The 144,179-nt window shown below is 43.3% G+C and overlaps 1 protein-coding gene across 1 annotated transcript; it reads left to right on the top strand.

The window, feature by feature from the left end:
- Positions 1-29,031: 29,031 nt before the first annotated feature.
- Positions 29,032-72,146, top strand: alkal1 (ALK and LTK ligand 1). Its single transcript, XM_078398542.1, has 5 exons — positions 29,032-29,363; positions 33,346-33,399; positions 33,514-33,594; positions 66,457-66,533; positions 71,974-72,146. The coding sequence occupies exons 1-4, from the start codon at positions 29,054-29,056 to the stop codon at positions 66,519-66,521; spliced, it is 510 nt and encodes a 169-aa protein (XP_078254668.1). The 5' UTR covers positions 29,032-29,053; the 3' UTR covers positions 66,522-66,533; positions 71,974-72,146.
- Positions 72,147-144,179: the final 72,033 nt, after the last annotated feature.

Here is a 144,179-nt window from a genome sequence, read left to right as displayed (position 1 = left end):
CATCCCTCCCATCCTGCGCCCATTTTCAGTGCTTCCCTCACATTGTTCCTCATCTCTATGTCAGCTTATGGCTGCCATGGTGATATCTCTTCAAAAAGACCTGACCCACTTCCTATGGGTCACTGGGCAAATGACATGCCAGCTGTGAGCCCAGCATGCAGCATCGACTGTGAAGTGTGTCGGCCTGGTTTTAATGCTCTTTCAGGGGAGCAGACTAGGATAATTATCTCTTAAAGCAAGGATGTCCCAATGTTACAATTTTCTTTATAATTTCTGATTTGAATTGACAGTCATACACAACACCCAGCTAATGCATCATCTAAGCCTGAATTCCAATTTCTAGGCAAGTGATTTATAGATTTTTGAAACATTACCAGCTCTGTCCATTTTCCGTAACATGACATAGAGTCCAGTGCAGCTACAGCAGGGTTTTAGTATCATTAATGCATCATGACAAATTATACACCATGTATTTCTCAGTATTTACACCTATTTCTAATGAATATAAGAGAGAATTCTGCACCCCTAACTTTCAACATAAGAGCTTTAAAAATTAAATGGTTGGTTGGACATCAATTATTTGTGACACTGTTTCATTCAACAATGAGCTCTTTGTTCCCAAGCAACCTGACAATCTTGCCTGCAATTTCAATGTCACTTTAAACAATTCCATTGTGAAAGCAAGTTATTCTTGAAGATAACAAAATGTAGGTACTTAGGAGGTTAATTTTCTTAAGTACAAGAAGTTCTCATGATGTAATGTTGAATGACTATTGAAGCTTAGAATTTTTCACCTTGCATATTTACAGTATGTTGGAAATGTGAATGTCATCTCCAGACAGGGAAGCATTTGCAGAATTCCAACATGCATACTATAAAAGGTAATATGCTTTGCAGTTATTTATCATCTTTTTCATCTGGCAGCAAATAGTTTTGTACTCAAGAAGATTTACATCCTTAAAAATTATGGTATGGATTTCCTTGCAATGACGTCAATTTAATTAACATTAAAAAAATAATGTTCGTCTTGTTCCAAATCCAATAAAGCCAAACATTTCTGTCATACTGCTGCTCCAAGAATCTCTAATAAATTGTGTCTGCTTTTTTGTTTCAAACTAATTCATTTTAGAAATGCAATCTTTAAATAAGAAGCTTAGTCTAGATTTATCCAATTCTGAGGAATTGTCCGAAGGTTTAATCTATGGTTTATCCTATTTTGCCTAGTGTAAGCACTTAGTATGAAAGCTAATGGCTGTTTGCATCCATATTCTTTACTCATATAATTTTAAAAAATAGTTTTAATTGTAGTTTGTACTTCTACATGATACTCAGAAGATGTTTAAAATGTGTATTTTTCTTACTTTTACCCAATGCCTGGTATGAACTTTTTTGGAAATAATAATCTCTTTAAATTAACAAGAGGAAGATTATCTCTGATACTTCCCATGGCTATAACCAAAACTTAGTGCAAGCAGAAGGCCACCCAAGACATTATTAGAATAATTTGATGATCATAATCTTAATCTATGTCACAAAAAATTTCTTTCTTGGTGGCTTTAAAAATGAGAACTAAATTATATCTCCAGTTTGTTTAAGATGAAGCTTAAGATTCTGATAAAATATTCCCTTATCTTCCATAATTCAAATTTTTGCCACTTGGCACCTCAAAGTTTCCATATGCTGAAGTATATCAAGTAAATTCCAATTCTTAAATAACCACTTAAGTGGAGACAAGGCAGGGAACAGTTATCGATCATGAACAATTAATTTGCAAAATTCAGACAATCACATTGCTACCTCGAATTACAGTTTTAGGCACTAAAAACCGAAACCAAACCAAGGATTGTCTGAATAGCCTTCATGCCATTTTTTCCCCAGGGTAACAAAACAGACGAATTAAACCTTCCCGCACATTAACACTATCCTTCACATGCTCCGGACAATTTTTTTAAACATTTACCAAGCCAATTAATCTACAAACCTGTACGTCTTTGGAGTGTGGGAGGAAACCAGAGATCTCGGAGAAAATCCACGCAGGGAGAACGTAAAAACTCTGTACGGACTTCACCTGTAGTCGGGATCGAACCTGGGTCTCCGGTAGCAACTCTACCGCTGTGCCACCATGCCACTTGTCCGTGACTCTGACATCTAAAAACACAAGCCGATCTAATCACAAGGCATCGTTAGTTAGATTTTTTCCTCATAATTTTCCCGAAATAATTTCACTTGGAAATTATTTTGTCCTGCAAGGTACAAGAAGTGCGTACCAATAGTAGCAATCCAGAGATACCTTTCAAAGAGGAGGTGCACTCTTTGTAGACAGCAGGGGATCACTCTGGGTAAATATATAAAAGGCTAGAGGTATGGAGAGAGCACTCAAGTCGTGGAATGCTGCTTTGATGCTTTCAGGGATACATAAATTGAGGGAGATTCTCTTTCCCTTGGAGAAAATGACATACTGTTCATTCTGCATTAGGACCACGGACAATTGGAATGCATATGTCAGCCTGGTGTTCATCCCCAACATCCCAACTCATCGTCAAAGTCAGGGAACTGGGTCTCAGCTCCTTCCCGTGCAACTAGATCCTCAACTTTCTTGTTGGCAGACCTCATTTAGTACGAATTAGCAACACCAGCTCCTCCTCACAGAACTCAGGACTGCATGTTCAGCCCCCTGCTCTACTCTCACGAAATCTATGACTTCAAAGCCAGACATCATTCTATTGCCTTTCTTCAAGCATTTGTCCGAGGATAAATAATGGGCAACGATGAGTCAGAGTTCAGGACATAGATCAATAATCTATAAGAAAATAACTGCAGATGCTGGTACAAATCTATTCACAAAATGCTGGAGTAACTCAGCAGGTCAGGCAGCATCTCGGGAGAGAAGGAATGGGTGACGTTTCGGGTCGAGACCCTTCTTCAGTCTGAACAGTCAGTCTGAAGAAGGGTCTCGACCCGAAACGTCACCCATTCCTTCTCTCCCGAGATGTTGCCTGACCTGCTGAGTTACTCCAGCATTTTGTGAATAAATAGATCAATAATCTGATTGTAGTTCTGCCATTGCTCAATCCTACTCACAACATTAGCAAGACCTTAATGCTGATTAGAGTCATAGCATCTTACAGTGTGGAAAAAGGCCTTTCGGCCCAACCTGCCCACAGCGGCCAACATGTCCCATCTACACTAGTCCCACTTGCCTGTATTTGGTCTATATCCCAATAAACCTGTCCTATCCATGTACCTGTCTACTTTCTTCTTAAATAGTTTCAATAGACAATGCCTCAACTACCTTCTCCAGCAGCTTGTTCCATACACCCACCACCCTTTGCGTGGAAACGTTATCCCTCGGATTCTTATAAAATCTATCCCCCTTCACCTTAAACCTATGCCGTCTGGTTTTCTGAGTATTGACTTCAGGAAGGGAAAGCCACAGATAGAAACAAAATGCTGGAGTAACTCAGCGGGACAGGCAGCTTCTCTGGGGAGAAGGAATGGGTGACGCCTCGGGTCGAGAAGGATATGGACCCGAAATGTCACCCATTCCCTCTCTCCAGAGATGCAGCCTGTCCCGCCAAGTTACTTCCTCAAGGGGAAGCGGCTTCCGAACAGCGATGTCAGCCATTGTATTTTTTTAGATTTAGAGATACAGCGCGGAAACAGGCCCTTCGGCCCACCGAGTCCGCGCCGCCCAGCGATCCCTGCACATTAACACTATCCTACACACACCAGAGACAATTTTTACATTTACGCAGTCAATTAACCTACATACCTGTACGTCTTTGGAGTGTGGGAGGAAACCGAAGATCTCGGAGAAAATCCACGCAGGTCACGGGGAGAACGTACAAACTCCGTACAGACGCGCCCGTAGTCAGGATCGAACCTGAGTCTCCGGCACTGCATTCGCTGTAAGGCAGCAACTCTACCGCTGCGCCACCGTGCCGCCGAATGTATTGTAATATGTGGAGAACCGATCTGCCATCCGTGGCCAGAGAGGCTTCATTTCATGCACTGGTGTCGGCCAGACGGCAACAGACACAAGTCAAGGCACATTTATGACACACAGGGAAACAACAGTTCAGCTGCCTGATGTGATTAAGCACTGTATTTATGTGATGTCATTCATAAAGAGTTTTGGGTGGGACTGAGGTGTTGCAAGTTTACTGGCGATTTTGGCTTCAGTGTCTCTGGCAGAATTCTAGCAAATCTCTGGCAAAAAACTGCGACAATTCAACCACTGCTGGGACTGAAGACCGTCCAGCTGTACTGCAGTGCTTGCCTGCAGTGCTTGCCTGCAGTACACCACTTGCCCCCCGAAAGGCGTTGCGTGGCAACAGTACGGGTCAGGGGTCGTGACCTCGCCTGCCGTGCAATGGCTCTATTCTTAAACCATCCTGCACAAACCTAACTACAGCCCGACCAGAGCACTGACCCACTATGGACTTTGCACTGCTGTGGTTGCTCTGCATTTTTTAATGCAAAATCATGTTCTAGTTTACTTAGAGTAACTGACAATTTATTGTTTTTTTTGGGAAGGTCAAAAGTGCCAGGAATGCTGTTGCATATAAGACTTTCATTGTTCCAGTTCTTATCCAATGCATATGACAAATAAACACTCTTGACCCTTGAATGCTGGCTGCTCCCATTCAACAATTCAATGAAAACAGTCAAACAGAGAGGGCCGACCAATCAGAGTGCGGAGCTGGTGGTCATCAAGGGGCAGGAGCCAATCAGAGCAGAGATGGTCTTCGACCCCATGTGGGGGAGAGGTGGTGGAGCCAATCAGCATCGAGCGGGAGGTCGGAACCAATCAGCGTCGTGATAACCCCACGTGGGGGGGAGGTGGTAGAGCTAATCATCACGGAGACATTGTTCCGAGCGGGAGAACCGCAACCAATCGGGCGTCGAGCGGAGGAAACCAACGGCCAATCAGGAAAAAGGTCGGGGTGCTGGTGCAGAGAGCGACCAATCACAGGGAGACCCGACAACCAACCAGGACACGCTGGGACCCATTGTATTATCTTAGTTTTATTGTATTGTGGGAGCGCATTTATTAAAGTTTATAAACTGAATTACTTATAAAATATAATGAAACTTGATACTGCTTAGCTCAGGTGAAAGGTGAGTAAGGTGGGCCTAAAATTGTTGCGCTATCATGTACCGTTTTGACTGTATTTTGGGAACATACATACATACATATAAGATGAGTGTATTAGTAATATAATATAATATAGATAGATCAGACTGGTGGGTAGTTAAAACATGGAATTGGCTACCTGTACCGATTCTTACTTTTCCTGGGAGGACAGACTGGAAACTACTTTTCTGGTGTTTCATAAGTTCACTACTTTTCTACTATCTTTCTGGGTAGACAAGGATACAGACAGGCTTGCTACTTGCTTGGTTAAAGATTCAGTATTGGCTCCAAAGAGATTATTAGAGTCTGATGGAAGTTTTAAATAGTAACTGGGTGGCACAGTGGTGCAGTTTTAATTAAGGACACCATAGTGGCGCAGTTAATGGAGCTGCTGCTTCACAGAGCTATAAAGCGAGTGCGTTCCAGACCTTACGTACTATCTGCGTGGAGTTTTCATGTTCTCCCTGTGATCGCATGAGTTTCCTCCGGGTGCTCTAATTTGCGGCTATTGTTATCAGATGTTACTGGACTTTATCTTGCACTAAACGTTATTCCCTTATCCAGTATCTGTACACAGTGGATGACTTTATTAAAATCATGTATATTATTTTTGGTGACTGGATAGCTTCCAACAAAAAAAACCTTTCACTGGACCTTGGTATATGTGACAATAATAAACTAAACTAGACTAAACTAAACTAAACTAAACTAGACTAAACTAGACTAGGCTAAACTAAACTAAACTAAACTCGGGAGTGGATGAGAAAGTGGGTATCATTCTGGATTACTAAAACTAAACTAAAATAACCTGAAGAAAAGATTGTAGCCCCCAATTTAATTTGAGGAAATTAGATATATGGGTTGGGACTGGGGAAAGTACAAACATTTCAGTCTTCAGCAGCATTAAATTCTCCAAGTGTTTGTTTCATGGCTGCTTCCAATAAGGAGCATCAGATGGACAACAATCTGCAGAGGAAATCAGTCTGAAGAAGGGTCTCGACCCGAAACGTCACCCATTCCTTCTCTCCCGAGATGCTGCCTGACCCGCTGAGTTAGGCTCCAGCATTTTGTGAATAAATCAATCTGCAGAGGAAATGGGAAGTCAAGAGCAGGAGAAGGCTGCTAGTCATGAACTGTTAGCATTTAGACAATTGTTTGGGAGGCAACTCAGGAAGGGAGAGAGTTTTATGCAGATGGAAATCTGGGCAAGGGATTATATGAATATAGGCTGAGAAAACACCCTTTTCCCCACAGGTTCAAAACAAACAAAAAATTGCTTTTTCTGATATAGATCTCCTTCCATGGGGCTGATATAGTTTGTGAGTGGGTACATTCAGAGGCACTCCGGTGTATATAAGTCCTTTATTAGCAGATCATTGGCAGTACAGATGCTGGCTACCGTTACCTCCAGCCTCAGGATAGTCTCCTAACTAACACCAGGATAACGCAGGATAACGCAGTACAAAACCCGGCCTGGATTATAGACTGGATGCACAACAGTAAAACCAGACATGGATCTACATCCCCCTTCTTAAGCATAAGCCCCCAAACTAGATAAGAGTATATAAAGCCACTACAATATGAAAAAAAAACTACAGTCTACCAACATTCTAATATAAGGGATGAAAACAGCAACTACGACAAACGCTAAGCAGAGAAGGATACAAATTGAATAAGATAAATGAAAGGGTCGGTAAGGACTGTAATTATTCAGAGTCCATAATAAGTGTCTAGCCACAGTCTTGGAACTTGGGAATGGGCTTACAGACCCGTCCTGCATGAGTACGATACAGGCCCTCCGCTGTACCCGTTGTAGGTGGCAGGACCATAGGTGATGGTTCAAACGGCACTGGTCTCGCAAAAGCCTTTTGCACAGGAGACTGCACCAGTGACATCACGGGTGACAGTATAGGCAATTTTATGGGTGATTCCATCACCGGCACCAGCGACTCCTTTGTTGGTATAAAGACCAGCTTGCGGTCTGCCGATGCTTGGCCTCCATCGGTCTGTAACCTGCCATCTGCAACCTCCGTGTCACCATGCGGACGCGGCTGAGATGGCACCGGCTCATTCACCGGTAGAAGGTGTTTTTTGTTCCGCCGGTAGGTTCCTCCTTCCGATTGGACAAGATAGGACCGTGGCTCCTGGCAGGTCCCACTAACTACGCCCGGACGATCATGCCCTTCTGGGTCTGCAGACGGACCATCTGACCCTCCAACAAAGGCTGGAGAGGACGGCTAGACCTGTCGTAATATGCCTTCTGGATCTGCCGTTTATGTTGCAGCTGAGCCTGAACAGATTGGGGCTCGTGAACACGGGGCTGCAGCAGGTGTCTTGCAACAGGAAGGGATGGTACGAGTTTGTCTGGACATCAAACGGTAGGCCGGCGAACCCAACACCGGGTCACGTGAAATGTTACGGAGATTGAGGAGGTCCAGGAATACATCGGACCCGGCTCTTCTGGATCTCTCCATGACCTGTTTGGCATTACGGACAGCCCTCTCGGTTAGCCCGTTCGGCTGTGGTGGTGATGTGTTTAAAATCCCAGCGTGTAGCAAAGTCCTTGAAACACTGACTGGTAAATTGACTGGCATTATCCGACATGAGGGTGTGAGGAGACCCATGGACCGAGAAATGTCTTGCCAATTTTTGAATTATCGCCGCTGAGGAAATTGTGCGGAGCAAATTGATCTCAAACCACCCGGAATAGGAATCCACCAGGACCAGATATTGATTGCCACGCCACTCAAAAATGTCAGTGGCCACAGAGGACCAGGGTAAATCAGGAACCGGGTGCAGCAAAAGTGGTTCCCTTTGCTGATGCGGGGCCAAGCTGTTACATACTGCACATGATTGCACCCTCTGGTGCACGTAGTCAGACATAGCAGGCCAGAAAAACATACTTTTCGCTCGCTGAACCGTTGCCTCAGCGCCAGGGTGGCCCCTATGTATTGCGTTGAAGTACTGCTGCCGTAGTGAGGCAGGGATCACCACATTGTGGCCTTTCATAATGTCCCCGTTCTCGATAACCAGCTCACCTCTAACGGGAAAGTACGGCTGTACAGAGAGTGGTAACATATGCAACTTGCCCGGCCAACCGTGTCGAATGACAGACACGAGCGACTGCAAAGTGTCGTTCCACCGCCGTGTGTGCCATTAATATATCCAGACAAGATCAGGGGAGATGATCGACCATCATTACGTCAAAACAATCCTTCTCGGCAGCATGCTCGTTATACATCTTCCTGGGCGCACGGGAGAGGGTGTTAGCCAGGTGCATGTCCTTGCCGGGTTTGTAAATGAGTGTAATGTCATATTTTTGGAGGCGCAGCATCCGTTGCAGTCTCACCGGGGCAGCATGGAGTGGTTTGTTCAGTATGGAAATCAGTGGTTGCTGATCAGTCTCCACAATGGCAGTCTTGCCGAAAATGTAGTCATTGAACTTTTTGCACGCGAAGACAACCGCCAACAGTTCTTTCTCGATTTGTGCATAGCGTGTCTCTGCGTCTGTCATGGTCCTTGAGGCATAAGCAATGGGCTGGCCATCCTGCAGGCATGCAGTGCTGAGGCCGTACTGGGATGCCTCGCAGGTCAACGTAACTGGTCGATTGACGTCAAAATATGCTAGGGTGGGAAGACACGACATCAGCTGTCTGAGAGTGTCAAAAGCTCACTGTTGTTGCTCATGCCACGTCCATGCAATGTCTTTGTGAATAAGCTGTCGCAATGGAGCAGAGAGTTTGCTAAAGTGAGGAATAAACTTGCCAAAGTAGTTCACCATGCCCAGGAACCTCTGCAGGCTGGTGACGTCAGTCGGTACTGTCATCTCACTGATGGCTGCTGTCTTCTCAGGATCAGCCTTGAGGCCCTCACTGGTGAAAACATGTCCCACATAGTTCACCTTGTTGACACGGAACCTGCACTTGTTGGGGTTGAGTTTTAAATGTACCTCCCTGGCACGATTGAGTACCTTCCTTAAGTTAACATCGTGCTCCTGCACGTCGTCACCTGCCACGATAATGAAGGCTCTGGGTGTATCAAATGTACAGCTTGTTTTGTCTCAATCGTATTGGAACTTCTGCAGTATTTCCAGAAATGATTTCTTCGTTTGCAACCATGACAAATCTGTCCAAAAGCCGGGCAGTTCTCCCGTTTGGCTATATGAGAGTAACCACAATTAGTGCAATTGTTAACAAATCTTATGCCAGACCTGCCAGGCTGGGCTTGTGTCACTTTGAACGCTTGATGTTCCTTTCTGATATACGGTCCTGTCGAGTCAATGCGGAAAACATGCTGAGGCACGGCACTCAAAGTTTTTGCGTGGACATCTGTCAATTCATAAATCCGACAGGTGCTGATCGCTTTAGCTAGAGTAAGATCGCAATCACGCAGAAGGTCCCTTCTCAATTTGTCATTGGTGATACCACACACCAGCCTGTCTCTAGTGAGTTCATCACAGAGGTCACCAAATCTGCAACTCAATGCGACGTGTTTCAAAGAGTTTATATAGGCTTCAACCGGCTCACCCGGTTTCTGGGCACATGCAAAGAATTTGTGCCGTTCCATGTGGATCACACAGCTGCCAAAATTTATTCTTAAGGCACACAGGGTCATGAATCGTCTCGGCAGGTGTGATAACTGCACCAGCTGCATCCAGCACAGCCTCAGCATAAACAAACGGTTTCGCCCGATGGATTGCTTCCAAACCTGCTAGATTGAGGAGAATGGATGCTTGTACGTGGGGAGTCTTGTCGTGGTGTGCAGCAGCCATGAATACATCGTAATCCTCCTCGAAGGTGCGCCAACGTTCACCAATGTTGCCGTCAAAGACAAGTGGATCAGGCCTCCGAAAAGATTCAGCCATGGTTAGAGACGTCAAAAGTCTTGAGGAAACAAATGGTGGTAACTCAAAAAGCTAAATTACGGACACTTCTGACACCATGTTTGTGAGTGGGTACATTCAGAGGCACTCCGTGTATATAAGTCCTTTATTAGCAGATCATTGGCAGTACAGATGCTGGCTACCGTTACCTCCAGCCCTCAGGATAGTCTCCTAACTAACACCAGGATAACGCAGGATAACGCAGTACAAAACCCGGCCTGGATTATGGACCGCAAACACAACAGTAAAACCAGACATCGATCTACAAACCCTATTAAAATTTACCCCTAATGGTCACTATATTTAATTCAGAGATACAGCATGCAAATAGGCCCTTCTGCTCAACAAGACATCACAATTGATCATCCATTCAGACTAGTTCTGTGTTATCCCACTTTCACATCCACTTTCTTTCCACAAAGGGCAATTTAGAGAGGTCAATTAACCTACAAACTCACATGCCTTTAGGATATGGGAGGAAACTGAGGCACCTAGAGGAAACCCACGCAGTCATGGGAAGAACATGCAAACTCCACACAGGACAGGATCGAACCTGGATCTCTGGCGCTCTGAGGCAGCAGCTCTACAAGCTGTGCCACTGTGTGACCCTATTGTTGACATCAACAATTCTGCTATGGTTACAAATTCCATTCTGTTGCTCATTTTATGAATAACATAATTAACAGGAATCCTGAACAATTCTTCCCGAAGTTACAGTCTCAGGTATTGATAAACATGTATTTAACATAGAGTGGCTTATAACTGATGACAATCAATCCATTTACAGTGTATAGATACATGATAAGCGAATAACATTTAGTGCAAGGTAAAGCCAGCAAAGTCCAGTCAAGGGACATTAAAGAGGTAGATAGTGGTTCAGCACTGCTCTTTGGTTATGATTCAGTTGCCTGAGAACAGCTGGGAAGAATCTGGTGGTGTGCTTTTTCACACTTCTATTCCTTTGCCTGATGAGAGAGGGGAGGAGAAGGAGTGGCCTGGATGCGACTCATCCTTGATGATGCTGCTGGCCTTGCCGAGGCAGCGTGAGGTATAAATGGAGTCAATAGAAGGGAAGTTGGTTTGTGCCCCTTGAGATGTTCCGATTCTGAGTCTTCTGTTTAGACTGTTTCAATAATAACGAAAGTTAAAAGCAGGTCACGTCTTTATTTCTGGATGTCATTGCTAACTTCCATCCTGTGGGATTCTAGCAACATGAACACTCGCTGTCAAATAGCTGGGTGAAAGATGGTGTAATTTCCTGCTCTCATTCAAATCTGTGCCAGGCAAAAGTTTATAACTTTAAATCTGCAAGTAGTTATTTTTGCTTTGATATTGGACTGCAGCGGGTCCTGAGACTTACTGTACGTGTCTGTGAGAGTGTCCTTTGTTGATGCTGCCCAGTAGATGGCACTCTTGATATCAATGGTTTTTAGATTTTTTTATCAGAATTCCTTTCCTCTCTCTTCTGGCCCTGTGAGAATGATGTTATCTGCTATCTATATTTACACATGAGATGCTGCTATCAAGGCTGCCATTCTGTAAACATAAGCATGAGATTTTTATTTTTAATGATGATGCTTTTGCATAAAGGTTCTGAAACTTTATTGGTTGAAATTTAGAATCATGCCATTTTATGGTGTACTTAGGGATTTGGTTTACTTTAGTTTCCTTCAGAGGTAAAGGCCGGAAATTGGGCCTTTGGCCCACCGAGTTCACGCCAACCAGCAATCTCCGCACACTAACACTATCCTATCACTAGGGGCAATTTACAATTTTACAAAGCCAATTAGCCTACATACATGAAGGTCTTGAATGTGGGTGGAAGTCCTGGAGATATCCTATGCAAAGGGGAGAACATACAAACTCCATACTGACAACACCTGTACTCAGGATTGAACCCAGGTCTGTGGCACTGCAAGACAGCAACTCTACCGCTGCACCACCATCTCACCCAAGACATCTGGTTACCGATATATTCGGCTGGACTTAGTTGTATGTGGAAAGGACGTGAAATTTTATTTGTCAAATGATCTGAAGTTGATGTATTTTCTGAAATGGGTCACTGGTAGTTTTGTAGGAAGGAACTGCAGATGCTGGTTTATACCAAAGATAGACACAAAACGTGGGGGAGTAACTCAGCAGTTCAGACAGCATCTCTGGAGAAAAGGAATAGGTGACTTTTTGGATCAGAACCCTTCTTCAGACTCCTTCATTGGTAGTTGGCTATGTTCAGCTGCAAGCCAGGATCATGAAAGATACTATGTTCTGCATAAACATTCACAGATGATTTGGTAAAAATTTCAAACATTACTCTGAAAAATAATTTTATTACCAATGTTGTCAAAGCTATAGATTTAATCTGCATTTTTCTTGGGTGAACTTTTTTGAACTTTTCCTTACAAGAACTCATGTCGCTCAGGTAAACAACGCTTTGTAACTTAAACTGGACGACCAATTTACATTTTTAGACTTTTCCATCACGTTCATTTTTTTCTTGCATTCTTCTTGCCTTCAAGATTTGCCACTAATGTACGATGCTTTGTAAACCACACAGTATGTGTGATATTTCTGTCTTTGTACTTTGAGCAGGTATCAAAGGCTATTAAACATTAGTGACACAAGGAATTGCAGTTACTGGCTTACAAAAAAGGACACAGAACACTGGAGTAACTCAGTGGGTTAGGCAGCATCCCTGGAAGAATTCAGCCCCATTCCAGCATATGGCTTTAGGTACTTGGATCAACGGGACAGCATGAGGCAAATGGGACCTATAAAAGAAATATGGGTTTTGCTTAAACTGGAAGGGGTCAATATCCTCGAGGGAGATTTGCTCACCTTTCTTGGAAGGGATTTTACTAATTTGGCAAAGGGTAGGAAGTACAGTAGCTGTGTAGCAGGTGCGAAAATGTAAAAGGTAAATCAAGGATGTATAGTGTGCAGAACGTATAGAGGTAGGTTACGGAGCATAGAAAAGCTGGAAGGTTTGACTGGGTCTCGCAGGTAAGTCAGATAGGTAGGGCAGCACAATGGCGCAGCGGTAGAGTGTCTGCCTTACAGCGAATGCAGCGCTGGAGATCCGGATTTGATCCAGACTACAGTTGCTGTCTGTACGGAGTTTATACGTTCTCCCCGTGACCTGCGAGGGTTTTCTCTGTGATCTTCGGTTTCCACCCACACTCCAAAGATGTACAGGAATGTAGGTAAATTGGCTTGGTAAATGTAAAAATTGTCCCTGGTGCGTGTAGGATAGTGTTAATGTGTGGGGATCACTGGTCGGCATGGACTCAGTGGCCCAAAGGACCTGTTTCCACGCTGTATCTCTAAACTAAAGATGTGCATGGAGCATGGGTCTGCATGTGGAATTATAATGCCGCAGTAATCACAAGAATGTGCTTAAGGGGAGTGCAGGACTGACAGCTTAATGTTCTGGGGTATAGAAGTTCAGAGTTGATAGAGGGGATTGCAAAAGAGGAGGGGTTTTCACATCACAGATTAGAGAGAACAGTATTTAATGACAGTACTTAAAAGGATATCCTGGAGGAATCTTCCAATGAGGCCCTCTGGGTAGAACATAAAATATTAGGGGAATGGCAATTGTATGGGATGGAATATTTTGTGTGTCCAAGACAATATTTTTGTGTTAAGATGTCGATAATCCTCCTGGAGATGAGGGTGTACTTGACCTTGTTTCAGGAAATAAACTGTCAGTTCACGAGTCCATCTAAATGCCTCTTAAATGTTGCGATATCCCTTAAATGACGATTTCTCATCGGAAATTCACCAAGGACAAAAATAGGGAAGACAGTGAGTTTGGGGTGAAATGTGTTGTTAGTTTGGATTAGATCAGATTAGTTTATTGACATATACACCAGAGTGCAATGAAATTCCTTGTTCGCATGAAACTCAGAGTGAACAGTATACATGCTAATGATAGATAAAATAATAAGTACTGTGACAAATACAAAACAACAGAATGGTGCAAAGCTAGTAGTGCAAACTGAACTAGGCAGTGATATGAAGGTAGAAGTATAGATGTCTTAGAACACCTGTGGATGAATAAAGCCCCAGGGTTGGAAGAGATCGATCCCAAGGTGCTATAGAAAGCAAGGGTGGGGTGGGAGGAGGGAGGGGGGATAACATAAGACTGGAGAATAGCTAATGTGGTTATTTTATTTCAGAAGGACAACAGGGATAATCCAGGTAACCACAGACTAGGGTACCTTACCTCAGTGGTAGGGAAATTAATGGAAAAAGTTCTATGGGATGAGATGATCGGCAAGGACTCAGTGAACCTAAGGGTCTTTGTCCCCGCAGTATCTCTCCAAATACTAAAAGATTGATGTTAATTTGGAAAGGCAAGACCGATCAATCATTGTCAATATGGTTCTGTAAAGGAGATATCCAGATTCATGAATTTGATTGAGGTAACGAGAACACTGATGGAAACCGGGCAGTAGTTGGCAACAGGACTGTTTTCTGATTGAAATTCTGTGATCATGATGTTCTGCAGGAATTGTTGCTAGTTCCTTGTTTATTGTGATATATATATTAACAACTAGGATCAGAATGTAGGAAATATGATTAGTAGGTTTATGGATAACAAAACAATTACTGGTGTTGTGTATAGCGAGGAAGGTTGTTTAAGACAACAGCAGAATATAGATCCATTGGAAAAATGAGCAGAGCATTAGCAGATGGAATTAAAAACCAATGATGTATCTTAGGAACAGGTAGGGGTAGGACATTTACAATAAATGGTAGGGTACCAGGGAATGTTGATGAACAGAGAGACTTTGGGCTTCAAGGCCATAGTTCCCTGAAAGTGTCCACACTGGTAGATAATGTGTAGAAAAAGGCATATGACATGTTTGCCTTTATGCATTATGGCAGAGAATATAAAAGTTGGGGTATTATGTTGCAACTTTCTCAGCCACTAGTTAGATCACATTTGGAATTTTGCATCCATTTCTAGTCACCACCCTATAAGAAAGGTGAGATTATACTGGAGAGTACAAAGGCAATTAACTGGGATATTGTGTAGGAAGGAACTGCAGATGTTGGTTTAAACTGAAGATGAACACAAAATGCTGGAGTAACTCAGTGGGACAAGCAGCATCTCTGGAGAGAAGGAATGGGTGACATTTCGGGTCGGGACCCTTCTTCAGATGGAAGTAGGGTCCCGACCCTCCAGAGATACTGCCTGTGCCGCTGAGTTACTCCAGCCTTTTGTGTCTATCTTCATTAGGATATTGCCTGGTTTTACGACACTTTAGTTGTGGGAAATATTGAATAGGCTGGGCTTGTTTTCCCTGTCCCCTCCCTATCCTCCGCTGGACCGACAAAGGACTCAAACTTGCTGGATACTGAAGGTAAAGGCACTCTCCATTGCCAACAAATTAAGAAGTCTCACACTGACAATGAGAAGTTCACCAAGATCATTAAAGATTTCACAAAGGCATAATATTCCCATAAATACTGGGACTGCCTATTTGCAAATTTCAGAGCCAGTACATACAAAGGCTTTTCTTGGCAATGTGTTCTGGTGATTAATCATGCTCTGCATAAGGAACTATGCCTGACGCATTTTTCCTATTACAATCTTCAGCAGGTTCTCTGGCCCTCATGCCCGACATACGTGAAAACATAACAGGTCCCTACCTAATTGTAATCGTGATATCTCAGAATGAAAATAATCTTTTGATTTAATGTAAATTTGAACTAGCTGTAGCTAGTGGGGTTGTGAAGGGAACGTGCACTATTTAACTATTTGAAGGGAAATATATTCCAGTCTTATGTGACCCTTCTGTAAGTCCTTTCATGCAGTGTTTATGTTTTATATTGTTGTTTGTATCTGCAAGCTATCAACCTGGAACAAAGTTACTTGTAGTGGTCCAGAATTTAAGGATTGAACTACTGATCCGTTGGTCTCTATTTACGACACAAATATCAAGTTCAAATCCTGCCTTAGCTGCTGTGTAATTTAAGTTCAGTAAATAATCCTTTTAAAAAGCTAGTTATCAGTACTGATGATTACAAAGCTGCTGAATTATTGCAAAAAATCTTTTGAATGCACTAATCTTCTTATCCAGTCTAAACCCAGATCTGACATCACGGTTGCATCTTAAGTGCTCTCTGAAAATGTACACTGACCCATTTAGTTCAAAGGCAATTTATATTTTTTCTGTGTAACATAGAGGGTCATTCAGCCCATTAAAACAAGATCAAATCCCAAAGCAATTTCATCAATTGCATTCTCCTATTTATTCATTGTAATCTATTTCCTCATCCATACTTATTCACGGCCCCATCACAATTCTTCCACCTGCCCATACACTGGGGTTGATTTACAGTAACCAATTAACCTAACAACTAACTTGTTTCTGGAAATCAAAGCACCCAGGAGATGCCCACACAGTCACAGGGAGAACATATAAACTCCACACTGGTAACACCAGAGGTTAGAATCGAACCTGGGTCCCTGGAGCTGTGAGTCAGCTGCACTACCTGCATCACTACCTGCAGTGTGCTGCCTACAGCCTCACTGTGTCCCACACGCTTGTCCATTTGGAATAGACAATGAATGTTGTCATCGCCAATGTCATCTAACTCTGGACTTAATGAATAACTTGGAAAAAACCCACACTGTACTGAAGGCAGTCACTGCTAACCAAATATTAGTATCTGGTATAGCAATCCATCTGTGGTACATTGAGTTCTGACAAGTATACACATTTATATGTACTACACTGGTATCTTCTTAAAAAGGACAAAATAAATTCATATATTTACTCATACAATTTAACTACTTACATAAATGGAATTGTAAAATTGATGAACTATTTGCATCAATATAGGGTTACAAATTCAGACAATTTGCTTTACCTCTTTCATTACAAGTTGCAACAGATTACTTCTCCAGCCAGTCCTCGTATGCACATCTAATCTCACTGCTCAGTCAATGTTGCTTCAACATAAATAGGTAGTAGAACATATTTTAGACTACCATCTTATTGGTTTCACTTATACACTACAAATTGTTCACATAAAACTTAACGCAGGAGCTAAAGACTTATCAACTGCTACAGTGGGAAACAATTACACAGTGTGTTTTGTACATTATCGCATACCATAAATATGACTCTTACTCCTTCAGACTCTCTTTTATCATTCTGCCTCTTTCACACAATCTTGCGTCCTTTCTTCCCCTCTACTCTCTCTCGATTTGTGCATCTTCCACCGCGTACATTAATTATCTCTCTTGGATGGCAACAGAAACATATGATACACCTTGGTCTTCATCCCATCACAGACATTCCTTTGGTTTCTGCACTCTTCCCTTAATTTGTCATTTAAACCACACTTGTTTTCTCATGTTTCCATCTCCAATGAGGAGTAATTAACCTGAAAATCTTATGCTCATGAAGAAACCACCATTGGACCATTGAATGTAGGAAAATAACTGCAGATGCTGGTACAAATCGAAGGTATCACAAAGTGCTGGAGTAACTCAGCGGGTCAGGCAGCATCTCAGGAGAGAAGGAATGGTGACGTTTCGGGTCGAGACCCTTCTTCAGACTGGATTCTGCCTGATGCTGCCTGACCCGCTGAGTTACTCCAGCATTTTGTGAAATAAATACCTTCAATTTGTACCAGCATCTGCAGTTATTTTCTTACACTCTTAATTAAACCCAGTCATTTGGAAAATTATTTTTGCAGCTTGAATCATTTTCTTATTTCCTCAGTGGTTCTAAAACACTTCCTCCAGCAGATCCTGATTTAACTCAGGAGAATTTACTCCCACTCTATTAAAGTATGGTCAGGATGACAATGCGCTATACAGATTAATTCATCTATTCATTCCACTATCGTGTCACTCCAGGATAGTTTATTTTACTTGAGCAATAAATTGTTGATTTCTCCATTATGCCATGTTGTTGCTTATGAACATCCTCTCCATTGCCTCCTTTATTTACATCATTAAATTACGTCAACCTGTGGTCCTCTTCTTCAGTGAATGATTCTTCACTTTTTTCCCTATACCTCATTTTCCTTTTCCATCTTCAGGGTCCTGTGACTGTGTGGAAAATTCCACTCCTGCTTCAACATATGCCCATTGCTCTGGACCTTATGAAGGCAAGTAAAAGTGACTTTGAGTGAACCCACATATGGACAATGCATACAATTCTGTTTTTCTCGGACTCTCATTGTTTCCAGAAACAATTATATCAGGAATATTCTCCATAACGTTTTTCACTCTTGCATTGTAAAACAAAATATCCGCAAAGGATTCAGAATTCCTTGTTAAGTGGGAATATGTTTAAGCCAAGTCCATGAATGCTGACCTTCTTGTACTTGGCTGCCCTTCCTCTCTACACGCCCTCGCTTCCCCAAAATTATTATAATACAAACAGCCTATTCAAATACAGTGTCTGGTTCCAAAGCAATCCAGGAATACATCACTCAGAGTCATTGGACTCTTTCATTTCATTAATAGTTTACCCTGCCAAACAAATAAGCATGATAAAAATGGTTAATGGCAAAACAAGCCAAAGGTTTTATGGAGGCTAAAGAGCAGAGGGATGAATCTGGTCCTTGAAAAATTCCCAGGCAGCATAACCAGCAACAATTCCATCTTCCATAGAGCTGTAACACTTTCTTTGTAATTGCAGCTTTAGTGTCCCTGAAAGTTAAACCGCACCAGGTTACACTGGGGAATCACACAATGGATGAGCTTTCAGTGGTTTTGAGTTTTAAATACGTGTTGAAATTCTAGTTGTTCCATAGTACATCAAATGAATACATTTTTGAGATGCTGTCAGAAATGTAAACGGCTAATGCCTTGTGAGTGAGGGATTGTGCTTCACCAACGTCCAACGTGTTTACTGGTTTGCCAAAGCTCTCGGGTGAGCAGAGATTTCACTTAAATTCACTCAAGACATATTCATGACTAAAACAAATCAGTCTGGGCATACAACTATTAGTCATCCAGAATAGTGAGGAATACTTAACAAAGGCAATAGATCCAGTCTACTCCTCAAGATCTCAGAGATTCGTCCTCTGAGTGATTGCGACAATCACTTTACAGCATGGAGCCTAGAACAGCACAGCACAAGAACAGGTCATTCAGCCCACAATGTCTGTGCTAAACATGATGCTGAGTTAAAGGAATCTCCTCTGCCTGCACATGATCCATATCCCTTCATTCCTTGTATATCCATGTGCCTACCTTAAACACTCATAAATGCCACTATCTTCACCACTACTGGCAGTGCATTCCACGCATTCATCACCCTCTGTGTAAAAAAACTTGCCCTGCACATCTCCTTTAAACTTTGCCCTTTTACCTTGAAGCTATGCTCTGTAATCTTTGCAAATCCCCTCTAATCTTTGACATTTCCACCCTGAAAATAGGTTTTGATTACTTACTATTACTTACCCTTCGTATGCCTCTCATAATTTTATATACTTCTGCAGGTATCCCCTCAACCACCCTTCCAGAGAAAACAACCTAGGTTCATCTAACCTCTCCTGAGAGGTAATACCATCCAATTCACTTCTCCCCTCCTTTTTTGCTCTGTTGACTGAAGGCTCTCTTCCTTGTATTTGCACTTGTTTTCTCTCTCTTACACTCTTTCTCTTTAATCTTATATTGTCATGACCAATTTCTGAAGATTATGCATCTGTTTATTTGAAATATACATTTATTACCATTTCATCTTTTCTGCAGATTAAACTTTCCTTATCTTCCTGTTAACACTGTCAAAGACCAAGCCACTACATGAATGATATCCTGCACTAATTGTCCAGAATTCATCCACAGATTTTGTTTGCTTCAGTAACACAGGCTTTTGAAAATGTCAACCTGTCCTTTGTTTCCGTTAACAGTCCTGACCCCACTTGCTGCAACCGGTTGGTAACTTTTATACCATAATCTTTACCATCTTCATGAAAGGTAGAGAATGTTTCTGAACAAGTCTTGGTGAAAGAGATTAATATACAGCCGAACCAAATGGTTGGCATGGAGATGGGGAACCATGTCACCTTAATGCTATGAAAGAGGGTAAGTCTGAGTGTGGCAATCAGAGGATTTTCCTTTTATTCACAAAATGCTGGAGTAACTCAGCAGGTCAGGCAGCATCTCGGGAGAGAAGGAATGGGTGACGTTTCGGGTCGAGACCCTTCTTCAGACTGATGTCAGGGGGGCGGGACAAAGGAAGGATATAGGTGGAGACAGGAAGATAGAGGGAGATCTGGGAAGGAGGAGGGGAAGGGAGGGACAGAGGAGCTATCTAAAGTTGGAGAAGTCGACGTTCATACCACCGGGCTGCAAACTGCCCAGGCGAAATATGAGGTGCTGTTCCTCCAATTTCCGGTGGGCCTCACTATGGCACTGGAGGAGGCCCATGACAGAAAGGTCAGACTGGGAATGGGAGGGGGAGTTAAAGTGCTCGGCCACCGGGAGATCAGTTTTGTTAATGCGGACCGAGCGCAGGTGTTCAGTGAAGCGATCGGCGAGCCTGCACTTGGTTTCGCCGATGTAAATAAGTTGGCATCTAGAGCAGCGGATGCAATAGATGAGGTTGGAGGAGGTGCAGGTGAACCTTTGTCTCTCCTGGAAAGACTGTTTGGGTCCTTGGATGAATTTTCCTTAATCTTTGCCTCTTTGCAACGGCCCAGTGCTTGCTCCTTGAAGTACTATGCAGATGGTTCCCATCAAAAGGCAAAGAGGATATATCAATTACTGGAGGACATAGGTTTATGATGAGAGGGGGAAAGTTTAAAAAAGATATGCAAGGTTCTTTTTCTATAAAAAAGAGTGGTAGATGCCTGGAATGTGCTCCTGCTCATCTTTGAAGAAGGATCATTGGACCTATTTTTGGACGTCAGATGGAGCCTGATGAACAGCTCATCTAAAGCATTTCAGTACTGTACTGTAGTAATAACTTAGATTTTCAGCTCTCTCCTTATCCTCTCTTTTCGCTCACACGATGTCCATTACAGACTGTTTCCATGCTGCAATACTTTATGACTCTCAATCTCAAGGGGAAGGTCAATTCCCCATGTCCCCTAAATCCCTCATGGTCACAGATATCCCAACTTCTGCTCATACCCCACTGCCTATAAAGATCCCATTCCATTTTCCGTTTTACCATCTCTGTAGTTACATACCAGCACAATTAGGATATCTTCTTTTTTCCTTAGTTTAGTTTAGTTCAGAGATACAGTGTGGGAACAGGCCCTTTGGGGCACTGAGTCCACACAGACCAGCGATCCCCGCATATTAACACTACCCTACACACACTAGGAACAATTTGCATTTATACCAAGGCTTATACCAAGCCAATTAACCTACAAACCTGTACGTCTTTGGAGTGTGGGAGGAAAGCGAAGATCTCGGGGAAAACCCACACGGTCATGGGGAGAACGTACAAACTCCGTACAGATAGCACCCGTAGTCAGGATCGAACCCGGGTCTCCGGAGCTACAAGCGATGCAAGGCAGCAAGTCTACCGCTGCGCCACTGAGCCACCCCTGCGCTAGCGAGCTACCCTAAACATAGTTTAGTTTAGTTGAATATAGTCATGTACACAGATGTACAGTGACTTTTTTTTTATTTCCTTGCTATCCAGACTTATCAATGGCTTGCTCTTTTTCATAATTGACAGTGCTCTTAACTAAGTCACCACATTTTACTGCACTTGTAATCTCACTTCTTATCCACCCAGCCAGAGCAGGGATGAGGTCACCCTTACTTCCACTCTGTCAGCCTCAACATTCAATTCCGCGGTCTACTAATTCCAAAAGGATTTCCCCTACACAAACATCTAATTCCTTTTGTCATTCACTGGCTGACATCTATCTCTATCAACCACCCCCCTTCTCAAAGCATTTTTACACAGCAACTATGGGGAATGCAGCACCCGACCTTTAACCTTTTTGTTCCTCCCAGTTGACTGTGCCTGAACCCCTCTGTCAGTGGATCGCCAACTTCCTGACAGACAGGAAGCAGCATGCGAGGCTGGGAAAGCACATCTTGGACCCGCTGTCCCTCAGCATAAGAGCACCGCAAGGCTGCCTACTCTCCCCTCTCCTTTACTCTCTCCACATCAACGACTGCACCTCCACAGACTCCTCTGTCAAGCTTCTCAAGTTTGCGGATGACAAAACCCTGATTGGACTGGTCCAAGATGGGGAAGAATCTGCCTACAGATGGGAAGTGACACAGCTGGCATCCTGGTGCCATCGCAACAACCTGGAGCTCAATGCTCATAAGATGGTGGAATTGATTGTAAACTTTAGGAGAGCTCCCCTTCCCTTCCCCCCACTCACCATCAACAACACCACAGTCACATCTGTGGAGTCATTTAAGTTCCTTGGAACCATCATCTCCAGGGACCTTAAATGGGGGGGCCACCATCAACTCCACAGTCAAAAAGGCCCAACAGAGGATGCACTTCCTGCAGCAGCTGCGAAAACACAATCTGCCACAGGCAATGAAGGTCCAGTTTTATACTGCCATCGTAGAGTCTGTCCTTCTCCATCATGGTCTGGTTTGGCTCAGCCATCAAGCATGACATCCAGAAACTGCAGCGCATCGTTCGATCAGCCGAGAAGGTTGTTGGCTGCAACCTTCCCACCATTGACGAACTGTACACTGCAAGGGCCAGGAAGCGAGTGGGTAAGATCAACTCTAACCTTTCTCACCCCGGCCACAAACTCTTTGAAGAACTTCCTTCTGGAAGGCGACTCTGAACTGCCAAAACCGCCACAGCCAGACATAAAAACAACTTTTTTTCCACGAGCTCTACTCAACAGCCAAAAGTCTGTAGCCTCCTTTTGCTCTGGTATTTTATTTTATTCTTCACATGTTTAATTTAAAATGTTTTATTTTTAATTGTCTACTGTATATTGTGTTGTTACTTGTGAGCAAAGCATCAAGGCAAATTCCTACATACTTGGCTAATAAAATTTATTCAAAGCAATTCAATTCAGCAACCCAAACATTCTTTCAGATGAAGCAGCCATGTGCTTGAGTTCATTGCAGATGGCTGTATTGCTTTTCATGCTCATGATAGGGTCTCCTCTGCTTTGGAGAAAACAAATGCAGATTGGGTGACTTTGCTCCCGACTGGCACATTGGCCTTCATCAGTCAGGGTACTGAGTATGGAAGTTGGAACGTTTTGTTACAGTTGTACAAGACGTTGGTGCGACCGCATTTGGAGTATTGTGCTCAGTTTTGATCACCCTGCTATCAGAAGCGTATCATTAAGCTGGAAAATGTGCAGGGAACATTTAGGAGGATGTTGCCAGGACTTGAGATCGTTTGGAATGAGCTCACTTTGGAGATAGTTGAGGCAGGTACGATAACAACATTTAAAAGACACTAGGACAGACACATGGATGGGAAAGGGTTAGAAGGATATGGGACAATTATGGACAAATGGGCCCAGCTTAGTGGGGCATCTCCGTTGGCATGGATGAGTAGGCTGACCGCCTATTTCTGTGCTGTTCAACTATATGAATCCTGATATTTTAATTCTGTCCCATTCTCAATTTGACCTGCTTTGAGATTGGACATATCTCAACCAAAGCTTTAAATAAGGTCCTAAAACAGTACAGCACATGAATGAGATCTTTGGTCCACAATATCCACACCAGACACAATGCCAAGTTAATCTAATCTCCTCTGTCTACACATCAAGGTACAATACCGCATCTCTTGCCTGGGTATGTTACACCCATCAAGACTTAATATTAGATTTTTGCGGGGCGTAGGAAAAAATAAAGAAGTTTTATAAATTTAATGAACTCAAAAACGTTTGGACTAGGTTACATTAGATTAGATTAAGAAAGATTAAACTAGGTTAGGTTAGATTAGGTTAGTTTAAATTCGGTTTATAAGGCAACAAATAAATAGTATTCAATTTTTAAAAAGAACTTGAAATATTGGAATATATAAATATATATATATACCGTAGGTATACAATTATTTATAAAACAGAAAAAATACAGTGACCACCACTGGGGTGGGAGAGAGAAAGGGGGATAGAGAGGGGGGGGGGCAGGGGGAAGAGAGAGTGGGGGGGGAGAGAGTTGGGGTAGAGGGAGCAGCGGGTGAGAGCGGGAGCGCGGGGAGGAGGAGGGTGTCAGAGGGTGAAGGAGCATTGCCCCCTCCCTCTCTTCCCTCTCTCCCAGAGCCAGTGAGATCTGCACCGCTGCTTCACACTCTTCCCCGGCCCCGTCTCCCTCTAACGCAGCGAAATAAGAACAAACACAAGTGTAGGTTGTTGTCAGAACAGTTCAACAGAGTTCAACAGAGCTTTATTTGTCATTCGGTGCCAAGGTACCGAACAAAACTACATAGCAGTCACACAAAAAAGAAAAAGAACACAAGACACATGACCCCAACACAAACATCCATCACAGTGACTCCAAACACCCCTTCACTGTGATGGAGGCAACAAAACTTCCACTCTTTTCCCCACGCCCACGGACAGACAGCTTGTCCCCGACCGACCCGCACAGTCCCCGCAAGGGGATGGCCCGCGGCCGAGTCGCACCGGGCGCTGAAACGTCTCGCGGCCGAGCCGGGCGATGGAAGGCCCCGCGGCCGAGCCGTGCGCAGCTAAGTCCCGCGGCCAAGCCGCGCCGGGCGATGTTAGGTCCCGCGGCCGAGCCGCGCCGGGCGATGTTAGGCCCCGTGGCCAAGCCGCACCGGGCACTGTTAAGTCCAGCGGCCGAGCCGCACCGGGCGATGGAAGGCCCCGCGGCCGAGCCGCACCCCGCGCCGTGAGGAAGAGACCTAAAAGGGAAAGGTTTCCCCCGTCCCCCCACCCACACCACCACCCCCCACACATACACAACCAAAAAAAAAAAAAAACCATCCCAACACCGACACACAACAAAAAAAAAAGGAAAAAAGACGAACAGACTGCTAGCGAGCCGCAGCCGTTAGGCGCCGTTATACGAAGCCCCGCATCCCCGGGGTGAGCGGCGACGGCGAGGAGGGAATTTTCACTTGTGTTTGTTCTTATTTCGCTGCGTTAGAGGGTATCGGGCCGGGGAAGAGAGTGGAGGAGTGGCGCAGATCTCGCTGGTGCTGGGAGAGAGGGAGGGAGCAGTGCTCCTTCACCCTCTGATACCCTCCCACTCCCCACACTCCCGCTGCCCCCTCTACCTCGACTCTCTCCCCCCCCTCTCTCTCTCTCTCTCTCTCTCTCTCTCTCTCTCTCTCTCCCCGGGGTGAGCGGCAGTGGCGGTGGCAGAGAGGAGGGAAGTGTCATTGAGTTTGTTGTTTGCGACGGGGCACTGCGATCTCTCACCTAGTCCTGGCTCTTGGTTGGTGGCGATCTGCTCTCTGGTGAACCTTCGCCGGCAGCTTCTGCCTCCAGCCCCGCCACCTAGGAGCTTACTGCGGGCCGGATAAAGTCTCATGGCGGGTGGATGTGGCCCGCGGGCCATAGTTTGGAGATCCCTGCACTACAGGAATAGTTCATTACTGCGGCAACAACAGTCATAGAAGTACTGGGCAAGTAATCACTTATCATATCCTCTATTCTACATGATCTCTTCATTTGCCTTTGAGGTGACATTTGCCTTTGAGGTGACATTGCATCAGTGGGACTTGCCTCTTGTGACTATCAGTATTTTCTCCAATCATATCATATCATATCATATCATATATATACAGCGGGAAACAGGCCTTTTCGGCCCACCAAGTCCGTGCCGCTCAGCGATCCCCGTACATTAACACTATCCTACACCCACTAGGGACAATTTTTACATTTACCCAGCCAATTAACCTACATACCTGTACGTCTTTGGAGTGTGGGAGGAAACCGAAGTCCTCGGAGAAAACCCACGCAGGTCACGGGGAGAACGTACAAACTCCTTACAGTGCAGCACCCGTAGTCAGGATCGAACCTGAGTCTCCGGCGCTGCATTCGCTGTAAAGCAGCAACTCTACCGCTGCGCTACCGTGCCGCCCTCCTGGATAACTATTCTTTGAATGTTCACCTCCTTTTTCTTTGTGTCTTTTTTTAATTCAATTGACATCAGCTGCTGTTTGATTAATGATAAAATGCACCATTTTAGCTTAGTGCTACTCACACTGCCCATGGCTGCCTTGCAGGTGAAAAATGCCTGTATTTCAAGGGCAAGTTGGACTACAGAACGGGCCCATTAAGGTGAGATACTTTACTGTAGCTATGCCCAAAGTTGATGCTCATTGTCAGCTGCCTTGTAGTTGCTGGATGATGAGAGCAAGTGCTAAACTGGTAACCTACTAAAATGGGCACAGATTTGTGATTAACTCAAGCCGATTGGATTCTAATGTGGCTAGCAAGGTTTATACAGTTGTCAAACCTGATTAAACGTTTGCATGGTTTTGACCATAGAAAATCTATTAAATTCAATTAATGTCACACATTAACATTCACTTTATTTAAAAATCTCAACAGAAGCTTATAAGGACTTGAATACATTAAAATGACAAAAACAGTGAATGGAATTATATAAATCCAAAGAGTGAAATTTAATTTTAAAACTAGACCGCGAACCTATTGGGCCCAAACCTCTCCTGCTTTGGTGCCAAATCTCTCCTCCCCCACCCCCCCCCTCCCACCCCAGCCTTCCCCCACCCCACCCACCCACCACCACCACCACCACCCTCCCCTCCCTTCCTCTCCCTCCCTCCCCCTATCCCTTCTCCCCATCCTTTCCCCTCCCTCCCCATCTCCCCCACTCCATCCCCCTCAACCCCCCCTTATCCTCCCTTCTTCCCTTTCCCCCTCTCTTCCCCCTCCCTCTCCCTTTCCCCCCCTCCCTTCCCCCTCCCTTACCCCTCGCCCCCCCTTCCTTCCACCCCCCACCCCCCCCTTCCTTCCACCCCCCCCCCCTCCACCCCCCCTTCCTTCCACCACCCCCCCTTCCTTCCACCCCCCTCTCCACCCCCCCCCCCTTCTCAACCCCTCCATCCCCCCTTGTCCCCTCCCGCCTCCTCCCTGTGACAAATTATTTAATTCAATTCAATTCAATTTAATTTAATTTCGTAGCACTGACACGGAAATGCAGGGCTCAACTTTGGGATTTCCGTGTCCCTGCGCTCACACATGGAAATCCCAAATTTAGTTGAGATCTCATGTGAAGTGGAATCAATTTTGTGTGGCAGTGCAGTGCCCCCCCCCCCCCCCCCCCAAAAACACCTGTCATGAACTGAATGCACAGTCTTTTACCTGGATGGGGCATCTGGGTCAGCATGGGTAACGTGGGACAACGGGCCTGTTTCCCTGCTGTATGGCTCTGTGACTCTCTGGGTCAAAGGACATGCAGTGGGTTCTGCCTGGTCTGCTGAATATTAGTTTCAGGTTTACAACATCTGCAGCGTGTAATTCGTGTGTTATTTTTGTGTTCATGCTATTTTGGGTGAAAATGCCATTGAATGGAAGGGTGAGTCAGCAGGTTTTCCCCAAACTATTAATAAGCAATTTTGTTTTGCCTCAAACAGTGTGCACTGCGAGTTGATGCCAGCGTCCAGTTTCTGGAGAGCACGGTTGTCATTCATCGAAGTGAATGCGTAAGATTACTCGGCACCGGCCGTCTTATTTTTTTATCCTTCACGTCCATTTGATGCAGGAACGTCGATGAAGATTAAAATCTTAAACAGGCGTAGTGATGTTCACCAAAACAAAAATCTTCTCGGCCATTTCCAATTAAGCAGTAGTTCGGAAATCAAGGGGGTCGTTGATTTCAAGCAGGTCGTTCTTGTTTGAGGGCGATTTTACACTCCTGCTGGCGAATTTCTCCCTTGTTTTAAGTTGCAAGGGTGAAAGCAAAGCCCTATTGAGTGCAGCTGATGGCCCTTGACGTCAGCAGCTTTTAGGGAGTCCAAATATTGTGAACATAATCCGAGCACAGCATGGCACGGCCACCGCTGAACCACGCTCGTTCACACGGGAGACTCGACAGCTATGGCTAATTGATGGACTTCAGTTACAGTCCACCGGGAGGAAGATGTGTGCTTCTAAAGAGAGATTACAAGAAGATGTTCCCACTGCCCGCCACCCACCTAAAGTCGACAGTGTCACGCTTGCTCCATGTATATAAGCCTGGTACTTCCAGAGTATTGTGCACGGTACCCACAACATTAAGAAGCACGTAATATTACAATTTAAAAAAGGCATTTGGAGATACCAGAAGATAGTTTTGTTTAACCAATTCATTTACCGTCAGGACATTTGACAGGTAGATTGGAGGCGACAGTTTGACAGTCAGGTAAGCGTGCTTTAATTTCGCGATGTTTCCAAAGCCGGTGTAAACTCTCAGCCAGGTGGTAGTTTCACAAAAAGTAACTTATATCAATAGACAATTGACTATCGACCTGACTCTGTTCGCTTGAGCGTTTGATATACATTCGATTGCCTGTTGAGTTATTTCCTGGAAAGAGTTATTCTGCACGATTTGTTAGAACACCAGAACGAGGTGAGAGAGAGCCTTCGGTTTCTTCAGCTGCACGGAGAAAACGCACCTTGTTTCTTTCATTCAACAAATGTAAACGTCCCAAAAACGTTTAGACTTCGCGTCTAAATTCGGCGTTGCTTCTACATCGCGTTCTCACTCCGCAAAACCCCCCAGCCTGCTAAGTGAAGGCGGTGAGTGATGTGTGCAAAGTGGATCTGAACTAAAGCCTGGCTTGTAATACCTTTCCTAATCCATGTCTATAATGTGACCTAACGAGATATTACGTCTGGAAGGAAATATGCATTAAGGGAAGGGTTATAACATGCTCGCATGATGTAAAACGGGTTAAAACTCAGGAATGTGGAGACTGAGTTGTGCTTGTGACACCTCCACATCCCGTGATGAGAAGCTTTAGAGTTGATCTAATGAGCCTTATGTTAAAAAACGTTCACTTGGCGATAGCGCTCTGGTTGTTGGACACGCTGATTTAAACCCCCTCCCAACTGAGATTGGAGCACTTTCAGTCCGACAGGATTTGGAAGGCAATACGGAGTTAGTTGCCTTGGCACTGTTAATGCTTCGGAAGGGAATGCTCATCTTTAATCGACTTTTCCTTTATGTAGAGATGGGTCGACGGAGATGGCACACTTTGCTGGGCATCGCCCTTCTCCTGGTCACTGCGGGTCACTGTGAAGGCAGAGCAGAGCTAAGGCAGAAAGCGAAACAGCTACCTATAGACCTCATCTTGAAAGGTGCCGGGGACAGCAATCGCGGGAGCAGGAACACAGTTAAACGATATGACACTTTCTACGCCTTGGATCAAGACTACAAACCGTTCACCAAAGAAAAAGCGGTGTTTGTCCCAAGGCTGGATAAACCAATAGGTAAGAAGAAAAGCGAAAATATTCCTGAGGGCGGATCCTCCAAGGCGGGGACTTTAATCCCCGTTATCACACTTGAGTACGTAGAAAGGCTTGTTTAATTCCATCTTTCATGTAAGGATTTAGGGCAGTCCAAGCATAAAAGGTTCCGGTTCCAACCCGTCAGGTCGTGTCTAATCCTAAATAAGATGATGTTTTTGCCTGTAGAAAATATATATCACTGCCCTTCTAATCTATCGCAAGAAGTCATAAGTAGCAATTTCCAAACGAACCGATTTATCAAGAGTTAACCTATGTAAAAAAAACATATTAACAATTGTCTTTGAATTCATGTTAATAGTTACCTTGTACTGTGTCAAAACAGGCCATATCTATAACCTTTTGAATTTTATACTGGGGTAGGGGAAGTAAATTAGCTGTTTTGATGGAAATGAAAACAGATAAACTGAAGGCTGGTTTGACAGATTACAAAACAGTAGAAACCCATCGCTGGGTCATGTGCCTCATCTACCACAGGACACATTATTTCATTTGAGTGCACCTCAGTTCGGGTTGTAATCATGGTTGGGGTTGATTTGAGCTGCGGATAATGGGATCTTTGAACACAATTAGAACGGTAGACTCTTGCTCGAAATAATCTTATCAAGAAAACCTGGCAACTTAGATTTCACGTTAATTTACCTCTATTTGATACAATCAAGCAAATGATCAATGCATGTATATGCATCGTTAGACAAAAGTTGCCAATTAAACACAGCAACTTGAAATAAAACCAGACATCGTTTTAAACTTAAATGTATTTCTTATGGTGAATGACAACATTGTATAACTTGGTACCAACATTGAGATTTACTGAAACTTTTCACTGAGACATTTTCAGTTATCCTTGGCAAAATATTATTAAACTGTTTGTTTACATGCTCTTTGATTATGAACTGATTTACACGACTGTTGATATCAACATGGCCTTGGTGTCAATCTTTTCTCCTTCCCCCTTAGATTGATTAACACTAACAATCCATTGTAATGTGGAATATAATCTGTACTAAACCTATCAAAGATGTCAACTTGTGTGGATTTTGTGACTAATGGCTCCTTTGTCAGGACAGTTTAACACACTTTCTTCTTCACTCAGTGAGAACACATCTCAATATGATTATTTGATTGTGATTGGAACAATAAGTGTGTAAGGAATTGAAGAAACAAGTCTTATTGCTGCCACTGGGATATCAATTTACTGAAGAATTCTATCAAATCTAAATTAAGAAAGAGTCACAATTCATGCCAGTTCTGTAAAAAGACTAAAACAGTTTACGCTGTGTACTGATCCAAAAGTGGCAGCATAACTCAGATTTCATTTTATAATTAAGAAGCTAAAATACGTTGAAACTAAGTGAAGCAAGGCTGACACAGGTTGGTGAATTACAGCTTGATACTGACGGGACTTGAGCTTTTAAAAGATTGCGGACACTTGCTATCTAAATACCAAGGAGCAAAAATTCCAGAAGAACTTATCCAGTGATGGAAGAGTGGCTGGCAGGAATCTCCTACATTCCAGGAGCATAGTCAAATGCATTGTAATGGCGAGCCACCGGTGTCTGCAAAAACATATCAGTGAATCATATTCACATCTGGCCTTTTAAGGGAGAGCAGACCCAATACAACTCTCTCACCCAGTCTTTCTGAACCAACAAAGAAATAACTACTGAGAGTCTTCAACCGGAAATGGCAATTCGGACTCGTTTTCCTTCCGGGCTGTAAAATTGATCTCTCTGGAACACAATACCTTGGTTCAGGATATTACCATGGTACAAGTTACCCAAGGGCCTTTAAGTTCTTCTGAAATTATCTTTGAAAGATGCTTCCTACAGAGCTACTCTGAGGTTTTAGGGCAGAATTGTTCTAGTCCTCTTCACCTTGCTTTGGAATGGAAGATGGGGGTGGGAAGACTAACAATCCACATCATTCAATGACTCTATGACTCTAACTTTGAAGGAAATAGATGGAACTTGGGCAGGGTCAAGTTCTGGACCACCCTGTGCTCCTGATGCAGAGATCACTGAGATTCTTCCTTGTCATCGGCCAGATTCCACATGCTAAAAGTTTATCAACTAAGGAACAAATCCTTTTTTTTTTGATGGGCATTTTCATAGTTAACACAAGAGGGATCTAGACAAATGTTTGGCACTGTAATTTGTGTCTCGTATTCTTTAAAAATAACTTGCAGGTGTGGACACAGTAAAAACAAATGGTTTAAAATTGTATGAAATGTTTCAGTGTACCATTTTAATGGACACACTTACTTAAGATAGTTGAGTTAATTACACTAAAGTTAATATAGACAGATATATAAGTTATGCTGAAATCATTGCAGCTGTAGGTTTGTTATCTGGGTCCATGTCATGCAGGCGTGGATGGTGGAATTTGTGGTAGGATCTAATTTTATACCTCTTTCTTCACAACAGAGAGATCAGCATCATGTTCACAATTACATTGTGGGCTGCAGGGCCAATGCCTGTACTGCATTGTTCTATGTGTTATGTTCCAAGATCTGATGACATTAACTATTTGAATTGGCACCTTGCTGTCCTGATTTCAAAAAAGAACAGATAATATTGTGTTTTCCACTGGAAACTCAACCAATTTTTCTTTCCACTTGCATCCACATAAAACATAATTCATGGCTTAATTGCACATAAAAAATAGACTATTCGCATGTCCTGTAGATGCCAGTGGGGAACAATTTTACACATGTTCAACATGATCTTTTTTTAATATAAAAATGATTTATTAATCAGCCTTTCAAATCACATTTGGGATTTAAAATGATGACCCTCATGATAACTAGCTTGAAAGTTGCAAATGACAATATTAATTTGCAATCTTGCAAAGATAATGAGATAATTGTAATAATGATAAATTAATAAGCTTTTATTACAGTGCATTTTTTGAGTATGTTTGTTGTAGGAAACTGCAATTATCCCAATCATGGCAACAACGGGTAGGGTCCAATCCCACCATTTCAGGCATTTCAGGTTTTTCAGTTAAGATGGAATTTGATTTGTGTGTAAAGATCAATAGACTCATTTTGATCTTGACTGAACTGATAAACTGCTGAAATTTAGTCAACTTCTTATCAATCAATTTCAGTTCCTTACCAAAATGGCAACATAAGAGAACACAAAGTGTGGAGTCATTCAGCAGTTCAGGCAACATCTCTGGAAAACATGGATAAGTAACCTATCCATATTCTCCAGAGATGCTGCCTGACCTGCAGAGTTACTCCAGCACTTGGTGTCCCTTCGTGTATTAACCAGTATCCATCCAGTTTCTAAGACATATTTTGACCACTGTCTTCATATTCTCTCGTTCATGACAAACTCTATTTTGATGTTTACCAGTCAGATGGCTATTTCTTAATGAAACAGCTCCAACTAAAGAGATAGATTGAATGGCAAATATAAAATAGTAAGATTAAAGGTCCCACCTCCTTGTTGACATATATTCATTGCTGTAAATAAAGACACTTTTCAGGTCCACCTTACATGTGGGATTACTAACCAGGATAAAGATGAACATAAAATGATGGAAACACAAAATACTCCTATAATCAAAAAAATAAATATGAATATTTTTATTGCCAAACCTATGCTTGAACTAACTGTATTGTTTTATACTTTGTTTTCATTTCAGAATTTTACCATTTAAAATGTATTTTAGTTATCTTGAGTGATACCACTCTCCAAGAAGTGGAAGGTGACACATTCCTGATGCACAAGTGTTGAAGTAAAACTGCCTTTGCATGTGTTGTGAAAAATGCTTCAAGGTTTTCAATGTTTTGGACTTATTATTTGAGTTAATACAAATGTATTGTAAGCTGCAGGGAGTAAATTCATGTTTTTTTGTTGTAAATCAGGTAAAGATAACAAACATTTGCAATTTTAACCATGAAAATATTGAAAGAAATCTTAATTTTCCTTCTCAGAGATTGTCCATAGAGACCCCAACTTGAAAGGGAGGTTTTTAAAGCATTTTGCAGGTGGGAACATTTTATTGAAACACATTCATAAAACATAATTATGATGTTTTAAAATTATAATACGTGTGCCACTGACAGAAATGTTCTCATAAACTCTTCCTGTTTATCCAGCAGGACCAATCTCATTCTCATCTGAGTGCAGTAAGCAGTTTCAGCGCCTTTACTACAACACAAGGGATTGTTCCACACCAGCTCGTAAGTAAACTTTGTTTAATCTATAATCAATTATTGAGGCAAATATGTTCATTTTCATTTTACAATGCATTAAGTTTGAGATTCTGAGCTGAAGAGTAAGTAAAGAAAGACAAGGAGAGTAGGTTGAGAAAGACACCAGAATTAACGGGGCAGAAAGCTCTCGAAGGGATAGGAGAGGATGGCCAAGTGAAATAGGAATCGATGTGAAAGGTGAAGTTAGTAATGGATGAAAAGTTTATATATGAATGCACAGGTAGACCGGGAAAATCAGGTTGGTTCTGGATGTTCAGCCATGATCACAATGAATGGCGGTGCTGGCTTGAAGGGCCAAATGGCCTCCTCCTGCACCTGATTTTCTATGTTTTCTATGTAAAAGTATTTTGGATTTAATGTTTTTGAGCAATGTTTGGACTAATCGACAATAGAACATTGTTTGCAGATGTCGCTGAGTGAAAATTATAATCTGCTCCAAAATAGATAAAATAAGTCCTAAGGGTATTTGATTAGTATGATGGCTAACTGCTGTTTCCTACTGTTGTTCGCATATGTTAAGAAAATATATTTCTTGACATGTTTCTGGCCACCCATTCCATATCAACATTTGTTCTTAACCTGGTTAACCACAATAGGCATATGAACGCCAATGAATCTGATGAGGCCCAATTTAAATGTTAAATCGTGTCCAGCTGATGTAAATAGTCATATGTACCATTTCAACTTGGATTTAAATGCGATCAAAGAATAATAGCATGGAGGATCCTAGTTACAAGAAGCCACGACTTTCCTTTTTTTTGGAAGGAATTACTTTTTAGAATGAAGACCAGAATTCAGTGTTTGTATATATATAATGTTGTTTGCAAATACTGATCAAAATAATCTTACACTTTTCGTTGTGGTTATTCTCGAACATTATTGCTAACAGTGATAGAGAATTATATTATTTCCTGTTTTTAACCAGAAACAGTAGACTGAATCATGCTGGCAGAGGCAGGCATTTCTAAAGCGAACGGACAATCTTCAGGCATTTGCACTGTAGTTAGACCCAGACTTGGGGTGACGTGCTTTATCCTGTGATTTAGTGACTGACATGCTGACACATTACGTGTAGGAATGAAGTGCAGATGCTAGTTTAAATCGAAGGTAGACACAAAATGCTGGATTAACTCAGCGGGACAGGCAGCATCTCTGGGGAGAAGGAATGGGTGACGTTTCTCGACCCGAAACGTCACCCATTCCTTCTCTCCAGAGATGCTGCCTGTCCTGTTACTCCAGCATTTTGTGTCTACCTGCTGACACATTACGTTGTGGAATTGCCGGACAGGCCCAGTTGTAGATGCGAGGACACTGGTCAGTTGAATGGGGAATTCTACAGCTATAGCGTGGAGAAGGAAAATGTTTGTAAAAGTTATTATGCCTTGCATAGCTTTAATACAAATCGATATGATGTGATAGAACTTTATTTATCCCAGGAGGGAAATTAATTTGCCAACAGTCATAAAAAAATACAAAATACATGAAACATGAAAATAAAGTGACAAGGGGTAAGGCTTTAGGGATGTGCAAAGATTGAGGATGTGAGGGGGTGGGGGGCAGTCTCAGTCTCAGTCTCAGTCTACCTGATGACAGAAGGGGAAGGAATTGTGCAGTTTGATAGGCACAGGGAAGAAAGATCTCCTGTGGTGTTCTGTATTGCATTTTGGTGGAACCAGTCTGTTGCTGAAAGTACTCCTCAGGTTGACCAGTGTGTCATGGAGGGTGTGAGCTGTATTGTCCAGGATGTTCCACAGTTTGAGGAGCATCCTCCCCTCCAAGACCATCTCCCAAGAATCCAACTCCGCCCCCAGGAGGGAGCCAGCCTTTCTGATGAGTTTGTTGATCCTATTGGTGTCCGCGGCCTTCGCCTTGCTGCCCCAGCACACGGCAGTGAAAAACCTGGCACTGGCTACCGCCGATTGGTAGAACATCTGTAGAATCTTACTGCAGACGTTGAAGGAGCAGAGCCTTCCCAAAATGTACAGCTGGCTCTGTCCCTTCTTGTACAGGGCCGCAGCATTCCTAGACCAGTCTAGTTTACTGTCCAGGTACACTCCAGGGTATTTGTACTCCCTGGTAAACTGCACATCCACACCATTGATGGAGACAGGGGACAGGGGTGTTCCTCCCCTCCTAAAGTCCACCACCAACTCCTTAGTCTTGTCAGTGTTGAGCTGCAGGTGATTCAGCCCACACCACTCAACAAAGTCATTGACTACACCTCTGTGTTCAGCTTCCCTCCCCTCACTGATGCAGCCCACAATTGCAGAGTCATCTGAAAACTTCTGATGGTGGCAGGAGGCGGAGTTATATCTGAAATCCGAGGTATAGATGGTGAACAGGAAGGGAGAGAGGACCATCCCCTGTGGGGGCCCCTGTGTTGCTCACCACCATGTCCGAGACACAGTTCTGAAGCCTGACATATTGTGGTCATCCAGTCAGATAGTTGGTGATCCAGGACACCAATGGAGTATCCACCCGCAGCTTTGTCAGTTTCTTCCTTCACAGTGTTAAAAGCACTGGAGAAGTAAAAATACATGACACTCACAATGCTTCCCGGCTTATCCAGGTGAGCATAGGAACGATGGAGCTGGTGAATGATGGCATCCTCAACCCCCATCTTTGTTTGGTTAGCGAACTGCAGGCGGTCCAGATAGGGTTTAACCAGGGGTCGCAGGTGAGTGAGACCAGCCTCTCCAGGGACTTCATGATAGGTGAAGGCAGCGCCACCCTTCTATAGTCATTGGAGGAGCTGTGGCATGTCCTCTTTGATACAGGAACCAGGCAGGATGTCTCCCACATCACAGGAACCCTCTCCAGACTTGGGTTGAAGATATGCTGGGGTACTCCGCACAGCTGGCTGGCACACGCCTTGGTTACCCTAGGGCTGACACCATCGAGACCCGTGGCTTTGCCTGGGTGGAGTCTGCTCAGCTTCCTCACCTGCTTAGCCTTGATGGTCAGGCTTGGCAAAGAAAGGACAGAGGAATTGAACCAGAGGGATTGAGGGGGAGCGTCTGGTGGGGAGCAGGGGGAAGGGTGGGCAGAGGCCCCACCATCAAATTTATTAAAAAAACAGGTTTAGCTCATTGGCCCAGTCCCGATTGCTTTTCCACCCCAGGCCACTGGTCTTATTGTAGCCTGTAATACTCTTCATCCCACTCTGCTGAAGTTTCCACTCCAGCTTCCTCCTGTAATCGTCTTTGTCCTGTCTCTGTCTTGCCTTCAGGTCTTTCTGCACCCATTTCATCTCCTCACTGTCACTATTGCTGAAGGCCCTCTTCTTCTGATTGAGAAGGGCCTTTATGTCACTGGTGACCCAGGGCTTGTTGATGATGGACTCACGGACTGTGTTATCAGCTACATAAAGTTCTGTGTGGATAACGTCGTCCCTGAGGAGGGCTTGATGTTGGGGAAACAGTGAGCAGTCTCCTCAGGGACGATGTTATCCACACAGAACTTTATGCAGCTGATAACAGTCCGTGAGTCCATCAGTGTCCTCGCCATGGGGACTACAGAGTGCGTCCCAGTCTGTGTTCTCAAAACGGCCCTGTAAAGCATCATAGGCCTCCTGTGACTACCTCCTCACTGACCTTGTAGTTACAGGCAGCCTCTTGACCATTGGCTTATACCTGGGTAGGAGGTGAACCAGGTTGTGGTCGGATCTTCCCAGTGGCGGAAGGGCTATGGAGCTTTACGCCTCTTTAACATTGGCATTCAGCAGGCTCAAAGTTTTCATATCCCTGGTGGTTTGTAAATTATATTATGGGTTTTAAATTAACATTTTTTTTCCCCCCCAAAAAAAGTTATCGATTGTTTTCAACTTTATGCATCAATGTTTGATAGTTTAAAAAAAAAATCTCTGAATGGCAGAGACATTTAAATAATATGAAATTCCTTGACAACTTTGATAGGAGACAAAAATCTGTCCAAGTTTTGCTCGCTGCTGAAGCCTCACTGTGCCTTGCCAGATATTCCCAGGACAAGGGAGACTTTGGAGGTAACAACTCCACGTCTATGCCTGGCAAATATGACTCCTTAACGTACTTGCAGCATGGAAACAGGATTAAATCATTCAGCCCCCTGAACCTACATTGGCATTTAGTTAAATCATAATTACTAGTTACTTTGTTTCATTTCTCTTTCCTTGATTTATCCCTTATTACCCTTGCCTAATTCTAATCTAACATCCTTAGCAATGTTCTTATCATCATCATTTCCGTAGTCATCATCTTCGTTTGTCCCCCTACCCCCATTGTGAGTGGCACATGTGCACCTGAAGACAAGAATGAAGCAATTCATCTTGACCCTACTAGGTGCCGTTGTGAATCTCATTGCCTAAGTTTCAATCAAATACACTTGGCCCCCATGGAGTTTCACAATTTGGATCTCAAACTTTGTTTGCTCTCTTCTTTCTGGGAGCCTCAGATGTTGCCTGCCTCTCCTGTAATACAATTATTACAGCATTAGATGTTATCAGTAAGCACCTGAATATAATCTTTATAGGTGGCAACAGACGGGTTACAACATATCCATGCACCCAGGAAGCCCCCCAAAAACATGAGAGCTTCATGTTTCAAGAAGCGTTGTGCAAGAATTGCTTGTGAAAGGATATTCTAATTTCTCGATCAAAATATTAATGAGTCAGTGAACGGCAGTGAATGAGTCATGAATGAGGAGGTGTCATTCCATTCAAATAGTGCATGAGTTCCACAATGATCAAGTAAAAGAGATATCCCCAGTTTTTAACTACAAGTTACTTTGTCCACTGTATAGAGTGTCCCAGAGATTTTGAGCTACCATTCAGAATCATTGTTTTTACATATGGCCTCTGTGGTAACTTGGTGGCATGATAATTTGGCACCGTGGGATTCTGTTCCATCCTGACCTTGACTGCTGTCTGTGTGGAGTTGGTAATCCTTTTTGTGATTGTATGGGCTTCCTCTGGGTGCTCACATTTTCTCCCATATCCAAATCGTATGTGCTGTGGATTAATTTGTTGCTGTAAATTAAATGGTTGAAATAATATAGGATGGGTTATTGGCAGTTGAGAGAAAATAAGTTGCAGGGGTACAGGAGATGGGGAATGAGACAGATGGAATTGTTTGTCTTGATGGGATTGGTGTTGAGTGTAAGAGCAAAAGAGTCAGGAAGTCCTGAGGTAGCTCTATAAGAAAAATATAAAAGTGCTGGAGTAACTCTGGGTCAGGCTGCATCTCTGGAGAACATGGATTGGTGACAAGGGCCGCCTTCACCCTTGATTGCAGCTGGGGGGGGGGGGTGAAAGCTGGAAGAGTGGAGGGGCAGGACAGAGTATGGCTGATAATAGGTGAACACAGGCAGATTGTTGGACAAAGGTCAGAGATGAAAAGGTGGGTGTGAGCCCAAAAGGATAACAAGTTGCAAATTCTGAAGCTTGAGGATAGAAATGTTGTGAAGCTGGTGGAAGGAATACAGATGGTGGGGAAGGGAAGAAACCTGTGCAAGATCATCCAGAGTTCAGGTTGGAGGTGAAATAAAAAATTATAGCTGTGGAATACTTTGGTTAGGCTGCAGAGTATTGTTTGCAGTTCTGGTCACCACAGGAAAGAGGGTGCAGAAAAGGCTTACCAGAATCCTGCCTGGATTAGGAGCTTTCAGCTACAAGGAGAGGTTGGACAAACTTGGATTATGTTCTCTGGAATGCTAGAAGTTGAGAGGAGACTTAATAGAAGCAACTAAAATGATGAAGTAACCAGATAAGATAGACAGTCAGAATGTTTTTTCCCCAGGGTGGAAATGTCAAAGACTACAGGACATTGCTTTAAGGTGAGAGGAGCAAAGTTTAAAGGAGATGTGTGGGCCATTATTTTTAAACAGGTGTGGGTGTCTGAAACATGCTTTCAGGGTTGGTGGTGAAAGCAAATATTATAGTGCATTTTACGAAGTACATGGATATGCAGGAGGGATATGAATCATGTGCAGGCAGATGAGATTACTCTATCTTAGCATCATGTTCGACACAGGCATTGTGGCCAAAGTGCCTATTCCTATTGAGTACTCTTCTTTGTTCTACTGGGAAACGGCATAGGACTGATGGAATGAATGTCCACCTTCTTTGTTGTGGTAAGTAACACAAAGGAGTGTCTCTGAAGCCAAACTTTATCCAAAACAATCTGTGAGGCAGCAACTAAGAAAGCATTTTCTTGAAGTACTTTCCTTACAATCTTCCAGTGTGTGAATTTAAAGGCAAAATGATGAAACGAGATTTGTATTTTGTGATCACCTCTCAAGGCATTTAATTATTCCAAAGAAACACAACAGCTACTTATTTGAAGTACAATCAGATATACAGCAAGGCAACCAAGAGAACGTGAGGTAAACGATTTTGTAACTAATTTCCAGTGATAATGGTTGCTAGTTGTAAGTTGGCCAGGACACTGGGAGAACTCCCTTCCATTCCTTTGAAGTAGAACTGTGAAATCTTTCAAAAGAGCTTGGTTTCATGTCAGCCTAAGGATAGATAATATTTTGCAACATCATAACGGAATCTTTCGACATGGAATCTTGATAATTGAACATTCTGGTACAAGTTGGCCGAGAAAACATATTATTGTGCCTCCAGGAACTTGTGATCATGGTTAACTGTGGCAGATATTGCTGTCCTCTCTCAACAATTTTCTCCTTATCTCTCCTCCCGACGATGTATTCGTGTTATGATGGGTATTAAGTTTCTGGCCCATTCTTCTGTCTTTCAGGAGACTAAATCTGTAAATTCAGTGTTGGGTCAACACTGTAACTCAGACTTTGTCTGAACAGACGAGATCAAACTTTTCCTCAAAACACCGTTATATAACTATTTTTGTCTGAGATTTGCTCATAAGAAGTAGGATGGCACTGTGATGGCACTTCAAGTTTCTTACAGATTTGTAATAATATACTGGGGCAGACACTCTACTATCTGCCTGCCGTTAGAGCATATTGTTTCTTCCAGTGTAGTCGTAGAGTAACTGAAGACCTGGCCCACCAGCATTAGTTTAGCTTAGGTTATTATTGTCGCATGTCACCGAGGTACAGTGAAAAGCTTTTTGTTGCATGCTTTCCAGTCAACGGAAAGATTATACATGATTAGAAACATAGAAACATCAAATATAGGTGCAGGAGTAGGCCATTCAGCCCTTCGAGCCGGCACCACCATTCAATATGATCATGGCAGTACCCTGTTCCTGCTTTTTTCCCCATCTCCCTTGATTCCGTTAGCCCTAAGAGCTAAATCTCTCTTGAATACATCCAGTGAATTGGTCTCCACTGCCTTCTGTGCCTTATAATAAAGTTGTCCATTGTGTACAGATACAGAATAAAAGGTATAATGTTTGGTGCAAGATAAAGTGTAGTAAAGTCCGATTAAAGTTTGTCAGAGGGTCTCCAATGAGGTGGATAGAAGGTCGGGACTGCTCTCCAGTTGATGCTAGGATGGATTAGTTGCCTGATAATAACTGGAAAGAGACTGTCACTGAATCTACTGTCATACAATGGGTGGCATGATTACAAGGACTTCAATGTATACCTATTCTCGGGAGCCATCTTACCAAGACATAGAAAATAGAGAAGCAATGAACTGAAGATGTTGGTTTACAAAAAAAACAAAGTGCTGGAGTAACTGGTTACTAACTTGCAAGAGTCCCATTGAAATGCTTGTGGGAAGTATTAAAGAAGTAAAAATAAAATTAATTATACACAAAGCACTAAAAACACTGATACCAGTAAAGCGATTAAATACATTTAAATCAACTGAATTAAATCAATTTACAATAAAGTCTATTATTCTCCGGGCAGCAGTTTCATCCGATTAATGTTTACTTCAGTAGGACTTTGTTCTTGTGCAAGGAATTTTTAGTAGCCCAATGCTTATCCTCTTACTCAGATCCTGAGCAGAACCACATCAACCAAAAATGTTCCTGTGTGAGTACATTCCCTCCTGCCCTAAACAAATGGGATGTTTCCACGCTGATCTTGTTATCTGTGGATAAGATCAATGATACAGGACACTTAGATGCTTAGAGATACAACATGGAAACAGGCCCTTGGGCACACTGAGTCCACTCCTGCATTCTCCCTCCCCCCCCCATCCACCTCTACCTTTCAGTCTGTAAAAGGGTTCCGACCCAAGACATTACCTATTGCTTTTTCCAGAGATGCTGCCTGACCCGCCGAGTTACTCCAGTGTTTTGTATCTACCTTTGGTATAAACTTCTACCTGTGGTATAAACCAGCATCTGCAGTTCCTTCCTGCACACCAGTTCTATCTCTTGTATACTAAGGGCAATTTACAGAAGCCTATTATCCACAATCCTGCACGTCTTTAGAATCATCATATCATATCATATCATATATATACACAGCCGGAAACAGGCCTTTTCGGCCCTCCAAGTCCGTGCCGCCCAGCAATCCCCGTACATTAACACTATCCTACACCCACTAGGGACAATTTTTACATTTACGCAGCCAATTAACCTACATACCTGTACGTCTTTGGAGTGTGGGAGGAAACCGAAGATCTCGGAGAAAACCCACGCAGGTCACGGGGAGAACGTACAAACTCCTTACAGTACAGCACCCGTAGTAAGGATCGAACCTGCGTCTCCGGCGCTGCATTCGCTGTAAAGCAGCAACTCTACCGCTGAGCTACCGTGCCGAATGTGGGAGGAAACCAGAGCACCCAATCCACATGATCACAGGGACAACGCAGAAACTCCTCATACACAGCACCCATAGTCGGGATTGAGCCCAGGTCGCTAGCGGCGTGAGGCAGCGCTTCTGCGCCACTGTGCCATCCTTAGTGTGACTCTGATGGGAGTGCTGTCATGGGTAAAGTTTAGCCTGTGCTAAAGTTGTCAATAAATGCAGCAATTGTGGGCTGGTACCATGAAATCAACCACAAAAGCTGTTGGCTTGTGCTAGAAACTCAGTCGGTTCATCAATTTATTCGGGTAGTGCAATTCATTCATTGTTTTTGCAAAATTGACCAGTCTAAGTGAAGTATTAAGTGAAGTGCCCATTAGTGAGTCCTGGGTTGCTGGTATTTTCCAGCATCATGATGAGGACCTGCCTCTCAGATACCGCACCAAGGTCGACAAAGCATATGATTCCATCCCTGTTAATCTCAAAGGGGGATTTTAAATCTTCAAATTAGGGGGCAAAAAAAGGATGGTGAGATTTTCAGTTTAATGTTTTTAATTAGATGGGTCTTTTCAAATTAACCAAGCTTTTACCCCAGCATAGAGGGATGGGGACTCTGGCACAATAGCCCCCATGCCGTGCATTTGGATTTCTGGAAAGGGAGATGATATTCGACAGATGTGCCTGTAGACAGCAGACCTACTTCAGAATATGCGGACCATCACATTTTCCAGAAACTTGTTAAGAACATTCAACATTCGTGACTAACTTTAAATTTCACTGCGTTGTTATAGTACAGATATGGCTAGAACAATTACCATATAATTTAGTACAGACAAACGTAGAGTATTGTTTACTGGAAGGAAATAAGTTACATGCATTTCTATAAATAGTCCAGAAATAGCTGAGATGAAAGTGAAAAACATAATTTGGACCACACAACATTGAATGGATGCAAGTAAAATAGGTTAGTAATCAACAAAGCTGGTGGAATGTTTGTCAGGAATGGGAGGAAATTAGGATCACGATACAGCTCTTGAATACAGCATGCAGCTGTGATCACTTGAATGAGAGGTGGATATTCAAATATTGATAGCAGCGTTACGAAGAGCCAAAAGGTTGATCCCTTAATGCCATGGATCTGATTTATAATAAATATCTGGAGAAATATGGACCATTTTGAAAGGAGATATCTGAGATATGATTTTGAAGGAAACTTAAGATTTAAGGAAACTAAAGGGAAAAAGGATGCTGGAAATATTATCTAAATTATGACCTGAATATAGAATATAGTTATTTAACCAGTGCACTAAGGCTCTTGACTGTATGTTTCAAATTTGCACTTTGATAGTTGAAGTCAGGTTGGGACATGATGTGCCAGCATGGGTGAGGACATTATTCAGGTCAGAATGAGTTGTTTAGAATGTCAGTGCATGTGTCGGTTTTAATCAATACTAGACGAAGTGGACCCGTTGGGCCCAAACCTCTCCTGCATTGGTGCAGCACCCTCTCCTACCCCACTCCCCCTCCCCTCTCCCCCCTCTCCCCCTCCCTTCCTCCACCACTCCCTCCCCCCTCTCCCCTCCCCCCTCTCCCCTCCACCCTTCTCCCCTCCCCATTTCCCCTCACTCCACCCCCCCTTATCCCCCCTCCTTCCCTCCCTCCCTCCCTTCCCCCCACTCCATCCCCCTCAACCCCCTTATCCTCCCTCCCCCTTCCACTCCCCGCCCTCCCTCCTTCCCTAGGAGATAAATTTAAACTTTAAAATGTGAATAACTTTAAAAATATAACACCAATTTCAATGAAACTTCTTCCATTAGCACCAAAGGGATGACAGTGAGTAAGGTGGGCCTAAAATATTCACACTATCGTGTACCATTTTGGCTGTAGTTCAGGAACAAACTAACAAACAAACGGGAGTTTTAGTATATAGATTTGATGTCCCGTGCAGAAACTAATTAATAGCATGTTTGGGATTGCCTTATTTATGGTTGGGTTGGGGTGACTATGGAAAGAATAAAATTATAAGTTCCCAAGCTATGTTGGGTTCAGATTGACTGTGACTGGACCAAGTTTTGTACCAGTTTTTATATCCGCATAGACCTCAACCTAAGATCCATAGTGCTGAATTTATCCTCCAGATAAAATAAAGGATAGAAGAAATCGTAAAAAGAAAACTATTGGTTGCTTCTGAGGTCAGGTTTGACAGGGATGGGGTTTGATGTACAGTTCAGCACCTCTCTGAATAGATGACTTTGGTGGATTAAATGACTTCCCTCACAAAAACTATTTTATGATCTTGTCAATGAGGGGGTCTAATGTTGGCTGTCTTTGATTATGAAATCTTGACATTTAAGTATGTTGCCTAACCCCATTTTATATCAGAAGGAATTCCACTCTGAAGTTGATTTGCCCTGTGGAAATGTAATGGCATAAAAAGGAGATTGATATAATGGCTTAATCTCTCATCAAAATAATCAAGATTGCCACTTCTGAGATGGCCACCAACCTGTAGCCTTCCTGAGCTGACCAGACCTCCGACAACCCAAAGGATTATTGCATGCAACAGATTGGATATACTATACATACAACCATGTCATACAATCAAGTAAAATAGATAAAAGAGAAAGATACAGAGTGCAGAATATACTGGTAGAAAAGTGATTTAAAAGAGTAGAGCAATTGTATTGGAAGAGCATGCAAAGACCTTGAAGTATGCTGCAGATCTCTGGGTAACTATAAAGACAGAGACATTTTAGAAATTCTTTTTTTTCCTGTCCTAATTTATTTAATTACAAGGTAAACAAGAAGTTGGTGTGTAGTGAATCAAGCATTTTCTTTTCGATGCTTTGAAGGATAATGAGCGACGCAAATGTTGCTCTTATTAACCCAGGACAAACAACAGATGTGATGCCTATATTCTGATAATATTTTCTTTCTGAGTAATATTTGTACTTCTGATGATGCTGGATAAATTAATATGGAGGAGGCAGGAAGCTAGTTGAATTAAGCAGTGATTCACAGGCTCGTATAACTTTCCTACTCGATAACTAGGCATCTTTCTTTCAGATGGTATTGCTTTAACCGAAACTTTTAATGGACTATGCTGTATTCAAATGGATATCATGAACCTTGGTAATTGAACAAAATGTATTTATGTAAATCTTGAAAGGCGAAAAGAAATTCAAGAAATTTCCCATTGGGCATTCATTCCAAAATCAGAAATAACTTGGAGTATTCAGCTATGAAATGTAATGCAGAGGTCTCCTGAAATGTGTTTGAAACTAGCTCAGCGAAAAACAATTGTGGATTAGCATTTTCAGTTCACCATACTTTTCATCTTGTGACTTCTTTGAGGGGAAAATAGCAATTTAATACAACATTCAAAGCAGTTATGCTAACAGGATTTAAAGTGAGACTGCCCCGAACTCTTAATTTTTTTTTTTATACAGGCAATTGACAGAGGAGATGATAAAAAATTGAGGACTTAATAAAGGTATAATGTAGCCTGCAACACTGCTTAGTCACCTCTTTACAACCATTTTATACAGAAGTATTGTACTAAATGTGGCTTTGTCTGAGTAGATAACCAGATTAATCTAAGCCAGGGTGCCTGGTGCATCTGTCCTTATGAATCTTATATTATTAACCACAGTTCAGAGATAACGTGCACAGCGAAACAACATACAAGATGCAAAGCAAAATATTCCAGATCAGAATCTTAAACACAATTACTGTGGAATGATTTTTTTTTTACTGCGCAAGGTCTTTGGTTCCATTTTTAAATTCATAAATCACAATTATTTTTACCTTCCATTACATTAAGACTACCTCTTGTTGAAAGATTTCTTTACAACGTTAGTCACTTTTACACACCAGGGCTATTTATAAAATTAACCTAAAAACCTGCATGCTCTTGGAATGTGGGAGGAAACCGGAGCACCCAAAGAAAACCCCGAGGTTTAGTCTAGTTTAGAGATACAGCACGAAAACAGGCCCTTCGGCCCATCAAGTCCACACCGACCAGCGGTCCTGACTCACTTACACTATCCTACATACATTAGAGAAAATTTACAATTATACCAAGCCAATTAACCTACAAACCTGTACGTCTTTGGAGTGTGGGAGGAACCCATTCAGTCATAGTCTGGATCGAATCCGAGTCTCTGGTGTTACGAGGCGGCAGGTCTTCATGTTCAATGAAATTACAATGAACAAGAAATGCATTGCATTCTCCCAGTTTAGGAGTCGCCAGGTGAACTGAAGGCACCAACACATAATAAAATGAAAAACTTCTTGCTGTTCTGAACGGGGGCACGACTGCTAATCTGATTGTACAAATGTTACAATAGCTCCACTTGTCAGAGTCTACTCCAATGTAGAATCTGAAGAAGGGTCTCTACCCGAAATGTCACCCATCTGTTTTCTCCAGAGATGCTGCCTGATGCACTGAGTTACTCCAGAACTTTGTGTCGATCGTGAGTCTGCTCCAAACGTTTTACTCGGTACAGCCAACAACAATGTTAAATGCCTTTTCATTAATTCAGTTACAACTGAGCGATCAGCTTGCTTTGAAAATGCAGATGAGATCTGAACATCAATTTCTATTGGTATAATAATAATATAATCCTTTATTTGTCCCACACCGGGTAAATTTACAGTGTTACAGCAGCAAAGTGGATATCAAGACATTGTAAATAAAAGTAAAGACAAGGATAAATTGTCATCAGTTTTCTGTGTGTTCTTAACTATTCCTGTTGACTCGTCTGCTGGGAGCAGTGCTGGTTGTGCAGTCTCACAGCAGCGGGAAGGAAGGACCTACTATATCTCTCCTTCATGCACTTGGGGTAAAGGAGTCTGACACTGAAGGAGCTACTCAGTGCAGTGAAAGTGTCCTGCATGGGGTGGGAGTCGTTGTCCAGCAGCGATGTTAACTTTGCCATCGTCCTCCTCTCTCCCACCGCCTGTACTGAGTCGAGGGGGCAACCCAGGACAGAGCCGGCCTTCCTGACCAACTATGTCGAGTCTCTTCCCTTCCGCCGCTGAGATGCTGCTGCTCCAGCAGACCACTCCATAGAAAATGGCTGATGCAACCACCGTGTTGTAGAAGGTCCTTTGGAGTGCCCCCTGCACTCCAAAGGACCTGAATCTCCTTAGCAGATAAAGTCTGCTCTGGCCCTTTCTGTATAGCGCATCGGTGTTTTCAGTCCAGTCCAGTTTATTGTTGAGGTAGACACCCAGGTACTTATAAGAATCCACCCTCTCGATGTCCATTCCCTGGATGTTCACCGGTGTCAGGGAGACCTGGCTGCGCCTGCGGAAATCTACCACCATCTCCCTGGTTTTCCCCGCGTTCCACAAACTCCTTAATCAGTTCTCTGTACACCCTGTCATCGTCGCCCGTGATGAGGCCGACGATGGCAGAGTCGTCAGAGAACTTCTGTAGATAGGACTTTGCAGCGCTGTGCCTGAAGTCCGCAGTGTACGGGGTGAACAAGAATGGAGCTAGCACTGTTCCCTGTGGAACCCCAGTGCTGCAGACCACCCTGTCCGAGACCAGGTCCTTTGTCCTCACATACTGTGGGCGGTTGGTGAGGTAGTCCAGAATCCAGGATGTGAGGTGGTGATCCACTCCTGTGTGCTCCAGCTTGCCCCCCAGAAGCCCCGGCTGGATGGTGTTGAATGCACTGGAGAAATCAAAGAACATGATTCTCACAGTACTATCCGGCTTCTCCAGGTGTGAAAAAGCTCTGTTCCGTAGGTAGATGATGGTGTCCTCCACCCCGATGCAAGTCTGGTAGGCGAACTGCAACGGATCCAATGATGGTCTCACCAGGGGGCAGAGATGGGTGAGGACCAGACGCTCCAGTGTCTTCATCAGGTGTGATGTCAGTGCCACCGGCCTAGAGCTGTTGAGTTCCTTCGGGTGCGGCGTCTTTGGTACCGGTACCACGCAGGATGTTTTCCACAGCTGTGGAACTCTCCCCAGTTTCAGGCTCAAATTGAAGGCTTGGATAAAGACTAGTCTCTTTCTTTGTGTTGTTTTATTTCATTACTGCTCCTCTAAACTGGACCACAAGCAGCGAGGTTAATATTTCCATTTAATTGGTTAGCGTTTCAATAATTCTGTACAATGCACAGTATCACAGATCTTGGTGAATTTAATCAAATTAACCTTTCAATGAGATTACATTATCTGAATGTATCCCCTTTAATTCTTGCTGTAGAAAAGATATCAATAAGCTGCAAAAAATCCAGGACTAGATGGTCTGAGCTATAGGGAGAAGTTGGGCAGGCCAGGACTTTATACCTCAGAGCACAGGAGGAGGAGGGGTGATCTTGTAGAGGTGTATAAGACTGTGAAAGGAATAGATAAGGTGAACAGATAGTCTTTTACCAAAAGTGGGGGAATCAAGAACCATAGGTTTAGCGTGAGAGGGGAAAGATTTAATAGGAGTCTGAGGGGCAACATTTTCACACGGAGGGTGCTGGGTATAGGGAATGAGCTGCCAGAGGAGGTTCTTGAGGCAGGTACTATAACAACATTTTGACAGGTACATAGACAGGAAAGGTTTAGAGAGATATGGGCAGGTGGTACCAGTGGTGTAGATGGGGCATCTTGGTCGGCATGGGCAAGTTGGGCCGAAGGGCCTGTTTCAGTGCTGTGAGACTCTGTCCCTAAATGGAAAGAAATTCCTCTGGAGCCATCTTTTCTTCTCTTTGCTTTCTGTTCCTGCAATGAGCCAAAGCAACTTTGCCCTTCATTCAGAAATTGCAAAGCATTGGAATTAAAATGATGTCTAATATTGGCACACTAAACTCGAAGTAAGCTCATCTTAATGAAAAAGTTCTGAACTGCTGATACTTTGAATTTATCTGAAGTAGTTTCTCACAGAAGAGTAATTCTTGACATCATAGATGGTATACAGGAAGTTGGATGACACTGAACAGGTTCAGCAACTTAGAAAGGATGTTTTGATGAGTTAGTAAGGATAGAGAAGTCAGGGCTTCCAGGCAAGTTGAAATTGTGGTGTTTGCAGTTTGGGCTATTCCCTAGGTTGATGTGGCCATTGACAGTATATGAGGTGCCAATTTCTTAGGTGGAAAGGTTAGAGAGATTGGTTAGTTCATATATTAGGAAATGGTTCGGAGTTCCATGGTGTCTTGGTGATGTGGCTTTACTGTATATGGGAAAGGTATTCTCCATTTACCATTGTCTAGCCTAACGGAGGAGTTTAAGTGTGTTAAGGTGAGGTTAGAGTTGCAATTATCAGGGAGTAAGGATACCTTCGTTAGTAATCTGGTGCCGAGTGTAATTAGAGGGAGGAAGTGGAACTCAAGGCAGGCAGTAGAAGAAGCACAAGCAGCTCTGTGGCATACGGATATTGTTGATAGGGTGCTGCAAGGGAAAGGAGACCTCGGGGCTCAGCACGGGGAAAGTAATGTGGAGCAAGGCAGGTCCAACAGAAAGGAGGAAATTGGTTGTACAGCGGGTACGTCGTCGGGAGGAAGCAGAGATGTGTAAGGGCAGTAGCTCAGGTTAAGCAGAGACAGTGGATGAACTGGAAAAGGGGAGGTTTAGCTGGAGGGACCAGTGGTGCATGGAGGCGGGTCATGTAAGTTTCCTTATAAGGGCTATTTATGATGTTCTGCCATCACTAGAGAACCTCAAACAATGGGTAGGTGGCTCCCGGCATGTCCCTTGTGTTCAGAGGTGCAACGTTGAGGCATATTTTGTCAGGATGTAGGACTAGTCTTTCTCGGGGTTGGTATACTTGGCGGCATAACCAGGCATTGAAGTGCAGAGCTGCAGCAATTGAAAGGAGGAGAGTTCAGGTGAATTCAGTACGCATCAGGACTGGGATTGCAGCAATTCATTTTGTCCACGAGGGAGAGAAAGGTAGAGGAGGGAAGTTTGCAGATAGGTATGAGTTCGGCAGTTACGAGGAGCCAATGTTTGGGGGATGCGGGTAGATTTAGGAGGAAAGCTTGTTGTTCCACAAGAAATAATTACTATTAATTTGAGGCCTGATCTCGTGGTATTGTCAGTTAGTCCGCGGATAGTGTATTTTATAGAACTGACAGTGCCTTGGGAGAACTTAGTGGATGAAGCTTACGAAAGGAAAAGGCTTAGATATGTAGAGTTGGCAGCAGAGGTTGAGCAGCGAGGATCAGAGGTAGCAAAGCAAGGCAGTAGTTGGATTTGGTGGAGATGAAATAGTGTCAGTTGGCGGCAGAAAGGAAACGTATGACATGCAGTATGTGTATTTCTGTAATTCTAGTCTCTGCGAGTGTTTCCCGGTTTTATGCAAGGGTGAGATTTGTGGTGTTACAAGCTTAATGATGGGCTAGGATTAGTGGAAGATAGGATGCAGGTGTTTAGCATTTGCTAGAGTGAGCTAATTGGCTGCAGCTTCCTTTATTTAGTAGATACTGGCAGCATAGGTGGTGAGAGTGGGTATTGAGTAGCGGGTTGTTCTGGATTGCCAGAACTGACTGTTGAGCCTTCCTGAGGTGTTGTGGGCCTAACTCAACGAAACACTAGTGAAGGGAGGTGCTCACTTGATAACCCCAATTATATACTTGCAGTTCGTTGGATGCTTTCAAGAGAGAGCTGGATAGAGCTCTTAAGGATAACGGAGTGAGGGGGTATGGGGAGAAGGCAAGAACGGGGTACTGATTGAGAGTGATCAGCCATGATCGCATTGAATGGCGGTGCTGGCTCGAAGGGCTGAATGGCCTACTCCTGCACCTATTGTCTATTGTCTACAGGATTCGTTTTTAAAAAAAAAGATAATTAATATGTTTTTGTAACTTTTTTTTGCATATGGAATCATTTATTGTAAGTTGGTGTATTTAGTTAGATAATACTTCTTAGTTGAGCACATCCTAGAGTTATAGCACAAGTACTTTGTGTTTATTTGTAATTTTGCCAAAGCAAATAATAATTTATTGTCAAAGCATTCCATTATAGATTCATTATAATGTTAAATGTTGTCCCTTTTTTGAATTTATTAGAGAATTGTGATCAGAGCAGGAAGTCATTGGAATGGGATCTCCCAGTATTACCAGATTAAGAAAAAAAAGAATTGTAACTTCTATCTGCTTCACCATCATATATCACCCCACAGTTTTAAAAATATGGTTAGTTATTCATTGTGATTAATTGATTGAATTAATTGACCACCGATCACCCATTCACACTAGTTCTATGGGAACACACTTTAACATGTATCCCCAACACATTACAGCAATTTATATATGGCAATTATCAAAACGAAATTTTTTCAGATGTGGGAAGGAAAACATGCAAACTGCACCAGACAGCAGCCAAGATCAAGAATAAACACAGGTCTCAGGCACTGTGAGGTAACAGCTCTACCAGCTAGAACATGGTGCATCAAAACCAAAAATGCTAGAAATTTATTTTTGTTAGTTTTCATATGAGTATTAAATGAGTATTAAAAGCCAAAAGTGTACAAAATTGGATCAATTTAGTGCTTGGATTTCAAGAGCAAACAGTGAATGTAATCTATGGGTGAAATATATAGGTGATCAATTCTAGGTGAAATCCAATCAAATGAAAAACTAACTCGGAATATATTTTTGAACAATTCATCTTAAAAGATTCATCTTAAAGCAATTCATTTTAAAGCATTGATAGCTTCGTGCTGTCAAATGCGTGTCTATTTACAAGTTTCTTCCTGCATGTTACTTTCCTAACAATGTAATATGGTGTGACCCATCTCCTTTGTTGAATGGCTATAAAAAAACTCCACTGGGCTGAGATCTCCAATGAGATGTTAATTAAAGGTCTCATTATGACATTAATATGGGGGCAGCACAATGTTGCAGTGGTAGAGTAGCTGCCTTACAGTGCCAGAGGCCAGAGACCGGGTTCAATCCTGATTGTGGGTGCTGTCTGTACGGAGTTTGTACGTTCTCCCTGTGACCGCATGGGTTTTCCCAGGGTGCTTCAGTTTCCTCCAACATCCCAAAGACGTACAGGTTTGTTGATTAATTGGCTTCAGTAAAAAAATTGTGACTTGTGTGTTGATTAGGGCTAGTGTACTGGGTGATTAGTGGTCGGCACGGACTCGGTGGGCCGAAGGGCTTGTTTCCATGCTGTATCTCTAAAGTAAAGTTTAAGGTAATTGTCCATGGCTTGTTGACATTGGACTTTGTCTCTGGAACTGTTAGGTACAATGCTGAGAATTATATTCTACATCTTTCTCTGCACTCTACCTATTGTACGAGCTTGACTTCATTGTACTTACGTACAGTATTATCTGGTTTGATTGGATAGCCTGCAAAACAAAACCTCTGCACAAGTGACAATAATAAACATAAACCAAAACCAAAGGTTGATAAAATTAGTGTCCGATGCCTTGGAACTTGGATACTATGGAATTTCCACGCAACTGGTCCATAAACAAAAACAATCATTAGAAGCTCCAATTAATTTCTAGTCATGCATTTCTTGCATAATCATTAGGATCCTTTTCCAATAATAGAAAGTATGTAAATTTGAGCAATTCAGTTTTTGGCATGAAAACTGAATTTCTGACTTTCCTTTTTGTGTGCTACCCAGTTGCTGTTAAACGCCCGTGAGGCAAAAGTCTACGCTTTAATTCCATAGTTAAATAAAACTGCTGCTTATTTCCCCATCCCCACTACTTAAACAACTGAGCTCTGGTCTGAACTTCCCCACTGATTCAAAGACAGAAGAAACTCAAGGTAAATTTTCAGCACGTTAGTTTGGGATAAAGCAGGTACTGTGGCCTGGACACTCATAATTAAGCCACCCCATTTTTTATTTCCGCCACTTTCAGTGGAAATGAAAATGTTGCCATTGTATTTCCAGGCCCCGCCCCTTGCGTCTGACTGTGTTTTGGAGGGGATAATCACCGACAGGCATCATTAATTTACTGAAAGAGTCTTCACAGAATATATCATTGAAGACTTCTCTTTTATTGAACAAAGATAATCATTGACCTTAATGGGCTTAACAACCACCTCCCTGTGTACTCTTGAATCATGTCTTATTTTATCATATGACATTACTGCTACTCTCTTTGTTCCTTTGTGCTCATTCAAATCATTATCATCTGCATGAGGTCTTTGCAGCATATAAACTGCAATTATTTTTCTCTCGGAGTTTAATCTCTAGCAATCACAGAACATCATGAGATAGAAATGTATTTTACATGCCTAGCACTAAACATGCAATGTATTATGGACCACATGTTGTCATTTGCCTTTAGTTGTAGTTTTTCCACAAAGTTATGACTTTTAATTTGTTATTTTTCAATATTAAAGTGCATTTGATGAGCACAAAGAATCAGATGACCACCAGGGCTTTAATTTTTGCTGGCTGCAGCTTGGACATGACTTGCTGCTTACTCTTTCCTATGGAATAGTGGTTGCACGAAATCTAGGGGCCAAAAATATGGGTCATCACAGCATTCTCCAAGAGACATACACATTCCAGCACAATCTCACCCAGCTCCTAATCTGTATCATAACACGAGACGGAAGAGGTGGCAGATGCTGTAATCTTGAGCAAAAATAAAAAAGCTGCTGGAGGAATTCAGCAGGTCCAGCAGCATCTGTGAAGGCCGATGTTTCTGGCTGAGAACTGGCATTCATTCTGATCTAGGTTCTCGGCCTGAAATGTTGACCATTCCTCTGACTCAAGTTGCTGTCTGTGAGAAACAGGATGATTAAACCACCAGAAACAGGATACTGGAACTACCACAATGCCGGGGACAGGGCTATTAAACCGTCAGAGACAGAGACAGGCTGGATGATGAACTACCACGATGCCGGGGACAGGGCTATTAAACCGTCAGTGGGTAGAGACAGGTTGGATGATTGAACTACCACATGTTCGTTGGAGCACTGAGAGTGTGGTACGGGGAGAGAGGCAGACTGGACAAAGGGCCATAAATTTAGGAGAGTGTCAAAGTAGCAGGGGTGGGTTGAAATGGGTTGTGAAGGTAACTAAGGGTTATGTGGATAACTACTGCGCTTGCTCAACTAGATAAATGAATATTGCAAATACGCCCCTGAGTGGGGAACTGCCAATTGCCATGCACATACAATGTATGATCTGGGGGGGGTACCTGGGGGCGGTACAGAAGATTGTGCACCTCAGCGCTCTAATTGGAAGGAGCCCGAAGGGGAGGAGGATTCAGCAGAAGGGAGGGAGATTCAACGAAGTTGTACTCTATAAAGAGAAGGCACTGTCTTTGTCTCGGTGTGTCTCAGTTTAGGGAGGCACCCGGTTCTGCAGACTCGTGAATAAATTTCTTGTTTCCACGACTTTGTCTCTGGCATCGTGATTGTGAGCACTCACATTTTACATCTCACAAGCTTGGGGGCTCGTCCGGGATCGCCACTCCGGCCGCTTGGCGGAGGCACGAAAGGAAGGGAAGGTGCACCCTGCTGATTTCAGCAGTCCCTGATCTCCTTGCTTGCCATCAGCGGTTTGAGCGAGTGATATCTGGACAGGAGACTCGTGGAAACAAGAGGGAATCCGGTATCCGGAGTTCTGTCGACAGGAACAGTCGGACAGGGGATCGGAGGGAAACTCTGATCGGGATCAATCGAGCAATTTCTGTGCACGGGACCCGGGTAAGAAAATTGACTATTAAGTATTATTCGGGCGATTGGGTTCTGTCGGACGGGAAAAGTCAGACAGGGAGGATAACAGATCGGGAGGGGAGTTCCGATCGGGAGGGGTAGGGCGGTAAGCCCAACCCCAGCATTCCGCCTGATAGTCCGTTGGGGCGAATGCGGGTTCTGTCAGACAGGAACAGTCGGACAGGGATTCTGTCGGACGGGATAAGTCGGACAGGGGGGATTCTGTCAGACGGGATAAGTCGGACAGGGAGGATTCTGTCGGACAGAATAAGTCGGACAGGGAGGATTCTGTCGGACGGGATAAGTCGGACAGGGAGGATACTGTCGGACGGGATAAGTCGGACAGGGAGGATACTGTCGGACGGGATAAGTCGGACAGGGAGGATACTGTCGGACGGGATAAGTTGGACAGGGAGGATTCTGTCGGACGGGATAAGTCGGACAGGGAGGATACTGTCGGACGGGATAAGTCGGACAGGGAGGATACTGTCGGACGGGATAAGTCGGACAGGGAGGATGGGTAATTCTTGTGTTAAAAATAATGACCCAGGGGATAAAAATGTACCAAGGGAAAGGGACCAAAGGAAGAAGGTCCCAACATTCCACCCGATAGTCCGTTGGGGCGAATGTTACAACTCTGGGGAGAGGGAGGCACTGGGGATAAAAATAAGGAGATCATGATTAAATTCTGTTATTTTGATTGACCAAAGGAACCAATAAAAGGGAGTTCAGTCTGGTGGCCACGACTGGGCTCCGATGAGGATTGGGTACGGCAGGCATTAAATGTGTTTGTTAATTCAAAAGCTTCCCCTAATCTGGAGGAAAGTTGTTATGCAGGCTGTTGGGTTCCTCAGGTACGTTTACTAGAATTGGCAGGTAAACAAGAACCAAATGTTCCCAAATGGGATCCCTTGGAACATTTGCCACCACCATACGTGGTCCCACCGCCTCCCCTTTCCGGGTCTATACCCGAACAACCAAGGGAAGACGGGGGGGAGACGTCAGGTGGAGGAGGACAGGGAGCGGCAGAGAATCTGCCTTCCCTAGAACTCCGTAGATCCCGTCGAATAGAGGAAAGGAGGGGTGAAAGTTCAACTGCATATCCCTTGAGGGAGGTCCCCATGGGCGGACCTGACGGGGGATTCGGATTTGTAAATGTTCCCCTGACCAGTACGGAGGTTAGGAATTTTAAAAAGGAGATGAAGAGTTTGCTGGAAGATCCCTTGGGGTTAGCAGATTAACTCAACCAGTTTTTTGGGCCCAAATATATATACCTGGGACGAACTGATGTCCATTATGGGAAATCTGTTCGACTCTGCAGAAAGACAAATGATTAGACAGGCCGGGATTAGAATTTGGGAGCGATCCGAGCATCATCCAGCTGTAGCGGGGAATGTGAAGTACCCGATTGCCTCGCCCAATTGGGACAAGCAGTCCGAAGAGGGTCGGAGAAGCATGAGAGAACTCCGGGAAATAATAATAAAAGGAATAAGGGTGGCCGTGCCTAAGGGACAAAATTTTGAGCGAGCATTTGAGAACCAGCAGGCAAAGGACGAGGGCCCCAATACCTTCCTACAGAGGTTAAGAAAGAACATGCAGCAATATTCAGGGTTTGACCCGGAGTCAGACGCTGGGCAACAACTTTTGAGGGCGAATTTTGTAACCAAATCCTGGCCCGATGTCCGGAAGAAATTAGAAAAAATAAAGGATTGGAATGAGAAACCATTAAATCTATTATAAACAGAGGCACAGAAAGTATATGTGCGGCGGGATGAGGAAAGGCAAAAGGGGAAAGCCAAAATGATGATGCAGTCGGTAAAGCAAGTGGTTGAGCAAGACCAAGGGGATAGACGGAAAGAGACCTATAGGGGAAGAGGAAGAGGAATAAGGGGAAGAATGGGAAGCGAGAGAAGAGATATAGGACGCGATGGGGCATGGAGAGCAGGACCTGCCAGATGTTATCACTGTAATGAGGAGGGACATTTCAAAAGAGAGTGCCTTAAACTAAGGAAAGAAGTTCAGTCGTATGCCATGATGGAGGAAGAATAGGGGGGTCAGGGGTTCCCCTCCTTGGGGTTAACAGGACACAAACGGGAACCCCTAGTAAATTTAAAACTCGGACCCCAAGGAGAGGACACAGTGTTTATGGTGGATTCGGGGGCTGAAAGATCAAGTGTGACCAGAATACCTGAAGGGATGGCAACTGGAAAGGGGCATGTGCAGATTTCTGGAGTAGGAGGGAAAGTGATGGCGGCCCCGGAGATAGAAGGAGTAAAAGTCAAATACGAAAATAGGGAGGCGGTGGAAGATTTGATTTTAGTTCCACAGGCTGGAGTAAACTTAATGGGACGGGATCTGCAGATCCAGTTGGGAATAGGAACGGCACCTGTGGAAGGGCGGATAGTAATCCAATTATATAAACTAAGGGAAGAGGTGAAGTACCTGGGCCACCTAATTAGTGGGGGAAAGCGAAGAATAAATCCTGAAAGAATCGCAGGAATCACAGGCTTGCCGATGCCTCGGAATAAAAAGGAAATCAGAAAATTTCTGGGGCTAATTGGGTACTGTAGACTCTGGATCGATGACTATGCCAGACAAGTCCGGTTCTTGTATAACAGGCTAGGAGAGGAGAAAGATAAGGTGGAATGGGACCCGAAAGAACAACAGGATTTCCATCAGCTAAAGAATAGCTTGATAACTGCCCCTGTCTTAGCCCTGCCATCAATAGGCCAGCCCTACCATTTGTTTGTAAATGTGGAGGATGGGATAGCCCTTGGGGTATTGACTCAAAGGAGGGGGGGAAGCCGGCAGCCTGTGGCATTCTTATCAAAAGTATTGGACCCAGTGTCACGAGGATGGCCTGTCTGTATACAGGCAGTGGCAGCCACAGCGGTCCTAGTAGAGGAGAGCAGGAAATTAACCTTGGGGGGGGTTTTGGTGGTCTCCACCCCACATACGGTGAGAACAATATTGGCACAGAGGTCCCAGAGGTGGTTAACAGACTCAAGGATATTAAAATATGAGGCTATCCTAATGGAAAAGGATGATTTGACCCTGATTACGGACAAAAACTTAAATCCATCTCAGTTTTTGTACCCGCCCGAAGAAAAGGAAAAAGGGACAGAGAAGCCAGAACATGATTGTAGTGAGATAATAGAATTGGAGACCAAGAGTAGGGAAGACCTGGAGGAACAGCCTCTGGCCGAGGGAGGTCGATGGTTTATAGATGGGTCATCTCGGTGCATAGATGGGAAAAGACACAGTGGATACGCCATAATTGACGGGAATACATTAAGTGATATAGAGGCTGGGCGATTACCTGGGAGCTGGTCAGCCCAGTCCTGTGAGCTCTATGCCCTGATGCGGGCATTGGAGTTACTTGAAGGCAAAGAAGGCACCATATATACTGATTCGAAATATGCCTTTGGGGTGGTGCATACCTTTGGAAAGATTTGGAAGGAAAGGGGAATGATAACAGCGAGAGGAAAGGAGTTAGCACATGAACAGTTGATTGGAAAAACCTTGGAATCATTGGCAAAGTCAGAGCAAATAGCAGTAGTACATGTGGCGGGACATCAGAAGGGAAATTCTCTAGAGGCCCGGGGAAACAGAGCCGCGGACGAGATGGCAAAGCGGGCGGCTCTACAGGGGACAGTAAAGATGATGTCTCTGATACCTCTCAGGGAGGGGATAGAGAAGATACCCGTGTTTTCCGAGTTCGAAATAGATAGGATGAATGAGTTGGGAGCGAGAATAGCAAAAGATGGACGGTGGTGGACGCCGGATGGGAAGCAACTGCTAAATGGAAAGACCTCCTAGTGGTGGTGGCTCACTTAGAATTCGAACCGCCCCACGAAAGGATATAGCAGTATCCCCCTACGAAATGTTGTTTGGGTTACCTTATTTGGGAAAGATAGAAGGAATACCCACCCTAGAGGGTAGTGATGTTTTCTTAAGGAACTATGTACTGGCAGTATCTCGTTCTATTACAGAATTAAAAACACAAGGGGTCGGCCATTTAGAACTGAGATGAGGAAAAACATTTTCAGTCAGAGAGTTGTGAATCTGTGGAATTCTCTGCCTCAGAAGGCAGTGGAGGGCAATTCTCTCAATGCATTCAAGAGAGAGCTAGATAAAGCTTTTAAGGATAGCGGAGTCGGGGGGTATGGGGAGAGGGCAGGAACGGGGTGCTGATTGGGAATGATCGGCCATGATCACGTTGGGTGGCGGTGCTGGCTCGAGGGGCCGAATGGCCTCCTCCTGCACCTATTGTCTATTGTTGCTGATTTGACTTCATGCACAACTAATAATTATGAAACATAATAATTATGACGGTATGAAACTTTTGCTGCGCAACTAATAATTTTGATATGCATGTTATATTCGTGTAAATCCAAGGACAATTTGGCATCTAGCACAAAGTCAAAGCCAGTAGTAACACAAAACATTGAATCCAACTATTGGTGGTCAGAAAACGGTGGAGCTGCAAGAATGGCAGACAACCTGGTAAAAACAATTAATACATAGAGCAGGACGCAGTAAAGGGGAGACATTAAACGGAAGGACAGTATGAAATTATTGTAAGCCAAATATTGAATTAATGATCGAGAAACAACAGGTTGGAGGTACTCGACGGGTCAGGTAGCATCTGTGGAGAAAATGGGCAGATGACATTTCAGGCTGGGACCCTTCTTCAATCTGATGGAGTAGGTGGAAGAAAGCTGGAAAAGAGAGCTGGAGTTGGGGCAAAGCCTGGCAAGTGATAGTGGATACAGGTGAGCAGAAAGGGCTTGTGATTGTCAGAAAGGTGGAGTAGCTGACAAAGGCCAGAGGTGAAAACAATACAAAATGCTGTCACATGAGAGGAGTGAAAGAGTGGAATGTAAAGCTGGAGGGGCAGAGGGAGGGGAAAGATTGGGCAAAAAGGGGTAATATGGGACTCGGAAATTGGAGATGATCTTACAGTGGAGGGGAAAGGAGCATGTGACTGCAGTGGTGGGCGATTGTGGGAGAAATATATGTGCACTGGGGTGAGGATGGCAGAGGAAAGAGGGGGGCATGATGGAGGCATATTACTTGAAATCGGAGTATTCAATGTTCATACCGATAATTTGTAAGCTGCCCAAGTGGAATATGAGGTGCTGTTCTTCCAGTTTGTGTGTGCCTCCTCAAGAAAGAATTAGGCCAAGGACAGAAAGGTCGGTGTGGGACTGGGGATGGGCTAAAATGGTTAGCAACTGGGAGCTCCAGCAGGCCTCGGCAGACCAAGTGCCAACATTCAGCGATGGTCGCCTAGTCTACGCTTGGTCTTGAAAATGTAAAGGAGGCCACGTCAGGAGCCCCAAATGTCCCGTATTCCATCAGTCAGAAGAAGGGGCTCGTCCTGGTACAACATCTATCCATCTCCTCCACACTTGCTGTCTGACTCACTGAGTTCATCCAGCCTTTTGTTTCTTGTTTCTGACTCCAGCATCTGCAGTTTCCTGTGTCTTGCTGAGTGAATGAACCATGTTACAACAAGCAGATACTAGGACCTTTCTGCATCCATTTGAGGCTGAGGCTGTGAGCAGAACAATGTTGGATTTTTATAGTTAAATCCTATACAATGATATCTAACGATTGAAAAGACTCCACAAGTGTCTAGTGAACAGTCTCATTATCTAATAACCCTTAAGTGTCTGTTGGAGAATCTGATTACTTTTAAGTTGGAAGTCAGGGCCTTGCAAAATTGTGATCAAATCTTGAATAGATTCAATAACAAATATGTCAGCCGAGCAGATATTTGGAAAACAAAATAGCTACGGTATTTACCACTACCACGGGCCTCTTGGCCACTTTGCTAATTGTGTTTATAGACACAAAATGCTGGAGTAACTCAGCGGGTCAGGCAGCATCTCTAAAGAAAAGGTACAGATGCCTTTTCGGGTCGAGACCCTTCTTCAGACTGAGAGTCAGGGGAGAGGGAAACTAGAGGTGTCCTGTGCTAATGGTGCTACACTATTGTGTTTAGTTTTGTTTAGAGATACAGTGCAGAAACTGGCCCTTCGGCCCACCGATTCTACGTCGACCAGCGATCACCCCCGTACACAAGCACTGTCCCACTCAAGGCCATATGACAGGCAGAGAATGAATGTTTCATTAATTCTTCCTATATCTGGGCAGGTGGCCATTGTGATATGCTGCGCACGAGCACATCTATATACTAAAACTCTTGTTTGTTTGTTCCTGAACTACAGCCAAAACGGTACACGATAGCACGACAATTTTAGGCCCACCTTAATCACCGTCATCCCTTTGGTGCTAATGGTAGAAGTTTCATTGAAATCGGTGTCATTTTTTAAAAGTTATTCACATTTTAAAGTTTAAATCTATCTCCTAGGGAGGGAGGGGGGTGATGAGGGAGGGAGGAGGGAGGATAAGGGGGGCTGAGGGGGATGGAGGGATGGGGGGAGGGAGGAGAGGAGAGGGGAGGAAGGGGGGAGGAGAGGGTGCTGCACCAATGCAGGAGAGGTTGGGCCCAACGGTCTAGTACCATCTGAAAACGCTTGCAGTTAGATTATATCTAAGATTCACATGAAAGCAGTGTGAGTGTATCAGTAGTACTCTGCATTAATGTGAAGCCCTTAAGAGTGAAGCTACATGCTCTTGTACTCTCATCCTCTGGAGTCTGAAGAAAGGTCCAGATTTGAAATATTACCTGTCCATTTCCCTCCTCAGATGTTGCCTGGCATTCTATGTTCCTCCAGCATTTTGTTTACATGGAAACATAGAAAATAGGTGCAGGTGTAGGCCATTCAGCCCTTGGAGCCAGCACCTCCATTCAATATGATCATGGCTGATCATCCAGAATCAGTACCCCGTTCCTGCTTTCTCCCCATATCCCTTGATTCCGTTAGCCCTAATAGCTATATACACCACACTCTCTCTTGAATACATCCAGAGAATTGGCCTTCCACTGCCTTCTGTGGCAGAGAATTCCACAGATTCACAACTCTCTGGGTGAAAACAATTTTCCTCATCTCAATCCTAAATGACCTACCCCTTATTCTTAAACTGTGACCCCTGGTTCTGGACTCCCCCAATATCGGGAACATTATTCCTGCATCCAACCTGTCCAATCCCTTAATAATTTTATATGTTGCTGTAAGATCCCCTCTCGTTCTTCTAAATTCCAGTGAATATAAGCCCAGTCGATCCATTCTTTATTAGTTTAAGATTTTGCTGAGCAGATCAGGCAGCATCTGAGGAGAGAAATGCGGATGATGTTTTGGATTGGGTCCCATTTTGCAGTCTCTGGAGGATAGCAGGCCTTAAGAGTTTGCAGCTCCCTGTATCTTCTTGTATCTCCTTGCTTCTCTCTCTCTCTCTCTCTCTCTCTCTCTCTCTCTCTCTCTCTCTCTCTCTCTCTCTCTCTCTTGCATTCTCTCTCTGTCTTTTTAATCCTTTTGTTCATCCTCTGCCACAATGCTTGCTCCTGCTGCGCACATCAACAAGTTCTAGAAACAATAATCACCAAACTTAAACGCCTACTTAAACACCAAATAACTTTATAAGTAACAGTTGAAATCTTTAGAGGGAATAGTTGGGGCTGAGGGGGGAAGGGGCCGGATGATACATGTTTGCACCAAATATTATCTAATCCGCATAAGTCGAACACATTGTCATGGTCCAGTTTGCCAAAATTGTCATCACAATCTGTCTGACCTATATGCTTCCCACATGCGAGAATATCACAAGCACAATCACCCTTCCCAATATACAAATCAGGGCAACTCACACTGCCAATGTGCATAAGGAATGGACAGGTGACGTTTAGGGTCAGGACCCTTTTTCGCTCTTCTAGATAGATAGATAAATTATTGTCACATGTACCGTGAAGGTACAGTGAAATTCTTTGGTTTTTGCACACACTGTACACAACAGAGTCGCCACAAGGTGCCGACAAAGCTACAAAAGTACCCTTAAATATTTTTGGTCCCTTCTTTGTTTCCCCCCGCTCCCCCCAAAACACCACCGGTTCTTGGCGCCCCCCCCCCCCCGCGCTGGGGCCCCTTTGTTCTCCACGACACGGCCTGTCCACCTTGGCCCCCAGGAACTCGGACCTCGATGTTCTACTTCCTTCCTCGTTCTTGGTGTCGTGGTTCTCTTCAATGCCGATGGCTTAGGCCCGGGATCGGAGTCCGTGGTGTGCGAGCAAGGCCTGCTATTCCTACCGGTAGGTCCTCCAACGTCGCCACTCTGCGACGAGCGATCCTCAGTCTGCAACAGACAGTCCTCCAACTCCTTGACCAATGCCTTCAATATTACATTGGAAAACAGGATTCTCCTCAACATGTCTTAGAGTCAGAGAATGATGGAGTCATACAGTGCAGAAATGCTGCGTCTATGCCGTCCTTTTTGCCCATCCACACTTATCCCATTTGCCTGCATTAGGACTGTATCCTTCCATGCCTTGCCTGTTTAAGTGTTTGGCTAAATACCTCTTAAACATAATAATTGAATCTGATTCTGTCAACTCATCTGACAGTGCTTTCCAGATATTAACTAATCTTTCTGCAAAAAAAACCCATACCCTTCAGATCCCTTTTAAAACACCTTCCCCTCACTTAAACTATGCCCTCTTGTTTTTGATTACCCTGCTCTGAGGAATTGATTATCTACCCTATCTAAACCACTCATGATTTTATATACTTCTTTATCAGGTCTCCCCTCAGCCTCTTATGCTCCAGGGAAAACAATCCGAGCCTATCCAATCTCTCCCCATCACTAAAGTGAAAGTCCATCACTTCCAGAGATCAGAAGAATACTGGTGTAGCCATAAAGTGTTTCCCTATTAGGAGATAGTGATTGGATTTGAACAGCATAAGCTTCACGGATGATCAAAAGCATAGTTGGGGCTGATTTTGGACTGAAATTGTGACTGAGGGAGTGGCATTAATTTAATGTTGGATGGGTCCTGATTAATGGGACACAGTTATCTCATTGCACATTATCCAATTGGGCATCCATTGAGGCACTAGGATCGTATAAAAATGATCATAAATCAAACCTGAATATATATTTTTTAATTTAAAAGTATTGTGTATACAATATTCATGAATAATACCAATTGTTTAAAACTTTGATTAGTACAGGTGTCAGAGGTGGAGAGAAGGCAGAAGAATGGAGTTAGGAGAGATAGATCAGCCATGTTTGAATGGCAGAGTAGACTTGATGGGCCGAATGGCCTAATTCTACTACTATTCCTTATGACATACCTCTGCTGGGTTAGATAGTGCATGTAAAAAGCAAAGTGCTGAAACATTTACTGTAATTTTTTTTAGACTGCGGGTAGCTTCTTGTTTTTAAGTGTATTTGATATATTGTTTATGAAACACTTTCTACTACTACACAGGAGAAAACGGCGAGGAAAACCGTTGAGCCAAAATATTTTGAACAAACATTTTTTTTTCCCCCTCAATCATAAGAACTGAAGTTTCTAATGTTAGAATTTCAACTGCAATGAGAGACCAGCTGCTTCAGACAGGAGACAGTACACAGCTCTTGCACAATGACAATAATTGTTCTCTTACAGTATTGATCAGAGCACAAGGGAGACCATAATCAGACAGTTTCTCTTTTTTTTTTAACAATGTGACAACAGTTCAGCTCCCTTAAACCTTTCCATTGCAAAAAATGCTATGGTACATGCTCTTCTTTTGCTCTGAGCTGCTTTGAAATCAAAATTGATCGCACGGTTTTTACACCAACTCATTCTTTCCTGATGCCTCAGACCTATGGAATTACAATCTCTCTCTGCAGCTCTGGCATTTCGCTTGCTTTGCAAGAAGAAGGTTTCCCTGATATTTAAAAAAAAGTGTATTTTGCAATGATAAACATGTTCAAATAGCACAGGTTTTGATTTTCCAGAGTCTGTTAATGTCTAGCTGTGAATAAACTTCAGACTATTGTAACATCATTGCGCTAATATTGTGAAATGCATTTAATAGATTCTTGCTGTATCATTATTGCTAATTATTCCTAATAAGTCTGTAATACTGTGGTTTCTAAATGTCTGGAAATGCAATTTTACACCAAGGGAAATTACTAGGTAGGAAAGAAGAAAAATAGTAACATTCATCCAAATATTTAAAAAAAAAAAAAATTCCTAGAAATTAGATTTCACCCATAATTTGTGCATGAAGTGTATTTGTGTATGTAGTATTACTGCCCAATTATGAGACTATGAGAACATTGCGAAATTAGTGAAATTTACCTTTAAATCATTGGGCAGGTTTCTCCCCTCATTTTTTTGGAGCATTGAAATACCACTCGCACCGTTCCCAGTGATAGCTCCCTGCAGAGATCACTGCCTTGAGAGATCATGGGGAGTATTTCACTCTCTGAGGCAGCAACTGCAGGAGTGCAAATGCTACCAGGGGGAGAAGAGAATAGAGCTTCACTGTCAAGTTTCACTAAGCTCCTCTCCTGATACCTGTTCACAAATCTTAAGCCCCAAGCCCGTGTAATACAATACTCTGAGCAATGATGCACATAGTACAGAGGAGCTGCAAAATATTTCATATTTTCATGTGTTAGGGCAGGAATAAAGCAAGTATCTTCCTTTCTCACCGTGTTGCATTTCCAGTCGTTACCAGCCTTCCTTCACTTTACCTCCCCTTTCCCAAGACTTTGGGATAGTTTGATACCAGAGCTAGTTGTAATTGCTCAGTCCCATTAAGTGACCAGACTAATCAACCACAGTTATCTAATTTAGACCTGAGATTTGACTGAGTTTCACAGGGTCATATTATGCCCGAAGAGGATTGCATTTAACCCACTGTAGAACAATTATTGTTGATTCACTACTTATTTGATAGGTGAGTCAAGTCAAGTCAAGTTTATTTGTCACATGCACATACACGATGTGCAGTGAAATGAAAGTGGCAATGCCTGCGGATTGTGCACAAAAAAGAATTACAGTTACAGCATATAAATAAAGTTAATACAGAGAAGACAAAATTTAGTCCCTGGAGTTATAAAAGTTAACAGTCCTGATGGCCTGTGGGAAGAAACTCCGTCTCATCCTCTCTGTTTTCACAGCGTGACAGCGGAGGCGTTTGCCTGACCGTAGCATCTGGAACAGACCATTGCTGGGGTGGCAGGGGTCCCTCATAATCTTGCTTGCTCTCGATAGGCATTAGAAGTGCCTTTGCTAATTTAACACAACACTTCACACTGTCACAGATTGGATAGCACTTTGGAATATCTGTAAGAGACTCTACACAATTTCAGGTTACTAATTTTAATCTATTATGATTTTATGTACATAAGTTAGGTATATTGCATTTTATTTGCAGCTCCATACTGCTGGACCAAGTGTTTCCAAAATTTTGTTCTTATTACATTTTTGATGTAGCACTTAATGTTAGCATTTTAATAAGAACCTTCAATAATTCCATGACATTCTCATTAGAGTTGTTCACAGAAGTAATTGTTTTCTAAACATTTAATTCACCATACCATTATGTTTTTTTTTTGTTTCAGACTACAAAAGGTGTGCAAGATTGCTTACAAGATTAGCTGTGAGTTCTTTGTGTACACAACACTAAATATTTTGCCATGTAAGTATATATAAATGAAATAGTCTCACCTTTAAAGTCTGAAATGTAGGTACCATATGATGACAGTTAATAATGGAACATTTAGGGTTTGCCAGAATTAGTAATTTGATTAATTTGAAATGTTTGCAATATTTGCACGGTATTTTGGAAGCTTGCTGGATTAGTATTATGATAAAGCAAGCTGCTACTCTCAGAAGGAGAATTGGGAAATGGCTTATTGCGTTTCTTAATGATAAATAAAAAATGTCAAAGAGATTTGCAGATAATCTTTACACTTATCCATGTGCATTGGAACTCTAAACCTCTCTACATGTTTATCAGTATATTTGTGAGACCATACAAAAAATACAGGTATTCATAGATTTAGAAATGTTAGTTTATTGAATTTGCACTGTAACTCCCATTCGTGGTATGTGTCTTTAATTTATTAAACTTTACCATGACAATCTCTACCAAAAATACCAATGACACGCCTTTCCAATTTATGGAATTTCACCCTACACCATTTTCCTGGAATACTTTCCTTTCATAAACAGAGCTGTTTAGTAAATGTTCACAATTCTGAGTGATTTAGTTCCCTGTGTATTGAAGGCAGCAGATGCATCAAAGTACTTGTAGATAAGTGCACACTACATTGGTGTGAATATACATAAGCTATTTATATATTAAAATTGGTGCATGTTGTTAAAATTGTGTCACTGTAAGTACTTCTTCAACTAATGGATAACATGGCACTAAGAAAGGTGGTCAGGGAGGAAGATATAATGTTGGAATGCCATGAAAGAAGGTAAAGGAGTTGGATTAATTCACAAAGGGAGAGAAGGAATGGGTGACGTTTCGGGTCGAGACCCTTCTTCAGACTGAAAGGAGTTGGATCCTGGCTGAAAGTATTGCCAGGTTTGGAAGTGGGCTATTTTTTATATAGGACTTAGCAGAAAAGAGCAGTGTTGTTAAGTTGTCCAGACAGCAAACTAGTGCAACTAACTGCAAAACATTAAACATTAAATGTTAATTAATTATTATTTTTTAGATAGTTGCACTGCCTCACTCTCTGGACAACTTATCAACATTGCATCTTCCTCCCAGTCCCTTATAAACGTGGCCTATTTTTTTGCTCTGTGTTGCTCACTGTCATCTGGAAGGATCTAGTTAACATTGGTGCTCCAGTTACAAAATGAGTTGTGACAGTAACAGCGAGCATCTGCAAATTTGGCAACAAAAAAAATGGCAATAGCCAATTCCTCCCTAATGTTTTTAATTATTCAAAAATTCTGCATTACTTCTATTAGAAAATCACACAGAATTGTCTTTGACTGCCAAAACCAAGCTGCTGGGGGAACATGATGGGTCAGGCAGCATCTGTGGAGGCAGGGGGATGGTGGACATTTTGGTTCGAGACCTTGCATTAGGACTTAAAGTGTGGAGGAGAGATAACCAGTATGAAGAGGTGAGGCAGGAGATGGCAAGTGGTAGGTAGAACCAAGTGAAGAGGGGCATACTGTGCAGTTGGCATCAGAAGAGGGATTGGAGTGATAGAGTTTGATAGATCGGGGCTGAAAAGGAGAGTGGGGAAAAAAGGCACCTACAACCAGGTTGAGGAATGAAGATAGAGTCAGAGGCAGTAGATGCTAGAATCTGATCAGTGAGGATAATGATAAGTGGAATTGGATAAGGGAGGTGTAATAAATGGGGAAGGGGAATGAAACTGAGAGGCCTGTCCTTACTATCTCTGGGTATTTAGATAAAGTTTAATGAAACAAGTTAAAATTAGGATTCAAAATATATTTTTAATAGAAGCTCCTATTGACAAAAAGATTGAAAACTAGTATCCCAAAGCAAATGTTACATTGGGTCAGGTTGATCCAGGAATCACCAGGGGTTGAAGAGCATGTTATAGTTTGGGAGAGGGTGATTAGCTGCTTTTTATGACCTGCACAGAGCAGAGCAGACTGCAACTATGGTGACGCCACCACTGGAGGATGCAGGAGTTTTATTTTCACATTTGTTCATATTCTCCAAACTCTGTTGTTCTTTCCCGCAGATCAGAATCCCATTTACTTGGAATTAGTTTTTAATATGGAGAGGCATGGACATGATTCCAGCTATGCCAGGATGCAGATTATCATCCCTCCAACCTCTGCATTTAGCTGATCCACCATCCCTTGGTCAATTTTTGTTACTGACTAGACCAAGTGGATCCGTTGGGCCCAAACCTCTCCTGCATTGATGCAGCACCCTCTCCTCCCCCTCCTCCCCCTCCCCTCCCCCCCTCCCCTCCTCCCCCCCTCCTCCCTCCCCCCCTCCCCCCTTCCCCCTTCCCCCCTCCCCCAGTAGTGGTAGGCATCCTAAACTTATTAGCATTGAGATATATTGTTTTCCAGGTCTGACAATTTTTTTCCTTCTGGCTTCAGCAGCTAGATTTATGGGGAACATGAATTCATGTCTTCAGGCTTACCACTGAGGGAGTTGTGGATACTACCCACTTAGCAATCTGTGCCCCTGATCAATCCAGCACGTATAATAACAAAGAGTTTTCTCATCATTAATATGAGCACAGCGGTAGAGTTGCTGCCTTGCAAAGCCAGACCCGGGTTTGATCCTGACTATGGGTGCTGCCTTTATGGAGTTTGTACGTTATCCCCAGGTGCTCCTTCCACATTCCAAATACTTACAGGTTTGTAGGTTAATTGGCTTCAGCAAAGATTGTAAATTATCCCTTGTATGCAGGATAGTGTTAGTGTGCAGGAATCGCTGGTCAGCCAAAGGGCCTGTTTCGGCACTGTATCTCTAAACTAAAAATGAAACAAAAAATGCTGTACAGCTAAAACTGATACTTGTACAGTTGTGTTACGGGAAGAAGTAGCCCTGGCAGCTTCTTCTTGTGGCAATCTAAAGTCCTAGATGACTTTGGAGCTACAAGGAGATTCAATGTAATAAAAAAGAACTGCAGATTCTGATTTATACCAAAGATAGACACAAAATGCTGGAGTAACTCAGCAGGCCAGGCAGCATCTATGGAGCAAATGGATCGGTGATGTTACGAGTCAGGACCCTTCTTCAGACTGAAATGGTTGTTGTGTGCTGCATGGTGCACAACCTAATCTAGCAGTAGGAACTTGCAGTGTAAATTTATTAAAACCTGTCTTATCCATGTACCTCTCTAATTGTTTCTTAAACATTGCAATAGTCCCTGCCTCAACTACCTCACAGCTCGTTCCATACACCCACCACCCTTTGTGTGAAGAAGTTACTCCTCAGAATCCTACAAAATCTTTTCCCTTTCACCTTAAACTTATGTCCCCTGGTTCTTGATTCACCTCCTCTGGACGAGACTCTGTGTCTACCTGATCTATTCACCTGGTATCATCCTTTCGGGTTGAGTCATCATCCTTTTTATCCCTGGCCAATATTAGTTCAGTCAGTTTAGTTTATTGTCACATGTACCGAGGTACAGTGAAAAGCTTTTTGTTGCATGCTAACCAGTCAGCAGAAAGACAATACATGATTACAATCAATCCATTTACAGTGTATAGATACATGATAAGGGAATAACGTTTAGTGCAAGGTAAAACCAGCAAAGTCTGGTCAAGGATAGTCCAAGGGATATCAAATGGGTATTTATGACTGAATCAACATTCCCATTGGTGTTCTTGGGAATATATTTTGTAGATGCATTGGCTGTCACATTTCCCTGAACAACATTAACTAAACTTCAAAAGCACTTTGCTGGCAGTACAAATGGCCTAGGACATTGTGAGGTTGCAGAAAACGGATTGCATTATTCAAAGATTTTTTTCTTTGAAGATTATTGGCCAAATAGATGTAACCTTAGTAATTTAATTTATTCATGTTATTTGCACCTTTTTAAAATTGTTTGTCATAGAGTGTTAAAATAGTCTGCAATCACTTTGATATTAGAAATGATCACCCTATAAATAAAACTAAGGAAAATTCCAATCCACTGGCAGATACAAGAAATCTGTAAAATGTGTTTTGACCCTAAAATATTGGAGATATAAAATACTGTGGAAACCAAATTCAAATCTATAGGGATAATTGCATTACAATAATCAAAATTAATTAAGAAATAGTTCAAATATGTACCATTGTAAATAAGAGAACTAAAGCTTTTCACAGTACACATGACAATAAAGTGAACTGAACTATTGAAAGAATCGACAGTCAATCTCTCTCTGCACATTGTGTAGGAAAATAACTGCAGATGCTGGTACAAATCGAAGGTATCACAAAATGCTGGAGTAACTCAGCAGGTCAGGCAGCATCTCTGGAGAGAAGGAATGTGTGACGTTTCGGGTTGAGACCCTTCTTAAGACCTTGACTCCACCTTAACCTTTACTCCAGCTTTTTGTGTCTATCTTAAGGGTCTCGACCTGAAACGTCACACATTCCTTCTCTCCAGAGATGCTGCTTGACCTGCTGAGTTACTCCAGCATTTTGTGATACCTTCTCTCTGCACATTGGTCTTTGGGTTGCCAGTTCAAGTTGTGGATTTCCCAGTTCAAGTTCTAGTCTAGCTTGGGATCCAAGGTGGAAGTTACTGTTAAGACCATGACCAGCGATCTACTTTACAAGCATCATTGACATTCTCAACAAATCAGTGTAATGTTGATGTTGCCTGATTTCTCATTAGATCTTCATTTTGGGGCACATGTTCCACTTGCGCTGGCAACTCTACGCTGACTCTCAGTGTCCCTGACTTACAGTTTCAACTCTGTGTGACCTTTTCTTCTGCTACATCCGTACTTTCAAACACTTCCATCAAATGAAATGTTTGTTCCTCTATTTTCAGAACACACCAGAATAGGTCACTCTGTCCTCGAGTATGCAGTGTCGGTCCAAACAATAATGTCTGCTCTGCATCTCAAGCTCGGTTCCATTACCGAATTATTAGGCTGGGAAGGAGTGGGAGGGACAGGGTGAGAATGCTAATATCCAGCCACGGAGTGGGAGTTTGGGGATCGTGTGACCCAGAGTCTTTTTCCAGAAAGCTGTCAAGATTAATTCAAAGGCCAAAGGGGAGTGGAAGCAATGGAAATAATTTTATTTTTTTTAAACGAATTGGCAGTTATAAAGATGATAAAAATGTGGGAGAGGCCACTGAATAGGTCTAGAAATTTAGCTTGTCTGAAAAATAAGCATAAAATACTTGCAAAATAGGGTAGGTGTTAGTTTGCTCAGTGTACATACCCACTGCACAAGCACTCTCAATACTTCACCACAGTCCAAGTATGGGTTCCAACTCTAGGAAAATCCTGCCATCACCATGAGCAGTGTTATGTAGCTTCACAATAACTTCAAAGTTTTAATCTGTATGCCTGACATGTTCTGATAAATTAATGCACTGTATACTATATTTTATATTATTTATATGAGAAGCTGATGTGGTTTAGTCTCTAAATTATGTTTCTTTTTCGTGCAGACCCAAGTCATTGAAGATGGAAATCTGTGTTGCCTCAGAAGTGCCTTGAAAATGTCCCCAAAATGATTGGAATTACAGCTGATGTTGCTTTGGTTTACAGCATTGTTTATTTTAACATCTGAATGCTTTTTATTTCCTTATGAATGTGTATGTGTGAGAACATTCCACTTTCTGTTAATTAAGCATATTTTTGATTTATAATATTATTGCTTTGAATTCAAATAAACCAGTTATTTATTGAAATACTCTCAATATAATGATCTGCACTGATGACATAATTAAAACAATACAGAAAACCCAAATGAAGCAGTAGGCTGAATAGGTTCACGTTGTATTGACCTTCCTTCTGAGAGGCTGCGGGGCAATTGACCAAGAAAATAAATTTCCAGCATTAGCAGTTCCTTTTATCAGTAGTGCCAAAAATGTGATATTCTAATCAATAGGATGGAAGATAAAGCATTGTGTTTATAAGGATATAAGTTGTATATTAAAGAGGCCCATATTATTCACAAAGCTTATGACGATCAGCTAAAATGAAGGCACATTAATTACTAGAATAAATGTTCTTTGAATACTTTTCACTCACCACAAATTCATATTTTGACTGTCCCCCTTTCGGTGACATGGCTTTATGCTGCTGATTGAGAGTGTTGCGCTTTATAAGTGTTCTTTGTTAGGTTATTGTATTTTAAATTTAAAGATTCTTCATGATCTTAAATGGGCCAATCTGATGTGCTAATTATTTTACAATAGATTGTAAAATTTTGTTAAGACTCTTATTCATTCTTTGCACTGAGCTTGAATGCAATGTGATTCACTTTCCATAGAAGCTGTAAAATGAACTTTATTCTATACAAATAATAATGAAAATATCAGTTTGACACTTTAGTTCTGAAGCTCTGTTACAATGTACTGCGCATTGAGAATTTACGCTCAAAATGTACCTTGCTTTGGAATAGTATCTCACAGCTATTATGAATTACCATTGGCACTGGCACTTATGTAAAACAATGCAAATGTAAATATTGGAAAAGACTGGAATACAACAATGCTGTTTGATGGAATAAATTGTAGTAATAACAAATATCGCTCTAGATATTCTGTATTTTTCTTTGTTTTGGGTTGCAGTTTGTGGGGAATTTTATAACGAGGGTTAATCTTCACAATAAATTTTAATCACTCTTATTGTCATTACCTCCCTCCCCCCAACTCTTATCAAGTGTGTACGGTATGCAGGTGGTGTAAAGGCCAACAAATTTGATGTCACCCTAGGGCCCACTTCATCTTTGTTATCTTTCCGTTGCCCTGCCAGCCAGAACTCCCATTATGGGGCTGGCTAGGCCACCTTCAAGTCTGGAAATCACTATAAGGTTGATCACTGAAAGTGAGGGGAGTCTCACGCTTTCTGGAATCTGCAATTGCAGAAATGCAGAGGATGATATTAACTATCCAGAAGAGGCCTAATTTAAACTCTCTGCTGCACACATCCAAAAGCAGTCCTTCCTCCTCACACGCAACAGACTCTACCCCTTTCCTTACATCTCCAATCCCCTCTGGGTCTCCCCTCCCTCCTGCTTTAGGCTCCCGAGCAATCCTTATGTAACTATGAATGTTTGGCATGTAGAGAGACTGATCTGAATTGCACGGTTTAAAAATAAAACTTGTTGTGGGAGAGCTGTCTCTGTTAATTTGCAAGTATTTGTCATAGTGCAGGTTTGTGGCTATAGAGTCCAGGCACCTTTAATTACAGAGCCGTAGACACCATGTTGTTCCTCAGCAGCAAGATCCAATTTCATGAGTGGTCAGGACCAGTCAATAATAGGTCAAGCTGATTGAAAACATGTTTGAACTTAAAGTGCTCATTGCTTACACCTGGACGCAGAAGTCACTCCAAAGGGTTGTAACTGGACAAGAGCTGGCTCCTCTATAAAGCTGCAGTGACCTGTTTTTTTGTTGTTGTTGCCGGATTCAGCTCAGTGCACTCTAAAATGCGTACCCTATGATTACAAAGGTGCATTATTGTCATGTGCAAAGCATAGTGAGATTCTTTATCGAGTTGCCAAATTTGGCACCATTTCCAAAGTTCCAAAGTCCGCGTGCCGGGTCTTGTGGAGCAGCGCCCCAGGCTTCTGTAGGGCTTCCAGCTGTCACCTTCATCTGGATCATTCAATGAACCAACGACCCTCTTCGCCTGGCCACCTTTATACCCCGGGGGGCACCTCCTGTAGCTTGACCTTGAGGGCACGGCAGGTATGACCTCGCTTCACTTTCCTACCAGCCTTGTTCCTTGGGACCATTGTCGCTGGCTCCCTCCTCTTCGGTTCTCCGGTCTTCAGAAGACAAGCAGGGGCCGAGCTCGGCGGCCTCCCCCCCACAGGCCACAGCCTACTGGGTCTTTTGGTGTTTACAGGAATTGTTATTTCTTTCGGTATCAGTATCTCCAACTCAGCTGTGTATTTTTCCATGAGAGCAATTGGAACATGCATTAAGGGGTTGGCATATTTCTGGTCCATTATGATGATCTGCGTCACTTAAAGTTTTGGGTTGTCTGCCTGCAGGCAAGATTTCATGGATGGATTTAATGTGGTCTTGTTATATATTGACAGCAGATGATTTGCTAGTTTTAACTTCGCTGTTTTGAGATGGATGGATTAGTTCAGGAGGAAAATACTCATTGCTCCAGCGTTGAGATATCACTGGTTGATCTTGTATCAGCATCTATGTATGGATACATTCAATGATAGTCTCTCCACAGAATAAATCGTGTTTTACACCAGTTACGGTTTGTTCAACTTGTGTTCCAATCTGAGCCTGTCCCTGTCCTTACATAGTTCATCATTGTCCTCTCATAAATTTCGATCCCCTGCACTATGAACTATTTATAGAATTCACCTTCCAACCACATTGTGCACATTCTTTCACAGACACCGGATATTTCTCTTCTCACCATTTATTTTGTTGGCTGCAATGATTGCAACGTCAAGCAAAACCTTGGCTGTAGTCTGCCTATTCATCCTTTTACAATCACATTTACCCAGCCAATTAACCTACATACCTGTACGTCTTTGGAGTGTGGGAGGAAACCGAAGATCTCGGAGAAAACCCACGCAGGTCACGGGGAGAACGTACAAACTCCTTACAGTGCAGCACCCGTAGTCAGGATCGAACCTGAGTCTCCGGCGCTGCATTCGCTGTAAAGCAGCAACTCTACCGCTGCGCTACCGTGCCGCCCTAGGCTTGTATACACTGGAATTTAGAAGGATGAGAGGAGATCTTATCGAAACGTATAAGATTATTAAGGGGTTGGACACGTTAGAGGCAGGAAACATGTTCCCAATGTTGGGGGAGTCCAGAACAAGGGGCCACAGTTTAAGAATAAGGGGTAGGCCATTTAGAACTGAGATGAGGAAAAACTTTTTCAGTCAGAGAGTTGTAAATCTGTGGAATTCTCTGTCTCATAAGGCAGTGGAGGCCAATTCTCTGAATGCATTCAAGAGAGAGCTGGATAGAGCTCTTAAGGATAGTGGAGTCAGGGGGTATGGGGAGAAGGCAGGAACGGGGTACTGATTGAGAATGATCAGCCATGATCACATTGAATGGCGGTGCTGGCTCGAAGGGCCAAATGGCCTCCTCCTGCACCTATTGTCTATTGTCTATAATATAGAGACACAAGAACGCCGATGCTGGAATCTTGAGCAAAACACAAAGTGCTGGAGGTATTCAGGGAGTCAGACAGGCTACACTAACATAACTTAGTTATGAATAAGGACAAGTGCTAAATTGAGGCACGGCAGGTTACAACATTATTAGGCGGGAGCCTAATTGGGTGCAGCTGTTTTTGGGAAAGTCAACATCAGGCATGTGGGAGTCATTAAAAGACCAACCGATCAGAGCTCAGGACAGACATGTTCCAATAAAGGGGGAGGATAATGACGGCAAGATAAAGGAACCTCGGATGACCAGAGGCTGGAAATTTGGTCAAAACAAAAATGAAAGCATATGTAAGTTCAGGAAGCTGCAAATAGTCAGAGCCTTTGAGGAATATAAAGCAAGCAACATAGAACTCCAATGGGGAATTAAAAGGGGCCATCAAATATCATTGGCATGTCATTGACAATGACATGTTAAAAGAACAGATTACTAAGGAGAAGGTGCGAGAAAAACTGAAAGGCCTGAGGGTGGATAAGTCAACTGGACCGGATGGACGGCATCTGAAGGAGGTGGCGTCAGAGATTGTGGAGGCATTAGTTGTGATATTTCAAAAATCACCCACGTTAGGAGTGGTTCCTGAAGATTGGAATATCGTGAATATCATCCCGCTATACAAGAAGGGAGCAAAGCAGAAGAGTGGAAACTATAGGCCGGTTGGCCTGACTTTGGTGGTTGGTAAGAATTTAGAGTCAATTATAAACGATGAGGTTACGCAGTACATGGAAGTTCACGATAAAATAGGCCTAAGTCAGCATGGTTTTCGGAAGGGAAGATCTTGCCTGGAGTTCTTTGAGGAAGTTAATAGCAGGACAGACAGAGGGGAGATTGTACTGTAGATGTTGTTTACCTGGATTTTCAGAAGGCCTTCGATAAGGTGCTGCATGTCAGGCTACTAGGGAAGATGGGTGCCCATGGTATTGAATGGAAGATACCAGCATGGATAGCAGGTTGGCTGGATGGCAGAAGGCAAAGAGTTGCAATAAAAGGCGCTTTTCAGGTTGGCTGCCAGTGTCCAGTGGAGCCCTGCAGGGGTCGTTGCTGGGGCCGCTTCTCTTCACGTTGTATATCAATGATTTAGATAAGGGGATTGAAGGCTTTGTGGCCAAGTTTGGAGATGATGCTAAGATAGGTGGTGGGTCAGGCAGTGTAGAGGAAGCAAGGACTCTGCAGAAGGGTTTTTGACAGGTTAGGAGAGTGGGCAGAGAAGTGGCAGATAAAATTCAGTCCAACAAATTGTGGAGTCATGTAATTTGGTAATAAGAATAAAGGCGTAGATTATTTTCTAAATGGAGAAAGAACCCAGAAATCGGAGGTGTAAAAGGACTTGGGAGTCCCGGTGCAGGACACACAAGAAGTTAATTTGCAAGTAAGGAAGGCAAATTCAATGACAGCATTTATATCAAGAGGAATAGAATACAACAAACACATATATAATGCTGCGACTCTATGAGGCTCTGGTTAGGCCACAGTGGAGTACTGTGAGCAAATTTGGGTCCCTTATAAGAGGAAGGATGTGCTGGCTCTGGAGAGGGTCCAGAGGAGATTTACAAGAATGATTCCAGGAATGAGTGGGTCAGCATATGATGAACTTTTGACGCCACTGGGCCTCTACTCGCTGAAGTTTAGAAGGATGAGGGGGGACATCATTGAAACTTGTAGAATAATGAGAGGCATAGATAGAGTGGATGTGGAAAGGATGTTTCCACTGGTGGGAGAGGTCATAGCCTCAGAATTAAAGGGCACTCTTTTAGAAAGGAGGTGAGGAAGAACTTCTTTAGACAGAGGGAGGTTTATCTGTGTAATTTATTGCCACAGAGGGCTGTGGAAGTCAAGTCAGTGGATACTTTTAAGGAAAAGATAGACAAATTTTTGATTAGAACAGGTGTCAAGGCTTATGGATAGAAGGCAGGAAAATGGGATTGGGAGGCAGAGATCAGCCATGATTGAATAGTGGAGTGGACTCGATGTCTACTCCTCTAACTTGTGAATTTGTGAAAATCCTAAGGCTATTGTACAATAAAAACAAAAGGGGGAACGTAGGACCACTCAAGGATAAAGGAGGATGGAATCAAAGGATGTAGGCAAGGTACTAAACAAATCAGTTGCATATATATTCACCAAGGAGAAGGACATGAAGACTGTGAGACCAGTATGGACAATACTGATAAGTTATGGCAGTTTGAGAACAAAAAGGAGGTATCGTTAGGTCTCTTGAAATGCATTCAGATGGATAAATCACATTTTGGATGTACCCCAGGTTATTGAGAGAGGCCAGAGAGGAAATGGCAGAGGCCTTAACAAAGATCTTTGTATCACTCGATGGATTCTTAGAGCAGCTTGTACTGGAGCCTACCAGAGAGAAGGCAATTCTGGATTTAGTGTTGTCCAATGAACCAGATTTAGTAAGGGAACCCAAGGTAAAGGACCTGCTTGGAGGTAGTGACCATAATATGATTAGTATTAATCTGCAATTTGAGAGAGAAAAGGTTAAATCAGAAGTGTCAGTGTTGCAGTTGAACAAAGGGGACTATGAAAGCATGAGAGAGGAGCTGGTCAAGGTCGACTGGAAAAGGATCCGAGCAGGAATGATGGTGGAACAAACAATGGCGGGAATTTCTGGGCATAATCCAGAAGATGCAGGACTATTTCATTCCAAAGAGGAAGAAAGATTCTAAGAGGAGTAAGAGGCAACCACGGCTGACAAGGTATGTTAAGCGAAAAAGATTAGTAAAGGCAAATGTGGGTCCCTTAAAGGCAGAATCGGGTGAAATTATTATGGGTAACAAGGAAATGGCAGAAGAGTTGGACAGATACTTTGGATCTGTCTTCACTAAGGAAGACAATCTCCCAGATGTACTAGAGGACAGAGGATCTAGGGAGACAGAGGATCTGAAAGAAATTTGCATTAGGTGAGAAATAGTATTGGGTAGACTGATGGGACTGAAGGCTGATAAATCCCCAGGGCCTGATGGTCTGCATCCCAGGGTACTCAAGGAGGTGGCTCTAGAAATTGTGGACGCATTGGTGATTATTTTCCAATGTTCAATAGATTCAGGATCAGTTCCTGTGGATTGGAGGGTAGCTAATGTTATCCCACTTTTCAAGAAAGGAGCGAGAGAGAAAACGGGGAATTATAGACCAGTTAGCCTGACATCGGTGGTGGGGAAGATGTTGGAGTCAATTATTAAAGAGGTAATAACGGCACATTTGAATAGCAGTAAAAGGATTGGTCCGAGTCAGCATGGATTTATGAAGGGGAAATCCTGCTTGACTAATCTGGAATTTTTTGAGGATGTGACAAGTAAAATGGATGAAGGAGAGCCAGTGGATGTAGTGTATCTAGACTTTCAGAAAGCCTTTGATAAGGTTCGACACGGGAGATTGGTGATCAGAATTAGAGCACATGGTATTGGGGGTAGGGTATTGTCATGGATAGAGAATTGGTTGGCAGACAGGAAGCAAAGAGTAGGAATAATCAGGTCCTTTTCAGAATGGCAGGCAGTGGTGAGTGGAGTGCCGCAAGGCTCGGTGCTGGGGCTGCAACTATTTACAATATATATTAATGATTTGGATGATGGAATTAGAAGTAACACTAGCAAGTTTGCAGATGACACAAAGCTGGGTGGCAGTGTGAACTGCGAAGAGGTGATAGGAGGTTGCAGGGTGACTTGGACAGGTTGAGTGAGTGGGCAGATGCATGGCAGATGCAGTATAATGTAGATAAATGTGAGGTTATTCCCTTTGGCGGCAAAAACAAGGAGGCAGATTATTATCTCAATGGTGTCAGATTAGGTAAAGGGGAAGTGCAACGAGACCTGGGTGTCCTTGTACACCAGTCACTGAAAGTAAGCATGCAGGTACAGCAGGCAGTGAAGAAAGCTAATGGCATGTTGGCCTTCATAACGAGAGGATTTGAGTATAGGAGCAAAGAGGTCCTTCTGCAGTTGTATAGGGCCCTGGTGAGACCACATCTGGAGTATTGTGTGCAGTTTTGGTCTCCTAATTAGAGGAAGGACGTCCTTGCTATTGAGGCAGTGCAGCGTAGGTTCACGAGGTTAATCCCTGGGATGGCGGGACGGTCATATGAGGAAAGACTGGAAAGACTGGGCTTGTATTCACTGGAGTTTAGAAGGATGAGAGGGGGTCTTATAGAGATGTATAAAATTATAAACGGACTGGACAAGCTAGATGCAGGAAAAATGTTCCCAATGTTGGAGGAGTCCAAAACCAGGGGCCACAATCTAAAAATAAAGGGGAGGCCATTTAAAACTGAGGTGAGAAGAAACTTTTTCACTCAGAGAGTTGAGAATTTGTGGAATTCTCTGCCACATAAGGCAGTGGAGGCCAATTTACTGGATGAATTTAAAAGAGAGTTAGATAGAGCTGTAGGGGCTGGTGGAATCAAGGGATATGGGGAGAAGGCAGGTATGGGTTACTGATTGTGGATGATCAGCCATGACCACAATGAATGGCGGTGCTGGCTCGAAGGGCCAAATAGCCTCCCCCTGCACCTATTTTCTATGTAACTCTATCCACAAGTGATATCCTGGAGTAGTTAATGGTGTTTCTTTGTTGTGAAGGAAGGAACTGCAGATGCTGGCCTGAACAGAAGACAGACGCAAAAAGCTGGAGTAACTCAGCGGGTCAAACAACATCTCTGGAGAAAAGGAATAGGTGACGTTTCAGGTCATGACCCTTCTTCAGACAATTTGTTGGTTGGAACAGACATTAAAGCAGAAGTTGTGAGGCAGACTGATTGAAGAGTTGCACATTGTGAAGCCAAAGGAAGGTATTTAGGAGGAAGGGGAGGGGAGAAATAGTTGGAAGTCCAGGTGAGGCACAGGAGGGGTGGAGGGGATTGTTAGAGATTACCTAAATTTGAGAATTAATTGTTCATATCTTTGGGTTGTAAGCTACCCAAATGGAATATGAGGTGCTGTTCCTACAAATTGTGTGTGGCCTCATTCTTCCAATGGAGGAGGACCAAGACAGAAAGGTCAATATGGGAAGGGGAGTTCATATGGTTAGCAAACGGGAGATCGTGAACTGAGCACGTGTTCAGCGAAATGGACGCCGACTCTACGCTTGGTCTCATCAATGTACAAGAGGCCACATCCGGCACGGGATGCAGAAGATGAGGTTAGAGGAGGTGCACCTGAACCTCTGTCTCACCTTGAAGGACTGCTGGGCTCTCTGGATGGAGGTGCGGAAGGAGGTACAGAGACAGGTGTTACATCTCCTGTGGTGCTGGGGAAGGTAGCTTGAGATGGGGTGGTTTGGAGGGGAATTGATAGGTGAAGCAAAGAGTTGCAGAAGGGGCGGTCTCTGCAGAAGATGGAAAGGGGTAGAGATGAGAAGATGTGACTGGTGTGGGATCACATTGGAGGTGACGGAAATATCGGAGGTTGATATGTTAGATGCGGAGACTGGTGGGGTGAAAGGTGAGGACCAGGGGAACCCTATCCTTGTTCCATTTGGGGAGAGGGGGAGTCAGATGCTGCCTGACCTGTTGAGTTACTCCAGCACTTTGTGCAACCCGCATCTGCAGTTCTTTATTTCTACATTTTGAATACATATTTGGTGGCTCAGAAGGGCTCAGAATCCCATCAATCATGGATCACAAGTTCCATTACAGATGACTTTATATTATTTTAACAAAGCATTTACTAATGGACTTCTAAGTCTCAACTGTCCACAATACCCTACAAATATACAACCTGATACTGCACAGAAGGGCTCAGTTGTTCTGGTTCATGCAGTAACTTTGGACGATTGTGAACATTTAAACCCAGGCAGATTTTTAAATAACAAGTGGGGAATATCAAATCACCAACAGCTGGGATGCATGGAATTATTAAATTGCATAAAATGATTTGAAAATTATTGAATATTGGCAATCTTAATGACTGTGGCTTTATTGGTTCTCATGATTCCTAGTTCCACTTGACTCCATTTTTCTTGTAACACTCATTAAGTAAGAGGCATGTTTGCACAGAAATGCAAAATAAATCTATGTTTATGCAGGTGAAATTAGATTACTTTCATGAATGAATGAATGAATAAGTTTATTGGCCAAGTATGCATATACAAGGAATGTGCCTTGGTGCTCCGCTCACAAATGACAACACAAACATACAGTTAACAATTAAGAATAAAGCAAAACCACATCAAAACAATAAGGATACAACATTACGTTCTAAACATGTGGGTGAAAATAAACCAGAGCAAAAAAGAGACTACAGACTTTGGTTATTGAGTAGAACTATCACTCGTGGAAAAAAGCTGTTTTTATGTCTGGCTGTGGCTGCTTTGACAATCCGGAGGCGCCATCCAGAGGGAAGTGCTTCGATGAGTTTGTGGCCAAGTTGAGAGAGGTCAGAGATGATCTTGCCCGCTCACTTCCTGGCCCTTGCAGTGTACAGTTCATCAATGGGGGGAAGGTTACAGCCAACAACCTTCTCAGCTGTGCGAACGATCCGTTGCAGCCTCCGGATGTAGTGCTTGGTGGCTGAACCAAACCAGATCATGATGGAGAAGGTGAGGATGGACTCAATGATAGCAGTATAGAATTGGACCATCATTGCCTGTGGCAGATTGTGTTTCTTCAGTTGCCGCGTGAAGTACATCATCTGTTGGGCCTTTTTGACTGTGGATTCGATGGTGGCCCCCCATTTAAGGTCCCTGGAGATGATGGTTCCAAGGAACTTAAATGACTCCACAGATGTGACTGTGGTGTTGTTGATGGTGAGTGGGGGGTGGGGGGGGAGGGGTTTCTCTTCGAAAGTCTACAATTAGTTCCACTGTCTTGAGAGCATTGAGCTCCAGGTTGTTGCGATGGCACCAGGACGCCAGCTGTGTCACTTCCCCTCTGTAGGCTGATTCCTCCCCATCCTGGATCAATCCAATCAGGGTAGTGTCATCCGCAAACTTGAGGAGCTTGACAGAGGAGTCTGTGAGCGAGACAGATTAAGAAGGCAGATTATTATCTGAATGGTGTCAGATTAGGAAAAGGGAAGGTACAATGAGAACTGGGTGTCCTTGTACATTAGTCACTGAAAGTAAGCATGCAGGTACAGCAGGCAGTGAAGAAAGCAAATGGTATGTTGGCCTTCATAGCCATTGAGTACAGGAGCAAGGTCCAAATACAGTTGTACAAGGCCCTGGTGAGATCACAGTTTTGGTCTTTTAATTTGCGGAAGGACATTCTTGCTATTGAAGGAGTGCAGCATATGTTCAGCAGGTTAATTCCAGGGATGGCGGGACTGACATATGATGAAAGAATGGAGCGACTGGACTTATATTCACTGGAATTTAGAAGGATGAGAGGGAATCTTATAGAAACATATAAAATTCTTAAGGGACTGGACAGGCTACATGCAGGCAAAATGTTCTGCATGTTGGGGGAGTCCAGAAACACGGGTCACAGTTTAACTATAAGGGGTAGGCCATTTAGGACTGAGATGAAGAAAATCTTTATCACCCAGAGAGTTGTGAATCTGTTGAATCCTCTGCCACCGAAGGCAGTGGAGGCCAATTCACTGAATGTATTCAAGAGAGTTGGATATAGCTCTTAGGGCTAACGGAATCAAGGGATATGGGGAGAAAGCAGGAACGGGGTACTGATTCTGGATGTTAATCCATGATTATATTGAATAGTTCAAAGGGCCGAATGGCCTACTCCTGCACCTATTTTCTATCTTTCTATGTTTCTATTTACAATGCACTCCATAACGTTCGGGACAAAGACCCATCCTTTATTTATTTGCCTCTGTACTCCACAATTTGAGATTTGTAATAGAAAAAATCACATGTGGTTAAAATGCACATTGTCAGATTTTAATAAAGGGCATTTTTATACATTTTGGTTTCACCACGTAGAAATTACTGCAGTGTTTATACATAGTCCCCCCATTTCAGGGCACCATAATGTTTGGGACACAGCAATGTTACGTAAATTAAAGAGGTCATGTTTAGTATTTTGTTGCATATCCTTTGCATGCAATGACTGCTTGAAGTCTGCGATTCATGGACATCACCAGTTGCTGGGTGTCTTCTCTGGTGATGCTCTGCCAGGCCTGTATTGCAGCCATCTTTAGCTTATGCTTGTTTTGGGGGTTAGTACCTTTCAGTTTTCTCTTCTGCATAGAAAAGGCATGCTCAATTGGATTCAGATCGGGTGATTGACTTGGCCACTCAAGAATTGAACATTTTTTAGCTTTGAAAGACTCCTTTGTTGCTTTAGCGGTATGTTTGGGATCATTGTCTTGCTGTAGAATGAACCGCCGGTCAATGAGTTTTGAGGCATTTGTTTGAACTTGAGCAGATAGGATGTGTCTATACACTTCAGAATTCATTATGCTTCTACCATCAGCAGTTGAATAATCAATGAAGATAAGTGCACCAGTACCTTCGGCAGCCATACATGCCCAGGCCATAACACCCTCACCACCGTGTTTCACAGATGAGGTGGTATGCTTTGGATCTTGGGGAGTTCCTTCTCTCCTCCATACATTGCTTTTTTCCAGAACTGTGGTTGCTCTTTTAAGTACTTCTTGACAAACTGTAACCTGGCCATCCTTTTTGCGGCTAACCAGTGGTTTGCATCTTGCAGTGTAGCCTCTGTATTTCTGTTCATGAAGTCTTCTGCAGACAGTGGTCATTGACAAATCCACACCTGACTCCTGAAGAGTGTTTCTGATCTGTCGGACAGGTGTTTGGGGGTTTTACTTTATTACAGAATTCTTCTGTCATCAGCTGTGGAGGTCTTCCTTGGCCTGCCAGTCCCTTTGCGATTAGTAAGCTCACCAGTGCTCTCTTTCTTATTAATGATGTTCCAAACATTTGATTATGGAAAGACTAAGGTTTGGCTGATGTCTCTAACAGTTTTATTCTTGTTTCTCATTCTCATAATGGCTTCTATGCCTTTCATTGTCACAACTTTGGTCCTCATGTTGATAAACAGCAATAAAAGTTTCCAGAAGTGATGGAAAGACTGGAGGGAAGATTAGGTGCCGAGAGCTCTCTTATACCTGCATTAAGGCGGCATTTAAACACACCTGAGCAATTATAAATACCTGTGAAGTCATGTGTCCCAGACATTATGGTGCCCTGAAATGGGGGAACTATGTATAAACACTGCTGTAATTTCTACATGGTGAAACCAAAATGTATAAAAATCCCCTTTCATAAAATCTGACAATGTGCACTTTAACCACATGTGATTTTTTTTCTATTACAAATCTCAAATTGTGGCGTCCAGAGGCAAATAAATAAATGATGGGTCTTTGTCACAAACATTATGGAGGGCAGTCTAGGTGGAAGTCCGGGTGGGGCACAGGAGATGGGGAGCGGTTTGTTAGAGATTACCTAAAATTTGAGAATTAATTGTTCATACCATTGAGTTGTAAGCTACCCAAACAGAATATGAGGTGCTGTTCCTACAAATTGTGTGTGGCCTCATTCTGCCAATGGAGGAGCCCCAAGACAGAAAGATCAATATAGGAAGGGGAGTTAATATGGTTAGCAAACGGGAGATCCCGTAAGCCTTGGTGAACTGAGCGCAAGTGTTCAGCGAAATGGATGCCGACTCTACGCTTGGTCTCATCAATGTACAAGAGGCCACATCCGGCACTGGATGCAGAAGATGAGGTTAGAGGAGGTGCACCTGAACCTCTGTCTCACCTTGAAGGGCTGCTGGGCTCTCTGGACGGAGGTGCGGGAGGAGTTACAGGGACAGGTGTTACATCCCCTGTGGTGCTGGGGAAGGTAGCTTGGGATGGGGTGGTTTGGAGGGGAATTGATAGGTGAAGCAAAAAGTTGCAGAAGGGGCGGTCTCTGCAGAAGATGGAAAGGGGTAGAGATGAGAAGATGTGACTGGTGTGGGATCACATTGGAGGTGACGGAAATATCGGAGGTTGATATGTTAGATGCGGAGACTGGTGGGGTGAAAGGTGAAGACCAGAGGAACCCTATCCTTGTTCCATTTGGGGAGAGGGGGATTCAGATGCTGCCTGACCTGTTGAGTTACTCCAGCACTTTGTGTAACCCGCATCTGCAATTCTTTGTTTCTACATTTTGAATACACATTTGGTGGCTCGGAAGGGCTCAGAATCCCATCAATCATGGATCACAAGTTCCATTACAGATGACTTAATATTATTTTAACAAAGTATTGACTAATGGACTTCTGTCTCAACTATCCATAACCACCCTATAAAAAAATATAACCTAATACTGCACAGAAGTGTTCAGTTGTTCTGATTCATGCAGGAACTTTGGACGATTGTGAACATTTAAACCCAAGCAGATTTTTAAATAGCAAGTGGGGAATATCAAATCACCAACAGCTGGGATGCATGAAATTATTAAATTGCATTAAATGAGATGAAAATTTCTTGAATATTGGCAGTCTTAGTGGCTGCGGCCTTATTGGTTCTCATGATTCCTGAGTAGTTCTACTTGCCTCCATTGTCCTTGTAACACTCATCCACTCCTTTAACTTACTCGTTAATAGTAAGAGGCATGTTTGCACAGAAATGCAAAATAAATCTGTGTTTATGCAATTGAAAATAGATTACTTTCATGAGTGAGACAGAACAATAAGGCAGATTATTATCTGAATGGTGTCAGATTAGGAAAAGGGGAGGTGCAATGAGACCTGGTAGTCATTGTACATCGGTCACTGAAAGTAAGCATGCAGGTACAGCAGGCAGTGAAGAAAGCAAATGGTATGTTGGCCTTCATAGCAAGTGGATTTGAATATAAGAGCAAGGAGGTCCTCCTGCAGTTGTACGGGGCCCTGGTGAGATCGCACCTGGAGTATTGTGTGTAGTTTTGGTCTTTTAATTTGAGGAAGGGCATTCTTGCTATTGAGGGAGTGACGCATAGGTTCACCAGGTTAATTCCCGGGATGGCGGGACTGACATATGATGAAAGAATGATGAAAGAATGGAGCAACTGGGCTTACATTCACTGGAATTTAGATGGATGAGAGGGGATCTTATAGAAACATAAGGGATTGGACAGGCTAGATGCAGGAAAAATGTTCCTGATGTTGGGGGAGTCCAGAACCAGGAGTTACAGTTTAAGAATAAGGGGTTGGCCATTTAGGACTGAGATGAGGAAAAACTGTTTCACCCAGAGAGTTGTGAAACTGTGGAATCCTCTGCCACAGAAGGCAATGGAGGCCAATTCACTGGATGTATTCAAGAGAGAGTAGAATATAGCTCTTACGGCTAATGGAATTAAGGGATATGGGGATAAAGCAGGATCGGGGTACTGATTCTATTGAACCAGCCATGATTATATTGAATGGCGGTGCTAGCTCGAAGGGCTGAACGGCCTACTCCTGCACTTATTTTTCATGTTTCTATGTTTCTATTTATTATTATCTGCTCATTTTCACATCCTGTTGTGAGTCACCTGCCTGATTCCAATATAATCTTGACCATTGTACACACCTTTTGTGTAAATCTTCCTTTTGTTCATGTTGTCGGTTAGATACCTGTTGATGTGCATTTGCAAAACATTACTTCATAAGTTCATAAGTGTCAGGAGCAGAATTAGGCCACTCGACCCATCAAGTCTATTCCGCCATTCACTTATAGCTGATCTATCTCTCCCCCCCTAACCCCATTCTTCTGCCTTCTCTCCATAACCCCTGACACCCGTACTAATAAAGAATCTTTCTATCTCTGCCTGAAAAATATCTATTAACTTGGCCTCCATAGCCTTCTGTGACAATGAATTCCACAGATTCACCATCCTCTGACTAAAGAATTTCCTCCTCATCTCCTTCCCAAAGGAAAGTCCTTTAATTCAGAGCCTATGACCTCTGGTCCTATACTCTCCCACTCGTGAAAACAGTCTCTCCACATCCACTCTATCCAGACCTTTTACTATCCGGTAAGTTTTAATGAGTCCCCCTTATCCTTTTAAACTCCAGCTAGTAGAGGCCCAGTGCCATCAAAAGTTCATCATATGTTAACCCACTCATTTCCAAGATCATTCTCGTAAACCTCTCCTGGACCCTCTCCAGAGCCAACACATCCTTCCTCTGATATGGGGCTTGCATGTCGCAACAAGGAGTTCTCCAAAATAAATACAATATTTCCCTTCCTCATGCCCAACAAACCATAGTATTAAAACTACAGACATTCCATGTTACACCCCAATTCTACAATCGGTGACTCTGGTCTAATGAACCCCACTGTTCTTCTCACCCCTGCAAGCAAATTCCTGGCATTGAACCTTCCCAAATTCCAATGGCAACTTCTCAATAGATTCCATGGTCCTGGTCCTTTCTCTCTACCATCACAATCATTCTCTGATACTGACCCTTCCCTGATTCCCCTACACCTGCCCCCAACTCAAGCTACACCATAAATATACCTATCGCATATGCATACACTTATCGCACACATACACCTACCTAGCCTCGCATTTGCATGTGCATGCATAAATGACATGGGGTGGCACAGTGGTGCAATGATGCCTTACAGTGCCAGAGACCCGATCCTGACTATGGATGCTGTCTGTACGGAGTTTGTACGTTCTCCCCATGACCGCATAGATTTTCTCTGGGTGCTCTAGCTTCCTCCCACACTCCAAAGAAATACAGGTATGTAGGTTAATTGGCTTCTATAAATTATACATTGGCCCACATGTTTAGGATCATGTGATTGTTCGGGGGGGGGGGGGAGGGGGTGGCGCTGGTTGGCACAACCAAAGGTTCAAAGGTTCAGTTTATTGTAATGTGTACCAATTAAGGTCCAGTGAAACTCAAATTACCAAAAAACAGCAACTAGACACACAACTACATAAAAGTTAACATAAATATCCAGCACAGCGGATTCCCCACATTCCCAACTGTGATGGAAAGCAATAAAGTTTAATCTTCTTCATCTTAATCTCCTGTGATCAGGGCAGTTCAACCATCCGCAGTCGGGGTGATCGAAGCTCCCGCGTTGGGGCGGTCGAAGTTCCTGTGGCTTGGAGCTCCCGAAGTTGGTCTCTAACCAGGGACCGTGAGCTCCACGATGTTAAAGTCCACAGTTGGGGCTCCCGAAGTCCATGTTAATAAATGCAGGAGTCTCCTTATCTGATGCCAACGGAATTTGATTAACGCTGTTGATGCAACTCACATGGATATGAAGAACAAAATAGATAACTGTTTCATAGAAAGCATAGAAAACATGGAAAAATTGGTACAGCCATTCAAAATGATCATGGCTGATGATCTAAAATCAGTACCCTGTTCCTGCTTTTTCCCCTTGATCCCTTTAGCCCAAAAAGCTAAATCTAACTTTCTCTTGAAAATATCCAGTGAATTGGCCTCCACTGCCTTTTGTGGGAGATAATTCCACAGATTCACAACTCTCTGGGCAAAAAGGTTTTTCCTCATCTCAGTCCTAAATGGCCTACCCCGTATTCTTAAACTGTGACCCCTGATTCTGGACTCCCCCGACATCGGGAACATTTTTCCTGCATCTAGACTGTCCAATCCTTTTTATATATTTTATCTGTTTCCATAAGATCCCCTCTCATCCTTCTAAATTCCAATGAATATAAGCCCAGTCGAATCATTCTTTCATCATATGTCAGTTCCGCCATCCCAGGAATTAACCTGGTGAACCTACGTTGCACTCCCTCAATAGCAATAATGACGTTTCTCAAATTAGGAGATCAAAATTGCACACAATACTCCAGGTGCGGGCTCACCAGGGCCCTTACAACTGCAGTAGTACCTCTTTGCTCCTAAACTCAAATTCCCTCGCAATGAAGGCCAACATGCCATTAGCTTTCTTCACTGCCTGCTGTACCTGCATGCTTACTTTCAGTGACTGATGTACAAGCACACCCAGGTCTCGTTGCACCTCCCTTTTTCCTAATCTGACAACATTCAGATAATAATCTGTCTTCCTGTTCTTGCCACTAAAGTGGATAACCTCACATTTATCCATAAAAAACTGCATCTGCCATGCATCTGCCCACTCACCCAATCTATCCAAGTCACCCGGCTGCCTCATAGCATCCTCCTCGCAGCTCACACTGCCACCCAGCTTTGTGTCATCCGCAAACTTGTAGACGTCACATTTAATTCCCTCGTGGAATAATTATGCACAGCAAGGAAATAGTGCCTAGGGGGAGTTAATGGAACAAATTGGCATCAAACAAGAAACAAAAAGTCAGCTGAGACCCTAATTGCCTTGAGAGTATACAGTTTTCATGAGAAACCCGAGTAATTTTCTAAGAATACACTCATAAAAAGTGTATTTATTAGAATAATGCATAACATAATGTGAAATGGGACAGATAGCTTGGACCTTAACCAACTATCGGAGAAAACATTGTAGCTGCCCGCTCAGACCCAAGCAGTATTAAAGGATTTTAAGGGGGTGATTAGTCTGTGAACAGTGTAAAAGCGAACCTCTACTGTCAGCTGCAATGAATGTTGGAGTACAAGTGCAGTCGTACTGCATCTGCAACACAATAAATTACCAATTGACGTAACAATCAATGTAGAGCACATCTTTCAGTCATGTGAACCCCATCCCAAGACCATTCAAGAAAAAGTCACCGTCAGTCTTAGATACCCACAGGTTGCCACTAGTGCATATTATAATTATAATTTACCTTCACAGAATTTTACATGCAAGCAATCTTTAACAAACTATGGAATCCTTCCAGCGTCTTATCAAAGTTTATCTGAATGGAGGTTTGAAACATATCCAGAAATCATCATGTGTACTTTCAGACTTCCTGTTGATGAAACATCATCTTTATTCGACCTAGAAAGACTTGCTAGATTATTCAGATAATTCGAACGGCAACAGAATTAACAAGCTCGTCAGGAAGGCTGGCTCTGTCCCGGGGATGGAGTTGGATTCACTGGGGATGGTTTTGGAGGAGAGGATGCTCCTCAAACTATGGAGCATCTTGGACAATACAACTCACCCCCTCCATGACACACTGATTAACCTGAGGAGCACCTTCAGCATCAGACTGGTTTCACCAAGATGCAGCACAGAACGCCAAATGAGATCCTTTTTCCCAGGGGCTATCATACTGTACAATTCCTCCCCCTTCTGTCGTGGGGTGGACTGACTCCCCTTCTCCCTCCCCCCCCCCCCCACCCCCCTCCCCAATCTTTGCACATCCCCAATCCTTGACTTTCCACTCGTCACGTTAATTTCTTGTTTCATGTATCTTGTTGTGTTTTATGACTGTTGGCAATCTCCCTCCTGGGATATCGTATCGTATTGTATCGTATATCTGGTCAGCAGTTTTGTTGTCTCCATCCATGCCTCTGCATTCCAACGTGGAAATATGAAATATACTGCAGGTCAGCAGTTGGTGCCTCTGTATTTAGCACCAATTCCAAGGAATATTCCTTGGAATTCCTTGGACTACAAGCGGCTAGGCTTGTATACACTGGAATTTAGAAGAATGAGAGGGGATCTTATCGAAACGTATAAGATTATTAAGGGGTTGGACACGTTAGAGGCAGGAAACATGTTCCCAATGTTGGGGGAGTCCAGAACCAGGGGCCACAGTTTAAGAATAAGGGGTAGGCCATTTAGAACGGAGATGAGGAAAAACGTTTTCAGTCAGAGAGTTGTGAATCTGTGGAATTCACTGCCTCAGAAGGCAGTGGAGGCCAAGTCTCTGAATGCATTCAAGAGAGAGCTAGATAGAGCTCTTAAGGATAGCGGAGTCAGGGGGTATGGGGAAAAGGCAGGAACGTGGTACTGATTGAGAATGATCAGCCATGATCACATTGAATGGTGGTGCTGGCTCGAAGGGCCGAATGGCCTACTCCTGCACCTATTGTCTATTGTCCTTGTCATACTAAAGCAAGCGGCTGGATAAACTTTTATCTGATTTCTCTGCCTTAAACCAGCCATGGATGTTACATTGTATGTAGTAGTATTCCTTTCATTTGAATGGGGTCACTAATGTTCACAAAAAAAAAAGAAACTGGTATTTGTTTTATTTCATTTAATATTACTATTTTAATCAATTTTCAAGTAGATTGTGATTTTAAATACTTGCATTTTGAGTTTTAGTTTTTATTTATTCAGCGGTTTCTAAAGATCAATCCAATAAAAGTTTCATTTGCCCCGGGGACAGATTATGTGAGTGATTATCTACACCATAATATCAATATTTATAAGATTCTTGTTTATTATAAAGTGTCTGGAAGGCCTGCATCAAGCACAGGGTGAGCTGCATGGTTCAAGTGAGTGCAGGCAATTCAATTACACTGAACATCCAATAGTAAGAGTAAGAAACCCTTCTTCAACCTGATTATTCACAAAATGCTGGAGTAACTCAGCAGGTCAGGCAGCATCTCAGGAGAGAAGGTATGGGTGACGTTTCGGGTCGAGATCCTTCTTCTTCTGAAGAAGGGTCGAAACGTCACCCATTCCTTCTCTCTTGAGATGCTGCCCGACCTACTGAGTTACTCCAGCATTTTGTGAATAAATACCTTCGATTTGTACCAGCATCTGCAGTTATTTTCTTACACTTCTTCAGACTGATGTCAGGGGGGCAGGACAAAAGAAGGATATAGGTGGAGACAGGAAGATAGAGGGAGAACTGGGAAGGGAGGGGAAGAGAGGGACAGAGGAACTATCTAAAGTTGGAGAAGTCAATGTTCATACCGCTGGGCGGCAAGCTGCCCAAGCGAAATATGAGGTGCAGTTTCTCCAATTTCCGGTGGGCCTCACTATGGCACTGGAGGAGGCCCATGACAGAAAGGTCAGACTGGGAGTGGGAGGGGGAGTTGAAGTGCTCAGCCACCAGGAGATCAGGTTGGTTAAGGCAGACTGAGCGAAGGTGTTGAGCGAAACAATCGCCGAGCCTGCATTTGGTTCGCTGATGTAAACAAGTTGACATCTAGAGCAGCGGATACAATAGATGAGGTTGGAGGAGGTGCAGGTGAACCTCTGCCTCACCTGGAAAGACTGTTTGGGTCCTTGAATGGAGTTGAGGGGGGAGGTAAAGGGACAGGTGTTGCATCTCCTGCGGTTGCACGGGAAAGTACCTGGGGAAGGGGCGGTTTGGGTAGGAAGGGGTGAGTGGACCAGGGAGATACGGAGGGAACAGTCTCTGCAGAACGCAGAAAGGGGAGGGGATGGGAAGATGTGGCCAGTAGTGGGGTCCCATTGTAGGTGACGGAAATGTTAGGGGATGATTTGTTGGATCCGCTGGCTGATGGGTGGAAGGTGAGAATGAGGCGGATTCTGTCCTTGTACGAATGGGGGGAGGGGGAGCAAGAGCGGAGCTGCGGGATGTAGAAGAGGCCCTAGTGAGAGCCTCATCTATAATGGAAGAGGGGGAGTCCCGTTTCCTGAAGAATGAGGACATCTCTGACGCCCTAGTGTGAAACACTTCATCCCGGGCTCAGATGCGGCATAGACGGAGGAATTGGGAGTAAGGGATAGACTTTTTGCAGGAGACAGGGTGGGAAGAAGTGCAGTCCAGATAGCTGTGCGAGTCAGTGGGTTTATAGTAGATGTCAGTCACTAGTCTGTCTCCTGTGATGGAGATGGTGAGGTCCAGAAACGGGAGGGAGATGTCGGAGATAGTCCAAGTATATTTAAGAGCAGGATGGAAATTGGAAGTAAAGTGTATGAAGTCAGTGAGTTCTGCATGGCTCGGCGATCGTTTCGCTTAACACCTTCGTTCAGTCTGCCTTAACCAACCTGATCTCCCGGTGGCTGAGCACTTCAACTCCCCCTCCCACTCCCAGTCTGACCCTTCTGTCATGGGCCTTCTCCAGTGCCATAGTGAGGCCCACCAGAAATTGGAAGAACAGCACCTCATATTTCGCTTGGGCAGCTTGCAGCCCAACGGTATGAACATTGACTTCTCCAACTTTAGATAGTTCCTCTGTCCCTCTCTTCCCCTCCCCCTTCCCAGTTCTCCCTCTATCTTCCTGTCTCCACCTATATCCTTCCTTTGTCCCGCCCCCCTGACATCAGTCTGAAGAAGGGTCTCGACCCAAAACATCACCCATTGCTTCTCTCCAGAGATGCTGCCTGACCTGCTGAGTTACTCCAGCATTTTGTGAAATATATATATATTTATATACACATACACATATATTCAAAAACAAACAATAGTAGTGCAATAATAACAATAATAATAGTCTATAGTAAGAGGTTGAGCAGGCTGGGACTCCATTCCTTGGAGTGCACGAGAATAAGGGGTGATCTTATAGAGGTGCATAAAATCATGAGTGGAATAGATTGATAGACGCACAGAGTCTCTTGCCCAGAGTAGGGGAATTGAGATCCAGAGAATATAGGTTTAAGGTGAAGGGGGAAAGATTTAATAGGAATCTGAGGGGTAACTTTTTCATAACCAAAAGATTGGTGGTGCATGGAACGAGGTGCCAGAGGAGGTAGTTGAAACAGGGACAATTGCAACGTTTAAGAAATAATTAGACCGGTACATGGATATGACAGGTTTGGTGGGATATGGGCCAAACGCAGGCAGGTGGGACTAGTGCAGATGGGACATGTTGGTCGGTGTGGAAAAGTTGGGCTGGTCGGCCTGTTTCCACGCTATATGACTCTATGACTCTTTGACTCTATGACTCTATGAGCCCAATGTTAACTTAATCCTGTATAGCCAATGCCATTCCAGAGTTAAAACTGTAACGCAAAGTTGAAAGGCTTGGAGATGATCCAGAAGGTAAAAATTGGACAAGATAATTCATGTCATCAAAAGGAAAAGATGGAAAAAGAAAAGGTCCAATGACTAAAGGGAGTTAACATTGGAGTCAGGATGCAACACAATGGGAAAATGGAGGCAAAATGGTGCAGAACCTTAAGAAGCTAAACTAGAGCTTGCTCTGAATGGATTCATGATATTCAATAACGTACCGAATACATTGTGTTACTGTAACTAATGCAGTAGTTCAGAGGAATTATCAACTCTGTGTTAAGTTTTATATCTATATTCTCGTACACATCTGCTCTCGAATTCTGTTCTACAATTGTTGCTCCATCATAATTGTCTTCATGACTATGATTACTGTTCATAACATTTCCCAGATTGCCATCTTCGTTCAATAACTATCCTATTCTGGCTTACGTTAGGAACTGTAATCATAGTCATGAAGGCAATTATGATGCGCAACAATTGCAGAGCAGAATGCGAGAGCAGATGTTTACGAGATCCATCTGAGGATATGATCCATTGGAATTGTCAGTGCCCGGAGCAAATGTTTCAGAAATGTTAAATACAATTTATGGCGTAGCGTATTGCAGATGAGGAGACCAAGTGAATTTATAGTTGGTCCATTTTATAGCTATGTAAATATATTCCTCTGTAAATAAATGATTATTCGTATAATTTCATTTATGAAAATAGTTAAATGATTTTATATGTATTGTAGGGGTATACAGATTTACAACTTTTTAAAAATAAAAGCGAATGGATTGTGTAAATATTTGTATTAAGATTTTAGTGTACCTTATTGTTTGACTTTTGATAAATTATTTTATAAGACATTCAGAAGGTAGACACAAAATATTGGAGTAGCTCAGTGGGTCAGGCAGTATCTCAGTAGAGAAGGAATGGGTGCCGTTTTGGGTCGAGACCCTTCTTCAGACTGATGTCAATAGACAATAAACAATAGGTGCAGGAGTAGGCCATTCGGCCCTTCGAGCCAGCACCACCATTCAATGTGATCATGGCTGATCATTCTCAATCAGTACCCCATTCCTGTCTTCTCCCCATACCCCCTGACTCCACTATCCTTAAGAGCTCTATCTAGCTCTCTCTTGAATGCATTCAGAGAACTGGCCTCCACGGCCTTCTGAGGCAGAGAATTCCACAGATTTTTACAACTCTGACTGAAATAGTTTTTCCTCATCTCTGTTCTAAATGACCTACCCCTTATTCTTAAGCTGTGGCCCCTGGTTCTGGACTTCCCCAACATTGGGAACATGTTTCCTGCCTCTAACGTGTCCAACCCGTTAATAATCTTATATGTTTCGATAAGATCCCCTCTCATCCTTCTAAATTCCAGTGTATGCAAGCCTAGTCGCACCATCTTTCAACATATGACAGTCCCGCCATTCCGGGAATTAACCTAGTAAACCTACGCTGCACGCCCTCAATAGCAAGAATATCCTTCCTCAAAGTTGGAGACCCAAACTGCACACAGTACTCCAGGTGCGGTCTCAATAGGGCCCTGTACAACTGCAGAAGGACCTCTTTGCACCTATATTCAACTCCTCTTGTTATGAAGGCCAACATTCCATTGGCTTTCTTCACTGCCTGCTGTACCTGCATGCTTCCTTTCAGTGACTGATGCACTAGGACACCCAAATCTCGTTGTACGTCCCCTTTTCCTAACTTGACACCATTCAGATAATTATCTGCCTTACTATTCTTACCACCAAAGTGGATAACCTCACACTTATCCACATTAAACTGTATCTGCCATGCATCCGCCCACTCACACAACCTGTCAAAGTCACCCTGCAACCTCATAGCATCTTCCTCACAGTTCACACTGCCACCCAGCTTTGTATCATCTGCAAATTTGCTAATGTCAGGGGAGGGGGTGGGACAAAGATAGGATGAAGTTGGAGACAGGAAGACTAGTGGGAGAACTGGGAAGGGGGAGGGGATAGAGAGGGGAAGCAGGGACTACGTGAAGTGGGAGAGGTCAATGTTCAAACCGTTGGGGTGTAAACTGCCCAAGCGAAATATGAGGTGCTGTTACTCCAATTTGCGCTGGGTCTCTGACAATGGAGGAGGCCCAGGACAGAACGGTCAGATTGGGAATGGGAGGGGAAGTTGGTGCTGAGCCATAGGGAGATCAGGTTGGCTGAGACAGACAGAGCGGAGGTGTTGAGCGAAACTATATGAAAAGGTCTAATGAAGGTAAAGGGCCAGCCGGGGCAGTCCAAGAGGAGGGGTTCCGCTGGAGATGGGAGAAGGGGTCATCACTGGCAGGTGACTCCTTCCAATGGAAAAAGGCTCGGAAGGGGAGGCGATGGAAGAAGAGCTCCACATCGTGGCGGACCCGGAACTCGTTGATGTGGGGGGGAGGGGAACAAAGGTGAGGCCTCTGCTGAGGAGATCGTTCAGTATCTGAAAGGGGGAGGTCAGGGGGGATGGTGAACACCCGGCAAGTGTGGGGGTTGGGGTCGGATGAAGGCAGGTGAGCAGAAGACCGAGGCGATGTCTGGTTTACAGAGAGGAAGGAGGCATGCGGACCATTGTATGGGTGGGGAGTAGCAAGGGCCACCTGGCTGAAGGGGGAAGGACCCAGTGGAACCCTTACAGAGTTCCCTGTAGGTAGGGGTGGAGGGGGCAGTAGGACCCAGCAGAGTCAGACCAAGTGGTGTTGGACTCTGCCTCATGGGGACTGTCGGCCCGGCGCTGTCTGGGACTCAGGGAAGGCGATGGCTGCGGCCCGCTGGTCTTTTCAGGATTAAATTCCATCTGCCACTGCTCCGCCCATCTGACCATCTCATCTATATCTTCCTGCAGCTTGCAGATCCCTTCCTCGCTATTCACCACCCCCCCCTAACTTTGTGTCATCTGCAAACTTGCTGATCATGCCCTGTACGTTGACATCCAGATCATTAATGTAGATTACAAACAGTAAGGGACCCAACACCGATCCCTGCGGCACCCCACTGGACACCGGCCTCCAGTCACAGAAGCACCCTTCTACCATCACCCTCTGCCTTCTGTCACTAAGCCAGTTTTTTATCCATTTTGCCAAGGTACCCTGGATCCCATGGGCTCTTACCTTCTTGACTAGTCTCCTGTGTGGGACCTTGTCAAAAGCCTTACTGAAATTCATGTATACCACATCCACTGCACTACCCCCATCTACCTCCTTGGTCACCCCTTCAAAAAATTCAATCAAGTTAGTCAGACACGACCTTCCATTAACAAAGCCATGTTGACTATCCTTAATTAACCCTCGATCCTCCAAGTGAAGACTGATTCTGTCCCTCAGAATCTTTTCTAGCAGCTTCCCCACCACCGATGTCAGACTCACCGGCCTGTAGTTCCCAGGTTTATCCCTACTGCCCTTTTTAAATAATGGCACCACATTAGCTATCCTCCAGTCCTCCGGTACATCCCCTGTTGCAAGAGAGGCTCTGAAAATTTGTGCCAGAACCCCGCAATCTCCTCCCTTGCCTCTCTCAGCATCCTCGTCAGGGCCCGGAGACTTATCCACTTTTAAGCCTGCCAGAGCCTCCAGCACCGCCTCCCTGTCAATAGCAATATGCTCAAGAACATCACAACCCTCCTGCTCCATTTCTAAGTCCGCATCGCCCTCCTCCCTCGTAAAAACAGATGCAAAAAAATCATTTAAAACATCTCCTACATCCTCTGGCTCCACACACAGCTTTCCACTATGGTCCCTGATGGGCCCCACTCTTTCCCTCGTTATCCTCTTACCCTTGATATACTTATAGAACACTTTGGGATTTTCTTTTATTTTGCCCGCTATCTCATGGCCCCTTTTTGCTCTCCTAATTTCTTTTTTAAGAACCGCCCTACACCTTCTGTATTCCTCTAATGATGCCTGGCCTTAAGTTCTTTATGCCTTCCAAAAGCCCCCCTTTTTTTCGAATCAATCCTACTATATCGTTCGACATCCAAGGTTCTTTGGACTTGTTTGTCCCACCCTTAAACTTTAGGGGAACATGCTTCCTCTGTACTTTTTCAATTATTCCTTTGAATGACTCCCACTGTTCTGATGCGGTCCTCCCCACGAGAAGCTGATCCCAGTCCACCAGGGCCAACTTCTGCCTTATCAGATTAAAATCGGCCTTGCCCCAATTTAGAAATTTTCCCTCTGGTCCCTCTTTATCCTTTTCCATTACCACCTTAAATATCACTGAATTGTGATCACTGTCACCAAAGTGCTCTGCTACTGACACTTCAGCCACCTGTCCGGCCTCATTTCCCAAGATTAAGTCCAATACCGCCTCCTCCCTTGTTGGACTTTCAAAATATTGGCTCAAAAAGCCCTCCTGGATGACCCTTAGGAACTCTGCACCCTCAGGGCCCTTGACACTTTGGCTATCCCAATCAATATTCGGGAAGTTGAAATCCCCTACTATTACTACCCTGTTGTTTTCACACCCCCCCGAGATTTGCCTACAAATATGTTCTTCTATTTCCCTCTGACTGTTTGGGAGTCTGTAGTATACACCCAGAAAGGTGCATGCACCTTTTCTATTTCTCAATTCCACCCAAATAGCCTCATTTGAGGAACCCGCTAATATGTCATCCCTTCTTACAGCAGAAATAGAATCTTTGATTAATACTGCAACACCCCCTCCCCTTTTTCCCTGCTCTCTGTCTCTCCTGAAGATTCTATATCCTGGAATATTGAGCTGCCAGTCCTGCCCTTCCTTCAACCATGTTTCCATAATGGCAACAATGTCGTACTCCCATGTGTTCAGTAACACCTTCAATTCATCCCCCTTGCTTCCAATACTCCTTGCATTAAAATAAATGCCGTTCAGACTTGCCCTACCCCATTGTGCTGGAGCATTCTTGTTCTGCCTCCCAATCTGACCAGTTTTTCCTCTATATTTTCCTTTTCCTCACCCCCTATACTAGCTCCATGCCAAGTCGGAAAAAACACCGAGGGAAGCGAGGGGGGATTCGGAACAGGCTGAGAACCCAAGCCTTACGTCCACCTCTGCCCAGCATACTTCTGGCCAACGTCCAGTCCCTGGAGAACAAGCTGGATGACCTGAGGGCAAGGATCAGATTCCAGAGGGACATAAAGAACTGTAACATCCTTTGTCTGACTGAGACATGGCTGACCCCGCTGGTGCCTGACCAGGTGATCTGCCCATCCGAGTCCTTCACTGTTTTCCGGGCGGACAGAACGGAAGAATCCGGGAAATCCAAGGGCGGAGGAGTCTGCTTCTTGACCAATAATAACTGGTGTAATCCTGGAAATATTAAGACGCTTTCTCGTTCCTGCTTGCCGGACCTGGAACATCTAACTATCTCATGCCGTCCATTCTACCTACCCCGGGAGTTCAGCTCGGTGATCATCACAGCCGTCTATATCCCACCGCATGCGGACACCGATGTGGCACTGTCCACCCTACACGATGTGTTGTGTCAACACCAAAACAAGAACCCTGATGCGGCTGTGCTGGTGGCTGGAGACTTCAATAGGGGAAATCTCAAAAAGGTCATGCCCAACTTCTACCAACACATCACGTGTGTCACCAGGGGGGAAAGAACTTTGGACCACTGCTACACGCCGTTCAGGAAAGGCTACAAGGCCGTTTCTCTCCCTCCTTTTGGAAAATCTGACCACGCTGCCATTTTCCTGCTGCCGGAGTACAAACAACGGATAGTACGGGAAGCGACAGTGACGAGGGACGTAAAGCGGTGGGCTGACCATTCAGAGGCCATGCTGCAGGATGCACTGAGCGAAGTCGACTGGAACATGTTCCAAGCAAGTTCCAGAGACGTAAATGAGTTTGCGGAAGCGGTTACGGACTTCATTGCCACAATAGCCGATACCATCATCCCCACGGTAAGGGTCAGTATCTTCCCTAACCAAAAACCCTGGGTGGACAGGTCTATTCGCGTGGCCTTGAATGCTCGCACCGCTGCTTACAACTCCGGTCTGGCATCCGGCAACATGGACGACTACAAGGGAGAGTCCTACCGACTGCGAAGGGCAGTGAAGGATGCAAAAAGGAGGTACCGGGACAAGATGGAGTCACAGATGGAGCAGCAGGACACCAGGCGCCTTTGGCAGGGGCTACGGACTATAACTAGCTACAGGTCCAGCACCCCCTCAACCGGAAGTGCCGGCTCCTCCTTAGCTGATGACCTGAACTCTTTTTATGCACGGTTTGAGACGGGTAACACCACCAGCTCGCCGTCTAAAAACAGCACCGAAGGGGCGCTGGCTAGTGAGGCTGGAGGGGGATCCACCGCCGGGGATGTGCACACATTCTCGGTGTCCGAGCATGAGGTGAGGTGGGCTCTGATGCGTGTGAACACGAGGAAAGCTGGAGGCCCAGATGGTATATCTGGGCGAGTACTAAAGTCTTGTGCTACTCAGCTTGCTCCAGTGCTCACCACAATATTCAACCTCTCCTTGGCAAAGTCCGTGGTCCCTGCATGCTTCAAAAGATCCATCATTGTACCGGTGCCAAAGAATGCCTCTCCAGCGTGTTTAAATGTCTACCGACCGGTGGCCCTCACCTCGGTTGTCATGAAATGCTTTGAGAGGCTAGTCAAGAAGCACATCTGCGCCCTCCTTCCTCGCAACATGGACCCACTACAGTTCGCATACCGTCCGAACAGGTCCACGGATGATGCGGTCTCCCAGGTTCTACACACCGCTCTCTCTCATCTGGACAGCCAGGGGGGCTATGTGAGGATGCTGTTCATTGACTTTAGTTCAACATTCAACACAATAGTCCCCAGCAGACTGGTTGAGAAGCTGCTGGAACTGGGGCTTAGCACCCCTCTGTGTGCCTGGGTCCTGGACTTTCTCACTGCCAGGCCCCAAGTGGTCAGGATGGGGGAACACACATCTAGCTCCCTCACCCTGAACATAGGATCCCCCCAGGGCTGCGTCCTTAGCCCCCTACTGTACTCCCTGTACACACATGACTGTGGGGCCAGGTTCAGCTCAAACTCCATCATCAAGTTTGCTGATGACACTGTGGTGGTGGGCCGGATCTCCAACAACGATGAGAAGGCCTACCGGGAGGAGGTGGCTGATCTGGCACTCTGGTGTCAGGACAGCAGCCTCCTCTTGAATGTCACTAAAACAAAGGAGCCGATTGTGGACTTCAGAAGGGCTAAACATCCAAGGACGTACACGCCACTGGAGATAAATGGGTCGATTGTGGATAGGGTTAGCAGTTTTAAATACTTGGGAGTCCGCATCGCAGAGGATCTGACGTGGGCAACGCACATTGCCGCACTGGTGAGTAAGGCTAAGCAGCGCCTTTACCACCTTAGACAACTGAGGAAATTCAGAGTGTCTCTGAAGATCCTTCATTGCTTCTACTCTGGGGCTGTAGAGATCATCCTGTCCGGCAACATTACAGTCTGGTTTGGGAACAGCTCTGCCCAGGCCAGGATGGCCCTGCAGAGAGTAGTGCGTTCGGCAGAACGCACCATGGGAACTACACTCATCCCCCTGCAGGACCTATACATCAGGAGGTGCAGATCCAGAGCAAGTAAGATCATGAGGGACCCCTGCCACCCCAGTAACGGACTGTTCCAGATGCTACGATCAGGCAAATGCCTCCGCTGTCACGCTGTGAAAACGGAGAGGATGAGACGGAGCTTCTTCCCACAGGCCATCAGGACTGTCAACTTTTATAACCCCAGAGACTAAATTTTTGTCGACACTAATAGTAACTTATTAACTTTATTTATATGCTGTAACTGTAATTCCTTTTGTGCACAACCCGCAGGCATTGCCACTTTCATTTCACTGCACATCGTGTATGTGTATGTGACAAATAAATTTGACTTGACTTGACTTGACTTGACTTGTATCCCAACCCCCTGCCAAATTAGTTTAAACCCTCCCCAACAGTGCTAGCAAACCTTCCCGCCAGGATATTGGTCCCCCTCTGGTTAAGGTGGAGACCGTCCGACCTATACAGTTCCCACCTTTCCCAGAAACAGGCCCAATTATCCAGAAAAACGAATCCCTCCCCCCTGCTCCAACTCCTGAGCCACGCATTAAGCTGCTCTATCCTCCTATTCCTATACTCACTAGCTCGTGGCACAGGGAGTAATCCAGAGATTACAACCTTAGAGGTCCTGCACTTCAATCCTCTACCTAGCTCCCTAAATTCTTGTTTCAGGACCTCATCCCTCGTTTTACCAATGTCGTTGGTTCCAATGTGTACAATGACCTCTGACTGGTTCCCCTCCCCCTTCAGGATGCCCTGCAGCCGTTCCCTGACATCCTTGACCCTGGCACCAGGGAGGCAACAGACCATCCGGGTCTCCCGACTGCATCCACAGAATCGCCTATCTGACCCCCTCACTATAGAGTCCCCTATCACTATCGCTCTCTTCTTCCTTTCCCTACCCTTCTGAGCAACAGGGCCGGACTCCGTGCCAGAGGCCCGGGCGACGTCGCTGCCCCCAGGTAGGCTGTACTCCCCAACAGTACCTAAACAGGAGTATTTATTGCCAAGGGGTACATCCACTAGGGTACTCTCTAGTCCCTGCCTCTGCTCCTTGCCCCCCCTAACCGTGACCCACGTGTCTACCTCCCGTGGTCTTGGAGTGACCACCTCTCTATAACTCCTCTCTATAACCTCCTCACTCTCCCTGACCAGACGGAGGTCATCAATCTGCCGCTCCAGGTTCCTAATACGGTCCCTTAGGAACCCCATCTCGTCGCACCTGGCGCAGATGTGGATGTCTGGAAGACTATCAGACTCCCAGATTCCCCACATCCGACACCCAGAACAATAAACTGCCCTAGCACTCATACTCCCCCTTAACTGGGAACGTTGCAGAGTGGTCTGCTCCAACCGCTCCTGGGCCTCTGTAAGAACAAAGCCCCGTGCTCGGTTTTCAAAAACTACCGCCCGGACGCTACTCGAAACCGCTCCAACCGCCCACCCAAAAGAACTGAGTGATCTCCTGGGAGAGGCGAAAAACCGGATTAAAAACCCAGGCCAATTTGGGAAAAAAAAAATCCGGGAAATTCCTCTCCGACCCCAAGCTAGGCAATCGAAACTTGTCCGGGAGATCACACAGGTCTTGCTCCTTACTATCCCCACACAATACTACGGTCTCTGCTCTCTCTCACACACACACGCACACTGATTGCTGCTACTGCTGCTGCTGCTGCTGATTGCTGCTATGCTGCTAGCATGTTGCTAAACTCTCGTCGAAGAGAGGAGGAGAACTTCTTCAAAGTAGACATACCTTGAGGAGAATTCGCAGTGGAGCCTACACATTTTATAAGACATTACTGTTACTGAGAATTTGGTGTCTTTAATAAAGAATGCTCTTATGGTGGTTTTATCTCTATTTGTCTTTACAGGCTGCAACACTAACTATAAACACAATCATAATTTTTCTCTGCCTATTATGGCTGTGTCTTTAGGTGATCTAGATCCTATGTTCTGGATTTCTTCCCTGTCCATATTTGCCTTTCAACGTCTTCTTTTATTTAAAATAAACAACTCGATAGCACCTATCTTTGTAACCAAGTGAGCGGCATAGTAACACTATAGTAGAAGTACAGGTGGCCCACATCTCCAATGACCCTTAGCAATGTTGCTGCCCGAGTGGAGTTTGCACGTTCATTTTGTGACCACATGAGCTTCTCCTGTGTGTTCCATTTTTGAATTGAACTGAATTGAATACATTTTATTAGCCAGGTCAATCATACATTTGCCTTGGTGCTTTGCTCGCAAGTAACAACATGATATACATTAGACAATTAAAAATAAAACATAATATAAACATGTGAAGAATGAAATAAAATACCAGAGCAAAAGGAAGCTACGGACTTTTGGCTGTTCAGTAGAGCTACTGCTCATGGAAAAAAGCTGTTTTTACGTCTGCCTGTGGCGGTTTTGACAGTCCGGAGTCGCCTTCCAGAGGGAAGTGCTTCAAAGAGTTTGTGGCCAGGCCTCACCTCAGTTTTAGTTTCAGTTTCAGGTTAGTTTATTGTCACATACTGAGGTATAGTGAAAAACTTTTGTTGCTTGCTCTCCAGTCAGCAGAAAGACAATATATGATTACAATCGAGCTATTTACAGTGTATAGATCCATGATAGGGGAATAATGTTCAGTGCAAGGTAAAGTCCAATCAAGGATAGTCCAAAGAGGTAGATAGTAGTTCAGCTCTAGTCTCATGTTGTGGTCGGATGATTCAGTTGCTTGATAACAGCTGGGAAGGAACTGTCCCTGAATCTGGGGCAGTGCATTTTCATACTTCCATACCTCAGTAGGTTCATTGGTGACTGTGGCCTTTAGTGCAGGTGCTGGGAAAATCAATAGTGTATTGATGTGAGTCAGAACAGATTAGAACAGAAAATGAATTGGAGAATAGGATTGATGGGATTTCTCTGAGAATCAGCATAGATCCAATGGGCCAAATTACTTCTTGTTTTATTGTACGAAACAGTATATTTTGAAATATGTTTAATGTCTAACTATCTCCATGTGGTTGAGGATTGAATTTTCATTGAAATTATATTAGGATGCATGTAAATACTGTCTACTGTTGACAGATCCTCATTTTCCAGTGTGGTAATATGTAATGAAAATAATTCTGCAAAGTTCTGCAATAGCACAAGTATTTTTTGTTTCACAAAATCATTCATGACCATATCATTCTTGTTAATGCCAGGATCAAGGCTATATTAGGATGCATTTCGTACTTCATTGTCTCCGAGTTACTCATTTAATGGACAATATTCTATTTGTGCAAAGCAAAATAAAGATTTTCTATGAAAATCAGTAGGTCAGGAAATAACATCCATGAATCATAATCACATGCTGTGAACGTTCTTGTATTTTAGCAGCAAATTCTGAAATGCTTGGTAAAATTGAAAGGCCTATGATGAACCCAAAATTAAAACATTTGTGTAGACTTGTGCAATGGTAATTATTTACATTAATAAAACTCAAGGCACCTTGATCATGACAAAGGCCTATAAATTGTATCAGTTCAACAGTTGTTTTGGCTCTATGATTGAGGTTGGGCCACCGATTGGGACCAAGGGGTAGGTAGGGATTGATTGGAGTCTAGAATTAAGTAGAGTTATTGCACCATGAGGTGGTGGTAGGTGAGATATTTGGATTCAAAAATAGATGAATGATTACTACAAAATGCTGGAGTAACAGGCAGCATCTCTGGAGAGAAGGAATGCTCGAGACCCTTCTTCAGACCCAAAACGTCACCTATTCCTTCTCTCCAGAAATGCTACTGCCTGTCCCACTAAGTTACTCCAGCACTTTTTTGTCTGTCTTCGGTTGAAACCAGCATCTGCAGTTCCTTCCTACAGATAGATGGGGAATTATGTGTAGAAAAGAACTGCCAATGCTGGTTTAAATCAAAGATAGACACAAAATGTTGGAGTAACTCAGCGGGACAGGCAGCATCTCTGGAGAGAAGGAATCGGTGACGTTGCAGGTCGAGACCCTTTTTTAGACTCTAATGGGTGACCTTTTGGGTCAAGAATGGTCTCAACCTTAGATGGGGAATTAGTTGGTTCAATGTCACCACAACTGAGAAGGTCCAAAGGAATGTTGGCAAGTAACTAAATCAATGGGGTTATTGATGGTTTCCACTTGCACCTATTATTTGTTGCCCCTAAACCTACAAGATGATGTCAAGGCTCACATAGCACAGCGTAGAACTCCACTGAAAATATACAGTATTAAAACAGATTACAAGATGAATGAAATTAAATAATTACCAACATAGCAATATAATATTGAATACTACAAGAAACAAACTGGTAAAGATAGATTGGAATGGGGCTCTATACATCGTGCCTGGTCTTCCTTCCTTATCTGGCAAACCTTCATCCAAGCTTCTCACAGGGGATTTTTCCTGGGCAACTGTGAGGTTGTAATATGCCTGTGGCTTTTGTAATTGAGATGTTGTGCATTGATGCTGTCCAAGATATCGCAAAACTAGACTTTGATTAAAAACCTGTCTCCTTTTTCTAACCTCTCTCATGTAATCCAGGGCTAACTTTCCATCAGAATTTGCTTTTCTTTCTTCAGTGCTAATATTTCTGCCACAGTGACAGGTGGAATGTGGCTCTCTCTCAAGTTTTAAAAAAGAATTTCAGCCTCTCTCCCCAGATATGTAACAGGAGAAAAGCAATAATCAGCTTTGACCTGCCATATGAATCCCAAGATTCTCCATTTTTTTCCCTGCAGAAATAAAACAAAATTAAACCTCTCTCTGATTTGGCCCTGTTAATATAATCTGGACTATGGAGATATGGTGAGTAAGTAATTAATTTTCTTATTTCCAAAGTTGTTGTTTGGTCTTTTGGCACCTGTTAATCCTCATCAAATCTCTTGCTCAGTCCCACAGAGGCAGGGACTGATACTCTAGGCATTCTTTGATGTAATCCAATGTTTGTATTTGGAAGCAGAGGTTAAATTTCAATTGTATTCAATGTCAAAGTTGTTCCTGATGTTAAGTGAATCAAAACGCAGCCCTTTGTAAACAAACTCAATTGGTTGCAGACCAGTCATTTGTTCGCAGTTACAATTTAAAATTCTTTCAGGCTGAAATTGAATTTGAAGTATAAGTTCTTAATTCTTTGCACAACTGTACAAATGAACACGAACTTACGAATGTTTTTCATTTCAGAGTGTTTCAACATTTTCTATCACAGAGTTTACACAACTCATTGTCCAAGCTGTAATCATATGCTGATGTTGTATATAGAACCTCGAACAGTGCAGCACAGGATATGAGCCCTTCAGCCCACAATGTTTGTGTCGAACATGATGCCTACTTAAACTGATCTCATCTGCCTGTACATGATCCATATTCTTCTATTCCCTGCACTTCCATGTGCCTATCCAAAAGCCTCTTAAACACCTCTGCCGTATCTACCTCTACCACCACCCCTGGCAATGTGGTCCAGGTACCCACCACTTCCTGTGTAAAATAACCTGGGGTAAAGGGCTCTGGCTGTCTACCCTATTGATACCTTTCATCATTTGATATATTTCTATCATCTCTCCTCATCCTCTGACGTTCCAGAGAAAACAATCCTATTGAACCTCTCCCTGCAGCTGAAACCCTCTGATCCAGGCAGCATTCTGGTAAACCTCCTCTGCACCCTCTCTAAACCCTTGGCATCTTTCCTGCAATGGAGCGACCAGACCTGCACGCGATACTCCATATGCGGCCTAACCAAAGTCCTACACAATACACAAAACCAAAAAGATCATGCAATGAAAATCAAAATAGTGGGTGAACACAATGGGTCATGCAGCATCTGTGGAGGCATAAAGTGCATGTTAATACCTATCACTGAAACCTTACATCAGAAATAAGAGGAATAAGAAAGATTGCTAGTGGATAATAGCATGAGGAAGGGGTGTGACAGTGTTTGACAGGTGATAGATGGAAAACAGAGGGGGAGGAGATGAAAGACAGATGGAATTCTATTTGGGTAGATTACAACCCAATGGAGTGAACATTGAATTTCCCAATTTCAGGTACCTATGCACCCATGATGTTCTTCTCCCACACATGATCAACCGATCAGCCAGATTTCATCTCCCTTTATGGTTACATTTTCCAATCCCTCCCCACCCAAACCTGCACGTGGTTCCATCCACCTCTCACCCCCTCCTTGTTCCACCTGTCACTTACCAGCCTCTGTCCAACCCTGCCCTCACACTGCTATCTACTGTGGTGGAGGACACCACTGGGAGGCATGTGTTCCTGAATCTGTAAAATCCAATGTTCATACCATCATGTTGTCAGCTACACAACTAGATAATGAGTTGCTGTTTTTCCAATTTGCATTTGGCCTCAAATGGTAATGCCAACCCCTCCCACCCCCTCCACCCATCTGATTGATTTGCTCATCATCCTCTTCCCATCTGGCTGAACCCAACATCTATCAGCCTCTGTCCCACCTCTCCCCCATGCTGGCAATCTTCCCTCTTCCCACTCAGTCCTGATGGAGAGTGTGAGCTCTAACGGTCAACACTCCTTCCAGCACTCTGTTTTTGTTGGTGAGGTTGCAAGTTGAATCAACTGACTTGTTTTTTACCCTGTTTCTTTGAACACTTTTTGAACTTACACGAGTTTAATCCTTAGCAGCGAAAAAAACCAGTTTGGAAGATGAACGCTTTAAGGAATGTTAGAATTAGTCTTGTGTTAAAAAAATACATTCTTGTTAAGCAAATAAACATGCGAGATTATCCCTAATTGTTTCAAGCTACTTTCCAAAATCCCCATTCAAAAATTCTCAAGGTTTTATATTTGCAGATCACTTTTCTCATATAATTCACATTCCCACAGCTATATTGAATACACTTCTTCCCACCCTGTTTGCTGTAAAGACTCTATCCCGTACTGCTAATTCCTCCGTCTCTGCCACATCTGCGCCCAGGATGAGGTGTTTCATAATGGGGCATCAGAGATGTCCTCGTTCTTTAGGAAACAGGGCTTCCCCTCTTCCATTATAGATGAGGCTCTCACTAGGATCTCCTCAATATCCCACAGCTCCGCTCTTACTCACCCTCTCCCCATTCGTAACAAGAATAGAGTCCCCCTTGTCCTCACCTTCCACCCCATCAGCCGTCGCATACAACAAATTATTTTCCAACATTTCTGTCACCTCCAACGGGATCCCACTACTGGCCACATCTTCCCATCTCCACCCCTTTCTGCTTTCCGCAGAGACCGTTCCCTCCATAACTCCCTGGTCCACTCATCCCTTCCCACCCAAACCACCCACTCCCCAGGTACTTTCCCTGCACCTTTACCTCCCCCCTCGACTCCATCCAAGGACCCAAACAGTCTTTCCAGGTGAGGCAGAGGTTCACCTGCACCTCCTCCAACCTCATCTATTGTATCCGCTGTTCCAGATGTACATCGGTGAGACCAAGCACAGGCTTGGCAATCGTTTCGGTCAACACCTTCGCTCAGTCCGCCTTAACCTACCTGATCTCCCGGTGGCTCAGCACTTCAATTCCCCCTCCCATTCCCAGTCTGACCTTTATGTCATGGGCCTCCTCCATTGTCATAGTGAGGCCCAGCGCAAATTGGAGGAACAGCATCTCATATTTCACTTGGGCAGTTTACACCCCAGCGGTATGAACATTGACTTCTCAAATTTCATATCGTTCCTCCGTCCCTCCAGGGCCGTTTTTACAGCATTATGGGCCCCCGGGCAAAGCAGCGTACTGGGGCCCCTACCGTTACTCTCCCCCACCCCCCTTTCCCTACCAGCCCCCCCCTGTCGTGCCGGCGAAAAGCACTTACCGAAAAGCACTTAGCGATGGACTTAGGGTGCTACATTGTTGCAAAAAGCACTTACAGATCGCTGTGAGAAGCACTTAGGGACCGAAAATGTTGCGAAAAAAGCACTTATTGAACCTACATTTTTAAAGTAGTATTTATTTATTGCAAGTCACTTAACATACACAGATCAGCATGGGGCCCCTATGCTCGTGGGCCCCCGGGCAAGTGCCCATCAGGCCCATGCGTTAAGACGGCCCTGCGTCCCTCCCTTTCCCCTCCCCTTCCCAGTTTTCTCACTAGTCTTCCTGTCTCCTACTACATCCTATCTTTGTCCCGCCCCATCCCCTGACATCAGTCTGAAGAAGGGTCTCGACCCGAAACGTCCTGAAGAAGGGTCTCGACCAGAAACGTCACCCATTCCTTCTCTCCCGAGATGCTGCCTGACCCGCTGAGTTACTCCAGCATTTTGTGTCTACCTTCACATTAACTAGAATGTTAACTGAAAGCAGACACGATGCTTCATAATCTGCACTGAAATTGTTTCCTTCACGTTCCATAGTTCCTATCATCTTTTCTATCACATGCCTAACAAATACAGTTTCCCTCCAGACCCAATTATCACACAGTCTCCATAATTCCCTCTGCACCCTTTCAATCTCACCTTCACATGCTTCAGATTGTTTGTGGTGTTCCTACATCACCCTGATATTTATAAATCGCAGCATTGCTGAATTACTTGGTTATTTTTAACTGTTCCACGATCCACCATTTCACCACTCCCACTGTCCCATACATCTCCATGCAACAAGTTAGATCTGCTTTCACAAGGGTAAATTTCTTGGAAAGTGGCCAGCCCGATGGAGAGTCTGGGTGGGTTCTGAAATTGTGTGTGCGATCAACAGTCCACAGTGTTCACTGACATTGTCAACCTTTCACTTGGACAGACCACCCTCTCCATTTGCTTCAGGAAAACCTCCTTCATTCCAGTGCCCAAGTAGACTAAAGTGGAAGGGTGGGTGAACACAACCCTGTCCTCATCCACAGCGCTGCCTTTGAGATGTTGACTTCAGGTCCCTTGGCTTCCACTGGCAATCTGTCCTGGTCCCTACACATTGATGCAGCGATCAAGAAAGCACATCAGCATTTTTACGTTCCTTGGTGTTTAAGAAGACCTGGCATGCTCATGGGGATTTTCTTGAACTTCTACAGATATGTTATCGAAGGTATTCTGATGGGCTGCAACTGCTCTGGTCCTGACAAACCTGCAGAGAGCAGTGAACACGGTCAAGTCCATTACAGGCTCATCACATCCTTCCATCCAGTCTATCTTTACAGTGTGTAACATCAAGAAGGCTGAAAGTATCATCAAGGATGCCTGCCACCCTGGCCATTCCCTTTTCCCTCTTCTATCTCCTGGGAGAAACAAAAACCTGGACATGCAGACTACCATTAGGCACAACTGCTATTAGACTCCTAAACCAATCACGCCTTTCACACCCCATAACTGGAGGTACTGCGATGCACTTAAAGCTTCCTTTTAATTTTTAGTTTAGTTTAGTATCTGTTCTCCTGTTATTGCATTTTAGTTTTTTTACACACCACTTCAGATATCACTACAATCTTTACACCATTCTGCTGTTTCGCAATAGTCAATGTATTTATTGTTGTATCAATCATGACCAGTGTAGAGTGATAGCCATAGTGTCATACTGTATGGAAGCAGGCCCTTCAGCCCAACTTGTCTATGCTGTTTAAGATGCCCCATCTAAGCTAGTCATATTATTAGTGTTTGGCCCATATCATTCTAAACCTTTCCTATCGATGTACTTGTATAAATAAGTTTTAAATGTTATTATTGTGACTCCTCTTTCTTTCGTATGTCAACTACAACAGTCAAAAGAGGCAATTGGTGCTTCAGAGTACCATAGTTGACAATTTGCTTCAAATGTTGCCAGCTCCGTAGAACTACCCAGGGTGGACAACGAGGATGTAAAGCAGCTCTCACCCCATTATTATGACTGTTTTCTGTATATTATTTATTCTATGAGCTTTATGCAAACAGGAAGTGTCATTGCACCCTGATGTATATGACAATAAACTCATCTGAATCTGAAATTCATTAAAACGTGTGATTGCTTTAGGTTTGGGCACAGGGTAAACCAGAGTTAGGCTCCCAGATATTGGCTGGGATCATGACTGTGTGGTGTCTTAATATTGAGCTGCTACAGTGAAAGCAACATATCTGAAGAAGGGCCTCAACCTGAAATGTTACCTATTCCTTTTGTCCAAGATGCTGCCTGACCCGCTGAGTTGCTCCAGCATTTTGTATCTATCTTCGGTGTAAACCAGCATTTGCAGGTTCTTCCTACACAATTGTCTTATTGTCCACTTATATCTACTTTTAGGTACCTTAGGCTTGTGGATTAATTTTCCTGGAAATTCCCTGAGTGATCAAGGGGAATGGAATTAACATTATTAGGTGTGCATCTGATGCATTGCCCTACACAACTGTGATTCACAGCCGTACGTATTCAGTTAAATGTTTTGAGCAACACAATTTAGCTTTGAAATTGACTTTAAAAAATTACAATAAATGTGAACATTTGTTAAAAAAAACAAATTTAAGTGCCCAAAGTCAGCACACCATGAGGCACATATCCCTCCCTGGAAATGGATTCAGTTTCTAGGTCTGACCATCTCTTTGTTAAAACTTTTTACATAAGGAGCTTTCTTCAACAATTGTTATGGAATAAGTCCAAAGACGTACAGGTTTGTCGGCTAATTGGCTTGGTGAAATTGTAAATCGTCCCTAGTGTGTGCAGGATAGCGTTAGTGTGTGGGGATCGCTGGTCGGCGCGGACTCGGTGGGCCGATTGGGCCGTTTCTTCGCTGTATTTCTAAACTAAACTAAACTAAGTCCAGTACACTAAAATAGTTAAATTACTAACTGAGGTAGACATGTCCATGGTATGCCAGGAAAAAGCTGATGGTTGTCCAAGCAGCTTGGCTCACTGATACGAATATATTAAACCTGCTATTGGGATTGGAATGCATCCTGCTCATCCTCTGATAACTCTGCAAACTCATATCCTGGTAGAGATGTACAATAATCCAGATTGTGCTAGCTAGTTCGAACAGAGAGGCCCTACATATATTTAAGGGTTCAGAAGCTTAAGCTCCTGTCAAACCACTCTTAGATGAGTGGATTGTTTACCTGTGGGGAGACATTAAGCAGTCTGTCTGGCAAACAGGAACTATTTTGCAGATTCTTCAGTTGTTTGTTTTGGACGTTCGTAAGCACAGTGATGGATATTCATTCATGTTGGACAGCTGGCTAACCAAACTAAAATATATATATTTCAGCTTAAACTTCTGCTTTCTTTTGATGCCTTGTTTTCCAGGATTAACAATGTAACTTCATCTTTTGTATGTCAATTGTACCCATTTGCTCTGTGCAAATAAGAACTTGGGGAGTAGATTGAACCTTGAGCAGTGTAAATTACCACCACTTTCGCGCCTCTTTAATGCCCAGCGGGAAACACAACACCAACTATTCGGCAGGGATTTCATGAATGTTAGAAACATGGTTTCAGCACAAAACTCCCCTAAATGATGGCAATTATAGAGCAACAAGTTTTCATCTTGGTGATTTTAAAAATTGAGAACTTCTGTTTATTCACAGAGCAATCAACTTTTAGCATCCCAAATTCCCTGAAACAAAGCTAATCGAAGGACCAGCAGTCCAACACAACGCGTTGGCAGTTTGGTCTTTACAGTTTGGTCTTTACAGTTTGGTCTTTACAGTTTGGTCTTTACAGTTTGGTCTTTCCACAGCTGCACTGCTTAAGCATTAGACTATTCACGTCCAATTATGGAGAATAGATAAACTGATAAGTTAGCAATTTAGAAGCTGAACAATGAACTACACATTACCTGTGTATGAAATATTCTTTTGCATTTGCATCCAATCACACTGATAACAAATTTTGAATGAAAACTCATCACTGTTGAGACTCCTGATCCATGGGAGAATATTCATATTATTTTAATCCCCAGAGTAATTGATGAAATATTGTACAAAGAATAGAATCTGAACATTTCTGTGATAACTTGTGTGTCATTGCTTTTGGGAAGTCTGGAAGAAAAGATTTCCCTCGGGCCCTGCCAAAGCTAATGGGAGGAACAAATTCACATTGTTGTCTTCTCTCCAATTCCTGGCCATAACTAGCCAGACTGAGAGATTGGCAATAGGGTTAGGTAGATGTTGGGTGGGCGAGTTTGGAGGGTGGAACTGGGGAGTGTAGTGGAGGAAAGGGTGGCACAGTGGTGCAGCACTTTGCTTATAGCGCCAGAGACCCAGGTTTGATCCTGATTACAGATGCTTGTCAGTACGGAGTTTGTACGTTCTCCCCGTGACCTGCATAGGTTTTCTCCGGTTTCCTTCCACACTCCAAAGAAGTACAGGTTTGTAGGTTAATGGGATCGTTGGTTGGTGTTTCCGCACTGTATCCCTAAACTAAACTAAATTAAACAAAAGATCACGGCATGCAAGAGGAGTTGAGAGCAATGCATAAAGAATGAAAAAGGTTTTGTGTTTAAGGTTTAACTGATAGTCGGTTGATGGTCAATGTGACATGAAAGGTCTGTTTCCATGCTGTATGACTCTGCAATGTCAAAAAGGCCACATTGGTGGAGCAATTATTTTTAGGAACATAGTAGTCTGCTTGGATGGGGTGCTTAAGATTGAGGGAGTTAAGGAACGTTATCAGGGGTAAAAACAGCAGCAGCCTGGACATTGGTCTTACGCCTGTTAAGTCTACGCAAGCAATTCTGAAAGGGGATTCTATATTCAAAGGTAGACATGGATGTTTCTGTTGCTGCAAGCAAGATTCCAGGATAGTGCATTGGCTCTCAAGTGGTAGGGTCAACTATATCTGTGAGGGGCACTGGACATTCTGAGAGGGGAGGTCATCAATCATATTGGTACCAGTAACTTAGGTAGGAAGAGGGGGAGGGGGGGTTAGGGAGTACGTTATAAAACAGGACCTCCAGAGTTGTAATTTCAACTCGGGAACATTTTTCCTGCATCTAGCCTGTCCAATTCTTTAAGAATTTTATATGTTTCTATAAGATCCCCTCTCATCCTTCTAAATTCCAGTGAATGCAAGCCCAGTTGACCCTTTTTTTCATTATATGTCAGTCCTGCCATCGCGGGAATTAACCTGGTGAACCTACGCTGCACTCCCTCAATAGCAATAATGTCCTTCCTTAAATTAGGAGACCAAAATTACACACAATACTCCAGGTGTGGTCTCACCAGGGCCTTTTACATGCAGTAGGACCTCCTTGCTCCTAAATCAAATCCTCTCACAATGAAGGCCAACATGCCATTAGCTTTCTTCACTGCCTGCTGTACCTGCATGCTTACTTTCAGTAACTGATGTACAAGGACAGCCAGGTGTCATTGCACTGCCTCTTTTCCTAATCTGACACCATTCAGATAATAATCTGCCTTCCTGTTCTTACCACCAAAGTAGATAGCCTCACATTTATCCACATTATACTGCATCTGCCATGCATCTGCCCACTCATCCAACCAACCCAAGTCATCCTGCAGCCTCATAGCATCCTCCTCGCAGCTCACACTGCCAGCCAGCTTTGTGTCATCCGCAAACTTGGAGATGTTGTAAGGCAAGGAATGGAAAGATACCATCATTCAATATGTGGCTGAGGAGCTGGTGCTGGAGATTCAGATGTGAGGCATGTGAGGGGTGGATGATGAGCCCATGGTCTTGAAGCCGCCGGAACACGGTCCGTAAATAGACCAGGTGTTCCTGCTCCGAGCGACTGGCGACCAGGATATCATCCAAATAAATAAAAACAAAAGGCAATTCCCGACCGACATGGTCCATAAGCCGCTGGAAAGCCTGTGCCGCGTTTTTCAAATCGAAAGGCATACGCAACCATTCAAACAACCCGAACGGAGTGATCGTGGCAGTCTTCGGTACGTCTTCCGGATGCACAGGAATCTGGTGGTACCCCCGCACCAAATCAACTTTGGAGAATACCGTGGCACCTTCCAGCCTAGACGAGAAGTCCTGGATGTGCGGTATGGGGTAGCGGTCTGCGGTGGTGACGGCGTTAAGGCGTCGGTAATCTCCACATGGTCTCCACCCCCCAGATGCTTTGGAGACCATATGCAACGGAGAGGCCCACGGGTTGTCGGAACGACGGACAATGCCCATTTGTTCCATCTTCTGAAATTCTTCACGCGCAACCATTAGTTTGTCCGGCGGCAATCTCCGGGCCCGAGCGAAAACGGGGGGCCCCTCGGTGGAAATATAATGGACAACGCCGTGCTTTGCAGAAGGAGCGTCGAAAAGCTGAACGAGCAGCTCCGGAAACTCAGCCAGGACCGCAGCATACGGGTCGGAGGCCACGACGACGGCCTGGACAGTCGGGCTGGGCGGGGTGGCCGGCGGTGGAGCAGCGGGCTCATCGCTGCTAGCGGAGGGTCGAAGGCCTTTACCTCGGACATTGGCTACTAGCGAAAAGGCCCAGAGGAAATCTGCGCCCAGGATCGCCTGACCGACTTCCGCGACGATAAACGACCATTCGTACGTGCGCCAAAACCACCACGTGACCTTGCTGGCCAATCCGAGGGTTTGAATCTCAGGACCAATCACTATGGTCGCTACAATTGACAAGTTTGATTGAAAAGAATCCCAAAGCTTATTATACACACAATAAAAGCAAAAGTGTAACACAGGAGAGATTAGGACCGCTCAAGGACATAGAAGGGAATTTATGTTTGGAGTCAGAGGATATAGGTGAGGTACTAAACAAGTAATTTACACTGGGATTCACCAAGGAGAAGAGCAGGGAGAATAGCAAATAGCATTGTCAGGGCACTTAGAGGTCAAGCAGGAGGTGGTGTTAGGACTCTTGAAGAGCATTAAAATGGACAAGCCTAAGGGCCTGATAGTTCTATCCCAGGTTATTGAGAGAGGCAAGAGAAGAGATTGTAGGGACCTTGCCCTTGCCTTGCCTTACCCCCAGAAGAGGAATTTCTTTAGCTAGAGGGTGGTGAATCTGTGAAATGTATTGCCACAATTGGCTATGGAGGCCAAGACAGTGGGTATATCTTGAAAGCAGAGATTTATTGGTTCTTGATTTGTAAAGGCGTCAAAGTTTACTGGGTGAAGGCAGGAGAATGGGGTTGAGAGGGAAAAATCGATGAGTCACGATCGAATGGCAGAGTAGACTCGAAGGCCAAAATGATCTAATTCTGCTCCTAGGTATCACAAAATGCTGGAGTAACTCAGCAGTTCTTCAGACCAGGATTGGTAGTTTACTACTGTACTTGTCAAAAATAATAAGCAAAAACAAAAAATTCCAGAAGGCTCATAAAGTCCAGAAGTACCAGTGGAGTTAAAAGACATACATGTTCTAAGTTGTGGGAAAATTATGGAGTGGGAAGACGCAAAAATGGTCACTTTTCATTTTCTCACTTTTCCATTTCCAGGAAAGGACTCATGAACTGTAAAGTCAGCCCTGTTTTTCTCCCCTACAGATGCAATCACATTTGGCTGCACTTTCCCATTTTTAAGCCTGAAGGTGTGTTTCTATCAAGATAATACATTACTTGTGGAAGATTTAATCTTCATAAATCTGAACACATTTGAAGAAATTTATGAAATGCATTTGAAAAGTTTCCAAGACCAATATGCTATGAAAAAGGTTATTTGAGAATTTGCACAAAAGATCACATACTTTTCAATTCTATTGAGAAATGGAAATTTCACAACCAGTTATAAAGGTTAACTTTTCAATTAGGTTAAAACAAGAGGACTTTACAGTTGCTAAGTAGAGTAATAAACCTCAGGAATGGAGAAGGGTCCTGACCCGAAATGTCACCTACCCATGTTCTCCAGAGATGCTCCCTGATCCGCTGAGTTACGCCAGCACTTTGTGTTTTTTTGTAGCTGCTTCGGCAGTACCTTTTTTCTGCACCTGGGTTGGTTTTAGAAACAAACAAAGGATTTACAATCGGTGAAAAAAAGGGAAAAAACCATGAGTACCCTAGCAAGATATGGAAACAAATTACAAGGGCTTCTACGAGTCTGCAAAAAAATAAACACTCTGAGAGAGTGAACGGAGTGCTTTGGAGAAAGAAAAACAAATCATACAAAATAATATTTTGCATCTGATTTTTCTATAGAAGGCCTGATTAACATAAATCATAACTAGAGAAAATGCAGGGACGGTGGTTGAGGCAGTTATGCTAGTGGCATTTAAGAGATTTTTAGATAGGTATATGGAAATGCAGGGAATGGAGGGATATGGATTATGTGCAGGCAGATATAAGATAGTCTTGGCATCATGTTCGGCACAGTCATTATGGGCCGAAAGGCCTGTTTTTGTGCGTGTGCTCCATGTTCTATGGCTTTCATAATTATTATTTATCGTTAGTGTTTCAACCCCATAGCATTTTGGTTAATCCAAGTCATTTAGGAACTGTAGATATGTACCTACATTTCCCTCTGTTCCTCCATGCAAATCAACATTCTTCTATTTACAGTCTATTCCTTGTTGTGCTGCAGAGCGCAGGATAAATGACCTCATTTTAGATCCTATTTATCACTTTTCTGTTTAACCGATTAGACCCATGTTAACTTCCTACGGTCTAAAGCCTGATTCCTGACTGTAAAACTCATGGCCAAATATTTGAATCTTCCTCAAATTCTGTGCACTTAAATTTCAATCAGTATTCGTGATTGTATAAGGCAAAAAGCAGTACTCATCCATGTAGAACTAGATACAAATCACTCATGGTTCCCATGGGCTATTATAGTGTACTCATCAACTCTTCAAAAAATATTCCAAAAATAAATAAATCAAGTTGGTAAGTCTTGAAATCACGGGTCACAGGTGCAGAGACAGATGCGTTGGGCCACCAAATTTATACAGACCATCAGGTATCCATTTGCACTAATCTCACACTAATCCAATTTTTTATCTCAATTCCACCCCTCACCTTCCCACCGGGAGCAATTTGCAGTCATTAATGAATCTACCTGACCCATCCTTCGGATGTGGGAGGTAAGTGGAGGACACAGGGAAACCTACATGGTCACAGCAAGAACATGCAAACTCCATATAGTTAGCACCTGAGGTGAAGATTGAATGTGGACGCGCTGTAACTGTGCAGCAGCAGCACTACCTGTTGTGACAATGCACTGACCCCAAGTACCCCTCTGTCAACCAGGAATGCTACTACTGTTGGGATTTATTAATGTTGATTTCTTTTGGATGTAATTACGTTGTTTTAAATGTTTAAATTGGCCAAAGAACATTGAAATAAATAAAGGTTACCAACATAGATATTAATGTTAAGGGCCTGTCCCACTTAGGCGATTTTTTAGGCGACTGCCGGCGACTGTCAAAGTCGTAGCAGATTGCCGAAATGATCTTTTGCCCTACGACAATGACCACGACAATGCCGAGTCAGGTCGATACAAGTTACTTTGTTTGTGAAACTAGCACCTGGCTAAGAGATTATACCGTCTTCAGAAACATCGCAAAATTCCCACGCTTACCTGACCGTAAAACTGTCGCCTCCAATCTACCTGTCAAATGCCCTGACGGTAAATAAATTGGTTAAACAAAACTATCTTCTGGTATCTTCAAATGCCTTTTTTTAATTTAATATTACGTGCTTCTAAATGCATCTGCGACAACCAAGCAAACCTGGGGACAGCATGCGACAGCGCCCGCAATAAGCTACAATACCTGGCGACAAGCCAGCTGTCGCCGAGAAATTTCTATCTGGAATTTTTTTCCGCGACGCGCCGAGATCCGCTACGATTCATTGAAGACTCCTCACGACCATGCCCGCGACACCCCGGCAAACGTTCGGCAACAGCCTAGGCACCAGCAGTCGCCTTAAAATCGCCTAAATGGGACAGGCCCTTTACTGTCTTACCATCTGTATTAAATTAATTTATTTATGTTATTTGTTCGGCTCCTTCTGAATTTCATTCCTGTTTTACATTTTCTCCGCAGATTAAGAATGACTTCCAAGTGCTCACTTCCAGCCAAATATGTTGGCAAAAAAATATAGCGAATATAGGCCTGTAAATATTATATTGCATGTATCTTGGGATGAGGGTTTGCAGTCCAGAAGGGGATCCAGAAGGGAATGCATATTGGAGCTTAAAGTATGTTTTAAAGAATGAAGAAAAGTATAAAGATAATCTCTTCAATTAGAAAAGAGTCAAATTTATGTTTTACATGGCAAGTTTCGCAGTATTATGAAATCTACAGGGGGTGGGATATATGTTTTTTATTACCAGAGTATTGGATTTTTACTCAGTTTCATTTTAAACAGTTTTCCTTCTTTAATTTAATTATTTTATTTATACTTACCACTATACTGGGTGGCACTATGGGGCAATGGTAGAGTTCCTGCCTTACAGCGAATGAAGTGCCGGAGACCATGGTTCGATCCCGACCACGGGTGCTGTCTGTACGGAATTTGTACGTTCTCCCCGTGACCTGTTTGGGTTTTCTCCGAGATCTTCGGTTTCCTCCACTCTCCAAAGACGTACAGGTATGTAGGTTAATTGGCTTGGTAAATGTAAAAATTGTCCCTAGTGGGTGTAGGATAGTGTCAATGTGCGGGGATCGCTGGTCGGCGCGGACCCAGTGAGCCGAAAGGGCCTGTTTCCGCGTTGTATCGCTGAACTAAACTTACCAATTCCCTTCTTTATTTTCTGGTGAATAGGTTATTACTGATCACGTGGCGGCGCCTAACGGCAGCGGCTGACTAGCAGTCTGTCCGTCTTTTTTTGTTGTGTGTCGGTGTTGGGATGGTTTTTATATATTTTTTTTGGTTGTGTATGTGTGGGAGGGGGTGGTGGTGTGGGTGTGTGGGTGTGGGGGGGGGGGGGAAACTTTTCTCTTCCTCACGGCGCGGGATGCGGCTCGGCTGTGGGGCCTAACATCACCCGCTGCGGCTCGGCCGCTGGACTTTACATCCCGGTGCGGCTTGGCCGCTGGACTTTACATCCCGGTGCGGCTCGGCCGCTGGACTTAACAGTGCCCGGTGCAGCTCGGCTGCGGGACTTTTCACCGCTGGTGCGGCTCGGCCGCTGGACTTAACAGTGCCCGGTGCAGCTTGGCTGCGGGGCTTTTCATCGCTGGTGCGGCTCGGCTGCGGACTTGACATCGCCCGGTGCGGCTCGACCACGGGACTTAGCTGCGCAAGGCTTGGTCGCGGGCCTTTCATCGCCCGGTTCGGCCGCGAGACGTTTCAGCGCCCGGTGCGGGGACTGTGCGGGTCGGTCGGGGACGAGCTGTCTGTCCGTGGGCGTGGGGAAGAGAGTGGAAGTTTTGTTGCCTCCATCACAGTGAGGGGGTGTTTGGAGTCACTGTGATGGACGTTTGTGTTGGGGTTATGTGTCTTGTGTTCTCTTTTTTTTTTTCTATGACTGCTATGTAGTTTCGTTCGGTACTTCGGTACCGAACGACAAATAAAGCTCTGTTATACCTGTTATACCTGTTATACTGAGGAGAAAAACAATGTTTTGAAATAGATTACTCACCATGAATCAAATTTCTTCTTGTTTAACTGGGATTGATAGATTAAAATTCGAAGCAACGATTGCCCTTCGAACACAGTCACGTAAACTGGTGTAAAAAATAAACTGCTGGAGGAACTTAAGAAGTCAGGCACCATTTCTGGAAGGAAATGGACCAACAACGTTTTGAGTCAGGATCTTTTTTCAAACTGACAACTAATCATTTACTTCACTTAAAATCACCTCAATCTTTATTGTATAATAGTTTATTTTCTGCTCTTTCCATAGTTTTATTTTCTGAATGTCTGAATGTCTCCTTTCCCACTGGCCAGATATGGCCCAATCTATTACAGGTACTCACCTCCACACCATTGAAGGGATCTATAAGAGGCCCTGCCTCAAAAAAGCAGACAATTTCATCAAAGACCCAATCCACCGTGGCCATGCTCTTAATTTGCTCTTACCACTGGAAAAAAGGTACAAGAGCCTGAAAATTGAGACCACCAGGTTCAGGTATAGCTTCTTCTCAGTAAACACCAGGCTCTTGAACACTGCACAACACTAACAAAGTAGATTGTGGAGGAATGGATCGGGTAAATGCACAGAGTCTCTTGCCCAGAATAGAGTAATTGAGAACCAGAAGACATAGGTTTAAGGTGAGGGGGGAAAGATTTAATAGGAACCTGAGGGGTAACGTTTTTATACACAGAGTAGTGGGTGTATGGAACGAGCTGCCAGAGATGGTAGTTGAGGCAGGTCTATTGCAACATTTACAAAACATTTAGATAGATACATGGATAGGACGGGTTGAGAGGGATACAGGTGGGACTAGTGTGGATGGGATATGTTGGCCAGTGTAGGGAAGTTGGGCTGCAAGGATTACGCTGTAAGATTCTATGACTCAGTATGTGGTGGACATCTGTATACTCTGTACATGGTGGCACAGCGGTAGAGTTGCAGCACCGGAGACCCGGGTTATATTCCAACTATTGGTGCTGTCTGCATGGAGTTTGTACATTCTCCCCGTGATCACGTGGGTATTCCTCTCGCATTCCAAAGACATACAGGTATGTAGGTAAATTGGCTTGGTATAATTGTAAATTGTCCCTAGTGTGTGTAGGATAGTGTTAATGTGCGGGGATCACTGGTCGGTGCGGATACGGTGGTCCGAAGGGCCTGTTTCCACGCTGTATCTCTAAACTAAACTAAACTAAACTAAAAGACTCGATGACTAACCTCAACAACCATGAAATTCTATCGACAGTGTGTTTGGTTGCATTATGGACTTTGCTTTTTTTTTGCACTGATATTATGATTATTAATTTAACGATTTAAAAAATTGTTATATTTATTTATGGGCTTGCTAAGCTGCTACGAGTAACAATTTCATTGTTCTGTTGTTGAATTCGAATTTCATTGTACCTTAATTGGTACATGTGACAATAAACTGACCTTGAGGTCTTGAAACCTTGAAACCTTGATACATATGACAATTAAGCACTCTTGACTTGACTCTTGACTAGGTTGCTGTTGAGACCAACATTTGTTGCCCATCTCTAATTACCCTTGAACTGGTAAAAGAGTTAGTAGTTGCCTTCTTGAACTACTGACCCCTTCTGCCTATGGCACTCCTGCATTCCCGTTATGTAGGAAGGTCCAAGAATTTAATGCAGCAACAACAAAAGAAATGGTAGGAAGGAACTGCAGATGTTGGTTTACACCGAAGATAGACATGAAAGCCTGAGTAACTCAGCGGGTCAGGCAGCATCTCTGAAGAAAAGGAATAGGTGACGCTTCAGGTCGACACCATTCTTCAAACTTCCAGACTCTCTTCTGAAGAAGGGTTTCGACCCGAAATATCACCTTTTCCCTTTCTCTCCAGAGATGCTGCCTGAACCGCTGTTGCTCCAGCTTTTTGTGCCTATCTTAAAAAAAAAGGTGACGTGTTTCCAAGTAAGGAAGCATGCAGGTTCAGCAGGCAGTGAAGAAAGCCAATGGAATGTTGGCCTTCGTAACAAGAGGAGTTGAGTATAGGAGCAAAGAGGTCCTTCTACAGTTGTACCGGGCCCTGGTGAGACCGCACCTGGAGTACTGTGTGCAGTTTTGGTCTCCAAATTTGAGGAAGGATATTCTTGCTATGGAGGGCGTGCAGCGTAGGTTCACTAGATTAATTCCCGGAATGGCGGGACTGTCGTATGTTGAAAGGCTGGAGCGATTGGGCTTGTATACACTGGAATTTAGAAGGATGAGGGGGGATCTTATTGAAACATATAAGATAATTAGGGGATTGGACACATTAGAGGCAGATAACATGTTCCCAATGTTGGGGGAGTCCAGAACAAGGGGCCACAGTTTGAGAATAAGGGGTAGGCCATTTAGAACGGAGATGAGGAAGAACTTTTTCAGTCAGAGGGTGGTGAAGGTGTGGAATTCTCTGCCTCAGAAGGCAGTGGAGGCCAGTTCGTTGGATGCTTTCAAGAGAGAGCTGGATAGAGCTCTTAAGGATAGCGGAGTGAGGGGGTATGGGGAGAAGGCAGGAACGGGGTACTGATTGATAGTGATCAGCCATGATCGCATTGAATGGCGGTGCTGGCTCGAAGGGCTGAATGGCCTACTCCTGCACCTATTGTCTATTGTCTATTGTCTATTGTATGCAACTAGTGGTAGATAAATTGAGGAGTTCTGAACATTGTGCCATCATTAAGAGAATGTCATTGAAGAAACAACATAACTGCCCTGAGGAATACCAGCAGTTGTCACATGGAGCTCAAATTATTACCCTCGAACAAATGCAACCATTTAGGATATGTCGGGCAGTCTTAGGTAATGTTAGATAGAGTTAATAACTCTTAAGTTATGTTCACATATCTCTTAGGTATCTTTATGGAAACGTACAAAGCCTATTTAAATGGACGATTTGAAAGCTCTCTTTAGGGTGCAATAGAATTTCTTGGCCCTAATATTTTCCAGGTAAATTCTGGAAATAATTAACCCTCCCAGTTATACCCCTTCCCCCACTTCTTTACCTCCTCCTACCTTATTTGGAACCTTGGCCAGTTGTGTAGGAAAATAACTGCAGATGCTGGTACAAATCGAAGGTATCACAAACTGCTGGAGTAACTCAGCAGGTCAGGCAGCATCTAGGAGAGAGGGAATGGGTGACGTTTTGGGTCGAGACCCTTCTTCAGTCTGAAGAAGGGTCTTGACCCGAAACGTCACCCATTCCCTCTCTCCTAGATGCTGCCTGACCTGCTGAGTTACTCCAGCATTTTGTGGAACCTTGGCCAGATCTTTTCCCTCTTGTTCTGAAGACCCAGAAAAATGGCTATCAAACCCCACGACTTCTTCTGCAAAATGGGTTCACTAGAGATGTCATGTGAGCTCCAGCCACATATAATGAAAGTGGAAAATGTAAATTCTCAAGTTAATGACTAAAGCACGTTTCTAAAGCAACCAGAACTCCTACCAAGACACCACCAATATGCCAATAAATCCCACACAAGGATTAACATCAAACATTTGCTGTGTAATAATTTCAGCATATGTGCAAGATCAGTGCAATCTTTTAACCCAGTTTAATAGGTAGTTTTGGTCATGCAAACTATGTACAACTATTATTTGCCATCACACATTGGAACAAAATGAGCATTTTTGATGTTGAGTAATTATCTCTGTTTTTCTGCAGCTGAGTTTGGTCCTGGCTGGCATCTGCTCCTGGTCCTGGATATTTAAACTGAAAGGATTCAATTCGCAGAATAGTTTGTATCCTATTACCGCGCTATAGGGGATTATTATACGATTAAATCATTATGAGAGAAAATTTAGAACCTAAAAATAAAACAAAGGGCTATAATTATTTTTGCAATCTTCTGCAAAAATTGTATTTTATTTCATCAACGGAAATAGTAGATGAAATTAGTTTTCAATCTCCATTTACAATTTGTGGTTATCTTTCAAAACAAACAGTCTACAGAGCAATTTACCCTTTAAAAATTACAAAATGAGGCTGGCAGAAGTTGAATTGCTTTCGAGACTTGCAATCAATACAACAAAAAAAACAGGAATTACTCTTGCATTGATTGAATTAGCCTTCAGGGATGTGTGGGATACCTCTGGTATTGAATGAACAGGGTTTCCCTGTTCCAATAAGGATATCACTTATCGCAGAGACGAATAGTGGAGATTAGTCAAAGTGACAGGTTATTCACATTTTTTTTTAACAGGGCAACCGTGAAGGAAGATGTGTGGGATGAGCTTAATAAAATATTTGGAAATCTGTTATCTGCTCTGTGAATTGGAGTACACTGTGGGTAGCTACAAGGATTTGATTAAGTGTCTTCAGATGTAAGTTCAGCCATCTGTAATGTGTAAAAAGTGTGAGCAATGCAACTAATGAGCAGCAGCTATCATTTGCCAAGAAAACAACATCTTCAAACAAGTGGCCTCAGGGGTGTAAGAAGTCTTAAGACCTCATGCACGAAAGAGAAAAACAGCTATAATAAGATTGATCTGAAATGCTACTTGGGAAACTTTCTGTGTATCCAGTGATAAAAAATACGTCAATTTTCAAATACATATAAATCAAAAAGCCTCTCTCCATTTGCTCAGCAGGTTTATTTGTTTCAATCATCGTAGAGGTATAGGTTTAGATTTAGATTTAGGTTTAGTTTAATATTGTCACATGTACTGAGGTAGAGTCAAAAGCTTTTGTTTGCATGCTAACCAGTAAAAAAAAGACTGAACATAAACAATCTAGCCATCCAAAGTGCACAGATAAAGGATAAAGGGTACAGCATTTAGTGCAAGATATAACACTGAAGTCTGATAACCTTTGATTAAACATAGTTCAAAGGTCTCCAATGAGGTCGATGGGAGGTCAGGACCACACTTTCGCTGATGAGAGGATCGTTCAATTGCCTGATAACAGATAAGAAGAAACTATCCCTGAATCTGGAGGTGTGTGTTTTCAAACTTCTATACCTCGTGCCTGATGGGAGAGGGGAGAAGAGGGAGTGACTGGGGTGAGACTGGTCCTTGATTATATTGGTGGCCTTGCTCAGGCAGCGTGAAGGGCAGATGGAGTCAATGGAAGGAAGAGAAAAAAAACTGCAGAAGCTGGTTTAAATCGAAGGTAGACACAAAATGCTGGAGCAACTCAGCGGGTCAGGCAGCATCTCTGGAGAGAAGGAATGGGTGACTTTTCGGGTCGAGACCCTTCTTCAATGGAGGAGGTTGGTTTATGTGATGATCTGGACTATGTCCCGAGAATTTTGATGCCTCGGGATCAACTTTTTCAAGTAGATTCAAGCACCATTCCGAGGAAAGGAAATGATTTCTGGAGTAAAATTGATTTTTTTTTCTGTTTGAAGTGAAACCCTAGGTCAAGCCCAAGGGAATGCCATTCCGCTTACGTTGCAAGGAATTTTGAGCTCCTAAGAGTGATCAGCTAACATCTTTAAAAACTGCTAGGGCATCTGCATCTTCATCAAGCACAGCGTACACCACCCCCATCTGCACTCTCTAAGCTTACTCATTCCCATGACCCAGCGCTGAACCCCTCAACTAATTGATCTTGCTGATCCTTCATTACCATATCCCACAGAGGTCCATCTGATCATTCTAAATTTCCAAGGCTTCATTGATCCATGCATCCCAACCAAATAAGCCCTTCACCAAAACCACTCCGATATGTTTTATCAACTGATACTGCAATTACAAAGCAAACAGGTGAAGGGCTGATTTCTTAACCTGCCCATCTCCCTCAGATACTTAATCGATCACCACACCCATTTCTTGTCCTTCCTCCCCATTGCTCAACCTGACCCAAAACTCTGATGGATTGAGATATCTCCAAACCTCTGATCACACCATAGGCTTTAATCAGTGGAGCCCCCCCCCCCCCTCATTTCTGAGCACAGCTATACCTCTGACTGATCCAGAAATGTCCATCCTTTTTCATATGGAAAAAGGAGGCTCTATGTACAGAAGTTGACACCTGGAACAGTGGGTGCAGTAGATGAGGTATGTATGTATGTATGTATGTATGTATGTATGTATGTATGTATGTATGTATGTATGTATGTATGTATGTATGTATGTATGTATGTATGTATGTATGTATGTATGTATGTATGTATGTATTTCTACTCTGTTTTATATGCTGAGAAGTCAGTGAATATATGTTGGAGTGCAAAGGTGAAAGTCTATTTATCCAATCTTTCCAAACAAAAAATGTTCTTCCCTAAATTCATGATAAATGAAAAAGGAATGGCTACACAATAAATCAAACAAGAACTGAATGTGAGTGATGGGATAAGATGTGAGGTTTCCCTGCATCCCATATTACCACTTGGTGCATTCTGAACATTTAGTAAATTATTTCAAGTTTAATGTTTTAACTTCAAGGGATTTATAATGGTTTCATTCATTTTGGATGTTAGCTTTTACTAGCAATGGCTGCCTCGCCAACAGTTTGTTTTCCCCTTCCTTCTTTGTGTTTTAATAGTATGTGTAAAATGTATATTTTATAGTGTTCTTGAGCTTGTTTTATGTGGGGGGTGGGGGTGGTTGGGGGAAACTTTTTCTAATCTCTTACCTCGACAGAGATGCGATTTATTTACGTATCGTATCTCCGTCCGCACTGCGGCCTAACATCGAGGAGTTGGTGGCCTTTGCTGGACACCGACTTTTGAGAGCTCCACTGCGGTGAGCCTACGGGACTTTAACATCACGGAGCCCGCAGTCTCTGGTCAGAGACCGACTTCGGGAACTCCAAGCCGCAGGAGCTTGGGAGTTTCGATCGCCCCGATGTGGGAGTTTCGATCGCCCCTGATGTGGGAGCTTCGATTGCACCGACTCGGGAGCTTTGACCGCCCCGAAACGGGAGCTTTGACCACCGGCTGCAATGGAGCTTCGATCGCCCTGAAAGATGGTTCGACTGCCCCGACCGCGGGAGAATAAAGAGGAAGAAGTTGGACTCTCTTGCCTTCCATCACAGTGAGGAATGTGGGGAATGCACTGTGGTGGATGTTTATGTTAACTTTTATGGGGTTGTGTGTCTTGTTGCTTTTGTTCCTACGGCTGTATGGTGATTTGCATATCACTGTACCTTAATTCATACATGTGACAAAATAAATAAACCTTTGAAACCTTTATATCTCTTTGAGAGTAAAAGGTTCTCAGGTATATATATATTTGTTTTATTTGCTATAATGGACTTGGAACAAATAACTTTCATTTTTAACTATTTGGATGCCATTTCTCAGGCTGATTGAAAGGATTGTTCTCATACCTTGGCGTGCTGATTCCATGTAAATGATTGCACACTTTATTGATGTTTTCATGTGATGTGAGATATGAAAACATCCTAATATAATCAGTTAATTATGAAGGCGATAATTAGTTTAAATTGAAGGATTTGTGCACTCATGGGTGTCTTGTTTTTCAATGCATTCCATTAACAGAAGCAATTGGTTTCTTCTGATTGACTACTGCCACCTACACAGTGTTCTTTAACACACAACAGACTGTCAACACGGCAGTAAAAAAAGTATCCAACTTGTTGAAAGAATAGTGGCTGTATATATAAGATAATAATGATTGTTACACTTCACATACATTTTCAATAAGAGGCATTAATTTCTCTATTTCCTGAATGGACACAATTAATTTAAATTATTTTGTAATTGGAAATAGTTTTTCAAAAGCACAACTGTTTTGTTTATAGGCTTTCTCAGCAAACACCTTTTGAGATAAAGGAATGGGTGACATTTCGGGTAGAGTCTGAAGAAGGGTCTCGACCAAAACTTCACCCATTCCTTCTCTCCAGAGATGCTGCCTGTCCCACTGAGTTACTCCAGCTTTTTGTGTCTATCTTCGGTTTAAACCAGCATCTGCAGGTCCCGCTTACAGCTTTTGAGACAAAGCTGTAGTTATATTTCTTCACTCGAATTTCAGGTAGAATTGTGGCCACATTGTTATCATTCCATTATATCTGTTGTAGCTTTTTCTTTGCACGTGGATCCCACAATGAGGAATGTGATATTATACCGTTTAATATACTGTAGAGGAGGGTTTTCTCTAGCTACACCTGTATTTCTGGCAAACCTATAAATGCATCTCTATAAAATGTTTTTTATGTGTGTTTATGAAGTGTGGTTGTGTTTGAAACATTTTGTGCTTTGACTTTAATGTTTCTGCCATATAATGTTCAGTGGGGAGCCTTTCTCTTGCATAATATCTTATTTTAGATCAGAGTTATTGTGGGCAATTTACAACTTCATGCTTCCTGGAGCACAGAGGGTTACTCATCCGAAGCATGTACAACAATCAAAACTTCAATTTTCACAATACCTTAACCATTAATATGAATGCTCCTGAAAAATCACTGGACTGCGATTCTTGCAGTTCCTTCAGAATTGTTTACAGTGTTGTCTTCCAATTCAGACCAAACTACCTTTCTGGCATCACAAGAGACTGCAGGTGCTGGAATATTGAGCAAAACACAAAGTGCTGGAGAAACTCATTGGGTCAGGCAGCAACTGTGGAGGGAATGGACTGACAACATTTTGGATATGGATCGGAGACATCACCTGTCAATTCCCTCCACAAATGCTGCCTGACCTGTTGAGTTCCTCTAGCACTTGTGTCCTCCAGCACTCAAGCTAGTTCCCTGACTTAAACTCTTCCAGGAGACTTACTTACACTTCTTTCAACATTGCAATGTATCTGCAGTCAAATGTATGTTTACTTGCATTAACATGTTTATTAGATGTCAGTAAAGCAATTTGTGGCCTATATACCCAGTAATTGACTAAAATGTAACAAACCAGCACCCCACAAGAAAACTAAGGGTCCTGTAAATGTTGTTAGAAAATTCGACATAATAAAATGTTATGTGCTGCATAACCACAGAACTGCAGCAGTAGAGCTGCTGCCTCATAAAACTTGGGACCCGGTTTCGATCCTGACAACGTCTGTTTGTACATGCTCCCTGTGACCACGTGGCTTTTCCCTGGGTGCTCCGGTTTCCTCCCACATTCCAAAGACATGCAGGTTTGTAGGTTAATTGGCTTCTGTAAATTGCCCCTGGCACGTAGGATGCACAAGTGGGATAACATGGAACTACTGTGAATGTGATCAATGGTCGGCATGGACTCAGTGGGCCAAAGGCCCTCTTTCCACACTGTTTCCTTTAAATAGTTTTTTAATGGAGTCAGATCCAATATATATAGGAAATGTTTTCAGCATGTATTTTTACATAATTTGCCACAGAAAGTAATTTGTAGAGTTATACTAATAGTATTACTATTATTTTTCCAGTGTCTGAAGTATGGAGTTGGAATTTTTTCTTCCTTATTTTTTCTCAGAATTGATTTTGAGCTGCTGATTGTAAGGTATGCTACAAGAAGAATGGTCACACTGGAAATAGTCAACTCAACTTTCAGCAGGATCTTGAAGTAATTTCTTAGGAAGAAATAATTATAGAAACTGACTTGAACTATATAGTGCTTACCTGATGACATAATACGTCAATGGAATATTTATCACATGATTTAATACATTATTACAAAATATTCATATATTATTTCCCCAGCAACCGCAGGAAATATAACACCTGTCTGTTTACCTCCCCCCTCGACTCCATTTAAGAACCCAGTCTTTCCAGGTGAGGCAGAGGTTCACCTGCACCTCCTCCAACCTCATCTATTGTATCCGCTGTTCCAGATGTCAACTTCTCTACATCGACGAGACCAAACGCAGGCTCGACGATCGTTTCGCTCAACACCTTCGCTCAGTCTGCCTCAACCAACCTGATCTCCTGGTGGCTCAGCACTTCAACTCCCCCTCCTACTCCCAGTCTGACCTTTCTATCATGGGCCTCCTCCATTGTCATAGTGAGGCCCCCCCGCAAATTGGAAGAACAGCACCTTATATTTTGCTTGGGCAGCTTACATCCCAGCGGTATGAACATTGACCTCTCCCACTTCAGGTAGTCCTTTAGATAGCTCCTCTGTCCCTCTCTTCCCCTCCCCTTCCCAGTTTTCCCACTGTCTTCCTGTCTCCTACTACATCCTTTCTTTGTCCCACCCCCTCCCCTGACATCAGTCTGAAGAAGGGTCTTGACTCGAAAAGTCACCCATTCCTGCTCTCCTGAGATGCTGCCTGACCCGCTAAGTTACTCCAGCTTTTTGTGATACTATCACATGATTTAGTGTTATTTAATCTTGAGAGCACAGGTGACACAGATTTGATAGTATAGGGGTCGCACAGTGGCGCAGCAGTAGAATTGCAGCCTTACAGCGCCAGAGACCTGGGTTCAATGCTGACTACGGGTGCTGCTTATATGGAGTGACCGCGTGGGATTTCTCTGGGTGCTCCAGTTTCTTCCTGCACTCCAATGACATGCAGGTTTGTAGGTTAATTGGCTTCAGTAAAAATTGTAAATTGTCCTTCGTATGTAGGATAGTGCTAATGTATCGGGGTGATCGCTGGTCAATGTGGACTCAGTGGGCCGAAGGGCCTGTTCCCATGCTGTATCTCTAAAGTCTAAAGTTGCAGCTACATAAGAGTTGTAAACATGGCTTAAATATGAGTACAAAATGTTATACAAAATTAAAGATCTACCTTCGAAAGATGTCATGGATTTATTGATTGGAGAACATTTTCAGTTTTGATTTGACTTTAAGATTACCTAATGAAACAATATTAATCTAAAGATAGTTGCACACTATCTTTCAAAAAATTACTCTGGATTTTCATGGTGCATAACTCGAAGGCCCTATCCATTCTGCACCATTTTAACAATTCAGTGCCAGAAAGAAATTGTGGTTTTTAAAAGTTATCTTGTGATGTGAACAATGGGGAAGAATCCTTTGGTGACTGGTGCTAGTGCAGGGACTAAGGTGATGGTGTTTGCAAAGTTTTAACACCAAGAAAATACAGCTCCTCCAATATTTATTGACCAGAAATATGAGATGTTAATGTGAACTAATGAAGCCAACTGCATGAATCAAAATGCAATTGTGTTAGAGACCATGGCATGCATTATCAACCAAATTAAATTACTTAAATGAATATAGCAACTTTTATCTCTCAAAAGCTTTCAAATTGAGCCTGCAAGTGAAATCAATTATCTTATTATTTCATTTCAAATTGGTATGAACATAAATTAAGTATTTTGAAAACATTTTAAGCCTATTAAATATGTATGCTTATTTAATATATAATTGTGATTGTAGCCAGCAAGAGAATATTTATAAAGCCTCGAAGAATATGTTGAATTGGGAGCTTGCAAAAGGCTATAAAAATTCCTCCAGTAATTTTGTGCCAAAGACGTTTAGAGTTTTATGAGTGTCAAACATGAAAGAAAATGATGATAAAGACCGAGGTTTAATTGAAAGATTGTGAAATTTGTTGGCAGTGTTTTGGATATTCTGAAGTGTCCATAGCCCATCCTTTCACTAAATGAAGTCGTTTAGAAAATGGCAATTTACCAAAGATGACAAAGGATGGTTCTTTAAAACATTGGACTAGAAGAGGTACTATGAATTACTTCAATGTTTTGTGCCAAGAATTAGGATCCTAATCCTAAGTATCATACAATTGTGTGCCACAGAACAGCCCATTCAGCATGTGTGCCTCTGCTAGCTTTTATTTCCAGTTACCTACAATAATTAGTTCCATTATTCCACATGCCTTCATCTCCCAAAATTTATTCTTCAAGTTTTAATCTAATTCCCTCTTCCAGATTACTTTTGGGAATTTATACCCAACACACAAGGATCAGTATAAAGATTTTTGCTCATTCAATCCTTATGATTTTATATCTCTTTTAGCTGTTGACAAAGCTTCTCTTTATTTAAGCTCTCTGAACTCTTATATAATATTAATTGTTTCTGTCGGAGCCATTTTGCAGTTATTAGTTATTTTTGCTTATTAATATCACTACCTTGTATTCTGCTGTAGTTTGGACACTATAGAGTTAATGCAATGCTTACATAGGGGCTGGGCGGAGCCAGAGTACGGGCAGTTGGGTACGTGCTGGCATAGTGTGTGAGCTGGGAGGTGCTGACAGAGGGTCAGCTAGAGGCTCCGCCATAAGATTTATCAGCCATGATGTAATCGCCTGTAAGTTTTATTAACTAGAAGATTAATACAAGCTGTGTCCAAGTTATATCTGGCAATTCGTAACGATCGCATAGACTGTGGTAAGATATGGAATTTTACCTAGCAATTAATAACCAGTCGATGACAAGAGATATGCCAATATGTTTATTGCACCTTCAAATAAAGAAGACTAACTATTAAACGTCTGGGAGGATCTCTGTTATTAGTTGTTTGAGTTATTACGCTTATCGCTGACCCGGTCTATGCAAGTGGCAGCTTGGGAGCTAATTGAGATAGACGAGAAGCTGGCCGCTACAGTTTCTATTTTATCTCATGGTGCCTTCTCTACTCCAGGAGGAATATATACAATTATCTCCCATCATTTTGGTAGCAAGGTTGTACCCTAACATCCTTTCCAAATGTCAACCAGCACTTTGAGATCTGATCCAACTTTGATAATTATTTCAGTGCAACTTAGACAATGCTCAATGTTTCATTGTCACAAGTGCTGAGTGCTGGACGATAGCAGGACATTCTCTGGATTACTTTTGTTTAGACTTGGCCTGGATTGAAGAAACAATGCTCTATAACCTCTCCAAAGCAAACATTAGTACAGTGCTACTCCACCACAATATGCAACCGTAGGAGTCAGCATTGTAAGAAATATCACTCTTAGTTATTGAGATTTTAATGGGGCGTTTCCTGCCCTGGACAAGAAATTGGAGTTGAGGACATGGGATCAGGTAATTCATGTCCAATACTACAGGAGATTCTACTCTTGCTTCTATTTACAAAGCACAGGGGTCCCTTGTTTAATGAACTGCTTTCTTAATCCGCCCATTAAAGATTTGTATATCAGGACTCCTTGGTCTTTCTCCTCTTGCACTTCCTTTAAAATTGTTCCATTTCACTTGTTTAGTCACTCTTCATTCTTCAACAGTCATGGTGTACTTTGCTTAGTAACAGCAATTTCAGCTCTCAGGGTTTCCAAAATTACCTGAAGCCAACATGAAGGACAGATTTCAAATAACACTTATTATTCAAGTAAAATTACTTCCAACCACAGGATCAACATCAATTGCAAGCATGGGGCCAGCTTTCACATCTATCCTGATAACATCCAACATCACCTCTATGTCAGTTCTCTCAATCACTCCTTGTTTTTCTTCTCAATCTATCCTTATGGCTTAAGAAATATTTTTTTGTTGGCTACAATCACAATTCTATGATTATTAAATAAGCATACATATTTAATAGGCTTAAGAAAATGTTTTCCGAATATTTAATTTGTTCACGCCAATTTAAAATGTAATAATTAAATAGCTGATTTCGCAGGCTCAATCGTGAAGCTTTTGAGAGACAAATTATGCTATATTCATTTGACAAATTAAATTTCGTTGGTAATACAGGCTATGGTCTCTGACACAATTGCATTTTGAGTTATGCAGTTTGGCTTCATTAGTTCACATTAACCTCTCATGTTCCCTGACTTGCCGCTATTCTACCACCAAAATTAAGAATTATTGTTGATCAATCCATACTTGCTAATTGAATCCTCGTTCTTTAAGCTTGAATGAGGCTTGAAGCTTGAAAAGCCACAAAGCAATTTAAAAGCCAATGTTGATTCATAAAGTACAGGTTTTAAATGTCTTTCCTTCCAAAGTCTTGAAACAAACTCACATGAAACAGCAAATTCTCTCTCACGATACTTGGTTATACATTTTAAAATAGCACAATACATGCAGATTTCACAGCAATATATTCTAATTCTGTAATTACATTTTTCTTTCAAGCAAAATATCTGAAAATTCCAATAATTACTTCATAAAACTGAAACACGCCTTCCTCTTAAGTGGCAGTAACAGATTTGCTATGAGATTAAAGAACCTGGCAGGGATTTTACTGACAGTGAGGCTGTCAACACTTTCTGTTCTCAATAGGTAAAACTGGCAGCAATTTCTGGCTCTCACATAAGTGCAGTTACACATAGAAAACGGGAAGCTGCAGTTTGTGGGACTTTACTCCTTTGGAGTGGGTGTAGGTATCAGTCATCATCAATAAAATCTCTCCTGAGGTCACTGTCGGAGTGTGGAATGGAACTCATTACCAACTAAATTGAAAATTGAAACCTTCTAAACTAGGATTCTCTAAGTTAAAAGGAGGAGCCACGTTTTAATTTTGTTGAACATCCTCTCTTGTTCTGAAAAGTTAACTTTACACGTGTGAATTTTATTTCAGAAGAAAATTAATGGGACAGATCTTGCAATAGTCTTGTGGCAAGATTCCACACACCAGCCTACCTAGTCCAGATGTTGATGGCCCATTGGCATGGTGGCGCAGCGGTAGAGTTGCTGTCTTACAGCGCCAGAGAACCAGGTTTGATCCTGACCTTGGACACTGTCTGTATGGAGTTTGTATGTTCTCCCTGTGACGATGTGGCTTTTTTCCTGGTGCTCCAATTTCCTCCCAGGCTCCAAAGATGTACAACTTTTTTAGGTTAAATGTGTAGGAAGGAACTGTTGATGCGGGTTTAAACCGGAGATAGACACAAAAAGCTGGTGCAACTCAGCGGGACAGGTAGCATCTTGGAGAGAAGGAATGGGTGATGTTTCGAGTTGAACCTTCTTCAGACAAAAGGTCTCGACCTGAAACGTCACCCATTCCTTCTCTCCAGGGATGCTGCTTGTTCTGCTGAGTTACTCCAGCTTTTTGTGTCTATCCCAGATTTGTAGGCATTGGAGAAATTGTAAATTGTCCCTAGTGTGTAGAATAGTGGTAGTGCATGGGTTGATTGCTGGTCGGCACAGACTCGGTAGGCCGAAGAGCGTATTTTCATGCTTTATCTCTAAAGTCTAAAGTAAAGTCTAAATCTTGAGACCCTGGTAATCCTCGTTTGCAGCAGTGATAATGTTAAGTGTTGCACTTAGGCACTCTTTTCTGTGAAATGTTCAAAAATGTTTGACAGTCAGTAAAATCCTGCACCAGCTCTTGTCAGCTGTCAAGTTTGCATGAACCAGTAGATGTTTCTGATGTTCTTTATGTTCAGAAATATTAAAACCATTGAAAATGAAATATATAATTTCAACATTTAAAAAGTCATAGAATGTTTTTTAAATAAAATTAGTTAAAACGTTTTTTAAATATTTAAATAATTAATAACAAAATTAATTAAAAAACTCAATTTATCTTCTCTTTTCTACCCTTCAGGTCAGACCCTGACCTGGCTAATCTGAGGAATGTCAACAAGTTTGAGCATCATGTCTGTATTCTATGGTAGGTCCAATGGCAGGCATTTTAAAAGTTAAGGCAAAAACATAATTCAGTAAGCTTATGACATCTGCTTTGAATGCATAGGATTAAACAGTAAATGCTAGCAGTTTTGTGTGTAATTATTCACAATTAACACCAATATCTAGACTATTGTTACAGCCTTTCTATAAAAAAGAAACATTTTTGGCTGAAATTTGGTTCTGCCAAACCAGTGTGGGTGAAAAAGGTGTCCTGTGAATTCCTGAAGTGTGTGAGTGTTTTCTGTAGCAGAATCATATTAATAGTAGAGGCTGCTATATGTGTATCACTGACACCCATTGCAGGTATGTAGTAGACAGATTGAATGATAGAGTCATAGAGTCATATAGCAAGGAAACAGATCCTTCAGCCCAAATCGTGTATGTCAACTAAGATGCCCTATCTAAGCTAGTCCCATTTGTCTGCCTTTGGCCCATATCCTTCTAAACCTTCACTAATTAATCCCTGATCCAGAGTTTTAGTTATGCTAAAAGTATAGAATCCAACCATAGTTTTATTACAAACTAGACCAAGTGGACCCGTTGGACTAAAAAACCAATCCTGCATTGGTGCAGCACCCTCTCCTCCCCCACCCCCCCTCCCCTCTCCCCCCCTCCCTCCACCCATCTCTCCCCCCTTTCCCCTCTCCCCCTCCACCTACCTCCCTCCTTCCCCCTCCCTCCATCCCCCTCCTCCCCTTCCCCCTACCTTCCTCCCCCCTTCCCCCTCCTCCTCTCCCTCTCCCCCTCCTCTCCCACCCTCCTTCCTCTCCCCTCCCCCTCCCTCTGTCCCCCTCTCCCCCCCTCCCCCTCCTCCCTCCTCCCTAGGGTTGCCTCTCCTGCATTGGTGCAGCACCCTCTCCTCCCCCACTCCCTCCTCCGCCAATCTCCTCTCTCCTCCACTTCCCCACCCCTCTCTCCCTCCCTCCCCCCCTCCTCTCCTCCCCCCCTCCTCTCCTCCACCCCTCCCTCCCCCCTCCCTCCCCTCCCCTCTCCCCCCCCCCCCCCCCCGCTTCCTGGGAGCAACCCGCAGTGGCCGTAGCAACCTGCCTCCCAGCCCGGGCGGCTGCCAATGGTGGAGCGAGGGTGGGGTTAGAGTCCTATCCAGTCCCAGTGGGGGATGTTGAGTGATAGACAGCAGCGGCTCTCCCACTGTTGCTGAGCCACTGGACTCTGGACGGCGTGGGGAAGGGGCTGAGCCGGCCGGTGAGAGGAGGGGGGATGGGGCAGCAGAGGGCAGGCCCAGACCTTGGCCTCCACCTCACTAACACCCGGCCTCACCGCCTTTCCCCTTGGCCCACCTCAGGCTCGCAGTTACCCGGTCACATCCAGGCCCAGGCTCCGGCTGCTTCCCCCAGTACTGGGCCTGGCTCTCCTGCCGCTGCGGAGCCAGCAAACCCGCCCCCTCAACGGGCCCCAACTGCACAGGTATGGACGCGTTTGTTCTGCGCACGCGCGGATGCGGCAGCCATCTTACATAACCCCAACTGCGCATGCGCAGTTTTTTAAACTTTAAAATGTGAATAACTTTTAAAATATAATACCGATTTCAATGAAACTTCGAATACCGATTTCAATGAAACATCTTCCATAGGACTATGGGACGATGGTGAGTAAGGTGGGCCTAAAATTGTCACGCTAGCCTGTACTGTTTTGGCTGTAGTTCAGGAACAAGCAAACAAACAAGAGCTTTAGTATATAGATTGTGCACCAAAATGTCAACTTTTATGATTTAAGCTCTTGAAGGCTCCAATAAATTATCATGTCTCTGAGCAGACCATGTTTAGAAGGTTACATGAAATGACATTGAAACAACCACAATTACTCCCATCCAGCAGTGACGGGGAGAACATACAAACTCTGTACAGACAGCACCCGTAGTCGGGATCGAACCTGGGTCTCTAGGCAGCAACTCTACCTCTGTGCCATCGTGCCGCCCATTTTTCATGTTCTTCAGTTTATGGAATTGATGGAACATCAGAGGTGAGTTGTGCAAAAGCCTGAGAAATCTAGGTACATTTTTAAGTAACGATTACTCTATTCCCTATATACTTTGACAGATTTAACAAACACCAGCTCTTTCAGAATCACAACAGCAGCCAAAGTAAACCAATCATCGTGACCTTTAAGAAGTAGATTGCCTCTTTTAATAACTTCGAAGGCATGTGCAAGACAAAGCATTGTCTGAAATCTGGAGCTCCAACTTGCCAGGTTAAGTCCTAAATCTGCAGTGCATGTTGATTTTCACCATGATCTAGCTGCTCCACATACTTCAAGCAGATGTTGGCAACCCCTGCATTAAACCTCTTACCAAAATGGTGGCTGATGAGTCTCATACTGTGTAAGTGTGCATCTGGTTGTCAGATTGGAACCAATTCAGCATCCATTGATTCAAAACATTTTTCTTTGCACACAATCTGATACAGATGCAAGAATGCAAGAAGGCCTTTATAAATACTGCCATTTCTGAATCGTGAGTGGAAGTCTTCCCACACTGACATTTTAAAATGATTCTTCATTATTTTTCCCATGCAATCAATTAACTAATATTGCCCTGTTTGGACAAGAAGACATTTTATGAAATTTCAGTGACTGATTTTTTTAGCTAGCATATTTTACTTCTGGAGATTTATTTTAGGTGGTTTAGCAGTTTGTGCTGTTTTCTCACAACTCTGACAATCTGAGTTTTATCCTGACCTTGGCTCCAATCTGTGTGGAGTTTGCACATTCTACCTGTGACTATGTCGGTTTCTCCTCTGGTTTCTAGGTTTTTCCCATAATCTAAAGAAATTATGTTAGGTTAATTGGCTCAAGCAAATTATTCGCAATGTAGGTGAGTGTTAAACAAATCAAAGAGAGGTTAATGGGCTTGCGAGATAGAGATATTGTAAGGGTGCATGGGAATAAGGAGAGGGGATAATATTAATAGGTTTGGTCTGCTGGGAGCCAGCATGGACTGGATGGGCTGAATGATTTATTTCTGTGCTATAATACATTATGTTATTTTATGTAGTGGATTGTTAATTATATTCCATCCAATTTTGATCCCTCTCAAGCTTTAGTTTAGTTCAGTTAAGTTTAGAGATACAGAGCAGAAACAGGCCCTTCGGCCCATTGAGTCCATGCCGACCAATGATCCTTACACACTAACACTATCCTACACACACAAGGAACAACTTACAACTTTATCAATTGAATTAGCCTACAAACCTATACATCTTTGGAGTGTGGGATGAAACCAGAGTTCCCGGAGAAAACCCACGCAGGTCACGGGAGAACATACAATCACCATACAAACATGGAGATATTCAGCATTTAAATGCAAAGCTGATGTAAAAAATATTAATCTCTTGTTTTAACTTGTCTCACTGTTAACATGGTGCAGATATACACTGGAGTACTGACATATACAGGTTGTGCCTTATTGGAAACAGCCTTTTATAAAATGAATATAATTGAGAACAGAGTGGTGAAGCCAATTGCTGGTTACTCAATTGCAGGAACGGGGTACTGATTGTGGATGATCAGCCATGATCACATTGAATGGCGGTGCTGGCTCAAAGGGCCGAATGGCCTACTCCTGCACCTATTGTCTATTGTCTATTGTCTACTCTCTGGACAACACCTTGTCCGTCAAACAAATTGAAAGTCAAATATAAAACATTTCACTTCTGATTGCCCTTTGCTGTCAATATTACAACCAATGTGACTACAAATGGGAACATGAACTTTTTGTTTATGGCTGGCCAAAGTTATCTAAATTTATTTCAGGAAGACACAAAATGCTGGAGTAACTCAGCTGGACAGGCAGCATCACTGGAGAGAAGGAATGGGTAACGTTTTGGGTTGAGCCCCTTCTTCAGACCCGAAACGTCACCCAATCCTTCTCTCCAGAGATGCTGCTTGTCCCGCTGAGTTACTCCAGCATTTTGTGTCTACCTTCGATTTAGACTAGCATCTGCATTTCTTTCCTACATAACCTATTTCAGGATTTGTTAGGTAAAATCAAGTGAAAGATAAGCATTGACATTTATCGCAAGAGAACCTCTTACCCACGTCATTTTTGACACTGTCATAAAGACATCGGAACGGAAAGGAATAAAAATAAATAAAATATGTTAAACCAGCGATTTCCCAGATACTTAATTCAAAGGTAGATATTGTTACATTTATTTTAAATACATTAACCTATGGACATAAATTCTTGTCATATTTGGCACTTCATCCACCAAGATATTTTTATTGCCAAGTTTTATCACAGTTGTTAAAAGTTGAATCCATTTAAGAATCTATAAATTTCAATGACTCAACAGTGGCTCTGATGTATTGGAAAATATTTATTAACATTATAAACTCATTATTTTTGTGTTTGAATTTCAAAGCTGAGTGACTTGAAATTGATAAGTGCAATCAGAATGTTTCCTTGCATACATGGTGGTGTAAATAACTCTAAACCATTGCAAGTATTAGTTCAATTCAAAATGGCATCACATTCGCATTTCAGATTAAATAAAGCACTCATTGTAATTTTATGTACGTGCTGCCCAAAAGCGAACTCTATAATACCTATTCAAAATAAGCTGGATTTTTCTAGTCTGTTCACTAATAATACTCGTGACTGTGCCATTATATGGGACTTTCCAGACTGTCTTAACCCCAAACATTCTGTTATTATTTAATTATGCAATCGCTACCTTCTGGCATGCCTCGATGATATTTAAAGATATAGTGCGGAAATTTCAGTTCCTTAGTATGTGTTCTTTTGGTGCTAAATTTTGAGTTAGATAGAGCTCTAGGGGCTGGTGGAATCAAGGGATATGGGGAGATGGCAGGCATGGGTTATTGATTGGTGACGATCAGCCATGATCACAATGAATGGCGGGGCTGACTCGAAGGGCCAAATGGCCTCCTCCTGCACCTATTTTCTATGTTTCTATGTTTCTAAATGAATTGAAACGTGATGAACAATGTTGATGAGTCACTGAGCTGGTATATTGGTAAGGACATCAGTGCTTTGGCAACAAATGATTACCAGAGGTAAGCAGAGAAGACAATCAATGTGCAGTGTAGGTTTGAAAATGGCACAGTAAATTTGGAGGACAATGCTTCACTAATGCCGCGGTTTAACCTCACACAGCTGAACACAGACTTGGCACAGAAGGAACCCCATCTGCATTATATAAATGACTCATAAAGTACATGCAGGTCATTGTTAATCGATTTTCATTGGCTATTACTGTAATTGTTTATGTGTTCAGTGATTTTCAGAATACTTTAAAATTGTCTACAGGGATTGGTAAACTATGTGCTGAAATGCTTTGTACTGACCAAAATTACTCCCATGGTGAATTAGGGGCCATTCCCCTTAGAGTGCAACAATTCCCAGATGTGAATCCGAACAAAGAGTAACAAGCAAGACTTCTGTGTTTCACTAAGGATATCCTCACTGAAATCTATCACCTGCAGAGCTGTTAGATACGAAAACCAGACCACGAAGATGAAAATCTCTGATTTACTACCTGAGCCGTCTGTATATTGGCAGTGGTCAATGGATTCAGCAAATTGAAAGCATATCTCAGAGATTGGTGTTAGGAGAATGGGTTTCAATTCATGTGGCACCACTGCCATTATTGGGGAAAAAGTTAATTATTCCATCCTGTGCTGATGGCTATGAGTGAAATTTGAAATGAAATTTGAAATAATTTGAAGAGGTTTGAAATATAAAAAAGAAAATACTGGAAACACTAATCAGATATGGCAATATCTGTGGATAGTGAAAAAGAGTTAATGTTTCAGGTCAATGATCTTTCACCTTGAGATGAAATGTCAGTCATGCTTTTCACTCCACAGCACAATGCTTGTTGTGTTTCAAACATTTCCTGAGTATGTTCCCTGAGTAATTCCACTCAGGATGTTCACTTCACTTCACTTCATGTTTGAATGTGAACATTGTTCCTGATGTTTCCTGGAGTAATTGTTTACTGAGTAATTCCACCATTTTCTTTTTCTTTTGAATTATTATAGATCCACACCATTCATTGCTGCTTAACTAAGTAGTTGTGTCCAGCTGGAGAAACAAGGAACAGCAGATGCTGGTTTACACAAAAAGGATGCCAAAGTGCTGGAGTAACTCAGCGGGTCAGGCAGCATCTCTGGAGAACATGGATAGGTAACATTTCAGGTCAGGTCCCTTCCTCAGACTGATTGTGGGTGGGTGGGATGGGGTGGGGAAGAGAGAAAGTTTGGAGGGATGGGAGAGTCCTGAAAAAGGGTCCTGACCCGAAACTTCACCTATCCATGCTCTCCAGAGATGCTGCCTGACCCACTGAGTTACTCCACCACTTTGCACCCTTTAGCGGTTTCCAGTTGACTGAAAGGAGAAATACAGCAAGCTGGGGTTGTGAGAGGAAGAGACAGTAAGTACACGGATACATCACCTTCACTTTGGAAAAGAAAACATAGAACAACAATACAAAATGTTATTTTTTAAAAATGTAGTTTTGTTTAGTGATACAGCATAGAAACAGACCCTACAATCTACCGTGTCCACATCAACCACTGATCACCAGATCACACTACTTCCGTGTTATTCCACCGTCTCATCCACTCCCAACACATTGGGGGCAATTTTACAGAGATTAATTAACCTACAAACCCACATCTCTGGGATGTGGGCAGAAAACAGGAGCACCCAGAGGAAACGCACGTGGTCACAGGGATTACGTGCAGACTCCACACAGACAGCATCCAAAGTTAGGATTGAACCTGGGCCACTGGTGCTGTGAGGTTGCAATTCTACCAGCTGCATGTCTGTGCTGTCTGTGCTGTCTGTGGTGCAGCTGGTAGCACAGGATCAGGCCCTTTGGCCCATAATGTCCGTGCCACTAACCTCATCTGCCTACACATGATCGCACCCCTCCATTCCCAGCATATCCACGTGCTTATATAACCATATAACCATATAACCATATAACAATTACAGCACGGAAACAGGCCTGTTCGGCCCTACCAGTCCACGCCGACCACTTTCTCTGACCTAGTCTCATCTACCTGCTCTCAGACCATAACCCTCCAATCCCCTCCTATCCATATACCTATCCAATTTACTCTTAAATAATAAAATCGAGCCTGCCTCCACCACTTCCACCGGAAGCTCATTCCACACAGCCACCACCCTCTGAGTAAAAAAGTTACCCCTCATGTTACCCCTAAACTTTTGTCCCTTAATTCTGAAGTTATGTCCCCTTGTTGGAATCTTCCCCACACTCAAAGGGAAAAGCCTACCCACGTCAACTCTGTCCATCCCTCTTAAAATTTTAAAAACCTCTATCAAGTCCCCCCTCAACCTTCTACGCTCCAAAGAATAAAGACCCAACCTGTTCAACCTCTCTCTGTAGCTTAAATGCTGAAACCCAGGCAACATTCTAGTAAATCTCCTATGTACCCTCTCCATTTTGTCGACATCCTTCCTATAATTTGGCGACCAGAACTGCACACCATACTCCAGCTTCAAAAATGTCACCATCGCAT

The sequence above is a fragment of the Rhinoraja longicauda genome, chromosome 4, assembly GCF_053455715.1.
Source record: "Rhinoraja longicauda isolate Sanriku21f chromosome 4, sRhiLon1.1, whole genome shotgun sequence".
Classification (NCBI taxonomy): domain Eukaryota; kingdom Metazoa; phylum Chordata; class Chondrichthyes; order Rajiformes; family Arhynchobatidae; genus Rhinoraja; species Rhinoraja longicauda.
This window is presented reverse-complemented; position numbering and strand designations above follow the sequence as displayed.

What these genes read in the sequence shown, in the direction of transcription:
- alkal1 (XM_078398542.1), top strand. Translation starts at nt 29,054, where the DNA reads ATGCTTCGGAAGGGAATGCTCATCTTTAATCGACTTTTCCTTTATGTA. An exon ending in GTTTTTAAAGCATTTTGCAG is followed by an intron (nt 33,400 to 33,513) that starts GTGGGAACATTT and finishes TTTATCCAGCAG; the next exon opens with GACCAATCTCATTCTCATCT. An exon ending in GGATTGTTCCACACCAGCTC is followed by an intron (nt 33,595 to 66,456) that starts GTAAGTAAACTT and finishes TTTTTGTTTCAG; the next exon opens with ACTACAAAAGGTGTGCAAGA.